Raw genomic sequence first — 125,306 nt, forward strand, 5'->3', positions numbered from 1 at the left:
GTTTAGGGACGGAGTCGGTGTGTTGACAATAAGACCATGAGTGTAAATAGACAAGTCAAAGAGAAAGTCCCTCGGCATAGACAATTGAACATCAACTTTGCATGCTGATTAAAGGAAACTCCAAGCAGTGAAACAAAGCTTTGTATCGCAGAGGGCTTGTGTGCAGATGTCTGCTTTCAGACATTTCTGCAAGGCAGTCTGAGCTGTTGTGCTCAGTCCTGTCATGTATGCCATGTAACTGTAAAGTAAAAAGAAGTCAAGGAATTAAAAGGTATTTTGAAGTGGCACCCAACATCCATCCATTGATTCATTCTTAATATGAAACCTATCCCAACTGAATTTCGGCAAGAAGTGGCATACACCTTGGACTGGTCGCTAACCAGTTGCAGGACACTAGACAAACAACCATTCACATTCACACCTATGGACAATTTAGTGTCTGCAATTCACCTAACCTGCATGGTTCTGGGTTGTGGGAGGAATCCAGAGTACCTAAAGAAAATACACACAAAGCATGAGGAGAACATGTAAACTGTACACAAGAAGGCTGGTGCCAAGATTATTATTATTATTATTATTATTATTATTATTATTATATTAATTCTTTGTACACCATATTAAATTTTCAGTCTGTTGCACAAACTGCAAAAATCCTGAAAAAAAATCCATTGTTTTTTCAACTTCAGTCTATGAGATTTGATACAAGCTCGATAGAATTTGCTGCCTTTACAAAGATAGCTGTTTATTTTTGTGTTCATGGTGGTAGTTTACTGTTGTGAAGAAGTGCACTGCAGTGTTTTTTTAATATTCTGCCCGCCATGTAACCTGACCAATAAAGTGACCAAAAAGTCATTTCAAATTTACAATACAAATACATTATAGGGTTCCTTTCAATGTGTGGGGGCCTTTAAACATGAATTTAATAGGGCATTTTTTAGGTTTAAATAGCCCCCAAAACACAAGCTTATGTATGTGTGGTGCATTAACACACTGCAATATTTAGAGTTGGCAAGCGCATAAGATGCTCTGCCATGCACGACTTCATAACAGATGTTGAGCGGCTCAAATGGCCAACTGGCCCTCACAAATTGTGGTGTTTACTTAAAACAAGCCTAATTGCTGCCAGGAATGGGATATGGCGTTTAGCATTGGAGTTTGTTGAATTTCACATTTTACACAGTTTGATTTTAACATCCACGACGTTGCAGTTTTCCTCGATGCTAAATAATACAGTATGTTTGGCTGCAGATGACTAATAAATGGAATGAATGAATGGAATACCAAACATCAAGTCAGTTTCGGCTACAAAGAGCCTCCAATGATTGCCTGGACTTAACTGATGTGGTGATAAGATATTCCCCATTGGTTTGTATGATTATACAGTCCACAGTGTGCTTCAAGTGTCCAGCTGCTATTAAATCTGCTGAAGGCCATCACTTAACAATCACCAGTGGATAATGGGACAATGTTGGACATTGTTGCACCGTTGATCGTGAACAGTAATTTGCACTTGCAATTCAGTGATGTTTGTCTTGTTGAATGCTGTCATCTAGTGGCCATAGTTAGAGCACAATCAGTACAGGTGACTCATCATAATTCATTTCCTCTGTGCCTTAGGGTTTTCAAGGTCGTGATGGCATTGAGGTGAATATGAATCACATTGTTGTGTTTTTGTTTGACTCTTAAGCAAACTCACATTTTTATTGCTTTAATGTGATCATATTTATCTGCCTTAACCAATACGGAACCAGAAAGTTGAAATACTTTGTATTTTTCTAATAATATTTCTGCTTTAGGGACCTCAAGGATTGCCTGGGAAGCCGGTAAGATTAATGCTGATTTACGTATTTGGATACTTTGTGTCCAAAACTCTTTCTCCGCACTGTGCGGAGTGCAAGTGGTTGAAAAAAATTAACACTGAATTGGGTATATTTCACTCTTAGGGAGAAGATGGGGAACCTGGATATCCTGGACCACAGGGACCTCCAGGGGCAAAGGTACACCGATCTTATGATACTTTGTTTTTCCCACATTCTTTTCACCTTGCATGTGCTGGACCACTTATGGGTTTACTGTGTGTGAAATAGGGCCAGCCGGGAATGGGAGAAAAGGGAGAGAGGGGCATGGATGGACTGCCAGGTTTAAAGGTAAGACTTCAAAGCAAGGGTCAATCCCAAACCATGCATGTATTTGAATTCTATTTCACATTATGAATATGTCGTTTGTTTTTGTCTGTTTTTAACCATAATAAATTTGTGTCATACAGGGCGATAAAGGAGAAGTAGGAGAACAAGGCTCACAAGGTCCCATGGTGAGCGTTAACTCCCAAAAGCAGTTTACCAAACCTTCAACATGGGATAAGAATTGCTTGTTGCCAAAAGTTGTTTCTCCTCAAGAATCCACACTGACTATAATGCATCATGTAGGCCTACACAGTGGTCCTCAAAACCTTTACACCAAATACCACCTATAAAAAATACTTGGCTCTCCAAGTACCACAACAATGACCAACAATAAATACAGTTACGTAGAAAGCCTAAGTGTTCATCAAAAACATGGCAACGGTTTTATTAAAGTAAAAATGTATTACATAATATTGTAAGCCAATGTAACATTTTTGCACAGTTTGAACATTAACATTGCACTTAAATACAGGAAAATGAAAAAATTAAAAACATGCAGTAAGTTAAGTAAAAACTGTACTTGAATGGGTGAATTTAAACACTCCAAGATTGAATGCAACTGTATTGTACTTCAAAGTTGAATACAACTGAACTGTTCCTAACAAATGCACTGTTGTGGATTTCTAAAGCAACGTGTATTACTGTAACTTTATGCAATTGGAACTAGGGATTTTCCGATCTGGGTTTTATGACACCAATACTGATTCCGATCATCCATGAGTGAGATCGGCCGATACCAATCACATGGATTATCTGTATATTTTAAAAATATGAGCCACAATGCATGGCAATAATTTCACTTATACTGCGCTGTGACAGCCTACAACAGGCGGCAGTGATGCAACACTACACACAGGCTGGTCTCTCATGGCTGTCGACTGTGAAGCATGAACTGCAGGTGATCGTATTTTTGATAGACAGTAAAGGCTTGATCAAATATTCCGATCACGTAATTTTTCACGAAAACCGGCTGATCACCATCAGTGGCCCTAGTTTTAATTCAGTGAATCTTTTGCATCCCACTAGGCCTTCATACCACTAGTGGTACCACACTGTAAATCACTGCCATTATCAAAGATGGACATTTTACTAAAATTTCCCAGTCCATTTATCGCCTTCCGCCTGCAGCTGGAGTAGCCTCCATTTTTGTCCGGCGGGAACAAATAATAATCACCTATAGGCCGGTCCGTCTATCATTTTAAATGGCCTTCCGTGCGTGTGTGTGTGAATGTGTGGGTGCGCGTGCGTGCATGTTTTTAAATATCTATCTCTTATGTTTTTTTTTCAGGGTTATCCTGGTGAAAAGGGTAGTTCAGGCTCCTCGGACATCATTGACTTCAATGGGAAGCTTCTTGATGCTTTCCAGGTGAGAAGACACCATTTTGGATTATATTATATCATATCACTTTTGTGGTACAATGGAACCAACAAAGTCACACCCCCCAAAAGTAATACCGTTGGAGGTCAACCAAAATATTCTGGGAAAATATAATTCAAAAGTCTTGTTCGTTTTGTACATTTTTTTTCATTCTTTTTTAAAAGATATATAAATAAATAAATATAAATAACAATATAATATGAACACAAATGTTCTCTAATCTCGAATGAAATGAAACAGAAAGATGACAGTCTTATTTTATCTTCCCCTTTCTCCCAGGGATTAAGTTACAAAAAAAGAAATCGGGATTTAATAACAACATTCACAACAACAACAAAAATAAAACATACATACACATATGTATACATATATACACATACACGCACATACACATTTATACATGTACATACATGCATGCATATATACACAAGTACTCGCATGTTCACACACATACTTATAACAGCTACTCACACTGACAGTCACATAACTTTTTAGTTCCCAAGTTACAATTCAGTTAATGACGTTCACAAAAACAAAAATGACAATAGATTAATGATCAAACAAAATTAACATCTTTCATATTTCTTTAACTTTAACTATTTCTTTTATGTCAAGCAAAACACAGAGATCATCCCATCCATCCATCCATTTTCTGAACCGCTTTTCCTCACTGGTTCAAACCATCTTAATTCATAAAGTCTGGTGTTTTTGTGGTGCCACCACTGAAAGATACCAATTATGGCAAAGAGCAAAGTGCAATAGTGAGTAACTATTAAACAGGAAACAGGGATCTTGGAAAAGCATTTTTTAATGATGTGTTAGAATTCATTTGGCCAAGAAGATGCTAAAGTAAATTCACTTTATATTATTTCCTGCTGGAAAAATATGTTTAGAACTTACTTGAGACAACTTGGAAATCAAACAGAGTCCCAGAATGGAATGTGTTTCATTTTGGAGGTTCCATTGTATTACCATGAATTCTGTTTTGAGGCTGGGGTGGTCATTACATATCAAAGATAACTAAAAGAAAAAAGAAAGATGGTCATGCTGCATGATTTCTTTGTTTCACAGGCCATCAACACAATCAGTATTTCGGTAATCTGCATCTGTTTTTGCATGGTCTTTGCTGGTGTCAACAGTGACTAACACACACGTTGGAAAAGATATTGTCACAAAGCACATGCAGTAGACTCACACAGGCTTGAATAAACACAGCTTTTTACCCCAAAACACTTCACACTGTATTAAATGTCACTCTAGACACCATATTGAAAAAGATTTTTAGTAAACTTGTCTGCTGCTACAGCCATCTGGGGAGAACTGCGGAGCGGAGATTACCGAAGCATGCTCAATCATGCAGAAACATCAACAGCCTTTGTCATTTTGTTTTGAGTGTGTTTTCATGCCATCTCGTGCTGCACAAGCAGCATGGTGTTTCTGTGTGTTTGCGCTGTTCCTCATTACTCAGCTGGTGCACAATTAAAGGGAATCCTTAGCAAAGAACATCACGTCCCTCTCGACCACATTCCCTGCTACATGCTAATAACAGATGGTTTTCTCTGCCGTGGAGTGTGTATTCAATTTAAAAACGACTTCTAACAGAGCCAGGTTCCCGTCCGCCCAGAGCTGCTGCGTGCAACTCTGTCGAAGCAGCATGATATGCTTAGAAAATACACTGAAAACACGTGAACCTCAGATGTTATCAGAAGTCTCTCAAGAAGGAAGTATCACTTGATACCAAATAACACACGTTCACAGTTAGACTTGGAGCCATGGAAGTAGGAATGTTCATCGGCCACCCGACTTCACTCATTTGTGTGAACGTCATATTGGTTTGCTTTCATCTAAAATGAACCTTCATGGTTTAGGCCGTTTAGGCAATGCTATTAAGATTCACTTCATACTACCTGTATACATTCTGTATCATTTGCATGAGTCAGCTTCCTTTTTCAGTGACTGATGATCGCAGATCAAATGCTTTGTTGTAAACAACCAATGGTTGCCATGGCTTTAATAGAAGACAACCCAACATTAGAAATTAGCTTGCGGACGGAAGAGAGGCATGTACACCTACAGGAGGCAATGTTGTTTCCTTTTTTATGACTTCAAGATGACCGAGTACTTCAGACGGAAAAGTATTACGTGTAGCATTGTGGATCCTTGGATGAAGAAATTTAAAGCCAGATTTAAAGACACTGTCACTCCTGAAGCAGCGTACAAATTGCTATGGGATGAATATAGAATGCATGGGGATTCTTGTCATTCATTTATGGAACTTAACAAGAATATTCACTTGCTCCTGTTTTTGTCCACTGCTGTCATTCTGCGTGAAAAGTAATCAAGACATGTGTAAAATCAAAAAGAGAACACAGACAAGGGCTGAGTAAATCTTCATTTAGCAATACAGTATATTTATTAGAACTGTTGAGGTTTGCAGTGATGTTGAACAGCACTGTATTTTACTGAGAGGTGTTTCTAATATTTGTGCTGCCTTATTATAAGCCATCATAAACAATAGAAAAAATAGTAGAATCAACTCCACGATGCACGGCGGGTTTACATCCTTAGCAAACTTTAACCAGAATTACTTCTAGATGATATCACCTTTATTAGTCCCACATAAACATCTCCTGATTGAGTGGGTGCATAAGTGGAATGCGTACTTAGTATTCTCTGTATCGTTATTTTTGGTAGCTGCCGGCTGCAATTAGCCATTTTACCCCTAACCAGCTAGAAAGTGAACATGGCAGAAAAAAAATCCAGAACAGTAGATGGTCAAAACATAACCAAACCTTTTTTGGTTCTTGTTTGACCAGGGCCCACCTGGACCACCTGGCCCCCCAGGCCTTCAAGGAGAAAAGGTATTTTGAATATTATTTTTTTTATTGAATATTATTATTTTTATTAGTATTAGTAGTAGTAGTAGTAGTAGTAGTTTATCATTATTTAGCTAACCAAATATTGCTCAGATTTAACAAAAGACTAATGACACTTTGGTAGCGTTCTCAAAGGCTGATGTCACTTTAGGTCATGTTTATTAATTAAGTGGGTCTTTTTTTGTTTCAGGGGGAGCTTGGTTTACCTGGTCCAGCCGGAGTGGATGGCGAGAAGGTACATGAAAGAAAGTTGTGAAATATGTTTTTGTGCCTGTTCACCATTTAATGACCATCTTTAATGGCCACCGTCTCTGTTTGCCACACTAACTTTAGATTGTTTTGAAATATAGACATTTGCTTGGAAGTGAACTTCAACTCATTAAACCTTCTCCTACACTTGGTATACCTGTGTTATGCACAAAAAGAACACTTAAAGACTTTTTTTGGAGAGGCATTATGCTCTTTAAGTAGGGTTCCCAGCAAGATGCATTTTTTTTCTAAAACTACCCCTTGCTTATAACATATTTCTGGTTAGTTTTTCAAAGGTTGGAATGGTTTTTTTGTCATATTGTGGTTTATGAATGACTACTGAACATAACCAGGTAACTTATTGAAGAAAAAAACACAAATTAGGGAAGCAATAATTGTTCAAAACCAAGCTGTGCCAAACAGATGCTCTGGACGAATTGGGCATTAGGATGGAGCAACAGGACAGACACGTTGTCTGCCTCTGCAAACACTCTGTGCATAGTTAACTCAGTCAATGAGTGAATTTGCAGACACAAAGTGGCTTCTGTATTCATTTGTTGTGTTTCAGTGACTCTAAAGACATAAAGATTGTCCCACCATTCAAATGCAAGCCTTGTAGCGAGCCTTATTGTCTTGTCTAAACCAAAGAATGGCATGTGTGAATTGGTCACTGAACTTTTCAGATTTTTGTAGACAAAGACAAGTTGATGGACCTTGTTGAATATGAACAACTCCTTTGTCTCTAGATGGAGTATCCAGTCGTTGACATGATTGTCCAACCATTCAAATGCAAGCCTTGTGGCGAGCCTTATTGTCTTGTCTAAACCAAAGCATGGCATGTGTAAATTAGTCTCTGAACCTTTCTGATTTCTGTAGACAAAAGCAAGTTGATGGACCTTGTTGAATATCAACGGCACCTTTTGCCTGTAGCTCACGTATTGAGTCGTTGACATTTTTGTCCCACCAGTCAGTGTAATGCAAGAGTGGGAGTGGCTTCAGTTCTTTACAAATAAAAAAGTGCACGTTCTCTAGACATCACTTCCAGAAAGGCTGTGTGCAAGACTGTTCAGTGGGTCAACATGGACACAATGACATTTTACGGAAGGAGGAAAGGCCCTGCTCTTGTTCCAGTGAGGATTCAGAGGCAGAGGGTCTCTCCGATAGCGACGATGATGTTATTGACCCAGACTGGATGGCCAGCCCGGGCAGAGGACTTTCTTTGGATGAGCCACACTCCTCTCCAGCACCGCCCCCCAAAGCTGGGAGGCCAGGAAAGAACGCCCTCAATCCAATTGAGAAGCTGCCAACAGATGCTGATGATGGTGACATTATTGGCACAAGCTCATCTTTACCACCTCCTCTCAAAGCGACCAGGAGGAGAGGAAAGAAAGCCACAGGTAGGAAAGGAGCAAGCCAGCCTACAAACCAGCCTAGGATATGGAAACAGGCAGACATTGAAACATTCCAGGTTCCAGAAAAAATATTTGATCTCCCTAAATAAGTGAAGACACTTTTCGCTTACTTCAAAATGATTTTCACGGATGAGATGATCAGGCACATTGTCTACCACACCAATCTCTATTCTGCTCAACAATTGGGGGATCCAACCAACACAAGTATTGCAGAGATGGAGCAATTCCTAGCTATGTTACTATCCATGGGAGTTTTTGAATTTCCTGCCATTGAAGACTACTGGGCCATGGAATCACGTTTCCCAATGGTTGCAGAAATCATGCCACGAAACCGCTTCAAGATGCTATGTTGTTTCATCCATTTCAATGACAACCAGCAAGTTGCAGAGAGCCCTGATCGTTTCCACAAGATCCGCCCACTGTTTGACATGTTGCGAAAGCAGTGCCTCGAAATCCCATCTACTTTCAAGCATTCAGTGGACGAGGTCATTAATCCTTACAAAGGCACCGGAGCAGGAAATCTGCGTCAGTTCATCCAAAACAAACCTCATCGTTTCGGCTTCAAGATCTACAGTCGGGCCAGTACCTCTGGAATCATCCATGAACTGCTACTCTACCAAGGAACCTCCACCTTCTTCAATGTCACGCTAAGTGAGCAAGAAAAGAAGCTTCTCCTGGGAGCCAAAGTGGTCCGGACCCCTTGCAAGACCATCCCTGAGCCAAGACTGTCTGTTGTCTTTTGTGACAGCTTCTTTGCGAGTTACAGCCTGTTCAAGGATCTGGCATCAAGTTTTGATGTGAAATGCGTCGGCACAGCTCGTGAAAAACACACTGGTGGAGCTCCCTTGATTAAGGACAATGAGCTGAACAAGAAAGGCCCAAGAGCATTTGACTACAGATCTTCAGAGGGAATTGTCGCTGTCAAATGGAATGACAACAAGTGTGTGACCCTCCTTAGCAACGCAGTGGGAGTTCATCCTACAACATTGGTCAAGCGCTGGGACGAGGATGCCAAAGCGAATGGTGACGTGCCGTGTCCAGCCGTAATTACAATTTACAATGAGCACGTGGGTGGCATTGATTTGTCAGACATGCTTGTTCACCTCTACAAGACTCCAGCAAAATCAAAAAGGTGGTACTGGCCACTCTTTGGATACGCCCTCGACCTGTCTGTCTCAAACTCATGGCTGGTGTACAAGAGAGACTGCAGCCTGCTGAAAGAGAAGCCAATGCCTCTGAAATGGTTCCGGCTACAGGTTGCTCACTGTTTCTTAAATGTCAGGAAAACCTCTTCCCTCTCACCACCGCCACTGAAGAGAAGATGTCTGAACGCAGTCACTCGTCCACTGCAGGATGTCCGTTTTGACAACACGGGACATTTGCCAGTCCACAGTGATGTCAGAGGTCGGTGTCTGTTCTGTGCAAAGGGTCAGAGCAGATGGACGTGTGAAAAATGTGCGATCTTCCTCTGTCTCAAGGCAAGCAATCCATGCTTTGCAACATACCACAAGAAGGACAACTGATGTTGCTTGAATCCCAAAGCAGCGTTCAAAGTATTGCTATTTTATGATACATTTCTTTGCTTATTTTTTGTTTATGGCCAACAGAGCAAGTTTGATGTGAACATTTCTTTTGAAATAGCCAATAAATAATCCAAAAACAAGATTCCACATGACTCTGCATATTTTGTAACCAAAACACACACAATTTTGTCACAGTTTGGACAGCGATGTCGTTTGGCACAGGTTCATAAAAATTACCATTTTACTTTTTTTTTTTCTTTTTTTTTAATGTAGATGTTTTTTTTGTTATTTGTGTTCCTAACAACCAGGAAATGCAAGGAAAAAAATGTTCAATGACAATTTCTTAGTCCGGCCATTAAAGGGTTAATAATCTTTTTTCCCGCCAGGGATCTAAAGGTGATGTAGGTGAGATAGGACCTCAAGGAGAAAGAGGAGAAAAGGGAGATATGGGCCTTTCTGGGCCTGCGGTAAGTTGTGTGCAAATACACAGACTAGTCATGTAATTAGGGACCTGTGCACTATCTACTGATATCCTATAGAAGAACTATATCGTCAATTCTATCTTAACAAACATAATAATAATGCTCCCTTTTGACTGACATAACCAGAGAGTTAGTAATTAAACAATGTGTTTTAGTCGTTTTTGGAGATTGCACTGAATTGTTCATACTGAAAGATGTTTTGATTCAAGTTCATCTTATCTTTGTCACACAGGGCATGGATGGACGGAAAGGAGAAAAGGGTGACTGTAAACTGGATGACAACTTGGTCAGTGGATCATACACTGGCAGTTTTTTTTCCTCCATTGTGACATGTTGACGAATGTATTTTTAAACTAACTCATCCTTATGGCACCCAACAAATAAAAGTGATTTCCCAAGAAGTTGAATGTGAATGTTGCGAGATGCTGTCAAAGCTTGAATGTCAAAATATTACTGTATATTCATTTGCGAGAAATAGATATTGTCACAAATCAAAATCACATGCTATTAAATGATGAAGCTTTTGAGCAAGAGTGTTCTTCACTCACATTCACAGAAGTATGAGGCAAAAAGATAAATGATGACTAGTATCTACTGCAATAGAATTCCTATCTATTGCGACTGATTTCACATAGTGCTCCTTTGACTTTTATTCGCTCAGGTTCAAATGATTTCCCAGCCAGGCCCTCCTGGCCCACCAGGTCCACCAGGAGTTCCTGGGTCACCTGGTTCCATGGTGAGGGCTCTTATCATTATTGCAAGCATCAGAAGACATTTAAGCAATCGTAGATTCACATAGACTGTTTTTCAGGGGCTGCATGGAATGCCTGGTCCAAAGGTAAGCATGCAAGGCAACCTCTCAAGAATTCGCTGCGTGCTGCGGTGTCATGTTGTTGGGTGCTTAAGTTCCTGTATTGCAATGTAGGGGGAGCCAGGAGTTGGGATAAAGGGGGATAGAGGGGACACCGGTTCTCCTGGACCCAAAGTGAGTAACGCCCAGCCGGCTCAAGCGTATTGTTCAGGAAACAGACATGATGCAGAAATGGTAATGTGCTTTTTTTCTATTATCGCAGGGATTGGACGGCCTTCAGGGTACACCTGGGTCTCCAGGCCTAGTGGGTCTTCCAGGGGCCAAAGGAGAAAAAGTAGGCATCTGATCACCTCTACAATTTGAACATCTGTCATTGTAAGACTTTATATTGAAACATTACTCATGAATCTGTTCACAGGGCAGGCCAGGGGAACCTGGACTTGACGTGAGTGTCTCAATAAGAACTTCAGTTGTATTATTTCTAATTATCATGCACATAAGATGCCCTCTGACCTCTTTATTAATCTTTTTGAAGGGTTTCCCAGGCCTCATGGGAGAGAAAGGTGACAGGGGCGAACGAGGAGACAAGGTTGGTTTAAAAAAAAAAAAATCCCGAATGATTTAATGATCAGAACCAGTGATCTTTTGATTGATACACATCAACATTTGATATACTTGCAAATTCAAATGAGATTTTAATCTTTGTAAAGGCATCATTTTTGTATAAATGTAGTTTTATGTGATTAATCTTATGTTCATGTAATAAATGTTGATTGCTTTTAGTAAACCTGATTGTGCCAACTGTTTTGTCTTTGTCCAGGGTGACAGGGGAAGTGTAGGAAAGAGAGGGCTGAAGGGTCAGAAGGGAGAGCAGGGTCCTCCAGGCCTGGACCAACCCTGTCCCGTGGTACGGCACCGCCAACCCATATTACTGACCACTACTTAATGTTTTGCTCACAATCACTTTTTTGGGGGTCTTACCTCATGTATCTCTTTGACGGTTCAAATTCCTATTTTCCAATTTTCTTTTTTCTCTGCAAGTTTCTTCATCCAAGTTGTGAATGTGTAACTGACTCTTGCTAACAGGGTTGTGATGACAAAAAAGGTCTATCTGTGGAAGCAGCACTTTCTTCTCCTCCACCTCCTCTTCTCCCTCCTTCCGCCCCTGTGGCCCCCTGTCCTGTGGTACAGTATCACTTCTCCTTCCTCCTCTGTACTTTGGCCACTTTGACCATGTGTGTTTATCTCATGTGTGGGTCTTTGTCGACTCCTCTGAACCAAGTTGTTTGCATGGTGAGACTAATAAATCTTATCATGTCAAGGTTGCTTATAGTTAGGAGGAATTTTTTTTTTTTTTTAATTCACTGGGTATCCGCTGGCTGGAAATGGCTAAAAACGGGTGGATTAACTCTTATTCCACAAACACAATATTTTTCAGAATGTCTTGTTTCAACTAGTGGGTTTGCATAAAACATATTCTTGAAAAAAATATGTTTGGGTTAAAGGACTCTGTCTCCCGCAATCACCGCCCCCCCAACCAAAAAAAAAAAAAAACATGTCAGGAAACTCCACTTGAACACCTTAACTTACTTGGTTATCAAAGGCCCTTTACAGAAACCTTGCATTTGAACAGGGGTGTGTAGACTTTTTATATCCACTGTAATAATGCAGCAAAAACTTAATTTCCTATACATTGTGTGACTTGTTCATGAATATTTCTGTTGTTATTTTGCAGGGACATGATGGGCTGCCCATACCAGGCTGCTGGCACAAGGTGAGAAATCTAAAAAAAAAATATTAGCCTTAAGGTACAACTAACTAGGATAATTACAAAGTCCAATTCCAATGGTGTTGAAACGTTGTATAAAACATACATGGAAACAGAATTCAATGATTTGTCAGACCCTTTTCAACCCGCAGTACAGACAATTGAATACACCACAATGACAGACTAAATTATTTAACACGGTTTTCACTTGTCACTTGTGGGTTTTTAGGCTCCTTGTGAAGAAATATGGTAGCACTGCATTTGGTTTTAACCATCGTTTATAGCCAGACACGCCAGTGAGCTCTCTCGTGTGACAAGAGCACAGTTGTGGGTCTTTGGGCAGGCCGACTCCAACCGCATTCTCTCTCTGTTTTCTTAATTTCTTTTTCAGGAAAGCTATGGAGGCTTACCTCGCTTTCTTTATTCCCTTTAGATTGACATTTACATCCAAAAGATATGCAGTGTGGCATTTTGACTCCTATTCGTTGATGCTGGTAGTAGTTTGCAATTGATCTGTTTTTATCGGCAGGGGGCAGTAACCATCCAACGTGATCATCCCAGAATGCATTACGCATGTAAAAACATGGCGACTTATATGCAAATAAAGTTTTTACAAAATTTAAACTTGAAATTACTCTCAAATTGTTGATCTTATGTTACAACCAAATAAATCATTTAGACAGCATAGAGGTCAAACTCATGTCCTCAAGGGACACTTTCCTGCATGTTTTCCATCTCTCCTTGCTGCAACGTACCTGATTCAAATGATCATCTCTGGGCCAAAGAGGAAAACAACCATGCTTATTGTTATCAGCGCAAAGTTGGAAAGCCAGCATTTGTGAGGGCATGGGTAACTTGCACGTCTGTGTAGGCATCTTTGATGCTGAGTGGTACTTACAGGTTTTGGAGCAACATATCGTCACTATCCTATGAAAAACACTTATGTCCATTTTTATTCCTTTTTTTTTTGTTATTTTTACGTGAATGGTGTTTCCATGTTACAGACATGGCATTAACTTGAATTTTTTTTTTTTTATAAACTCAAAAATCTGACACGTATTTTTCGCAGGACAGCGACGATATGCTGCCATTCACACAAGGTCTTTTCCAGGGATTTCGCTGATTATTTCAAAAAAGAGTAAGAGTTAGAGAATTCTCTCCCATTAAAAAGGTGCGGCGCATTATGAAGCCCAAAATATGACAACGGAGACCCCGGACTGTTGAGTAACTGAAGTTGTAAATCAGGCAAGAATGGGGGGAAAAAATCCAACAAAAAAGCTTCAACAATTCCCAAATGCTTGTTTTTGCTAAAAGGAAATGTGATGTAACACAGCGATAAACATGCCCCTGTCCCAATTTTTATTGAATGTGTTGCAGGCATCAAAGAATATTTTCCAAAACACTAAAGTTTATCACTTTGAACATTAAATCTTCATTGTGTATTAAATTGAATATACTGTAGGTTGAAAAGTGTTCACAAATCATCGTATCTTGTGTTTATTTGTTTTATAACGTCCCAACTGCATTGAAATTGCTGGTATACTTAAGCCACTGCTTGACCCAGGCATAATTTATATTTATACCGGTGTGCAAGCGTGTCATTCTAACATTTGCACATTTGTATCAGTGAGTTTAATGCAAATGGATCGTAATGTTATTGCGATTACTAAACAACTAATCATGTATCCCCTCTTTTTTGCAGTGATGACTATGACTAACCAGCAGAATGGAATCTGTACATATTGTTTTTGGTATATATTGCAGCTGATTACCAACACCTTTTCATTTGTATTTTTTTTAAATAAACATTTTTATATAATATATTGAAACATGGACAACTCTGCAGTATTGTAAGAACTCAAGAGACCCATGTTGTTGAGTCAGCAAACATGCTTTAACAACAACAACAAAAAACGGAACTGGAAGTGGGACTCTTTCTTTGAAGGGCAGTTCAGGCGCAGTGTGCTGAAGTCTAACTGCCTTACTAACCAAGTCTGACTTGCTCGGCTTGACGGATGCGTGAATAGATCCCCGCGGTGGCCGATGAAGGAGTGTGGTCACTCTTCTCGTCCTCTCTGTTTTCTGAAAGGAGGAGATGGCCAGGCAGAAGCTTAAGCGCAAGCGTCTCATTCAGCCATGAAGGCGAGCGGGAGTGCCTACTGGGGAAAAGGACACTTAAAAAGGCAGAGGGCACGGAGGCAGATTGGCCTTTAAGGAGCAGAACACGCCCGGCACAGCCTCTGTGTGTTACTGAACACTTAAATCCTCTAATATGGGAACTCTCCTGGAGGGGTCGACAAATCCACTTCCGTATAATCCCCTGGAAGCTCTTGCTGATGATGTGGTGTGACGTCACTGGCACATAGGGAAGGATTTACAGCAAGTTAGGATTTTAGTCATCACATATTTGGCTATGTAGTGAAGATCTTCCCTAATTTACTGCATAATCATAACCGATGTTGTGGATGAATATAATGGAAATAATAGATTTTCAAGCACTCTTTTACAGGTTTTTGACAGTTTTTTTTTTTGTTTGTTTTTTTTACGTATGTGGCAGTGGAAATCTGTTTGTTACATTTTGCATTCCTATGCATTGCCATGTTTATTAACCGATTTGAAGGAGCCTTTACAGTATTCATAGTGAACCAATGCATCATTCAATGGGGCTAATTAGCTTCATCGTTTTATTGGTTATGTTTTAATTATCTTAAAACCTGCCATTACCACATGCAATTTAGTTTGACTGATCAAGGTCATTTAATCCAAGATGAACACATTTCTGTTCTCTCTTGCTGCTGTGTGTACCTTGTATGATTTAAAAAATATATTAGTCATTTAAACTGATGACTGAGTGACTGACTAAATTACTTTGTTTTGGTCAAATGTCTAACAACTTTTTTGTTTGGAATTCAGTTTAATTTAGTAATCATACACTGGCTTTGAATGCCGGTAGTGCTGCCTTTTTGTGGGCTGTGTTTGGATTGTCACAAAAGGTTTAGTCCAAGCGGTCAAAGGACTTTTACTGGTGTGTTTTTGTCTTTGCAACACATTAACAGGGCCTGAATAATTTGTTTACTTAGCTGAACTTATTATATATAGTTAAGTTTCTTTAAATGTGGATAAAAGATACAGGATGAATACACTTATTTTGGTACACAAACAGAGATGACGTCAACGGAACTACATTTTTGTAAACTAAGTACATTAGAAATGTCAGAACATTGGGTAAACCAATATTTTTGTCATGGCTGACAGTTGGAAATTGTTTAACTTTTTGTTGGTTATAATACAGAATTACTATGCAGTGGTAATATTTCATTGTATACCGCAATAGATGGCAAATAGGAAGTTCAAGTAGGCCTTCTAGTTTGAATCTTTTATCTGTACAACTTTGACTGTAATTTTGTCTAAAGGAAAATGTATAGACAACTTACTGTCTGACCTTTTTTTTTTCTTCATTATCAGTATTCATGCTCTGACGTCACCAAAGCAAGTAATACATGCTTAATACATATGCCAAATTTCTATTCTGACACAGCAGCAAAAAAAAAAAAAAAATAGCAGAAGGATTTGTAGCCAATCCAAGTCAATTTACTTGTAAATAAATATTCATTTACGAAGTTCTATTTGAAAGTTTCGCTGTACATGAGCTCACCGTTAGCTCACATATAATACCAATATTATCCGAGAATCAGAAACGCTAAATCAGTTTACAGTCACAGTAAAAGCATATACCGTGTTGCCATTTGACTGGAAGCTGTGTGGTTATCTGACAATTAACATAGGACTTGGATTTGTTCTGCAGGTTGTATCCGTTTTAAGACTTAATGGAGTAAGTAACTAGCACAATGTCTACATTGTTTGGTGTTGTAGCCAATGATATCACAGTATTAGCTTGACTTTGTGAGAATGTTTGGTTGTGTATTTGGTTGAAAAAGAATGAAGCTATTTTTGTAATTATTGTCTAAATGTATGTTTAAATTGGGTCAATTTAACATAACTGAAATAAACTATGGGTTTATGCTTTCCTTGTCCCTAACATCATACTCATTTCAATTGATTTAACATAATTACACACTATTTCCTGCCTCCAGCCTTACCCTGTAGCTGCAGCCATTACTATATTGTTTGGGTTCATACAGAGACGATCTTATAGGTTATGGCTTCAGTTTTCTGTTATTTGTTGCATGAGTGTGTTAAGACATTTAAAGATGCTATTTTAAAGAATCTGACACAAATATGCTATGACAAGGACATTGACGATAAATGCTGATTTCAATTTTCCAAATTAATTTGCTCACGGTTTTTATATGTCTCCTTTTTGTTTAACTGATTAAAAAGTTAATTCTGGGACTCATTAACAGGAAAACTTCATTATAGAAAAGTAACATTAACATCTGAATTTTTGACATCAACCCCGACCACTGTGTTTTTGATATCAAATAAAGCTGGTGTGGAAAAACATTTGTGTTGTTTTGTGTTTGTGGCTGTTAGTTGTTCATGAATCAAAATTTGGCCTTAATTTGATCCATCCGTTTGTCTGTCCACTGCAGAGATTCATTGTATGCAGAAAGGTTTGACTACTATATATGAGATCTCAACAGGTCTTCTGTTTAGATGAATATCACGTTATTTCTCAGATTTCATTCGGACTAACCTTTTTATGGAGCCTGCTTGCTTTGTTGAACTTTTATGATACATAGACACGGCACACATATACAGTGTCAAACAATGGGAGGATGGTGCTTGTTAAGATACATTGTGGTTGTTGATGACCACAAATTTATAGTTTTATTCATTTTGGAGCAATATAAAGTATAAGAGTTTTCAAGTAATGGCACCAAAATGTTTACAACATTCCACCTTGGTAGCAAAATCAAATAAAAAACGGTGATGGTTAATATCAAGGAATTTACACTTTCCTCTTCCTCATTGCATAATTTTCTGTCCCATAATGTAAGTTTAAAAGAAAATTACATTTGAATGCATTCAATAGGAGCAAATTTGTATGTTATCCTTATTCATTGATTATCAAACTTTTTTTCACCAAGTGCCACCTAAAAAATTACTTTGCTCTTTAAGTACCAACATCAAAAAACAGTATTTATAAATACCGGTTTTATTCCTAAAAAGTATTTTTGTTGTTGTTGTTGTTGTTGTAAGCCAGTGTGGCATTATGCAGTGCAGAGTTTCAACATTATCAATGCACTTAAATATAGGAAAATGGGGGTTAGGTTAAATGGTGCGATTAATATGTGGGCAAATTAAAAAATGAAAATAAAAAAAAATACATGAATGTTTAAAACATACATTTCCAAAAGATTAAATGCAAATGTCCATCCACATTCTACATTAAAGTTAAATACAACAGAACTGTACTTGGGCAGTGATTCTATTATGTAACACTGGAAGGAGCCGGTGTACTCTACAGCACTTTGAGAATCACTTTCATTAATTTAGAATTACAAATACGAAATACGACTTGAAATAACTTTTGTATTTATTCATGCATTATTGATTAAAATTATTGATTTGTTTTTTGTTTTTTTATTTTGTTGTTGTTGAAGATCGGTGTGTTGTTCATTCATTGCACTGTTACTGCTGATTGTAAGAACTACTATTTGTAGGACGTGAAAATGTTCATAAAAAAATGTATTATCCAATTTCAACAAATTGATCTGAAGATTGATTATAATAACAAAATTATCTTTGTTCTATGCCAGCGACGCATAGTGGCTGGCGGACAACTAAATGGTTTTCCACTAGATGGCAGAAAGTACAATTGTCAATGTATCCACATGTGCCATTCATACAACAGAGTAATAGCTACGTATTCAATTGAACAGGCCCAATGGTCACTCCAAGCGAATTTGTAAATAAATTGAGAAGATATCATCATTATTTCAGTTTACATAATATTTGTGACGTTTAGGTTTGGTGGTGTGCCGTGAGATTTATTTGTAAAATATGTGACACATGTACTAACAAATGTTGAGAAGCATGCTTTTGGATTTTACGCCCCCTTTATGTGAATTACTGGGAGGTTGAATATACTTAACTGTGTTGGACTTGTAAAATAGAAATATTGTACTTCCCATTACAATTATTTAATTCCTATTTTACTGATTTAATGATCGGCTGTTTAATTTCAGTGCAAAAAAACATGAAATACACTCCATATTTACAAGCATAAATCAAACTTCAGTATAATTTTAAAAAAATTGTATCTGCGTGAGAAATAATCCGGTTTCTTTATCTCCAAACGTATTACGTCTTCATTTCCCAGAATCCTTTGCTGGCTTCTCACCCCCTCATAGTTTTTGCATCCGGGTCTCAACTTCCTTTTCCTCTGTGCCGAGATGCAATGAGGGCCTAAGGTAAACTTGGACCTCTGAAAATCCGAATCCATCCTCGTAGAAGGCTTCACCGATCGACGCTAAAATGACCGAGCAGATGACAGTGAGGGGGACCCTTAAGGGGCACAGTGGATGGGTCACCCAGATTGCTACTACGCCTCAATATCCCGACATGATTCTGTCGGCGTCCCGAGGTGAGGTTCCTCCGCCGGTTTCGCCAACATGGCCGCGCCATTAGGCGGCTAGCGAGTTGGCCGTCGCCGCGACAAATAAACCACAATGGTTTACAAAGTTCCTGTCAAACGCATACTATCATTAATTGTAATCCAGTGCCTTGCTATTCAGTTCGACCAAACTAGGAAGAAGCGAGAAAAGCGTTGCCAACACGATCGAGTGGCACCTGTAACTTTGACTGTAGAATGAAGGATTGGCGATATCCAAAATTGTCCTGTAGAAATCTGAAGCGACCAAACGAAGTATATGCAACGTTTAATATCAAAAGATGGTTGTTTGATTCATGCTAAGTGAAGATGTTTTTCTCACGTTAGCATTTCGGGCTAATGTGCATTCAGTGTACTTACTGAGTAAATTCTATTGCACCCGAAGACCTCTTATTTCTTCCCCACAGACAAGTCCATCATCATGTGGAAGCTGACCCGTGATGAAACAAACTATGGCATCCCCCAGCGCTCCTTGAAGGGCCACTCTCACTTTGTCAGCGATGTTGTCATCTCCTCCGATGGACAGTTTGCCCTGTCTGGAGCTTGGGATGGCACCCTCCGCCTCTGGGACCTCAGCACGTTAGTACAAGGCGATATGGAAAAAATGATGACCTCTACTATGCGCTTTTGAATGAGATTTCCCTTGGCGTAACTACCTTGTGCATTTTTTTAAATACACTTTGTGCAACCTCATTCTTTTGGAGTATTTCTAAAAAGGACTAATTAAAAGGAAAAACACATTGAGATGGGTCTCGAGATGCTTCGTGAGGCAGATATTGTGGATTATAGTGTAGTTTAGCAAAGATCTGGGTTTTCTAAACTGAGCTATCATTAGCGTGTTACATTTTTCCAGGTTTTTCATCCAAGGAAAGGAAGAATTACATTGACTGCAGTGTAATATTCCTATTATAAATACTTGTGTGATGGTTTCATAGTGGCCGCACCAGCCGCCAGTTTGTTGGACACACCAAGGACGTCCTGAGCGTGGCCTTTTCTGCCGATAACCGTCAGATTGTGTCAGGTTCTCGGGACAAGACCATCAAGCTGTGGAACACACTTGGAGTCTGCAAGTACACGATCCAGGTGGGCGGCAAAAATTAGATCTTTGTAGTTGAATTAAAAGATACGTTAGGCTGATTGGGAGCTTCCCAGATAATTTTCTAGCAAGTAGGGCTGAAACGATTAATCTGATAAATTGAAAGATTTATGTAATAAAGGTTGAAGCAAAATCTATGCCTCAAACAATGTAGAATGTGAGGATTGCGGCCCCAAATGGACGCAAAATAACACCCATACCTCACATATGCATTTATAGTATAGATATCTTTTAATCATGCAAAATAATTATACTTCAGATTGTGATAATTGGTAGAGTACTTGAAAAAAATAATAATAAATCTGTAGCAGTTGCCCTACTGACAATGGTCTAAATTCAACATGCAACTCGTTGATGACCTATATCCACAAATGGGACGAAGGTTATTCCTGCAAAGTGACCATGTGTGTGTTCTGTTCCCCTTTCAGGATGAAGGCCATTCTGAGTGGGCGTCATGCGTGCGCTTCTCCCCCAACAGCAGCAACCCCATTATTGTGTCTTGTGGCTGGGACAAGATGGTCAAGGTATGCTGTTCCTTAAGTGTGTATCTGTTCATTTGCCTTTGCCCAGTGATTATTAAAAAAAATGCATGTATTATCTTAATTTCATACGCTGATGAAACACTATTGTATGAGGGCACACCGCTGTGCAGCATAATTTGAATTGTGTGTGACCTTTATATTAGTAATGGTTGTTTGTTTGGTTTTTTTTCCCCAAAGGTGTGGAACCTTGCCAACTGCAAGCTCAAGACAAACCACATCGGCCACACTGGTTACCTGAACACGGTGACTGTCTCTCCTGATGGCTCCCTGTGTGCATCTGGTGGAAAGGTAAACTCTGCGTGCAGTTTTAGGCCCATCTTGCAGGGTTTAGCAGTGATGAAGTCTTAACTCATCTGTTTAATCAGTGATGATAAAGAGGCTGTTTCTGAGTGTTAGCTCCCCTTAAAATCATCATTGTGTCCTAGTACAATGACATTATCACGGCCACATGTTTGTGTTGTCCTCTTCAGGATGGTCAGGCCATGCTGTGGGACCTGAACGAGGGCAAGCACCTCTACACCCTCGACAGCGGTGCCACCATCAACGCCCTCTGCTTCAGCCCCAACCGGTACTGGCTGTGCGCTGCCACTGGCCCCAGTATCAAGATTTGGGTAAAACGACTCTTTCTCAATACTCTGGAAGACATGCTGGTTATGTTTAAAGTTACTGTGTGTGACGGTGATGAAACATCCAATGCCAACTGTATTATTTGATGATAAAGAGGCTGTTTCTGAGTCGTTTTGAAAATAAAGCTTTTCTCCTCGCCCAAATCACTCTGTGTTTACTGACTCAGATTTTCCCCATTTCTGCAGGATCTGGAGGGCAAGATTATTGTGGATGAGCTGAGACAGGAGGTGATCAGCACAAACAGCAAGGCCGAACCCCCACAGTGCACCTCTCTGGCCTGGTCTGCTGATGGACAGGTACATGCTCGATTCAGTTCAGATATCTAAAAAGTAGTGGTCCCCCAGTGATTATTCCCATTCACTTCAAACTCTGATGGCCACTGGTGACAGTCCTGCAAATATGAGGGGCCAAATGGATTTTTTTGTCAGCATAGTGACATTATTATAGATTTATATTAACATGTCCCCCCTTTTTTTGTGTTTGTGTGTACAACAGACCCTGTTTGCTGGCTACACTGACAACCTGATCAGAGTGTGGCAGGTTACTATCGGAACCCGATAAGAACTTTTCATCGAAGTAACGGGAACCCGATAAGAACTTTTCATCAAAGTAACTTTGAATAAAAGACTGTTTGAAAGAAACTGTGTATGGGTTTCATACTCTAAAATGGGTTATCCTGAAATGAATATAACAACATCTTACATTTGATAGTGTATAGTACAAATATACCAAACTGGCACTGTTCTAAATATCTATGTAGTATTGCTGTCCAATCATAAGTGTCATTCGATTGAAAGTTTTGATGGATAAACCTTTTTTTTTCTTTTCCTGGTTTTGTGATGTACTATAAAGTTTGATATTGTTTCACAGTCAATTTGTTTTGACTTGAGATTGATGGTCAATAGATGATTTTTGCCATTTGTTTGGTGTCCTCTTGATGGCAGTGGTTTTGCCAGAGCTGGGCATTTTACAAAGATTTCCCAGTATGTTTATCGCCTTCCACCGGCCCGAACAAATAGTAATCATCTATAGGCTGGTCCGCCTATCATTTTAAACAATCTTCCGTTTGGGTTTCCGTCTACAAACTTGGACCAACTTCCACTAGCACCACCCGAGCGATACGAAAGACAGTGGCATGGAAAACTCACCGCGGCTGAACTGAATGCATCTCCTTTTAGGACCCAGAAGCTGTCAAAAAGCGAGCCAAAGGGAACGAAACTAGACAGACGACGACAGTTGGAAAAAATGACATCTGATTATGCTTAATCAGGTTTTAGTTTTTTTTTTTAGGATCCCGTCTATTGTTTAACATCTACAAAATGGGTGTTTGTCATAGGCGGATAGACGGACGGATCCGTCACATAGGAGGAATACCCAGCAGTGGGTTTTGCACTGGAGAAGCTAATTCATAGCTGGAACACCAAACTGTTTATACTAACAGGAGAATAAGAGATATTTATGTAACTAATTTAGAAGTGCGGTCTTTGATCAAGCCAAATGTCGTGAACCGTGGGATTGCTGAGAATGTCTTATTTGTTGCGTCCCGTATTTTCCTGGGGGCTTGCAGTACAATGTTTACCGTATCCAAGCAACGTAATTGAACGAGGCTCAGACCGCATCAAGGTTGAACAGGCGCAGCTCATTCGCCATTTCGGGAAACATGGACCCAGCTTCCTTTCCTCGTATTCATGTAGAAAGGACTTTGGCGCTCATTAAGCCAGATGCAATTCATAAAAGTGAGGAAATTGAGGACATCATTCTGAGAAAGGGCTTCTCTATTTTGCAGGTTGGTTGAATGTTTAATTTAAATGCTTGGCCAATTAGTTAGTGTACTGTCCATGAGTGTAAGTGTGTGTGTAACAAACAATCTCTGGCAGAAGAGGAAACTACAGATGACGCCAGAACAGTGCAGTGACTTCTATGCAGAACATTATGGAAAACTCAATTTTCCCAGCTTGACTGCCTACATGAGCTCTGGTCCAATCATTGCCTTGACTCTGGCCCGGGACGATGCGATAGCCCACTGGAAAGCAATCATTGGACCCGCAAAGGTCACCAACACTGAAGTAGAATGGTGAGTTCCTGGGCCAAAAGCAGTATGCATATACGCTAGTTTATATACTAAACACTGACTTTTTTATTTTATTTTGTTATTTTTACAAGCCAATATGCCTAATTCATGAGCCAAACTGAAAGTGCTAAGACATTTTCTATGTTCACAAACGGGTTCACATCTTGGCGAAGGAGAGGTGCTCAGTGAGAGAAATGGCACTTTGGCATCCTTGGATATCTCTTTTAGTTTCAGTTCAGCTCATGAAATAGGGGAGCAAAAATAATATTGCTACTTTTCCATTTTTATTCAGTGCATACAGTCCCTACATTTCTTACAGTAATTTAGTCCCCATCTCTAATACATCTCTAGTCTGTGTTGCTCTTCCTATAACTGTGTATTCAGATTTTTTTTTCTGTAGCCTTCGAGCAAAATATGGCACATCTGATCTGCAGAACGCTCTCCATGGCAGCGAGTCATTTCATGCTGCTGCCCGAGAGATCAAATTCATGTTCCCCAACAGTAAGATGCTAACACTCACACGCGCGTTCTTGTTTGTTCTTACATATAACACTTTCACAACCTATAATTGTGTTCAAAATATGAAGCTTTGATTGAGGTCTTTGCCACAAGAGAAGAAACTGAAGAATACCTGAGTCGATATGTGAATGAAACATTGCTACACGGACTCACTGAGCTCTGCAAAAACAAACCACTCAACCCCTGTGTAAGTACTTAATCTTATTTTAATATTCAAGACAGACAGCTACATTAAACACCAATTAGCATTATGACCTCAGGTTCCAAAAACCTTTACATTGTGTCCTTTAATAGGTTTGGCTTGCTGACTGGCTCATCAAGAACAATCCAAACGGGCCTCAAATATGTGATGGCGCATTTGTAAAAGAAGTAAAATGACTGATGAAAAAGGCTAATGCCACGGAGACTTCAAAGTTGAACCGTTAGTCTTCGAATTTGTTCAAATTTCACAGCAATGGGAATTCATGTACTGTAAGGTGAATTTGTTCCATTTCAAAGTATTTACCACATATAATCTTTATTAACTGTACGGGTGAGGTTTCAAGTAACATTTTAACATTTTGGACTGTCATAAAGTTAAACAATGAAATTAAAGTGAAATCAAGTAAAATTACTTTATGGAGATCGTTTACAGATCGTGTTCTGCCTGTTCTGACACCTTTCGAAATGCCAGTCGACATAACCCATTGTTAAAAGATGATCTATGAATACATTGTTTTTGTCATTGCATAACGTTGATCAGTCAAAAATCAATGCCGTCACACTGATTATCACTGAGTTATTAGTACAAAAGTAGGACTAAATGTACATGGTATGGTTATTGGATCACTTTTGACAATGCAGCTTTGGACTGTGACTCATCGTTTTGAATTACAATCATATGTTTACAGTCGGAAAAAAAAGGGGGAATATATGGACAAACTCATATTGCTCATATTTGTCCCCATTTAAAATGAACTTGGAAATGGAAAATCTGTAAGTACAAATCTGTAAATAAAATTTAAGTCGCTTTCTTTTGTGGTCTTTTCTTACAATGTGCATAACGCTCTTCTCTACTACTGTTTTGAGTTGAGGTTAATCTTTGTTTCACTCAGAATTGACAAACTCTATCATGGCTATTCTACTCTTATTCATAGTGTATTTTCTTCAAATGAAGCAACTGTACTTTTTTGTTTATGAACTTCACTCATGCCCTCTGGAAGTTGTTGCTAATGTCACTAACAATTGTTTTAAGGGTTTTCTTTACAGCTCTTAAATTGTCAAATTCTGTTGTTTTCCTTGTTTTCCTGGTCTTTAGTTTACTAAGTGTTTCTTTCTTATTCAGGGCATTCAAAGTCGTTGAGTGATTGACTATATGGTTTGTGTAATGCCTATGATTCGTTTCCCATCCTCTGCCAGATTCAAAATATCTCGTTTTAAACCAAAACGCCGCTCTCTGGCTTTCATGTTAAATTTCAAACTACCGGTAGTATGAATGTAGTCGGCGCTGGCAAGATCCAAATGTCAAACAGAGCGCAGACACAATGGGGCAACAAAACACATCAGTTACAGTACTTTAAATGAAAAGTGGATGGGTTCAAATAAAGTCTTCTAAAGTGTGTCGATAGAAATAAAAGGTGAGGTTCCCTTTCATCTTGTCGAAACAAATGTTTTCACTCTGCAGCAAAAATATAACAATTGGCATCTATTGTTCCAATATGTTTAAAGAGGAGCATGTTTTGATGCAGATTCAATTGAAGCTATAGCTATTACTACATTGTTGTACAACCCCCACCCCCACTCCCCGCATGCATTTCTAAAATCCTAACCACTATACAGCAGGTAATCAACACCCCACCACCGTTGTTTTCAGTCTAGTAGTACAGCACTCAGAAATGCATTTTGAAACTCATGACAAAGAAATGCAAATTCGGTGAAAATTGAGTAGATCAACGCAGAATCTGTATGAAGTCATTTAAATACTTATCTTTTCTTCAGAACAAACCCATCATGACATTAATCTCACTGGCATGATTTCGTTTTGTTGTCAAATTTTGGCACACTACCGAGTTTAGTGTGATGTCACTAAGCTGAACGACCATGTGACGTCATAAAGTACTGTCCTGCGCACTCGCATGCTGTCAAGCCGTTCATCTTGCAATCAGGATGCAAAAACAAGATTGAAGACAAGAAGAATAAACAAGCATTGGACGATGAACGAAACGTGCACGGAGAACGAAAGTCCATTCCCTCGAATTTATGTGGAAAGAACTTTGGCGATCATTAAGCCAGATGCGATTCACAAAAGTGAGGAGATTGAGGACATCATTCTGACGTCGGGGTTCACTATTTTACAGGTTCGTCTCAGTCAAACAGAATATATAGTGACGGAAATGTATTTCTTTATTTTACCAGAAGGGGGTGTCTTGTGCAAGAAAACGCTAATTATTCATGTTTTCGACTGCTTATCATGAGATTTTCACAACACATCATTATGCAAAGTAACCATTTAGGCTCAATTCAACTTTAATTATCGACCACTTTAAAACAACAACTGCTACAAATAAAGTGCTGTTCATTGAGCAAAAATGAGTTATACGACAAAGACAGTAGTAAAACAAGAAATTAATAACACAAAAACAGCAAAACACTCAAACAATATAGTTCCTTGCCTTAAGGGTGGATTTACAGTGATGATGAAAATGATCAATCAAAAGTTGTTGTGTTGAATTTCCATAAACATTTCACTGAAGTGTCCACAATCATTCATCTCATGCAGAGGAGGAAACTTCAATTAAGTCCAGAACAGTGCAGTGACTTCTACACGGAACATCATGGAAAACTGACCTTTCCCAAGTTGACAGCGTACATGAGCTCTGGTCCAATCATTGCTTTGACTCTGGCTCGGGACAACGCAATAGCCCACTGGAAGGCCATCATTGGACCTGCCAAGGCCATAGAAACTCATCCAGAAAGGTTTGTTCCATTTAAAACTGACTTTGGGTTGTGTATAAGATGCAAAAGTAGGCTGTTGCTAAAACAAACTAACAATTGCCATTATCCGGCAGAACGTATCAGTTATAAGAAAAGTCTTACACCCTGTTAAAACCTCAATACCGGTTTTCTCTCTGATGTAAACAAACAGAACAATCAGACAAAACGGATGGAAATTTGTTTTCATTTCCCCGATTGATTAAAGGAAAAATAAGAATGCAGTGTTATTTTTTATGAAATACAGTTTTCAATTGGATTGATCTTTTTTTCCCGCATGGTGGTGTTGTATTGAACATAATTCAGCCTGGATTTATGTCTTTGGATTGAATCCAAAAGTCTTTGGACTGAATCAACAGCCCTTGCAGTAGTGGATGTCGCCCATTTGAATCAACTCAACACAATCGAACAATTTATTTGTGATCAAGTAATTGGTAATTGGCTCAGAGAGATCACTATGGCCCAAAATGTATGAGCTAGGTCAAGTAAGTGGCCAAACAATTTAGAAACTCTGTTTCATCAGATCTTGACACGTTTTACCACATGCTTTTTCTTTTTTTTTTCACTTGAATTATACCAGTTATTGACATAATTTTGAAAGGTTTCCATATTCTTCCCCCAGCCTTCGAGCAAAATATGCCACGTCTGAGCTGGAGAACGCTCTCCACGGCAGTGAGTCATTTCATGTGGCAGAGCGAGAGATCAAATTCATGTTCCCAAACAGTAAGACACACATCCGCGCACACATATGCTATGCAAAAGCAATTCTGAAATACCCTTTTTTGTAGCTCTAACTGTTCCCACAAGAGAGGAAACAGAAGAATATCTGAGTCGATATGTGAACCAAACTTTGCTACAAGGACTCACTGAGCTCTGCAAGCACAAACCACTCAACCCTTGTGTAAGTAAAGTCGCACACATATATTCATCATGACCGAATGGAATCGTTTATCTGTACCCCCTATTACTCTTCCAATAGGTTTGGCTTGCTGAGTGGCTCATCAAAAACAACCCAAACAAGCCTCAGATATGTGATGGAGATGTTGTGGAAGAAGCAGAATGACATCAGCGAAAAGTCTACCGAATTGGTTGAAATTGCTGTCCCACAATGAAAATCAAATTTTAAAAAACAATGAAGTGTTCAGACCTTGCATATTTAGTCATATCTTGTTATTATCTATTTTACCACAAGGCATTAATTGAGATACTATTAAACTGAATGTATAAAAAGTCATCCTTTCTATATCACTTCCTATTGGGAGGTGGCTGTCCCAATCTCTAACTCCTGAATTTCAATTCATGAAAAAAAATGTAAATTTTTGCCAATTTACAAAATACTTTACTTTAATAGAACATTTTGGTTGCTTTTAAATGTATGGTGAAAGATTTACATTGATTTTGTAGATTTTTTTCAAATGAGAAGTTTTTATGTAAAAAAACCTGTCCCAACTTTTCATGTCACTACCGAAACGCAAAGAGTATTTGTCTGGAGGCAGGGCTTGGTTTTAGCCACATCCCCAGAAATTTCACCAGTAAGAGACATTACCTTCATGTTCATCACTGGCCACATGGCGACTAATTAGTTGACAGCGTTATTAAGTTATGTGCCCTCCAAAGTCTGAAAATCAGCATGTGTTTTTTAGGACCGTCACTACCAAACACCTCATTTCGGCAATAAGATGTGCACTTTTGATTTGAATGCTAAATGTACTGTTTTCTATCTCTGTACACATGCTCAAAACTGTCTGTGGTAGCCACGTTGTGCCTAGCATTGTTGAGTATTGTCAACAACTATCATAAAACATCACTACCGAAACGGTCAATACCGAAACGTTTCGGTCTGTCACGAATCTGACTGAAAATTAGTCAGAAAATCCTCAAGACGTTGATCTTGCTCTACGCCGAATATTGTGACATTGTAACAGTCCAAGGCCTACAAAAAAGTCTTGGAGCCATATGCTAAACCAAACAAGAAGTCCGCCATTTTGAATTAAGTTTAAAGTAAAAATTTGCTCTGATTACAATAGCTGCTGGAACCTGACTCACATGATAATTTCTTCTAAAAAAACTACTGAAATTTGATGTCAAAGCCTGAAGACATCTCCGAACGTATTTTTCATCGTAGTGGTGGTGCCACCTACTGGCTAAAGGAAGTACATGTTTTATTCTTTTTCTCCTCCCAGGTTAACCAGGTCGATCTCAGAATTGCTCAGAAGACTCTGTAGACCTTCCTGATGTTAAAATATGATATCTGCGGTTTTTCGTTAAAAGCTGTCGCTATGGCAACGGGCAGTTCGCAAATAAAACTAAGCTGATTTTGACAGTCTAAACATGCATGAAATCTCACGAAACCTGTAACTTGATCTACATGATAAATTCAATTATTCAATTCCGATGTGCAAGCATCCCAATGTGCCGGTACCCCAACGTTGCCAGGGCTCCGAGGGCCCTTTATAGCTGCTTGGCTGCTCTAGTTGATGCCTGTAATTGACCTGTTATTGAGAGGATGACTTTTTTTGTTGTGTACACACCATTGTTGTTAACTTTTGTTTCAATTAATAATATGAGATGAAGAAATCACTAGTGCATCCTTTTACTTAAATTTCCTACTTTCGTGATATCACTGTAGTGTGAAATTTTTTAATTTCCAACAAATTTCACCTGACAGCTAAATATCCTTGACTTTTTGTGAGGTAGTGTGTACTATACATACTGTGTATATATATATACCACATTCCAAAAACATGCATGGTAAGTTGATTGGACATTCTAAATTGCCCCTAGGTGTGATTGTGAGTGCGGTTGTTTGTTTGTCTCTGTGTGCCATGCAATTGGCTGGCAACCTATTCAGGGTGTCCCCCGCCTACTGGCCAAAGACAGCTGGGATAGGCTCCAGTACGCCCGCGACCCTTGTGAGGAGAAGCGGTAGAGATAATGATGAAAGAATGAATGAAATTTAAGGATTATAATGAAAATATGACATTAACTGTCATTGAACTAGATGCTGTTAAAATTCTACGTGCACTACCGAAAGTAAAACAATCTGACTGTAAAAGTTTCCATGACTAACCAAACAAACATCCATGTTCTTGTCTATTTTTTTTCCCCCAATTCTTTACTTATACAACTCATTTACATGCGTCAAACAATGACAAAACAAATAATAGAGCTATAACAGGTATAAAAAGAGATAGAGGAAAAGTAACATCAAATGTTACAGGGACCACTTTTACAAATATATAAATTTCATAGGGCTAGGGAGTGAAATAAATTGCACTGAGAAGTGGGGTTTGTATTAAGCACTGGGTCTTGTAATGGGCCTAGATGTAATGGTACATGAAAGTCATTACATCAAATGATCAAATGGTCCATGTTACAATGACTTTCAACTTTGTTTTTCATTTGGTAAGTACAGTTCAGTTGTGTTTAACTTTAATGTGCAAAACCTTTGTACCTGTCGAGCAAAAAACTGTCCAAATGTGGTTAATTTGATCTTCTCAGAAATTGATACATTTGTTCTTTCATATCTTTCAAGCAAGAATTATATCGCATTTGCGGATGTATAAAGATGCAACGTTATATTTGATAATAATTGCTTGTGAAATTAAATAAAAACTAGTAGCCTAATATGCAATCGTTTCACCAGCATGCCTATAAAGGGTACAAGAGCGGTCCGCATTCACAAATTCGGGGATTAAAAAGCTTGTATTTTTTGTGAAAAATTTAGAAATGATCTTAATTTACTGTGAATACAAGATGTGTATGGTTAAAGCCACAAATGTCCTCAAAGCGACAGTTCAATTTAAATTTGTTCGTGGACAGATTATATATATATATATATATATATATATATATGTGTATATATATATGTATGTATATGTGTGTGTGTGTGTATATATATATATATATATATATATATATATATATATATATGACTGCATCATATATACACACAAAACTGATTGAATACAAAATAGCATTTGGAAAGAAATATTTGTCTTTTAAAAACGTTCCTTAACACGTCACAGACATGAAAGTGTTGTTGCGTAAAGACTTTCACATTGCTTGTTATTCATAGAACTTGCAAGCAACGCACACAAACTGGCGTCGACGCCACAAATGCGACGCACGTTCTCCGACCTTGAGCACTTCCGGAGGTATGCTGAAGATATGTTGTTCAAAAACAAAAATATTGATTTTGGTGTAAGATAAAAACGATACCGGTGTAGCGTGATTTGCTACGGGGATGTTCGTCTTTATTCGAAGATAGCGAATGTTATCCAGTTGATAGCCTCAGCTCGAAAAGTAGCACGTCCTGAGTGCGCTCCTAATAGGGCAGAGCGAGTGGACGATACTCAAAATGTCGCCGACAGACGTGGTTACCACAGATGCAAAGCAAACATGAAATCGCTTCGTTTTTCACTTCCTGTTGCTAAGAGGAGGAGCCATCTTGGAATTGCCGTCTCATGCATTGATGACAAATACCGTCGTACTTTATAACAAACTATTTTTATTTGGCACATGGTAAGTAGTAATGGCATGTTTGAAGTAAATATTAAATAAAAAAAATGCTCGGATTGGCATGGATGGGAAAATAATAATAGAAGGAAAAAATACTACTAATGTATGCTGCTTGTTTTAAGGCTAAGATCACTATACGGTAGTAGATTATTGCATGCAATTATTGCCAAGACATGAGTAAAGTGATCAGAATAGTTGACAGAATACCGCATCCACAGAACGAAACGTTCGTTCCATTTGGTGTAATAGCGATTAAAAAAAATCGCCGCGTATATGATTGGTCAGTCTTTGAATGGCAGCAACGATTGACCAATGGGGTTACGTCTCTATCGCAATGACGTTTTTATCCCCCACCGGTTCTAGAAAAACCAACCACGAGCCGACGTCGTGTGGGAGAATCCATCTTAAAGAGAGCACTCAGACTTAGTGATAAGCAAGCGTATCTGCGCAGTTTGCTGTAAACGTTGTCAGTATACACCGAATTGACAAGTAAGTACATACATTTTTTTCTAAAGCAGTTCGATTTACAATTTCCGTAGGTCAGCGAAAGTACTGCACTGTAATTGCTAGGCCCGAGATGCGGCCTATGCGTTACGTAACTGTTAATATGAATTGAACGTTCAACGATATGTTTGATGTTCATAAAGCAGATGTTGTGTTTTCTACGTTGTAGAAATGTGGTACATGGGGTAATAACGTTCAATTACGTGAACAAACGGCAGTTAAATTCACCGTTAAATTGAAGGAAAACCGTGCCGGTCAAAATGGTGGGAAATGCGTGTGCATTAGCAAATTGCTACTAGTGTGCCGTATGCCATATTTATATATAACCCAGTCGACGCACCTTAACGATTGTTTGCTTTGTGCGTAAAGGTGTATTATCACAACATGGCTGAACTCGAGCAGCAGTACATGGAAACATCCGAAAACGGCCACGAAGTCGATGACTTTAATGGAGCCGACCAGGCCGGAGAGATTGCCTGCGGTGCAGGAGCTGGGCCCGGCGCCGACGACAATTCCCAGAACGGCGGCACGGAGGGTGGTCAAATAGACGCAAGCAAAGGCGAAGAAGATGCAGGGTGAGTATCAAAATCTTATTTTTGACTTGATTTCCCCCGCAGTTTAGCGGCACTTGCTGTGTTTCTTTGTTCTGCCTGCCTTTGTTGGCGCCATGTGCGGTGCGAGTGGGGGATGGGCGTTAGTTATCGCGTGTGCATAATCCACCCCGAAATGTTTTAGCAGGGTCGCATACGAGCTACTCCGCAATTATATCTCTTAAAAAAACAATTAAAAGCAAATACCCAATGCTCCCGTGTAAGCGGATGTTCTAGAACAGAGTGTACATTTACACCCCCGCATACTTTTACCACCACCCCAAGCCAGACATACCCTGGTGGTAGCCCTAGGGGCCTGACTGCATCAAGTGACCCCATTTGTCTCTTGTATACAGGAAAATGTTTGTTGGTGGCCTTAGCTGGGACACAACTAAGAAGGATCTGAAAGATTACTTCTCCAAGTTTGGCGAGGTGTCAGACTGCACCATCAAAATTGACCAACAGACGGGGCGGTCACGAGGATTTGGTTTCATTCTTTTCAAAGATTCAGCCAGCGTAGACAAGGTGAGTGGAGGTGGTCACAATGACACTTGTTTTGCACACTTGATGCATCTAATGTGCTTTGAATTTTTTTTAGGTTCTTGAACAAAAGGAACACAGGCTGGATGGGCGACAGATTGACCCCAAGAAGGCTATGGCCATGAAGAAGGATCCAGTCAAGAAAATCTTTGTTGGGGGGCTTAACCCAGACACAGCAAAGGAGGTCATTGAGGACTACTTTAAAACATATGGAGAGGTATGATCTCAAATTGGTGCTGCCACATGAATGTAATTTACTGTTGAAAATGATCTAAGTCATGATTTTTTTCCTATGTATAGATTGAGACAATTGAGCTTCCCCAAGATCCCAAGAGTGAGAAGAGGAGGGGTTTTGTATTCATCACCTATCAAGATGAGGCTCATGTCAAAAAAGTCATGGAGAAAAAGTACCACACTGTCGGTGGGAGCAAGGTGAGCTCACATTTTCTTTCCGGTGTAAAAGTTCTGCCTCTGATTTTCAAATGTGTTTTGTATTGCAGTGTGAAATTAAAATAGCTCAACCCAAAGAGGTGTACCAGCAGCAGCAGTACGGTGCTCGTGGATATGGCGGTGCGCGTGGCAGGGGCCGTGGAGGTAAAGTTCTTTTAGAGGAAAGAATCATTTTCAGGGCCCTGCTTGTATGTAGAAGCATTGGAACCATTTGGAACATTTTGCTTTCCTAGGCCAGGGCCAGAACTGGAATCAAGGTGGTTACAACAACTACTGGAATCAAGGTGGTTACAGCCAGAACTATGGAGGCTACGGACAGCAAAACTATGGAGGCTATGGCGGCTATGGAGGCTATGACTACTCTGCTGGTTATTACGGCTATGGGGGTGGCGGCTACGATTACAGTAAGCGATAAGCGCCACCGAGGGAAAGCGCAAATGGGAGAAGCTTATTTTCTTGGTCCTCCTTGTTGTATAGAACTCAGTCCCTTTTTCTCTTGTCCTCCAGACCAGGGCAATACAAGCTATGGGAAAACTCCAAGACGTGGCCACCCGAGTAGCTACAAGCCATACTGATCACACGTAGTGCAGGTATGCATTTTTGCATCATCCGTGGTAGTTATGAGAATATAGCTCTTCTTACCATTGGTGCCTTTTTGATTCCCCCCCCCTCCCCAAAGACCTCCATCTATTCAAATTCCATTCCAACATTGTGGTGGGGGCTAGTGTAGTTTGTTTGATGGGGTCTGGATCCATTCCACCTATCATCTTAAGATGCATCCCTACAAACACTACTTGATCGATAAGGGTTGAGCTGGTGGTGGTTGAGAATAGGACTTTTCACCTTGGTGTAATTGCTTCCGGTTCTGTTCACCCCCCCGAAAGTCTTTGTTCATTCTCTGACTCGTTTAACTCATTCATGCACTTGTCTTGTCTTTGTGTAACTGCTTGCCACGTTTGGTTTATTCTCAGTAACGTTAAGCAACGTGTTTTTCTCTTAAGGTCTAACGTAAATAAGAAAAGAGATCCATGGTCTGACCACAGCGAACATGGGCTCTGGCTTTTCCTTTGGAGTTGGCAGAAATTTGGACTCATGCTCCATTTGTACAGATCAAGTGAGGAATTGGGGAAGCAAATGTCACTTTTCCACTTTTTATTTTATATTGTTTTGTGTCCATTTACATTTCCAGAAATGGAAGTGTTATTTTTACTGTACTTTTTGGTACCTTTTTGAATCTAATGTTATTGTATGGTTGTATTTTTACATGTCTACTGGATTTACAGACAGGAGCAAGAGCTTTTAAAGCTCACAAATAAAACAATTTAGCTTTTTTCTTTCAGTGTTTCTAGATCTTTAGTTATGTACTCCCGTGCTGACTGTTGGGATGCAATTTGCATGGCTTTGGATGTGGGGTGAGACAAATTTAAGGGATTGAAATCAATCAAGGGTTCATTTGTAAGCGTGTTAAATGAATGTTTGCAGATGGCCTAGTAGATAAACAACCGGCATATGTTTTATTTTTTTGTTTGTTTTATTTGATTGTTTTTATTTTGTTTTTGGTTGTTTTGTTTTTTTTTGCTTTTATGGAGACTCTTCCCCGATCGTGTCTGCAATTTTAAGTGGCTTTACTAGTGTAATACAACTCAACGCAAGCCTGTTAAATGTAAGAGGGTCCCCCCCTCTCTCACTGGATACTCATTCCTCTAGTGTCTTGGGCAAATTGGTAGAAATAAACTTTTGGTTTATATTACAAATGGATCTATTTGTTATTATTTGTAAAGTTAATGTTAAATGTTTTTTGTATTGTTAAATGGCTTGCTCAATATAGCCGGAGTAATCATCGCGACGGATGCCTCATTGGGAAGCTGCGGGAGAGTGCTTCACCACCTGCAGTGTTAATATTCAACCCACTAGATGTGGAACTGCGATACTTGAACGAACATTAGTGTGAGTGTGGTATGGTAAGTGCTAATCTTTAACATGTGTATTGATATAGTGAGTATTTTAACACAGTATTAAGAACTATTAAAAGGAGAACACCTGTTCACTTTATTGAAAAATAATTATTCAAAAATAATTGCACAGGTTACATATCAAATCAGAAATGAATGTAGAACTGTCTTAGGTACGGACTATAGTGGATTGATTGAATCTGCTCATTTCAGTCTTGCAAGATGGTGCATAGTCCCTATAGGAAAAACATGATTGTTTATTTCCAAGTACCAACAATAGTGTTACCACACGTGGTTGCCTCTGAATTGAATTTCCTAAATACAGGGTGGGCCATAAGTTTCCATGGTTAGGGTTTTTATACCAATGATACCAAGGGTATCTGAAACCAAAAAATATATACATTTTACATACCTAAGGTATGTGGAAATAAAAAAAAACATTCTACATTTTCCTATTGTATGGAAACTTCTTGTCCACCCTGAAGAGCATCAGACAATGGCAATGTGTGAAATGATTGAGCTTGCTTTTTCTGTCAGATGATAGATCTCTACCTCTGAACTTGATGAATGTGACCGTCTGACAATGTCTGATCAAATTAAAACATTTTCTACAGGATCAACAAAACTAGATGTCTTCCTTTCCCAGCTTCATGTTGTCTTCCATATCTAGGGAATGACAAAAGTAGAAATTGTGTTGAGGGTATAGTTTAGTGAAGTGCAGTTCAAGGTTAGTGTTATTGATAAGAACCTGTGAGGATGCGATCAATGCATTTCACCACCAGCTCAGCGTCCTCCATATTGAAGCACATGGGCGGTTTAAACTTCAAGACACTTTCCCAGGGCCCATCTGTACTTACACAGATTCGATCCTCCACTTTGAGCCTGAATGAGACAACAGAATTAGTCATGGAAAAATAAGTGACCGCCCTGGTTTCATTTAATTTTAAATGTCTGGAACAACAAAGTACATTTGGTTGGAGAAATATGTCAACAAAAATAGCTCATAAGAGAAAGGGCTGACATACAGCCATTTTCCATGGTTTTCTTGAGCACCCAAATCACTGAAGTTCTTGCGTCAATAGCTATGGCCTTTTACTGCTAAAAATGTGTTAATAGGCAGTCCATGATTTCTGTTTGTTAGTTACATGCATTAACCCATTAAGGATGGGAGCGCATAACGGCGTTTCTATGACTAAAGCCAGGAGCGCTGTTGCGTCATTCTACCTTTAAGGTGACCTTAGGTTTTGGGGATCTGTTGAGACGGGTGCATTAGTCCTTAATGGGTTAACGTGAATAACAAAATCGAAAATGTATGTTTTGGCTTTGTCCCTGCCAGTCAAGGGTTGCCACAGTAAGCAGCTCGCATGATCTGCATGAAGTGGCCTAAAAAAATTCTGTGACTATAAATCTCAGCAATATGCAAGCAGATGTGGTTTTGTATTATGTATCTCGCAGTTACACCTTTTCACCACCTGCGCTGCCGCTGTGGTGGCAGGTGTCCTCAGTTCTCTATCTTCTACCAGCTCAACTCCCACAAAAAGTCCTGCGCCCCTGTAAAATGGCAACATTACGAATACAGTACTACAATTACCTTTTGTAAAGTGGGTAGAATATAGTTTAAAAATGTATACCAGCTGTTGAGAAAATCACAACTACATTAGCTAAGCATACGTGGTTTGGCTTACTCTGATCACTATCCTCCATAAAATGTATGTTTTTTTTGTTTGTTTTTTAAAACTTTCCAATACAAACGAACTGCGCTATTACCTAACATCTCCAATAATTTTGTGGCGACTTTGCAGCTTAGTGAACAAATCTTTCAGATGTGCGCCAACCCTTTTGGCGTTCCCCCTCAGGTCCTCTTTCTCTATCACATCAAGGACAGCCAGACCAATTGCACAAGACACTGGGTTCCCTCCAAACTGCAACAAATTGACAATTACATACAGTATTTTTGTGCTATAAAGAAATCTACGAAAAGTATGCGAAGTTAGAAGTGTGTCAATTTGTATGTCTAAAATTCTGCTGTGATTGATGCTAAAACAAGAATAAGTTACCGTGTTGAAGTACTCCACTCCAGTGGCGGTGAAAGCTCTAGCTATCTCCGCTGTAGTTGCTACGCATGCAATGGGATGCCCGTTCCCCATTGGCTTGCCCATGGTCACTATGTCGGGGCAAAAATCTCCTTGCAATTGAAAAGCCCAAAAGTGACTACCCACGCGTCCAAAGCCAGTCTGCACCTCGTCTGAAACGAACACCCCGCCTGCCGAATGCACGTATCTGTGGAAAACAAAGCAAAGTGTGCAACCTTGTACTGATGACATGCATCAGCAAAACAAGACTTACTCTGCAACTTTAGCCAAGTATCCCTTTGGCAGAATGATTTGTCCTCCCACACTTGGCATTGATTCGGCAAAGAAGGCAGATATCTGTGGCAAATGGGAATTACGCTGCTTGTTGTATCATTGTTACTTGCCTTTACTTTGGTGACTCATTTTCATACATCACCTTGCGACCTTTCTTGTGCACTTCCTCTAATAGGTCTTTGACTGTATCTGCATAAGCTTGACCTGGATTTGGCTCATCCTCTCTGTAGATGCCTCTGTAGGTGTCTGGTAAGGGTGCCTGACACAGTGAAATACATTACAGTAATTTTGTAACAATACAAAAAGATGTTATAGCAGTTTGGGTATTAACACACCACGTGAACCCATTCTTTTTGTCCATTCAATTTCCGGAACTTGTATGGACTGATGTCGATGAGGGACACCAAATGACCGTGGTATGCACTAAAAGGAGACTTGACATTTATTGATGAGTCACAGTGAAGAAATGAATGTGGTTTGTTGTATGGGAATGCTCACTGGTCAAGCACAATGACGTCCTCGTGTTGAGTGTACTGCTGAGCCAAGCGTAGTGCAAGATCGTTGGCCTCAGAACTGTCAGAAGAACGTTAGGTACCAACAGAACTATACTACCGGTACTTAAAAATCTGATATTGGGGCTTCGGGTCAAAAGTCAGGATGAACTAAAATAGTTCAACTGCACCTGTTCAATGTTTCAGTAGCTTTTGTACAACTTGCTCTTTACAAGGAGCCAAATGACAAAACTCAGAATATGAATTAAATCCACGAATCAATACATTTACTGGTTCAATCAGCGTGGGTTTCTAAGCAGTCCTCTTAATCATGATACTCATGTTTTGATACCATGAGACCGCAAGTTGACGCCAAAAAATGTGAGATAGCTGGAGCAATGAGTGTCATTCGCAGGTTGCAACAGACTGGAAGAGTCACAGAAAGGCACAGAATGAGACAGCCTTGGGGCATAAACCTGTTGTTATTTTTGCTGTTCAGTTCTTACAAAAGCAAGTTGCATAAAATGTTCTCCTATAAAGGTACAATGCCTTTTGAGGTGATCCTGACAGTATCCCCGAAAGCCTAATATCTGACTTTATCTTTCGTGTTACAGTAGATACCCAGAGTTGACAAAATAGAAGACGGACAGTCTCTCGGGCAAGGTGGCAGCCAGGCGGTCTGCATACAAGACTAAATTGTCATGCAGGAATCTCGCGTTGATGTTTAGAAGGTCCATTTGTTCTGCTGCAGCTTTTGTAACACTGGGGTGGCAATGGCCCACTGCAATACAAAAAAAACATATGTTAGTCATTGTTGCCACGAGGTGGCACTAGTGTGGCATGCAGTTTTAAAAACAAAATTCATCAAATGTTTTACCATGATGAACATTGCTGATGCAGTCTAGATAGCGCTTGTCGTTCTCATCAAAAAGATACTGCCCCCTTGCCCTTACAATTTTGACAGGATCGTCTGAATAAAAAGGTCTGCACGATTGCCTGCAATCATAAATATATGTAAGAGTTATCACATGACGTGTGAGACAATAAACTACTAGTACAGTTAACAGTACACTTAAGCAGTATCATTTTTTTAAGAGTAGTTACCCGATCAATCGCGTCCTCATTAACAGAGTTTTCTCTTTACTGAGTAGTTCTGAAGCCATATCTTCTTGTAGGCAACAGTCAAAACACTGTAATGCTGTTTAAGAAAAGTCCAAACGGCTGTGTCTTGGGAAGTCTTCAGATCAACTGCGCATGTCTGTAGTTGACACGAGGGCAGTTAGTCATCTTGCATTAGAAATGTGCGTTACTAATCTAGTCTGTGCAGAAACATTACACGAATTAGATTAGGTTGTTTGCTTAAATTTATAAACTGTACTGTATATGTAAAATGACTTCCATCTGTCACGTCGTTACGACATTTCCGACTTCGTTTTCGACTTGCTCTTTATGGATTAGTCCATCGATGATTACAATACATACATTGTAAATGTCGATTGTGTGGTTTCAATTTGAAAAACAAAAATATCCATCAAATACGTTGTTATTGTTATTCTGTTAATTTACAATAGAAATAGTGCTTGATGTGTCCTCTAATATGGACATTAGAAGCAGAGTGTCCCCCCTGTAATGGTATCGTCCAGGGGCTATATAAATACTCCGCCTCGCACTGCTCATCTGGTGGACTGTGTGCAGCTTCGGTTGCTAAGGAACCGCCGAACGAAGGTAATGCATCAAGACAGCTGTAGCAAGCTAGCTTGCAAATAAGATGCGTAAAGCTATCTGACGCGACAATATCTGCGCTGACGGTCTTAATCCGTCATGTCATGTTGTCTCAAGAGTAACAACAGAAATTGTCTACAATGTCAAGCTGTTGGCCGACTTAAAGTGATCTGAATTGGACGCTATATAACGTCTATAGTAGGGACGTTTGTTATCTTACTAGCTGGCTACCAGAGGCGACTGCTAAGTTGTGCTGCACGAGCTGCATCGTGCTGCTGGGCTAACTTTGCTCAGTAGAAGGCGCATGTCTAATTTTAAAAAAATGCAAAGAAGCCGTTTTTTTGACAGTGACGAATATTTGCATTGTAGTTGACGTTTAGGATTTACAGATTGAATGTTTGATGTCCAACAAGAAAAAAAAAATCATGGCTGCAAAAGACTACTCAAAACATAAATTATGAACTCTCTTCTGTTGTCATTGGCTTTATTAATTCAGTTAATTGTAGATTCATGATGTGTCATTGAGATGCACTTCAACGTATGGGTAAAACTAGTTTCAAATAGTTACAGCGAGGCTTACCTAAGTGTCTCTGCTCATAATATTTGTGAGGTTCTGCATACTTAGGTCCCGGTGAAAAGGTTTGCCTTTTCTAACATGTAGCACCACGTTTGCCCTCAGGAGGAAGGCCCTCGAGGCCACATCTGACTGCCAACAGCAAGTATTGAGTCAGACCATATTCTACCAGTTGCATATTGTCAGCACTTTTAACCTGGACTTGGAACATATTGTGTGCTTTCTAGAACAAATACAATTTGAATCACTTTTGCTGCGATATTTACTGGCTGCTGTAGAACCCATAAACTATCATATTATGTTGTAATCCCAGCCATGGGGTTGTAATGTAGTAACTGGACAAGGAAATATTACTTTTTTTTTTTAGGTGGCATTTAAAGATTTGGCAATTATTTGTCTTAGGTTAATGTTGATAGACAGAAGAACTTGTCTTTTTTAATATATAACAAAGAAAATGCAAAATACTTGTATGCATCCAAGTATTTTGCATTTACTTTGGTATTATAAAGGCTGGATTACTTTGTCATCATTCCTTTGTACCTCTTGTAAAGATTCTATGGCATGCTTCCAACCCCTATCCCCATTCATTTTCCTCACACTTCCCCCATTCTTTCCCCTTTCAGTCTGTCCCTCCCCCTTCAATTTTCTCCACAAGTCACAACTGCTGGTATCTGTTTAGGCTGACCTGACTAACTTTGACTCCCACATTTTCATCTATAACCTTTCCACCTGGGACTTGGTCTGCATGTTCTTTGCTGTGACTGTAGATTTGTGTGCGAGTTACAAGGGACTGCAACGCTCACTTACTAAGTGACCATGATGGAATGTGAAGTGTTTCTTTGTTCTGGGTCTCCTCGTGTCCATGTGTGCTCTCTGCTTTTGTGAACATGAACTTCAGCTCCTGGCGTTCACAAGTGCATTAGACACTTACTGGAGATTCCTAAGTACAGGCACTTACTCTTGGTGGATTTTGTTACACAGAGTTTTTTTTTTTGCATAGCTTTTCACACTATTAAGACCAGTATATACTAGACTATTCCGTATGTTGGACTACTGGTAAATTAACATGACCTCTTCTAAAACAGTTTGGACTCCACTGTAATGATCTTTTTCATCTCCCTTCAGGTGAAATGAAGAATAACATGTCAAACCAAATAAGGTGTGGAGGCCACATGGAATAAATCATGCCAGGTGTCTGAGAAAGCATCTCTGCATGCCTGTCCCTGGATCAGAGCTACCATTATGGTGACACTTATCACAGAGCAGCTCCGAAAGCAAAGTTTGGAAGAACCTTATCACAAGGCTTTCAATGTGAGTTGAGTTGAGTAAATATGGTACTAATTTGATTCAGTTAGGTTCAGAGTGGTACTGTTTAGTTCAGTTTAGACAGTAATATCTTATTATCTTCATATTGTCAATCATCCAAAATGATATGCATGCATGAAAATGTGTACACAACTGTGAAGTGTATTTTACACTAAATATCACCCAACTACCTCACCTCTTACAATTGCACACAATATTTCACTGGATGTACAACATCTTGCTGAATTTGATTTTGTATTTTTTTTTATTTTTACTTAACCCATGATCCACTATTCTTATATATTGCGTTTGTGGAATAAGAGTTACTGTAATCCACTAGTTTTTAGCCATCTCTGGGGGCGGCCATTTTGTCATTTCTGTAAACTGAAAATGACATCACAACTACTCAGTGCTCAGGTAACGACCAATCACGCCTGAACTGTTTCCTGAGCCGTGATTGGTCATTACCTGAGCCCTGAGGAGTTGTGATGTCATTTTCAGTCGACAGAAATGACAAAATGGCCGCCCCCTGAATTGGCTAAAAACGGGTGGATTTTGCTGCCTAACTCGTATTCCACAAACGCAATATTAATCAGAATGCAATGTTTCAACTAGTGGGCCTACTGGGAACATATTCTTGAAAAAAATATGATTTGATTTCAACTTTAATGCTGGTTGCTACCTGTCACTTAGTTACCAATTTGGCTCCAAGCATGGAATAATTTTTATTGGAATAATAAATAAATGCATTTAATCATTGAAAATAGCACACCACAACCTTTTTTGTACCCAATTGCTGGCGTGACTGTTGTTGTATGCTTGAGGGGATGGCACTAGACCAGGGGTCACAAACCTTTTTGTATTTGAGGGCTATCTACTTCCTCAGTGTTGATTTAATGCGTTGGCCTGCCGCTTTGATTCGTACTTCTAAAATAACACATTTGCTAAAATTACATTTCATAGTTATTACTGAATATAATTATTGTTCAGACTGTACCCTGCCTCTCGCCCAATGTCAACTGGCATAGGTTCCAGCTCACCCTCAACCTTAGTGAAAAGGAGCAATACAGAAATTGGGTGGAAGAATGGATGAATATTATGTAATCTATGTGAAGTAGGGGCGGAGCCATGGGTGGGCCTGGGTGTGCACAGGCCCACCCAGATTGACAGATTGCCCACCCAGTGGGAATCATGACAAAGAATATACTTTTAAATTGTTAGTAAATTATTGAATTATTTTTTAATTAGTGTTTCGTCGTGTTTTTACTTTATTGAATATTAAAAATGGCATAGTAAGCAATCATAAAAAATTCATATTATTCAGTTTGTCGTTTTATTTGAATGTGCGATGTGCCGAGACAGGAGGATTGTGCTTAGTAAGAGAAATATTCAGGCCCACCCTGATTTTTTTCCAGGCCCACCCATTAGCCACGTTCTGGCTCTGCCCCTGATGTGAAAATGTGATTATGCTAATGAATTCACACAATAATTCTCAACAATGATTTCACAATGTATAATATCAAATTGAAACACTTTATGATCACTTCTACAACAGTCCTAGGAAATCACAACGTCCCACAACTGACCTATTTTTAGAACACTCCCACGTGCTGCTCACGAGGTGGGTAGAGTAGCCAAAAAATGTACTCAATTAAAAGTATTGTTACTTCAGAATAATATGACTCGAGTAGAAGTAAAAAGTAGTCATCCAAATAATTACTTGAGTAAAAGTAAAAAAGTACTTGGTGAAAAAACTACTCAAGTACTGAGTAACTGTAGCAACGTCTCTCTTTTTTTTTTTTATTTATTATTATTTTTTTTTAAAACAACCATTCAATCAGACGAAAATACTAAATAATCATCTTCAGGCAAAGTCCATCCAATCAATAAAATGATTAACATTTAATTGAAGAATACCTTAAAGTAATAAGGTAAATTCAAGTACTTTTTCATAAACAATAAAATAATAATAGTATAAGTAAAAGAAATAAATTAAAGTGACACTTGGATGAGTTTAACATTGGCACTTATATAATAGGTTTGCATGTAAAAATGACATCAGTACTAAAATGCCCCCCTCAAAAGACTCTGGAGTGATTTAAGGGCTTTTTTTGTGATTAGATTTACGACAAATTGCCCCGCCCCTTTTTGGGGCTGGGCTTGTTATTTTTTCAGTGTCAGCGGTCGCCACCAAATTGCAAATGCACATTACTACTCTTGTCCACTTCAACCTGTTAAAGTATAAGTGTTTTGCACAATACTTTGGATTTGTTGACACAAAACGTGATCTTATCATGATCACCTCCACAAAATCAAAAATACCGTGGCGATTGCTTCTCCACTTACACAGGCTGAAGCGGACAAGAGCATGAATGCGCACACGAACCCCGACTGCTTATATTTCTGACATTTAGCGACGCTAAATTCGTGTTAACTCTCGGGAGGCAGACGGCGACTGGCAGTGGGCAAGCAATCAGGCAAGCATGGATCCTTATCCACCCCTTCGCTCCCCTCCCCAGCTTACAGTAGGACAACAGTACAGCTAATAGCAACAACTAGCTTCAGGCTGTTAAAAAAAAAGGCGTTAGCACCACAACATTAGCTCCTTACTGTCCGTGCAGTGTGTGGAGGTGATCATGAGCCTGCGTCTTCATTCCAAGCAGTCGCGTGCGTTGTCCGAAAGCGCTTACAGCCGCGAGAGTGAAGCGGTGTCAGAGTGAGGTAAGACCTCATCAAACACCGGGGGTGTCTTGAAGGTGCGCATCCGACTCCACAACCGAGTGTGGCCGCATTAGAACCCACCGTTTTGGCTGTTACGTTCCATTGTGGATGGCGTGTTGTCGGTCGAAAAACTGGGGGCATTACTCATCCAAATAAATGTGCACGTCCACTCATTCATCAGCCAAGAAGCAGTGGTTTTTTTTTTTTTTTTTAAGCAAAGAAGCAGTGTTCGCTCGTCCCAGCATAAATCTATGTAGCTCATGCTCACTTCCACATTTCCTCATTCTCACATAAATCAGCCACGGAGAGGTTAATCCTTTTGATATGTTGAAGTGGTCATTAGTAAGGATGTCCACATAAATTTTGGTGCCAGTTGATCACCGTTTTTGGACGTTATAAGCAATGAAAGTTCAATGATTTCCAATGGAGAGTTTGTAATCGATTCCTCCAGTGACTCCGACCGAACAAGGATAGAACGGTAGGCCGTTCTCCTCATTAACAATAGGCATTATTTATGGAGTCACTTATTTCCTAATGTCTCCCAAATTTATTGATAAAATAGAAAATGGCAACTCTTTTCATTTTCCTGATCAAAAAATATATAAAATGAACTTGTTAGTGAAAACATGGCCCTCCCGTCCCCACCGTTTCTTTAAGCACAAATACCACAAAATTTCAGCCCCTGTACTTTTTTTTTCTTTTTCAAACAGGCTGCGCAGACAGGACAAGGTACCCCATGAACTCGTATAAACTGTGTGTGTGTGTGTTTCAGTCTGTATGTATGTGACAAAACATGCAAAACAAACATTTCCCTCAGTGATGTCTATTAAGCTTTAACAGTAGTTGGCTCTCAAGGTTCTTGCAGTGAAGCTGTGGTCGTTTCGCAGTGAACTCGTTACTACCCACCTCTGGTCCTCGGGGACCCACGGTCTCCATGTTTGTGACTCCTGCGTTAGGCTTAATGCTGTCCAGTGATTGGCCAACAGAAAATTGCCCACCATTTTCAATAATGCATTTCTTGTAACATAAAAGTGTTACAAGAAAAACTTGATAGGATGAGGTCAAAAAAAAAAAAAAAAAATCAAGAGCTTTTTCAACAAATTGTAGATTACAAGTGGAGGAGGATTCAAAGCTGTGTTTCCTGTTTCGTTAGTGCTCTAGGGATGGGCATAATAATGAGTTAGTTTTGCTCTTAATCGAGTCTTGGAGTAATTGGAGCAAAATGACACCACTTGACTGCATCCCCGTGAAGTTAAGCTACAGCCACCACTCTACTTCAGGTCCCCCCATCACTCTGACATTGGCATAAAAACAAGAGTTCAATACAGTTTGTAGAGATACTCATGTCACAAAATGCGTTGAAAATGACGTGTTTTTGTAGTCAATCAAAGAAATGCAGTCAAATGCCCATTCTTGATGTGCACATCTGATTCTTTGAAGTTATTGAATTAATTCCAGGACAATGCTGCGCAAGTGAAGCTGCTATTGCCATCTTGCCGGCACACCCGCGGTGGAAAAACACGCCTGTATTGCTGTGTGGAAACGTGGCTTTACTTGAGGGTTTTGGTTTGACTTTTTTGGGGGGCATTTGAAATGACTTGTCTCGTGTTTTCAGACACTCCCCGCATTAGGCTCCAGCCCCACTATCTCCTGGAGCGCATGCAAATCAAGACAAGGCAAGTTCTCTGAAATACGTCATGCATTTGTAAGGTGCGACAATCTGCGTCAAGTTTTGTCTTGGCATTTCCAGAGAGCAGCTTTGCTACACAGCCGTCAATCAAAGCCACACCTCTGGATGCAACATGTGGACTGGATTCCACGTGGCCTTACCAAGTTGCAAAACCTCACCATGGACCTGAGCTTTCCAGTACAGCCAACACTTTGCAGAGCTCCTCTCCACCACCCCCTTCAAAACGCCACTGTCGCTCCCTCTCTGTTCCCGAGGACTTGTCCCAGTGCCGTTCCACGTGGCATCCCAGTGCATCCAAAGTTTGGACCCCGGTAAAACGTGCCAGCCAAAGCGTCGGAACGTCTCATTTAAGCTCAGTTGCCAGCTCGTTGCCACTTTGCGGCCCCAGGACCTTCTCAAAGTCGTCCTCTCTACATTCCTCCTCGAGCCCGACTTTCTTTAGCTTGGCATTATCTGCCGACTCTCCGCTGTCATGGAGCCTTCCATGTGACTCGCCAAAAACCGCCCGCTCTTGGTCATTGGCCACCCCATCCTCTTGCTCCTCATCCCCGACGCCCCTCGTCGGTCGCTCTGTGCTGCACCGACGCTACTCGCTGTCGCCTCTGCAAGTTCTGAACACGTCAGTGTTGTCCCAGCGCCTGCATCTGGCCCAGCCTCCTGCTCTGTCATATGGCTGCTCCGGTATGGAGTGCCCAGCTTTGTCTCCTTCCCCCACCTCAGCCTGCAGCACGCCATCGTCCTCTCGACGCGACCTGCACCGAGCACTGCCGCGATGCCACTCGCAGCCTTGCGACATGCGCAAACCTCGCTTGAAGAGGCGCCACGACCCAGATGTGTTACCTGGCCCCAGGCCGGGACTCGACTTCGGCAAGATGACACAGGTTAGCTTGATTGTGCTCTTTACAATGTCATATAACCGCCATCGGTAATTTCAGATCACTTCATGCATAACTTGTGGAACAATATAATATCGCCCACTAATATGTGTAACAGATGCATTTACCAATAAGAAACTGCATCACTGTTTTAACTGACAAAAAAGTCAAACAGATCATGCAAGCTGTGAAGCGCAGCCAACTTTGACTTACTCATTGGTCAAACACAATCTATTGCATTTCTTCATTGGAAATATAAGAAATGGAACGAATCTGTTCAAACTGTGGTCATTGTAAAACATTTTTCAGTGTGCAGGTAATGTTTTATCATTCTACCATTAGTACCATTAGACAAAAGTGTAGAAAGTTGTAGAGTACAATGAAAGTAAACTCTTTGACGCTTCATGAACTTACTTAGTATATTGTATAGGGAAACGGAAAAGCAGCCTTGCTGAAAATGAAGGAGTTTTATGGTTCAAGCTGTTCAATATTCACATGTGAGTAAAAAAAACATAAAAATGTTACATACATGAATCCCTCTTATTTTATTGTCACTTTAACCATATTGTACCAAGCTGTCTGCATGCCACCACTTTTAACGCTATGCTACTGCTGTATCCTAATACCATTACAGTTTTATGATGGTTGTCTTATTTCTCCCTTTTGCCACCTGATCCCCTTTGGTGTGGTGATTTATATTATAAAAAAAATAAATAAAAAAAATCAAAACAATTACGTACTTGCAGTCCACATGCATTCCTTGAACCCCCCATTTATCGTGGGGGGATATGTTCCAAACCAACTGCAATAGATGAAAATCTGCCATTATAGAGCGACAATATAATTACTCAAACACACGTTTTAACACAATGTAAATGTACTTGAACACAAAGAAAAATTGGCAGCAGAAAAAAGAAAATGTATGTTTTGTGGCTTCTGTGCCTTTTAAGAGGCGTGGCATGGTGGGGTGGGGCGTTACAGGCGTGTCTGCTTGTCTGGGCGTAAGCTGTGACTGTCAGCAGCTGCTACGGGTGTGTGCTCATTGTTTGTTTTTACCGGTCTCTTTCGTTAAATTAACAGCGGACAAGTGCACTGACCCTCACTCACCACATGTAATGGTATGAAAACACAGAAAATTCAAATTGCTTGAAAAAAAAGTTGTGATTTAGCGAATGATGAACCGTGCTATAGTAGAGTAACACTAATCAGTGGATTATAAAGAGTCTAGACACCTCTGTTCAAATGCCAGATTTTAATTAAAAAAGAAAAAGAGCGAATCTAAGACTTTCAAAACCTTTTCTGCCATTGTGCTCCATAATCTGTACAATTTGAGTGAAGAAAAAAAGTCCTTGTGAGAGGAGAAATAAAAATCCACAACTGAGGCAATAGTATGGCTGCGCAAGTGTGCACACCCTCATAACTTGGCATGTTGCTGTGTTCAGAATTAGCCAATTACATTGATGCTCGTGTTAAATGGGAGTCGGCACACACCTGTCACCTCTGATCAACCCCAAAGAAATTTCATCTGTTCTAGTTTTATCGGACCATAACACATTTTACCGTGTGTTTGGGAGTTTGCAAGTGTTTTTGGATAATTTTGAAACGTGATGGAATCATGCTGTTTTCTTCTGGTGAAGGGACTCAAGAACAATTCCAAACAGAAGTCAGCACAAAAACTTGGATCTACTATAACATCTGAAATGTGTTGGGGTTAATCAGAGTGGCAGGTGTGTGCTGATTCCCACTTAATACAAGTTTGAACGTGATTAGTTAATTGTGATTCTAATCATAGGTCAATAATGGTGGGAAAAAAGTTGTGAAATGATTCTCCTTGGTCTCATTTTTAAAGATCAAAATCTTGGCATTTTGAACAGGGGTGTAAGGCAGGTCGGTTATGAAAAAAATATTAATCACGATTATTTTTGTAATGATTGAAATCACAATTATTCAAACGATCTTATTTTTGGGTACAGAATAAGAAAATGTTTAATGTAAGTAAGTTCCTTTTGGACCTAACAACATTTATAAAATTGGTTATTATGAAATTAAAATAGGGAAATGTATGCAAATGTATAAATAAAAATATAATTTCCTTGTGTAAACAAACAGTACATTGGATATACATGCATATTAAACGATTTTTACGATTATGCCAATTTTCGAATCATGGAGTGTAATAATCATAATTGTAATTGAAGTTCGATTAATTGCACAGCCCTGCTGCATGGATTTTTATTGTTGCTACAATGGTGATTTTACCTCTTTCTCCAGATTGGCAATGGCACGGCGCTGGTCTCTGGTTCAGGTACTTGCTTGGCTCTGATGCATTCCCAAACGGAGCAGAACTCTGCTCCGTCGCCGGTAGAGTTCCTGGGTCGAGCCAGCATCAGACCACTGAGTGAAAGTGAAGAGGAGGATGAAGATGATACAACTAAAAGAACTGTGATGCCCGAGGCCCATTTACTTTTTGAACGAGACTGCACAGAACTGGACTTGAACCTCATAGAAGAAAACTGATGAGAGAGGGAAACTGCTTCCTGTGGTCACAGCTTCCTTTACTATGTTAAGCACACTTGCTCGCTGCCTCAGGCTTATGACTATACTCAAGATCGAAGCAGTTTGCAGCTATAAACAAGCCTTTCTCGAGCTAGTTACTGTTTTAAAAAAAAAAAAAAGGCAGTGTCATATCGCCTCTCTTTTCAGCACTCCAAAGTCAAATTTACAATTATTTGTGCAGACAGACTGTCTATATGGCATTCTGCTGGTAAATGATTTATTTAATTTTTAGTAGGGCTGCCATGTAGATGTGTAATACTTGTCTTGATATTCTTTTCTGGAGTAGATCAGATTTCTAGAGCAGCAACACATTTTGCCAGCCTTATTAAGTGACATAAATATTATGACGTTTTCCAGTAGGTTGCACAACAGGCCTGATGACTCATCCATAGGAGAACAAACAATGTTGGCAACCCCCCCCCCCCCCCCACCCACCCAACATCTTATTCTATTATTGCCTTGTAGGTTTAGATAAAACCCTAGTTAAAAAACAAAGTTTACAAGTCACCCTGTACTGTGTTGGTATGTTTTGGGAGTTGTCCTGTGTACGCTCACACTGGTCAGAACATCAGGTACAAAACCCATCCATCCATTTTATATACCGCTTGTCCGCTTCAAAATCATGGACTGATCAGTCAGTCTCGGAGCACATACGGGCAAACAACCATTAAGCCATGAACAATCAAAAGTAACCAATTAGCTTAGCATATTGCCATTTTATATTGGTACAATGTAATTATTAAAAGCTGACCGTGAACATTGAGATAGAAGCACAATGCATGGTAATCACCTTGATAAAATTAAAGAAAACATACTCAGATAAAGTAAAATAAGCACTAGATTGTCTCTCACTAGAAGGTGTTATTTGTACAGTGCTTGTATTTGATGTCATTAGCTTGTGATAGTGTACCTGATTCTCTGACCGGTGGCTGCATGTCCACACTGGGGATGCACACTGTGAGCTTAACTTGAGTCACTGCATGTTGTGGCCATATACAGTATAACTCCATCCATCCATCCATCCATCCATCCATTTTCCATACTGCTGCTCCTCACAAGGGTCGTGGGCGTGCTGGAGCCTATATCCCAGCTGTCTTCGTGCAGTAGGCGGGGGACACCCTGAATTGGTTGCCAGCCAATCGTAGGGCACACAGAGACAAACAAACATCCGCACTCACACCTAGGGGCGATTTAGAGTGTCCAATCAACTTACCATGCATGTTTTTTGGAATGTGGGAGGAAACCGGAGTACCCGGAGAAAACCCACGCAGGCACGGGGAGAACATGCAAACTCCACACAGGGAGGCCGGAGCCGGATTCGAACCCACAACCTCTGAACTGTGGGGCGGACGTGCTAACCAGTCGAACACCGTGCCGCCCTTAAAGTATAACTCTAGCCTAAGAAAATAAATAATATCTATAACGATGACCCTTTAAGCGAAATCAACCCAAACATATATTTTTTCAAGAATATGTTCTATGCAGGCCCACTAGTTGAAATATGGCATTCTGATTAATATTGCATTTGTGGAATAAAAGTTAAGCAGCAAAATGCACCTACTTTTAGCCATCTCGGGGGGTGGCCATTTTGTCATTTCTGTCGACTGAAGATGACATTGAAGTTGCTTGGGGCTCAGGTAACGACCAATCCTGGCTCAGCTTCAGAAAACAGATGAGCCGTGATTGGTCGTTACCTGAGCCCTGTGTAGTTGTGATGTCATTTCCAGAAGACAGCAGTGACAGAATGGCCGCCCCCACAGATGGCTAAAAACTAGTGGATTAACTCTTATTGCACAATATTTATCAGAATGCCTTGTTTCAACTAGTGGGCCTGCATAGAACATATTCTTGTAAAAAAGTATGTTTGGGTTGACTTGGTCTTTAAGAGATGATTGCAAACACTCTCCTCTCCTGCAGATACAGAATGAGGAAGATAGTCATTGGTAGTTAAGATGGTAGTTAAAACAGTTTTAAATTGCGATGAAGTCAGCCTGTGCATTGAGACCTTTTGATGTGACAATATAAACTGAGGACGTACAGCAACCTTATTAGCTGTTTACATACATGTAGGCTCCACATGATACATTCTGAGATAAAGCAGCCATTCCTGAAATCACCTATTCACTATAGATGTTTTTTTTTTGTTTAGTATTTTTATTGAATAATCCCATTTGTCCATTCATGTTCTCACGTGTTCTTCTCATCTGAAAAGTATTCACGGATCAGATGAATTCTGTTTGGAGGCTTGCGTGGATTTTGCCAACGGGTTTGGCAAGTCTGCAACACCTCAAGTGCCCCTGTCACTGCAGATACTACAGTTAATAATTATCTCCCAGTGTTTTCTCTTCCATGTTGGTGGTTTCTTTTAAATTGATTGTTAATGAAAAATGTATCTAAATGGCAAGCAATGCAGATGACACTGTAATTGGTCTACGCCTTAAACTTAACACAGAGCTTTATGAATTTCAGTTTGTGCTGATTCAGATACTTAGGAGTATGTTATGCACTTGACTAGCCTGTTGAATTACCAAAATGAAAATGCTGCAGCCAGCCCATTACATACAGTATGGCACAATGTAATGGATTGTGAAGTGAATGAAACCGAGTCAGTGTGGGTATGAGTGAATGTTACAGATGAATTTTGGTGGCCTTTCAGAGATAAGTGATTTTGCATATGTTTTCAGATGGAAATATTCTGGATATGAATATATTGCACAATTTATGTACCAATAAAATTTGATAAAGAATGACACAAAAATGTCTGTGTGATATGTAGCTCAATTAGAAACACCTCTCAGTAGGATGCAAAGCACTGCTACACAATACATTTGCATTAATTCCACTCTGCCTGTCAATCAAAAGTGAACATTATTCAAAAAGCAGAATTTTGACAGCACTTTTGTTTTGACAGCACAATTTTTACCCTCCCCCAATATCTATAGTTAAAAAAACACACACAAATCTCGATGTTCCAGATAAACTGGGACCTGTAAAGTACAACTGCTGTGATGCCACTTGACTAACTTTGTTTTAATTTACAGACAATTTTGGAGAATCCATTTTTAAGGTTTGCATGGTTATACAACCAGCTTATTGTAATATTTTTTGGGAAAAAACAACAACTTAAAAACACCCCGCTCAACCGTCAACACATTGGTACTATGACTCAACCTTTGAAAGGATATAGTGTACCTCAGAATATTACTTCAAACTAACTTCCACCCACCACCACCAAAGGTGATTAGTAGGGGTGGGAATCTATGGGTACCTCACGATTCGATTAGATTCCGATTCCGATGCATCACTACATTGGCTAATATTTTATAGTCCATGTAAAACACTGGTGCCTTTTTAAAAAGAAAAAAAACTCAAGGAAGAGCAAGGATTTATATTTCACACTTTGACTTGGCTCCACTCGTATGAGGTTTTGCTTGTTCTGCCATCTGGTCACGTATTATCTTAGCCTAGCACAGACGTCTGACGTACAAACACACGTAATTGCTTGTGCATGCTTTTAGTTTATTTTATTTAAACCTTAAATATCGATTATTAATACCTATGAATCAATTCAGAATCTTTTTAATACGCCGAACGATGCATCGAAAAAACTATCATTCCCACCCCTAGTGATTAGTGTTGGGAGGTAACAGCGTACAAATATTTAACTACTCTAAAGTTATCAAGAATATGTTCTATGCAGGCCAAGTAGTTGAAACAAGGCATTCTGATTAATATTGTGTTTGTGGAATATGAGTTAAGCAGCAAAATCCACCTGTTTTTTTTAGCCATCTATGGTGGTGGCCATTTTGTCACTTCTGTCGACTGAATATGACATCACAGATGCTCGGGGCTCAGATAACGACCAATCATGGCTCAGCTTCAGAAAACAGGTGAGCCGTGATTGGTCGTTACCTGAGCTCTGAGCAACTTCGATATCATTTTCAGTTGACAGAAATAACAAAATGGCCAACCCGAGAGATGGCTAAAAACGGGTGGGTTAACTTTTATTCCACAAACACAGTATTTATCTGAATGCCTTAAACTAGTGGGCCTGCATAGAAGATATTCTTGAAGGAAATATATTTGGGTTGATTTCCCCTTTTACATTAACGGTTCGTATGAATGCTGCATATACCTCGAGAGGGCGTTCGGGGAAAGAGGAGCAGATTAACGGCAAAGCTCAGACGTATTTGGTGTGTTCCTGTCCGTACATGTGATGAAGCCAAAGAACCCACAACGAAAACAATACATTCCTCTCCAGAGCTTTATGTCTCTAGTCAAAATGAAGAGAAAAGAGGACATTACTTTCTATTTCTGCATCACAAAGACAATAACATTGAGGGAGCCCTCAAGACAGAGCCAGATTATGGTGAGAGTGCCACAGAGAGCGAGAGACTTGACCACACCATGAGCTAGCACACGTTAACCAGCGCAGAATTTGTACTTGCTGATCTAAATAAATTCCCCGGCAAGGGAACACGTTCATCTGGTGCTCAATGTATACGTCCATGTCAACAGGCAACCATTATCACTCTTTCAATCTCGATGGGTCTCGTCTCGACTCCATGTCCGGTCGTTCGGGAACAACATTTTCGGCAACCTGAGTATCTGGCTCGTACATGCCATGCAGGGTCCAACATACAACCTCCTCTTCCTCCAACTCTTCAAACAACTGGATCTCCTCAGTAAATTTGGAAATATCGCTTTCTGGGTTGATTTCTGACTGGTTTTCTATGCTTTCCACGTTGAGCTCTGATATTGTTGTCTTGAAATGGCGTCACACTTCAGGGCTTATCGCTTGCCAGGATCTCACTTTAGGAAAACGATAACTGTTGTTGAATATATGAAATAGAAATGTTTTTTTTTTAATTCTTTATGTTTTGTATGATGTTTAATTACTTTAAATTCATTTGGCATTTTCTGAAATTACTTCGCACTTGATCTTTAATAGCTGGCAGGCAGACTGTTATTATCATTAAAAAAATAGCCATCATAATTTCCTGGCCAGTAGTTGTATCCTGTAACAGTACAATGTTGTTTGTGGTAATACTTTGTAGTTTCTTGCTTGTTCTGGCTGCCTTTTGTCAGGTGGATGCCAGTAACTTCTAGCTCCTGGCGTATATTGACAAAACATATTATTTTTAGAAATGGCAACACACGAAATGATGCTGTGGTTTAGCTGTTAATTTTACTGAAATGTTTTTATTTTGAAAGCCAAACTTTACCAGCTACGGGATGTGTTGCACCCAAGTGTTGCTGAGTGTTTTTGTTCTTAAGTCGTTACTAAAAACTTGCATTGTGAAATACGCTTTGCTGTCTGTTGAACGCTTTGTACAAAATATGACTGATCAGATTAGAATGTTGAGCCATGAGCATTAGTTCCACCTTTTGCATCTGTGCTCTATCACAATTTCACAAGGCATGGCAGCACATTTCCTACACAAAGTAACTCAAAGTGCTTCACAGAATTATACAACATTTAAAAGCATTTACAAACAAAATAATTGAAGGAATTTGAAAGCAAAGTAAAGAAATAAAATGCAGCTTACTAATATTACTAAAAGAATGAATGTACGGCGCAAAAACAGGATTTTTGGAAATCCAGCTGACTTGGCATCAGTGAAAGCCTTTTGGACTTGTAATATGTTCGGATCTCTTTGTTCTGGTCAGAACCTGAGCTGCAGTGCTCTGAATGAGCAACAGCTGTTTGATGCTCTTTTGGAGGAGTCCAGTCAGAACATACTTACAATAATCAAATCAGCTGGAAAAAAATATGCATGAATAAGCATGCAACCCTTCACTCTGGATATGTTTTTCAGAATAAGCATGCAACCCTTCACTCTGGATATGTTTTTCAGATGATAAAAGGCTGTTTTAGTGGGTGATTTAATACGAGCGCTGAAAGTCAGGTCCGAGTCTATCACCACACCAATGTTTCAGACTTGGTCTGTAGTCAGTATTTTCTGATCTTTGTTCAGGGGGCCCCGGGCGGGGTCAAAACCAGCTGTCACCAGACAACTCTGCCAAATCCGTTCTGGACCTGGATTTGCCACCTCTGGCTTTAATGACAAGTAAGTAGCGATTCAGAAGTAAACATTTTGCGTGTTTTACACGACGTTCATTCGTGAAAGATGCCATGCAGCAATTGCAAAGTTAGCATCATAATAAATAATGACAACAAATGGTAAAATAGAATAAAAATGATGCCCCTTAACATTTCTGCCTGTTCCCTCAAGTATGCATGCCTAGTACCATCCTCGGGAGAGAACGGGGCAATGTGAGACATTCAGAAATGTCAGACACCCAGTGTATCGAGCCAACAGAACAAATTTGTGGTCATGTGACCACAACATGATTTGGCGGCTGTGCCGTAAATGTAAAATCTCGTTTAATCCTAGGGCTGGCTGTGCGTAGGATGAATATGCTGCAACTGCATCCCGCTTAACCCGCAATCAAATACTACTGCTACGACCCTGGAAAAATGGAAGCTACTTCGTCTAGCATCTAGCGTTTCTTATGCCTACACATAACTACATGTTTGAGCAATGAAAATATATCAGTTTTAAAGCCTTAAAGCAGGAGTCAACCCAAACATTTTTTAAAGAATATGTGCTATGCAGGCCCACTAACTGAAACACAGCATTATGATTACTATTGTGTTTGTCGAATACGTGTTAAGCAACAAAATCCACCCGTTTTTAGTATCTCTGGGGGCGGGCAATAATAGCGCAGCTTCAGAAAACAGGTGAGCCGTGATTGGTCGTTACATGAGCCCTGAGTATATGTGATGTAATTTTCCGTCGACAGAAGTAACAAAATGGCTGCCCCCTAACATGGCTAAAAACCGGTGGATTTTGCTGCTTAACTCATATTTCATATTAATCAGAATGCCTTCATTCGACTAGTGGGCCAGCATAGAACATATTCTTGAAAAAAAAAAGTTTGGGTTGACTTCCTTTTTAAGTGGCTAGAATATCCTGGGTCATTGCGGGGCTTTTCACATCATGACAAGGAGGTGCTCTGAAGACCACGCCAGTCTGAAGCCCTGGTCCACACACTGGCTGTCAAGTCAGACTTTTAAAAATGTCATCACTCCCCTTCTCGCTCTTTCACTTTTCACTGCAAGCCGGAGAACACACCCACGTCCGACAACGAGGCACTCTAAAGCGGCCATGCCAGCAGACTATCTGACGGGATGATGCATTTTTGGGGTGTAAGCATAGCTAGCTAGCTAACCGCACATTGCAATTGTGCCAGATAATTGCTGATGTGAATGAAGGCGCTCACATTCTATGGCGGTGGTGTTTGGGGTTCAGGCCAGACTCCCAAGTGCATCATTTGGCACTATAAAATCCCTACTCTCCACCAAAAAGTGGGGGAAACTTAAATGGTGAAGAACAGTTTACCACTATAGTTCCTCAAATGAGTACTAGATAGTTGTAAGTATTTGTATATCTTTAAAATATTATCTGTATTCAGCTACAGGGACTTAAAGATATTTGATGGCTCCAATAATGATATAGTCTTTATCGGCAATTGTGTTCCCTGCGCCAGCCTAGTAGAAAAATAAATAAATAAATGGTCGTCCCCACATATATGTAAGTTATGGTGAATTTTTGTTACTCAGTTCACACCGTTGGCAAAACCAAGGAAGCACTTGATACCTCGCACGCCTAATAAATTTTATTCTGCACTTTTTTTCTTCTTTTTTAAGAGTTGCGTTGCATCAGTACTACCGGTAGTCTTTTTTCTTTCCAAAAGTAAATGCACTTCTACATAAGTACAGTACTTTTGTCTTTTGCCACCTCTGCAGGTGACTTAACGTTAGGTCAATAAAGCTCCGTTCACTTGCGTTCTAGTAGAAGGTAACAGTTCCGCCATGAAAGGTGAGGGCGCTCCTTCCAGACCACCGCCACTCTTTCTCACACTCACACTGCCCCCCACCAAACATAGCACTTCCTCTTTTGTGCAATTTCATGGCGATCGGGAGAGAGGGAACCGCCGACGCACGCACACTGTTTCAGCACTCTCCAAAGAGTTTCTGCGGGGTAAATAACAAACATTTCCCCCCCCAAGATTAGAACACCGGCTACCGCCGTAGTCTTCTTCGATTTCAGTCACGTGGGCGATACTCAGTATGTCTTCAAGAAATGTTGATTTTAGTTTGATCTCCCTCTCTCTCCTCAACCGTAGCGCCACTCGCTGATAACAAATCGAGCGAAATGGGGCTCCCTCCTCTCGCATCTTCCCCACACACAGCGGCACGTTCGTTCACGGCAACATCCAGCTAGCTAGCTAGCTAGCGTTAGCACTGTTGATCACGTATGTAGTTATGTAAATAGCTTCCAACCGTCATTTTTCGCTTTTCTACGGTAGCCACACAACCTCACAGGCTGCACTCATCGGAAGTCTGTTCGGTTTGGTATTTCCCATTCAAATATCAGCTACTTAGAGACTCGAGATGTTTGTGTTTGTGCTAGCCTAGCCGTTATGCTATGTCGTTAGTTAGCGCCAGTTCAGAGAGCTGTGAACACGAAATGTATTTATATATGGGGCGAATATAGATAACATATTTAGGACCCGCTTAAAATCAAACACGTGCGGCATAAGAAAATAACGTCCACCATTCATTGTATTGTTCAGTTTATCGACGTCTGGAAGGCGGGCGAGTTAGCGTTCTCGGCTCATTGGTTAACGGTAACTTGCCTGCTAACAAGGGAACTTTGTGACCGCGGTAGCTTGCAACTTGGTTAAATTAGTTTAAATGCTCGTAATGCCACATTTCACGCACAGCGATTTTACGGGAAACGCGTGTTTGAGTGTCAAATGTTCTGATGGTTTTGTCTGATGTAGCACTTAACTGCGCATACTTAAAACACACAATACAATGCGTTTTATATCGCCGATATAAACAATCTCAAAGATTAATTTACACCAGACCAGCATTATTAGGCAGATCTTTCAAATACGATTCCAGCGACAAGCATCATTTTCCTGGGACAAATATTTAAAAAGTTAAGACTCTTTGAAACCGGTGTAAATGCTCTAATTTCTGGTTAACGTCTGACAACAGGGGTCGAGATTTTTAGGCGTGACTCTTTTTAAATGCGAGTTTCAAACTTTAATAACAATTTTTTAATATTTATCATATGTTCAAAATGTTGTTATTGGAAATCTTGTTAAATACAGATACAGGCAATATATAATTATGATGAATTTAAAGTAATTATAAAAAGCCATGAGCCCAGGTTTTCAAAATAATCTGCAAAAGAATGAAGGGGCAAACACAGTTTACAGATGGCGGTCCCAGTGGCGTATGGTTTAATTTGGCACTCAATCACTCATAGACAACCTGAAAATAGTGAATGAACAAATGCTCCATAAGTTGTTAAAATGCGTAGTAAGGAATATAACACAGTTAAGAAACATTTGTAGTTGATAAAATTAATGAAATTAGAGTCAGAAGCGATGGAAAATATAAGCCATCATCATGGGTCCGAGTAACATCTTAAGTGATGGGGTATAGTCGTAAGGTAAACAGTGCAACAAAGATACACTCCTAACAGCTCGTTAGTGGCGGATGCGCACATGCCTACATACATAAACCTACAACATAAAGTGCTTGATATCATGGTGTGATTGATTGACTGCCAGAACTACTCCATAAACCTATTTGATTAGTCTGATGAGTCTGTGTTTTTTTACATGATGTGCTATGGTTAGGCTAGCCAAGCATATGCAATGCGTTGTCAATCTAAAGTCTATTTTCCTGGTTATTGTTTACAGGATAAACGACTTTGACAACCGAACTGTCACTACAGACACTGCTTTTCGGGTGAGTGCTGTCAACATCTCATTACTTTTTTATTTAAATTTAGAAATAGCGCTTTATCTCTCATGACTTTGTTGCAGATGAGTTAATTTCATACCAAAGTGATACTTTTAGAAGATTGTCATTGCGCTTTAAAGTTGATTTTATGTGAAACAATTTTGCATGTCTGCATCACAGTTCTGAGTTTTGAATTTCAGCTGCGACGTTCCAGTGTGGGGTTGGCATATTCCCCCAGTGGTTGCTGCGGGTACTCTGGCTTTCACCCACATTTCAAAAACATGCATTTTAGGTTAATTGTCGACTCTAAATTGTCCATAGGCATGAGTGTTTGTTAATGAGTGTCCTGCAATTGTCTGTGGTTAGGCTCAACCACGACTCTAATGAAGATAAGCAGTATAGAGAATGGAGGGTGGGCATTTTGAAATGTGCAGGAAGAGAATTTGATCAGAATAAAGGTAACGTTTAAAGTAATGTGATGTTGTGATCATACATTTTTTTCTAAGAAAATGGTTATTGAGTCAAGTCAACGTTCTGGCTGGGCAACTTCATCATCAGTATGAACAGTTAAATTGTTTGATTGCACAATGCACAAATGTTTGCTCCAGAGAGAAACAGTGAAATTGGCCTCTTTCGTCAAGTTTATTCAAACACAAGCCTGAAGTGTATTTCAATTTTTATTTATTTTTTTTAAACAAATAACATGAAGAAACCCGTGTTGCAGTTATAACTGGCTTCGTGGTGATTCGGAATAATTTCAGACATGTGCATTCCTGCACACGACCACAAATACTACCCCATCACCTTGAAAAAAGGTAGGACAGGCCTGTCCCCACCACATGAGCGAGCATTTAAACTGTAAATGTTTTCATCTTCCTGCACAGTACCAACCAATATTGTCATCCACAAATTAGTGTGGTTATGTCTCATTATGTGGACAATGTAGTATTTTTTTATAAAAAATAAATAGGGTTGTCCCGATTTAATCGACGTGATCGGAAATCTGTGCCGGTCATGATTTTCAGCTGATCAGTCTTGGTTGAAAATTATTGAATTTTAAAATTTCCTCAATTTGTAAAGTCAAGAATAACACATTTTAGTTCTTTACTTGATTTGAACCACTGCTTATTTCAAGCTATATACAGTGGTATATCGGGATACCTTTATTAAAAATGAATTAAAGTAAGCTAATTGAGACAACTTGGGTGTGGTCTTCCTTTTCTTTTTCGTTGCATAGCATTGCAGAGGTATTGGTTCAGGACTCTGTATCAGCAGATACTCAAACTCAAGAGACTTGGAATCGGGTGCAAAAAATGTGACAGTGATGCTTTTCTTTATAACACTGCTAACACAACTGGGATATTTTCGAGTTGTGCAGCTGTCAGAGCTGTAACAAGAGGTAAGGTGAGACATTGCCTGATTCCACAATACCAGGACAGTTTAATGCTCACCATTTACTTGTCCTGTCCTGTACGTGCCGAAAGCAGTTCTCATTGCTCGACAAAGTGCTCTGACACACCAAATGCCGATGTCGTCAGGCATCTGATTGTGACTGCATCACCGTGTGAAAGTGGGCAGTGAAAAGACAAAAGCTGATCAAATGTTACAGCCTTAATGTGGCAATTTTGCAGAATTGATGACTTTCATTCATTGGTTAGGACTGTCAAAATACTTACTCCTGATAGTTTTTCTTGAAGGTTTTGTTCCCTTTCTGCCTAATATGCCCTCATATAAAACTATTCATAGTTTATTTAAAAATCTGCATACATTTAAAACCAAATTGCAGTTAGAGAAGTTTACTGGTAGTGTCTAATTTGAGACTGTCTTTTGTTTGCAACAGGAGTGGAGATTATTTCGAGGCTTTTGTATTGGTTCTACTGAGTTCAACATCCAGACTGCTCAGTCTATGGCTCTGATGGACAAACACAAACAGGTCAAGCGCCAGAGGCTCGACCGCATTTGTGAGGGTGAGTTTTTATTCGTTTCGTTTGTCATGCTACAGTATTGTTACAAAAGAAAAATATTTTTTTAATCCATTGCAATCATCAACCATAGTCCTTTGAGAAAATCTATCAGTAATTATGCTCTATACAAAGATAATAATGCATCTTTTTAAATTGATGTTCAAGGCTAATATTTTCTTATTTTAAAACAAATCTGGAAGTAGCTAGTAATTAAAGTGTGCAGTCACTGGGCACATCAGGTACACCTATCTAAAAAAGACTCAACGCAAGAGTTCAATTGAAAATTTGTCTTTACAGAAGATAATGCCCAATTTAAACAATAGAGCAAACTCTAGATTGGACCCAAAGTGTGCACTCACAGGCCACAGCATTGGGTACAGAATTACAGTGCAGAATTTTAATTCCTTCGAGTACCGGTACTTGGTTTGAAACTTTCTGATATTTAGGTTGACCTGTTAAGCTATATGAGAGGAGTGAAATAAATATATACATATATATTACAGTGGGTACGGAAAGTATTCAGCCCCCTTGAAATTTTTCACTTTCTGTGTCATTGCTGTCATTTGCCAAAATCACAAAAAATCATTAATGTACACTCAGCACCCCACCCAGACAGAAAAAACAGAAATGTAGAAATTTTAGAAAATTTATGAAAAAAGAAAAACTGAAAATATATGGTCATAGGTATTCAGACCCTTTGCAGCAACCTTCATATTTCACTGCTGTCCACTTCTTCTGATCCTCCTTGAGAGGATTCTGCTCCTTTAGTGTAGTCCAGCTGTATGTTAATTAAACTGATTGGACTAGATTAGGAAAGGCGCACACCAGTCTCAATAAGATCTTACAGCTCACAGTGAATGTCAGAGCAAATGAGAGTCATGAGGTCCAAGGAACTGTCCAAGGTGATCATAGACAGAATTGTGGCAAGGCACAGATCTGGCCAAGGTTACAAAATAATTTCTGCAGCACTCAAGGTTCCTTAGAGCACAGTGGCCTCCATAATTCTCAAATGGAAGAAGTTTGGGAAGACCGCAACTCTTCCTTGACCTGGCCGTCCAGCCAAACTGAGCAATCGTGGAAGAAGAACCCAAATATCACTGTGGCTGAACTCCAGAGATGCAGTAGGGAGATGGGAGAAAGTTCCACAAAGTCAACTATCACTGCAACCCTCCACCAGTCGGGGCTTTATGGCAGAGTGGCCCGACGGAAGCCCCTCCTCAGTGCAAGACACATGAAAACCCGCAGAGAGTTTGCCCAAAAACACATAAAGGACTCCCAGACTATGACAAATAAGATTCTCTGGTCTGATGAGACCAAGATTGAACTTTTTGCTGTTAAATCTAAGCGGTGTGTGTGGAGAAACCCAGGCACTGCTCATCACCCGCCCAATACATTCTCTACAATGAAACAGGGTGGTGGGAGCATCATGTTAGGGGGCTGTTTTTCAGTTGCATGCACAGGATGACTGGTTGCAATTGAAGGAAAGATGAATGCGGCCAAGTACTGAGATATCCTGGAAGAAAACCTCTTCCAGAGTGCTCAGGACCTCAGTCTGAGCCGAAGGTTCACCTTTCAACGGGACAATGACCCGAAGCACCCAGCTAAAATAACAAAGAAGCGGCTTCAGAACAACTCGTTTTTGACTGGCCCAGCCAGAGCACTGACCTAAACCTGATTGAGCATCTTTGGAGAGACTTGAAAATTGCTGTTCACCAATGTTCACTATCCAACCTGACAGAACTGGAGTGGATCAGCAAGGAAGAATGGCAAAGGATCCCCAAATCCAGGTGTGAAAAACTTGTTGCATCATTCCCAAGAAGATTCGTGTCTGTATTAGCTCAAAAGGGTGCTTCTACTCAATACAGACCACAGGGTCTGAATACTTATGACCATATGATATTTCAGTTTTTCTTTTTTCATCCATCCGTTATCTATACCGCTTCTCCTCACAAGGCTCGCTCAGTAGTGCTGAGTGTACATTCATGAGAAATAAAAATATTTTTTTTTATTTGGCAAATGGCTGCAATGACACAAAGTGAAAAAATTCAAGGGGTCTTAATATTCTATCTATAGACCGGCAAAATTTAGACTTTTCAATGCTTCAATAGTATGTTGTCATCTCCAACTTTTGACTTGAATTTTTCAACAAAAATATTTAGAATTTCGAATAAAATTTAACGTGTAAAATTCCTGATTAATTGACCCCTCCAACCCATTAAAATTGCTTCATAAGTACTTTAAATCATAAACACTTGACAAAATGTCACCTTAAAACAGTTAAATATAATTTTAAGCTAATTTTATGTTGCCCTTGAAAGGAAATGGCTTACAGATGATGGTACTTCATCAGAAGATCAGGGGATGCCATTATGCTAATATTTGTCAACTGTGGGCATGTGAAGTCTTTGAGATGTTTCTGTGATTAAGGGCTATATACATACATTTGATTTCACTTGGCTTAATGTTAAATTGTCGGAATAGTTTGGTTGAAAGTTTATTGATCAATAAATTATGGGCTGCAGTAGCTCATTTTGAAGGACTTGGGTTTTGTAACTGGAGTGTGACGGTTCAATTCACGCTAGAGATAACAACTACTTGTTTGAGACACCGACCCCATCCCGAGCACAAGAAGTGCCGCACTGTTACTCTCATTTTTGCTCTGCACGACTTTCATGCATGTGATCAGGTTCTCTGTGTGGTGTGCAACATAAAATATATACAGCTGTGTTTAAATGTGATTTCCTCATGATTAATTGTAATCAGTAAAATTAAATACAATTGACATGTAGAATAAGAAGAGAAAAACATCAGAATTTCTGTTGCCGAAAAGTATTTTTAGTGACATGTTAAAGTGTAGTAAAGTCACCTAGCAGACTACTACGTTTTTTTTTTTTTTTTAATAGCGCGTAGTTGAAAGTTGATGATGATGGAGACGAGGCGTGAATGGCGAGCTTAAAATGGAGGGAATATTGTGGGAGAGTCTCTGGAGACGGATGAGAAGGAGAGTACAAGGTGAAGGGTCGTGGTCGCAGCCGTGGGGAAACAGGCCAGCTGTCTCTTTAAAAAACGACAACAGCGCCAAACCGCCCTCAGGCCTCTGCGATATGCTAATGAGGTTAGTGCTGGTTGGCTGGCCTTCAATGGAGCTGCCTGTGATTGGACAGCGGAGGTGGCGGGGGGAGGGCTGGGCGGGGATGACAGCTGAGAGAGCGCTAGGGAGGGAGAGAGAAAAGCAATAGAGGGAGAGCAAGGCGAGAGAGGAAGAAGGGCTGACAGACTTCATAATGCAAGGTTAGCTCTTGTGCTCACGCGTTTTGATATTTCAGATTGGGTTTTGTCAAATCTGGGGCCCGGGCTGCTGGTGATAGGGCAGACGTCTCTGAATTTGGGTGTGGCGCAGCTAAACGTGTGTACGCTCCCATGTGTCGTCGCCCAGTGCGCATTTGCGTTGCCGCAGCCGTTAAGAAGGAACTGAATAACAGTGTGTGTGCATGTGCGCGCGCCCGTCTGGGTGGAGTACCGTTTCTTACTGCATTATCATCATCTGCTGCCCCTCCCCCCGCACCTCTCGCTCCTCCAACTGCAGCCAGAGGGAGCATGCAGAGGAGGGGAGGGGAGAGAGAATGAATGAATCACTGAATGAAATGTATTGTGTGCGGCCATGCTTGCATTTTGTCGGCCGCTATGCCAGTGTCATTTACTCAAATTACCCTGTGTGTAGGCCCGCTTGTGTATTTCCACAGCAACTTGTTCTGAGGCCTTCTTTGTCATGAAGCCTTTTTGGTTACTCTTTGTCCTCCTAACGTAGAAGAAGTAAGCCTGTTCACATTCTCGACCTATCTGCAATACATTTCAGTCTTCACTTCAAAATGGAAAGCTCTTGTTTTACTACTGCTGTGGGCTTTCATTTCTTTTATGTTGATAAAGGTCACACATCACAGGAAATGTTGACATTTTTTTTTTTCACCCTTTACTACTAGCTGTCTTCGCTTCTGTGCACTCTTACCATTACCTCGTGCCCCTTGTCCAAGTAAATGTTCCAGCTTGCCATGCTGCCCCTCCTCCCCCCACCCCCTCACACACACACAGACACCTGTCACACAGCAGGATCAAGATGGTGTGCAGGGGGCTCAAAGCCAGAACAAAAATTGTCTTTGCTGTTAAAAAAGTCATTGCCACTTCTAGGGGTGACGTCGTTTGTGTCCTTTGGTTTGTAATTTCTGAATTTGGTGGCATGGTGATGTTGTTGCTGTCTCATGAAAGTGGGGAGGGGAGAGGGTGTGCAGAAAAATATGGATGAGGAGATGAGAAAATCTCCAACATTGGAGAATTTAGGTCATGACTCAGACACTGCCATGAACCCCCTTTCTGCCTCCTTTCTCAGACCCTGCAGATTTCTACACCCCTCCCCCTCATCCCCAGCCGCCACACTCCCAGTCACCTCTTCCCATCTCCTCCCTCCTCTCATGCGTTCTCCCCATACATACAGTAAGGCAGGTCAAGTTCTTGGACTTAATAGCGAGGTGTATCAAATAGTGCGCCTCTAATGTCAGACATAATGGCCAACTGCTGATTTGTTGATGGCTGGAATAATGTCCACGACAATAATCAGATGCCTCTTCATCCAGCATCTTTTAATACCTACATGTAACGTAACTGTAGCTAACGTGTACGTTTGAGCTAAATTGACCACATCGGCACAAATCCCCTGTCCATATACTGGCCGTCACGCCAGACAGAAAGTAAAAAAAGAAGTCCCCCCTCCTTGCTATTCTGACTTTCTCTGTGTGACCGAAAATGAAGCGCTTTAAAGCGACTACGCCATCCGCATACACTGGTCCACACACTGGCTGTCAAGTCAGGCATTGGAACGTTCATCTTGTCTTCTTCTTTGACATAGGTTTGAATTTTTTTTAATTTTTATATATATTTTTTTCAGTAGAGAGAGAAAACTCTTACCTTGCTGACAGTTTCAAGCTGTCACTTTAGCCTACGTCAGAGCTGTCACATTTCTGTGTGACGTGTCTAACAAAAACAGCTGATTGGGTCGTGAACCTTCAAAGTAAGACTCCCCAACCGGATCGTTAAAGAGAGAAAACTCTTACCTTGCTGACAGTTTCAGCTGTCACTTCAGCCTTCGTTAGAGCTGTCACACTTCTGTGTGACGTGTCTAAAAAACAGCTGATCGGGTTAGGAACCTTCAAAATAAGGCTCCCCAACCCAACCCTTATTTTGAATGTTCCTGACCCGATCAGCTGTTTTTTTAGACTCGTCACACAGAAGTGTGACAGCTCTGACGAAGGCTGAAGTGACAGGTGAAACTGTCAGCAAGGTAAGAATTTTCCCTCGTTACTGAAAAAAAAAAAATCTCCAAATCTAAGTCAAACTTTTTAGGGAAGGTGGGGGGGGCATCTTCCATCTTTGGTCTTCAGCGTTTGTCTGTGTATCGTGCATGCACTGATAGCTTACAGGATGGCAGCCACCCCACCGGACCATTTAAAAGGATGATACAGACTGTCGGGTGTAGACATAGCTAGCTAGCTAACTGCATGTCACAATTACGCTGAATAGCAGCAGATGCGAACGAAGGTGCTCAAGTTCTCATAGTCCAAGTGCATCACAACTGGCCTGTTTTTGCCACGCCTGATTTGTCAGGTGTGGCAACTTGAAATGCTGAAAAACATTTGAATGCTATAATCTCCACACCACACTTGAGTACTATATACAGGTAGTTCTCAGAATGTGCACATTTGTATCAATTATCTTCAAGTATCTAAAATGTCTTTAAAACAAATCTGTGAATTCACTTTACAAGGTGTTTAATGGCAGGCAAAGGTTTGTGGCAGCTAACTTCATTGCTGGTCACACAAGAGTGAAAATACACCTGACCAGCCACAACGTTATGCCCACTTTCACAGTCTAATATTGAGTCCAAGAGCTGTAGGGTTGAAATGATCATTTTTTACTGGCAGTCAGGAGGGGTTATTTTTTATTTATTTATTTATTTATTTGGTGGTTCACAATATTGTATATAATTCTCCGGCAGTTATGATGAATAGTAAATGGAGCGCTTTACAGTAATATGTGACTGAGAACACAAGGGATGTGTTACAGACCCACCCGCGGTAAGTGAAGATCCACCTTATCGATAGACCATGTAAAAACACACACTTTAAACACAACCAATTTATTAAAACACACTTTTTAAGAAATTGTTTGCGCTGTTTCTCACTCTTACTAGCACACTTCTTAAATAAGATGTAAAGCGTGCTTGCTTGAAGCTGTTCATTTCACTTTCAGTTGATGTCCACTTATGCGAAAGGCTATAAACTTACTATAAACATTGTACAGGTATATTTAAAGGCAGTTTTGAAAACTGCTCGCAAGATAAACCCCACTTCACTTTCCCCTCAGTGTTTGACCAAAACCGCACCCCTCACTGACATGCATGAGTGCAATTAACAAATATGGCCATTCAAAATGGCATGCAATTATGAACGTGCGTCTTTCTGTTAAATAGTCACAGACAACAATGTCCAGCTTTAACAAAATAGCAGCGCTAGCAATACTAAGCTAGCATTAGCACTGTCAACATGCCGACGTTAACCACGGCTGCTCCATTTATTTTACTCATTTGGTAGCTTGTGCATTTCTTATTAGCGTTACGCGACCGAGACAACTTGACACGCCTTAAGAGTCACTCATAGATGGATGTAACGGAGAGAATCCGGTCACTTTTCAAATAAAATGTTTTTCAGCTTCGGATAAAGAATAAACCGGAAGTACTGTCCTTTTTTTTTTTTTCTTTCATCTCTGCGGCCCGCCGCGCCCCGGTCCAAAGTGGCCTGCGGCCCAGTACCGGTCCGCGGCCCGGTGGTTGGGGACCCCTGTTATAACACACTGAAAGAAAAACAACCTAAAGAATTTACCCAATAAATGTAAGGTAACTGTATGCACTTTAATTGAGTACATTTAAACACTATATTTTAGGTAATGACTACCTCAAATACCTAGCTATGAAATACTTATGTAAATGGAGTAAAATTTACTTCACATTTCTGGTTACATTCTACAGCTATTAGCACATCAAAAGTGATTAAAATATACTAATGAGTTCTTAATACTACTACTAAAAATTAATTATTAGTAATTAACTTTTACTTAGTCTGGGAAGGCAATAGTTATCCAAAAAGACACGTTTCGCAGGAAAAAAAGTTTGAATTGACTCAATTTGAATTTGTCAAGTGGTTTCACAAAATAAAATCATCTGTATCCAGAAACATTTTTTAAGTAGATGTATCGTCTGCTTATAAAATCTATGTGGATTCAGGTGATTTTATTTTGTGCAACCATTTGCTGAAATATTGAGTAAATAATGCACACCATTTTTTTTTTCAGTGCAAGCAGGTGATCATGTTTTATTCAACAAATGTTCAAACACGAATCAATAAGAACCCCCTTTATACAGTACACAGAAAGTACATCGCTGAAACCTCTGGTGGCCCGATTTGGTCAAAGTGCTATTTATTTGTATTTTTTAACAAATTATAAGATTTTTCAGTCACCACATGCTTTATTTATTTTTACAAATGTACTAATTTAAGAAAGTGTTGAAACTAGCATGTTGTCTTTGACAAAGCAGTGTTCATGGCACAGCAAACATGTTATTTTCGGGGGTTTTTTAAAATTGGTTTTGGAAATGTGAGGTTTCTGCCCAAGGCCAGTGATATGCAACATCTTACATGGTGTTCCCATTAATACTAAACGCCGTGATGCCAGTTTTTGATCTCCCTTAGTTTCTTCAACAAGGGATTTCCGTATGTAGATAAAATATGTATGCAGGGAACAGTATGTTTTATACGTGTGTGTGTGTGTGTGTGCGGGTTAGGGTTGGGGTGCGTGTGTGTGTTTATATGTATATATAGATTTTACAAAAAATTGAGCATTCGTCTAGCAGCGAGGGTAGTACCCTTCCGTCGTCTTTCATCCGTCATTTTTCCCGGGGGGAAAAAAATAGTACGGCCATCCGTCGGCGAGTCCGACTAAACTTTCACTCAGGTGATGGTATCCCTTTTTTCCTCAATGCTTAGTGACTGCGGGAGATGCATATCAGTAAAAAGACTTGGGATGGGAGAGTGGAAGAAGCCTTTTTAAACACTTAAGATTTCATCTAATACTCTTGAAAGTATTGCACATGACAAAGCAGTTGTACACAAAGTATCTCAGTCACTAATTCACTTAAATCACAAACAGCATGTTTAAGAAAACATACATCATTTTATAATGTCCAAATGATGACGAATCTCAGAGCCAGCAGCTCCACCCTTTTCAAACAAAATGTTAAAAGATGTGGTGTGTGCATACCCATCTTGTTTCAGCATTAACCCATTAAGGACGGGAGCGCATGACCGCATTCCTACCACTAAAGCTGAGAGCGCTGTTGCGCGTTTCTCCCTTGAAAGCCGGGAGAGCGTATACAGTACGTCATTTTTCTTTTTTTAATCCAATTCTCGGTCTCTTAGCCAGTGTAATGCATCAGAATATACATATGACTGTGTCGTGAGTTGTCGGGGGATATCCGTAATTTTATCGAGGAGTAATGGAGGCACAGTCGATCGCAGGAGCTCTGATATAAGTCACGGCTGTGATATAAACGACACGCTCGCGGACTTTAAAGCCGTGAAACCATCCAAACTTGCCGTATGGTTGATATATGTTCGTAGACAATGACTTCAACGTCTATGTAAGAGAACACAGCATGGTAATTACCACTCCATTTTTTTAAAATTAAAAAGTGATTCACTTGCAGCATATATTTTTTTCTTATTTTTTAACAATTCATTTTACCAATATAATTATGTCAATTTTGAACAAATATGACAAAAAATGGTTTTGAAAAGAGCAAAGTCCCACACCAATACCTTCATCCAGACCATAGAAATTAATCTAATGAAATGAATGCTAATATTTAATTCAAAACGCCATTCACAAGATGGGCTAATAGATTACTATAAGCATAGGTCTTGCTGAACTGTAAAACAACTGCTAATGTACTGTGTATGAGCTGCTCAGAGCAGCAAAAGATTTCAACCAGAGCATATTGCTGCAATACTCAACAGATGTATACTGTATTCTTTCTGCTCTGTGGGAACAGTGACTATTACTGGCTCTTCCCTGCCGCTTCCTCCTGCTTAACTACGCTGCATCTCTACCTGTAGACCTTAATGCTACCTGGCATGTTGCAACACAATGTGGCACTGCACTGAAGGCTCGCAACTCTAAATTCCAGCTTTGGGGTTAAATGCCCTCTGGAATGGCCACTCTTCATGAGCTGTACAACCAATGACTGGACGACTCAACATGAAATAGAAATATCTCTTCCTGGAGGTTCTGTAGCTGTGGAGTTGCAATTGTGCTATGGGAAATTGCTTGAGAGTCCTTTTAAGTTTTGTCCGTTTTTCTTTGTGCTAGAATTAAACGGCGCTCGATTTACTGCTTTGACTGCTCAGGTTATGTAATCTGTATTAGTCGTTTACATAGCTGCGTTCGCAGCACTACTTGCAAGCAAGGATTTTGTGGAATATCCCCAGATTTGGCAGAGGGGGGGATCACGGACCACTGAAGAGCACACAGACATTTTAAGGTTAAACAGAGGTCTACATTTAGTCTCCATCTGTTAACGTGGTCAAGAAAAGGTATTTCAGTGAAACATCTAAACCCCTCATTTGATAGGGGTTTATACCATGTATAACTACTAGGTCACCGATGCAATATAATAAGTTTTGTGAACATTATTATTGTAGTTAGTGCACTTCATCTTAACTGAGCGTTATTTGTTTAATCCAATTTAGCTACACAAGACAATCACATTGACTGTATACCAATGAAAACTGAGCGTTAGGGCTGTTCGATTTTGCCTAATAAGAAAATTCCGATTATTTTCTCTCAAACCCGATTTTACGATTACGATTTCTTTGTAAAATAAAATATAATGAAAAATGAAGTATTTTGAATGTCTTTTGTTTAAACTTAATTTCTCTTTCTTTGAACTCAAAATGCCAGTCAATTTAACTTAATACACACAGAACAATCCATTGGGATTAACAGCATTTTACTTACCCTATAGATTTCAGATCTGTCCTTAATTAAACCAATAACGAAAGAAGTGCATATACCATCTGAAACGAAATCATCAACATGAGAGAAGGTAGACAGTCAAGTCTGTAAACCAAACAGTCTGTCAGCAAGTCATTTTGCCAACCAGCTAGTGACTAGCCTTTCACCTTTCTCCCTGGTCTTACTTAGTTGTAGAGGAGAAAAAAAACGGACGACTTTCAGACGTTGAGTTACTTGCTCACGGGTTGTATTGTACATGCGGGGCACACATTACACTACAGATCTACTTTTGCCCGATTTATTAACTAAATGCTCACTTGCCTGAGCAAATAGCAGAATCGCCGGTAGCCATGGATGCTGTCGTTGTTTCGGACTGCGCGCTCGTGGGAGGAAGCGGAAATGCAGAGGAAACTACGGTGGCTTGGATACACCAAAAATAACAAAATCGAACGTGCCGACTTGAACGTTTTTAACACAGTTTTATCCAGAAAATTCGGTTACAGTTCAAAATCGCTTAATCGAGCAGCCCTACTGGGCGTTATCGTTTGTCATTTTTATCATACGGCAAACATACAGCACTACACATAGCTGCTACAGCACCCTTTTTAGCGAATTACACATTTGGCTTGTGTATACAGTGGATCCCCGCATATTCACAGTAAGACATTTACAAATTTAGTCATCAAACTAGTTGTCCAGTCAAGCAAACGTCCGCAGTGGAGATGGAAGGTTGAAGTTCTGTCCAAACAAATGCTCACTCACTCCGCTCCCAGTGCGACTCACTCAGCCAATTAAATAAAGATCTACCCACAGCGCTTTGTTAGATTTCTGATCGACAGTCAGCAGGAGATCAGAGATAAGATGAGCAGCACCCGTGTTTGCTTCAACTCCTTTGGATCACGATAGTTTCATTAAACTGGGACTCAGCATAGCATCAAAACCAGTTGAATCACTACCAGCTCAGTGGAACATTGCATTTTAGGGATACGTCAGTTATTCACGGAAATTTGCTATTTCCGCAGGTCCGCTGTAATAAGTTGGCTTTGACAGAAGGTCTCAACAAGTGTTTGCACTTGAACATTTAGCTTGTGCCCGTTAATACAGCGGCGGGCACAAGAGCTTTTTTTTCCCTATTAAAGTGAGCCATTTCAGTTACAATTTCTAGAACGCTTAAATTTGTAAAAATTATGATTATTAGTTAGCCAGATCAAGTGCTCATGCAATCCCATCCATTCAAACATATATTTCATGGTTTTCTTTCTACTTGGCTCAGGTATCCGACCCCCCATCTTGAACGGGCCTATGCATCCACGGCCACTGGTGGCGCTGTTGGACGGGCGCGACTGCACTGTTGAAATGCCCATCCTCAAAGATGTTGCTACTGTGGCCTTCTGTGATGCCCAATCTACACAAGAAATTCACGAGAAGGTAAAGGAGACGAACAATTCATGATGGCAGACATTTAGGTTTTCAAGATTTGCTACAAAATAATCATACACACATTTGCATGGTGTCTTTATGGTTACATGTTCACCTTAAATGTATGATTGGATTGCACATTTGTCCTTTGTAGGTGCTGAATGAGGCTGTAGCCGCCCTGCTTTATCACACCATCACTTTGTCGAGAGATGACTTGGAGAAGTTTAAAGGCCTCAGAGTAATTGTCAGAATTGGGTCTGGCTTTGACAATGTTGATGTCAAAGCAGCCGCTGAGCTTGGTGAGAAGATTCAACTCAACATAAGCAATGTCATTTTTCTAAATGTCAGAATTAACCGTTTGTTAATTTGTTCCATCTCTATGCGCAGGCATTGCAGTGTGTAACGTTCCAGCAACCTCAGTGGAGGAGACGGCCGACACTTCGCTATGCTTGATCCTCAACTTGTACAGGCGAGTCACCTGGATGCACCAAGCTCTTCGGGAGGGGACCCGAGCCTCCAGTGTGGAGCAGATCCGAGAAGTGGCTGGCGGTGCTGCTCGCATTCGAGGAGAGACGCTGGGCATCATTGGGCTTGGTAAGTGGATGGCTGTTTTTCTGCAAAAATCATTTTAATAAGAATGACCAACCTAAATGATACGATGGTATCTTTGCGGCCTTTCAGGGCGCGTTGGCCAAGCAGTGGCGCTGCGTGCCAAGGCTTTCGGGTTTGGTGTGATCTTCTACGACCCTTATTTGCCTGATGGCGTGGAGCGCTCCCTGGGCCTGCAGCGCATGGCCACCCTCCAAGACCTGCTCATCCACTCAGACTGTGTCTCCCTGCACTGCAGCCTCAACGAGCACAATCACCACCTCATCAATGACTTCACCATCAAACAGGTGAGCTGGAAAAAATATGTGCTGTTAAAGGAAAGAAAAAAAAATTATACAAAAACAATTTATCGGGTCTGCAAGTCAGTTGAGTATTGTAGAAAAGGGTTATGGGCGACCAAGATTTGTATGTAGAAGTTTAGAGTAATATATTTTGTGTATTGTCAGAAATAAATGCACCGCATTTCATGTACGTTAGAGGCTTTAGTTGGAGAGGAGTAGAATCTGCAACTTAAAGTCAGGTTCCAAGCATTATTCAGAGTCTGTTAAAATTCATATCCTCATTGGTAATATGTTTTGTAATACATACACGCCACTTCCTGCAAGTCGTCAATCACAGTTCGATCAACACATTCTGATTGTATTTGGTGATTTAACTGCTGTCTACCAACGATCGAATCACTTTTTAATGACAGGTATGCATCGTAAAGGGTTACTAGACGCCTCAAGAAAAACTTTTCAATCTTTGGTCTCTAGCCTTTAATGTTACTCGTTCACAACTCAAAGCAAAGACCTTATTAGTGGACACACCTTGGTTAAAATGTCCCTCTGGGCAAATTATTTTCAATGTGTTCTAGGGGCACTGTCATTTTTCTCCAGTCCTGTTTTATGAGTTTAAAAAAAAAAAAAAAAAGAATTCTATTGAACCACAATTCAAAACCCATGTCTGATTTTCATTGGTTGATTTTCTTTTATTTATTATGACTTTTGTCAGATTCAAGTTATTTCTGTGACCACTGCAGGTTTTTCTCTCATTAGCTGAGGGTACCAGCAATTTTATCCACGCGTATATACCAATTTAGCTCTGCACTAAATTTTGTCCACGTGTATATACCAATTTAGCTCTGCACTAGTATTATTATATGCACGACTGAGTGTCAGAATGAGCTTGTAGCTTGACTGAAACCTTGCTAACTCCACAACACAGATGCGTCAGGGCGCTTTCCTGGTGAACACGTCAAGAGGCGGCCTAGTTGATGAGAAAGCACTGGCTCAGGCTCTAAAAGAGGGTCGGATACGAGGAGCTGCTTTGGACGTCCATGAAAGCGAACCCTTCAGGTAACCAGCCCTCATCCTGAGAGAGGTGCGTGACATGCAATACTAACTCATCGATCCCCTTTATCCCAACTTTCTGCTCCTTGATAGTTTTTCAACTGGCCCCCTTAAAGACGCCCCCAACTTGATCTGTACTCCACACACATCCTGGTACAGCGAGCAGGCCTCTGTGGAGGCTCGTGAGGAGGCAGCTAGGGAAGTGCGCCGTGCCATTACTGGTAAGTAAGCATCATAACAGGGTATTTAAAAAAAAAAAAAAAAAAATTAAAATGTAAATATTTTACATTGGTATCGGGCATGTCTAATGCCCTCACTTGCTGTAGAATCTCTCACTTCCCATATAAAGGCTTCCAGGAAAAGCTTAGTGACTAAGTTGAATTTTGCCATCTGCTGCGCAAACAATCAGCCAACGAAAACCCAAAATAGGTGACGCACTTTTCTAAACATGTAATTCGCCTTTTTAGATATTCAATTCCTTGCTTATTTAGCAATATGTTGAAATGTGTTTCTTTAATATTGAAGCTGTGCCATTTCATAGCCTGTTCCAGTACCATACGATAAATACGTGAGCCTGCTACAGTTGCAGAACTGCTCTCTTCTTATTTAGACTTGAATATAGTGTATGATTGTTTCCTGCGTTTTAGCCTATTCACTGTGAATACTTTAAACATGATAGTGGCAGCACAATGCTTCACTTGTAGGTATTGTGCAAGGATGGTGATGAGCAGTGTTCTGTTTTTTTTTTTGCTAAACATAGCTTTTGGAAATGTGGCCAAAAAGTTCAACCAAGGTTTCATCAGACCATAACGCATTTTCTGACATGTAAAATGTAACTGGGCTTGGATGTGTTTCCCTTTAAGATACAGCTTCCTTCTTGCCACGCTACACCGAGCCCAGGCACACGAAAAAGATGGGAAATTGTTGTCACATATATTTGCCAGAAATTTCTGCAGCTCTTTCATTGTAGCTAATGGCCCCCTGTCACCCTCCCTGACCAGTTTTCTTTTTATTTTTATAAAAATATGGGAGGGTCCATTGTGTTCCATAGTATTTGTTTCATAATATACAGTCCCCTCCAAATGTACTGGGATGACAAGGTCAATCCTTTGTTTATGTTGTGTAATGAAGACATTTAGGTTTCAGATCAAAATATAAACATCAGAAAAGTTGACAAGTCCAACTTTTATTTCATGATATTTACATCTGGCACATCTGATTTGAATCCACCCACTTTTCAAATGAGCAAAAGTAACAGACATTATTATCGTAAATTAACATGAATAACATTTAATATTTGGTGGCATAACACTTACTCGCAGTAAATACATCCAGCCTGTGACCCATTAACTTCACTAGACTGTCGCATTCTTCATTTGAAATGCCTTTATTGCAGCCTCTTTCAGTTCCTGTTTGTTTCCGGGGTTTTCCCCCTTCACTCTCTTCTTCAGGAGGTGAAATGCAGAATCTATTGGGTTTGGTGACTGACTTTACCAAGACAAGGCCTTCCACTTTCCCCCCCCTGATGAAGTCCTTTGTTGTTGCCACTGTTGGCAGTGGGTTTTGAATCATTATCGGTTCGCGTGACGATGCTTCTCCCGATTAGTTTTGATACATTTTTCTGTAAATTGCCATACAAAATGGTTTTGTAGACTTCGGAATTCATTCTGCTGCTACCATCATGAGTTACATCATCAATAAAGACTAGTGAGCCCGCGCCACGATGGCAAATGCCCTCGGATTGAAACAGTCTACTTCACGCCGGCGGTGTCGTGACGTCACAAAGCGTTTCCAATAGGATAGAGGCTGGCGAACGATGTACTGCTATTTTGTCTGACGTATTTACAAGCAACGACATGAGGACAATGGAGGAAGCCTTGATAAATAAAGTGCATTTACTGTATCACCACTGAAAGATACATCTCGTCTCCTCTTGATTTGCCTTTTTAAAATGAGCAAAGAATGGGCTTTCTTTTGTAACAATGAAAGATAAATTTTGTAAACTAGTGGGAAAAAGCCTCACTTTTTCCTTCCTGATCGGCGGCTACGTCAGCACTTCCAAATATGAGCACGCTGTTGCGCGTATGATAGAGGGCTTGTCCTAACGTGGCAATTTAACAGATTACATACGGCAAGCGATATACCAGCTACATGCTACGCATGCACTTTGACGCAAATGAGATTGAGGGAAAAACGTTGGGTAGTGTTGCCTACCAAGTTCACTTTCAAAATGGGAGGGAAAAAATCAGAGAATAACAAAAATATGAAGTTTAACACAGGGCGGTTTATCACATTCTTTGTTGAATGTACTTTAATGGCAACCCCACTAAAAATAAACAAAAACAAAACAGCAACACCAGCACAAATAGACAGCCAAACTATCATATCTTGTCAGTTCATACGCTGGTCTATGCTGGGAGGTTTTCTGCAGGGTCATTCTGCCTCATGTTTGGCATCATTTGAGCAAGGCTTCACATCTTCAGCGGTACTTCATTTCCCTCCATGTAAACATCAACCGGGAATTTTCCAAAGGGGGTTGAACTTAGCAAGCACAAGTTGCTTTCTTAGAAAGGTCAAGGAAAAAGGTAGATGTAGTTGTTCTTAAAATTTATGAACCGCGTGTTTCAACTTGCTTGGAAGTTTAAACACTGCATACGCTTATGCAAGAGAGCTAGGGAGTGAGGTGACAGGATGGGGCAGTTTGTGCGCCCGCATGTGCAATGTGCAGTAACACTTTAAAAATGTGGCTCTAGTTTTAGTCAATGAATGCTTTAATGTGATAATAGGCATTCTTATTGGAACTCTTATCTTAGAGTATGTTCCCTGTAAAAGAAAGTGAGTCAGTTGAATTTACAGAATATGTACATGTCATGGCGCATGGTCAGGATGGTACCACCTCTGCCTCGATTTGAGCCAGGAAAAAACCCTGGCGGGTTATCAGATGTTCAACTGCAATATCTCAGTTGTATTTTTTTAACTTACCCTCTGTAAAAGATTTCCGTTTTTTTCCATCAGAGTTGTGAAGAAAACTTGGAATATATATATTATAACCACTGTATGTGCCGTAATGCACTTAGTCCCGCTTTTTAAATAGAATCAAATATTTATTGAGTCAGAGTGGTGTACTTTATTTTAAGCACAAATTGTATACTTAATACAGAGGTGTTGGCATGAGCAGTGTGACTGTTGGCCTCCTTGTATTTTGTTGCCAATACAAGAATAAAGTGCTTGCTTTAAAAGGAGCCATGAGACGGGTGCAGCATGCAGCTGCTATCTGCATGGCTGGCACTGCAGTATATCCTGTCAAAATGCAGCCTGTAAAGTTTGATTATTGTGTTCTAGGGCGCATCCCGGACAGCCTGAAGAACTGTGTGAATAAAGAGTATCTGATGGCAGCATCTCAGTGGCCCAGCATGGAGGCTGCCACCGTTCACCCTGAACTTAATGGAGCAACCTACAGGTGAGAGAGACAAATGGGTTGGAATAGGGGCTAACAATTTACTGACGCTTCACAAGGTTGCTGGAATAATTATGGGAATGTGTGACAATTTTGTGCTTGTCTTATTTTCCTATGTGGAATTATGTACAGGGGTCTTTGGTTTATGATACTCCAGACTATGGATGGGTACCTAGCTCCGGTACAGTCCAAAACTGACCTCGGGCCGAATTTTTAAAAACTGCAGTATTGATCATCTCCGCCCTGAACAGTTCTGTTAATGTTCTTTCAGGAATTACTCCAATTTTCGATTGATTTAGGCTATGCGAATGTTATTTTGCACCATCTACCTCTTTTGTCATTTCTAACCAACCATAATATTCATGTTTGTCTAAGATGCATGTTTACAATGTGAGGAGAGCCATCTCACCCCACTGCTTCGCCATGCGCGAGAGGCGCCTGTGACTGCTTGCTGTGCCAATGTAGTGCCGTGTGATCATATTACGACACGATACGTAGTATTTAAATACGTCCATCATATATAACCCTATAGTTTTTATGGGTTTTTTTGGTGTGGGGGCAGGATTTGTGTAATGGTGGCGGCGACTCTAACGTCCTAGCCCCATCTACTCGGGCTTTGATGCAGCGCCGCAATCTCGTCACTGGCTTGGGAGCACGGGCCGCGAAGCCAGCGACTTTGGAGGATCCGAGGAGTGAGGTTTTAATAGACCCTTCTCGCTGACGTCGGTTAACCTACAGTTCTTAGTTTCCGGCCGCCATATTCGAGGGCGCGCACACTGAAGGAAAACACGGAGAAAGAAGCCTTATCCATTGTTAGCGTTATCAGTCATCGGTGTACTCATGTCTAGTTTCGTCAAAATGGACCGATTCAGAAATCTGTCCATTATGTTGACACAATGGAGCCAGTCGTTCGAAGTCAGGGTGAAGGATGCTGGCTGCATTCAACGCAACCGTCTTTGTCTTGTGACAGCAAAGATATGTTGCTTTTGGTTGACACAGTAAGTCGAATCATTAAATCGTTTGTCTGAATAGACACATCTTGCTGCTGTACGTCGAAGCCTTTCAAGCTCGCCTAGCTTCCACGCCGCCAACAAAACAGACGCTCGTTTGCAACACATCGCTCAGCAGACATCAAGTCTGAGTATAAAGTGGTGCAATTATCCCTTGAAAATTGTGCAAGACTGACAAAACGTGTTCTGATATTACATCAACGTATAGAAGTTGTATTCCTACATAATAAACAGATTAATGTTGAAGGGCACTGCAAACTAAAACTTGCATGCGTATGCAAACAGGTAAGCATCACGTCTGCGGCAAATTAAAGGGACACCTGCGGCAAATTAAAGAGACACTTGGATGAGTTTAACTTTGGCACTAATATAATAGGTTTGCATGTAAAAATGACATCAGTACTAAAGTAGAGCCAAGTCAAAGAAACTGATGTCATTTTCATACTCAGCAGCCCAGAATTACTCTATCTTTGGCACACAAACGTTTTAAGGGTGTTTTTGGTGGGCCGTATTGTACACGGGTGCGTTGTACATGAAATTTGACGGTAAACATCTTCCCATGTTTAAAATAATTTGTAATATTTCATTATAATTAACCAATTCATTCTAATTAAAAACTGTATGTGTACTTAAGACTTACACACATTTTAATTACCCAATTTTGGGATGGAACTGATTCCAAAGAATAAATGCTCGGTGGGCCGGATTAAATAGCAGAGCAGGCTGTAGGTGGCCCGGGCTTCATAAATTGTGTACGCGTACGTCATGGAGCTGTCTGTGACTAAAGTTTACATTGGAGTCTATCGCTGTCGTCGGGCTGAAACCTCCTTATGTCACAATTTTCAAATTTTTTTCACAAATTATATTTTTACAAATTATTGACCAACTGACCAAAGGGCTTAAAAGGGTTTGTTCTCTTTGATGTTGCAATGGTTAAACAAACATGAAGTTTAAAGGTCACCGGTAAGATGATGATTTCGGAGGTACAAGGATTCTGCCCGACACCCAACGTTATGTTGTAGTGGACAGAGCTGGAAGCTGGATGGAGGGGGTGCATCAAATCAAATCTAATCTATCCAATCTGTTTTTCAGATTTCCTCCAGGTCTGATCAATGTTGCCACGGCAGGGGGTCTCCCGGGAGCCGGAGCTGGGGTCGAAAGCCTGGTTTCGGCAAACCTGGCCCACGGCATAGCCCCCGTCTCTCACCCACCACACGCCCCTTCCCCGGGGCAACCAAATAAGGCCGAAGGCGACAGAGACATCCCCTCCGACCAATAGCCCCCCTGGCCACCCACATTAACACCCCCCTGCTCCCTACCATTGACCCCCTGCTGCCGCCAGCACATTCCGTCATCTCTGGAAAACCAGGCTCCAAACCTGTCCTCCCAGCATCAGACACATTTCGACCCCCCCGAACACCACGATGACCTGATGTGACTCTACGTGGTCTCACATGACCAGACCAGGACCCCCACCCAACCCCCCCTACACACACACACACACACACACACACCCGCAATCCATCCTCATTTCAGCGATCCCTCTCCCCCACTCACTCCCTAACGTCAGCAATAACTTTGTTCTCAAGGATTCAGTGATCGGATCGGTATTTTTCCGTAGTTGGCTGTTGTTTCCATGGAAAGTCGATCCGTTGTGACTTTCGGTGTTAATGTTTATAAAGAAAAAAACATTTTTGACATCAAGGCTTTCCAGTTGGTTGCATCTTCGACTGACTGACCAGTCGAGGTGCCCGGGCAGAAAGTGCCCCTTTGTCCACGAAAGGCTCGTGTTTCTGCTTATGTCGTCTTTGCTTTTCTCCCCCCCCCGCACTCCCATTTCCCGTACAACGTACTTGTGACGGTATCATGTGTACTTCAAGATAAACCAGACCCAATCGGAAAAACGCCTCACCTGCCCAGTTTTGAATTGTTCCGCTCGTATTTAAAATCCTGGCCCCAGTGTTCAAAATGCCCTCGATTTTCACTCTCCCCTTAGGTTGACGAATTCACCTCTACTCGCATCCACCCAGGGCCATGAACTTATGTCTCATGCCCAAACTACTCCCAACATGCGCCGTATGCATGCGGGGCCTCGCCAGCAGAGGGCGCCGCCCAACCACTCATTTCAGTCTGAGCAGGAAGACGGTTTTGTTGTAGCTGTAGTAAAGCAATGACCCCGTGCTGACCTAACCAGGCCTTACATCCCGCTCCCCCACACCCGCCGCTGTGCCCCCGGCCCCACACATGCTCATGAACCCAGTATGCACCCTTCCTTTAAACGTTTGGGGACAGTAGAGTTGAATTCCTCAGTCGGAGCAAGGAGGGCGTTATCTTTTGCATGCTAGCTTTGTTAACAACAGTGGTGTGTACAAGAATGTGTGTGCGTGTGCAGGTGTGTGTGTGTGTGTGTGTGTGTGTGTTGTCGTCCCTTCGCGCTGTTTTCTTCCCAAAGGAATAGTCCCTACGAGTAACTCTTTAACGCTGTCGCTCTGGTGTCAAGGAAACACCTTTCTAGTACCTCAGTAACAGATATTGAATGTACCGTGCATACCCTTTTATTTTTTTGTACAGATTTTCTAGATACTTCTTACTGTTCTTTACCAGAAGGGTTGTGATATTGTAGCAGTAATGATAAGATTACAAAAAAAAAAAAATCCCCCATCATGAAACAAAGCGACACATAGGATCTCTCTCTATAGGTTACTGAATACTCAGGCTTGGAAACCAATGCTCATCTTTTTGCCTTGACCTTGGCCCCTTTTGTCCTCCAGCTTACTTACTCTAATGATTCATGAGGAACAAAGAAAGGTGGTTCTTGTGCTCTTGCTAGTTTTCGTTCACTAGAGCATTAGTAGTAGATGCTTCATTTTTGTTCTTTTTGCATCCCTTTTGTCATTGCCCTGCTGCTCTGTTTGTTGTGCATGTGCGATATATATATATTTTTTTTAAGCAGATGAAAAAAAACAACCTTTGAAATTAGTGGCTGCTTTTCCCTCTGCTGAGTGTTTTTAGCCCCAGGTGCCATTTATGTCATGGTCAGTTTCCAGTAATGTGGAGTTTTGCCCTGCGGATCGCACCCTTCCCCCATCAGTCTACAAGTGACTTGGAGCATGTGATGCTTGGCTCCTCCGTCATGTGATGAGTATATATTTTTAAGAAGAATACCCCCTCACCCCATTCCCCTATAGTTCCATTGATGAGTAATCTTAAATTTTGCTGTCGATGATGATTATATATATTTTTTCATTTCAGCCGTGCACTGTCATGTATACCAGTTAGTTTTAATGTAGATGACGATTTCTTTTTATGGATAATTGCTGTCTGTGCTCTACATGTTGTGCTGAAAATATGAAATCTCACCCTCCTCCTGCTACCCTGACTCCGCTTCTCATGTAATGTCCCAGTCTCCCTCCCCCCAGGCCTTACTATGTCCTTTCTCACTGTAGCCGTTGTAGAGTCGCCATGGAACCACTCACTGCCTTAATACAGTTGACCACAGAAAGTGACCAGTAGAAATGATCGAGCCCCCCCCCAAAAAAAACAAGAAAGCTCCCCAGTCGCACAGCAGGGTGAATTCTACAAAGGTGTATTAAGGTCACACTGAAAAAGAGACAAAATAAATGTTACATGACAAGGAAAAGTTGGATTGTTAAAGGTGAATTAGCAATTTTCAAATAACAAAAACAACACTTTTTGTCATTTGTTGAAACTGTCATGACATGGGAATCAGCCCGCTAAGATTTTTCCCGTGGTGCACGACTAACACGTAAGTCACACTACTGGTGCTAATTGGTTGATTTTCTCATGCACGATGGCTTCTTCCGAATCAAATTAGAGGCACAAGATAGGGCCAGAAACGGCAAAAAAAAGAGAAAATTTGTCATGTACTACACCAGGTCATAATGATAGTTTTAACAAATTTTTTTTTGCAACCTGGGTGGGAAACCCTACAAAACTCCACAAGAACCTAAATGAGACCAGAAACTGATGTTTTTCTCTATAGACCTGTCATTTTTTAATCAGGTAAACTCAGAATATTTAACAACAAATAAGAAAATTGAAGAAAAAGCACATGAAACTGTTCATACTGGTTGACTTTGATTGTGAAACTAACTTGACAACAGTCACAACACAGTCATGTTTATGTCCACAATATTTAAACTTCCTAAAATTTCTTTTTTTTTTTTTTTTTTTAAACCGCTCATATTATGGCATTTTCATAAAATGTAAACTATATTCTCATGGTACCTTTTTCGCCTCACCTGCCATGTGTGGCTCTAATACTCCTTTGGCGAATTCTACATCACCTTTGCAGCAATTGAACCTGGTGTTGAAAGTTTTTATTTTTGGATCAAAGACATAAAACACATAAATCTCCCACCCTGTACTTCTAAAGTCACGCCAGCAGTGTGTTTGTGCTCTGGCTAACAGATAAGCACAGTGTGTGTCTTTGTGGTCACAAAGCTCCAGCTGATATTTCACTCTTGGGTGTTAGAATGCAGCCACCACCACCACCCTTCCTCCTCCTACTTCTGCTACTCCTCGGGGCTTTAGAAGGGTCTTTCACTTTGCTGCCAGAGCTCCCAAAAGGGCTGGAGTGCCCCCCCCCCCCCCCCCCCCCCCAAAAAAAACAGAATTGGTCACTTTTTCTCTCTCAGGGTTGAAATGCACACATATCCTTTAGCAATTGTCCTCCCTCCGAATGTAGAACAACCTCGTGTGTTTTTTGAAGCCGCGAACCTCTTCTCATGTTCCACGCCTCCCTTTTCCTACTTTCTTGTTTTCCTTTGGCACTGACATCTAACCACCTAACAATGAGTGAATGAATTCTTGAAAGTGATTGTGTGCGTGTTTGTGTGATGTTAAGATTGGGAAATGTATTTTTACAACATGTGAACATCTTTTTTTTTTCTTTTTTTCCTCCTCTCATCCTCATTTGTGAACTGATTTTTCAACAGACTGCAAAAAAAAAGACAAAAAAAAAACATCTCTGTAACTAGGCTCTTAAGCTTTATTTTTTGTTTTGTTTACCTTTTTTTTTTTTTTATTAGAAACAATCATGTTTGTGATGGTAACTCCCAATGGTAAACTCCACACCGTATTTTAAATAAAAGCTTAAAAATTAAACACTTGTTTACATGTTTAAGTTAACTACTCAATTTTCCACTTGTTCTTGTTGTGTGCTGGTTCTTCCCAGCTCTTTTCATCCGAACGGTCTGAGACGGGATTTCCAGTGTCTTTTCCCCCTGGTTACACTTTGCTGCTTTAGGACACAGACTTGTGTTTACAGAGCTTTTTCTATAAACAAAATTGTTTACCACAGTTGGTCGGCTCTTTTCTTGGGCAGCGCAGGGTGCTACAGTGCCAAGACGACCACAAGTTTATGAGTAGGCAAGGTTTAGCGGGGTGCGCGGGAAAGGGGCTTCTGTTTATACCCAGAGGCTAGATAGAGCAGGGTGGGGGATTATCAGGCCTAAAATTGCTGCCACATGCACATAACTGGAGGCTTGCTTTTTTTAAGTGACAGACCACTAAAACCAGCGACCCAGTCGCATGAGGCACCTTGAGTGGCCCGCTGGCCGTGTTTTGACACCCTTAAAAGTAGCAGTTGTCGATTGAGCGTATCTCTGTTATGGAAAAAAAAAGTCAAAGCCTCTCAGTGAGTTTACACCTTAGTAAATGTTGGAATGGTTTTTTTTCCCCAGAAATCACAACATGACAGACCTGACTAAAAAAGCTGCAATATCAGCCTACTTTACATGCGAGGGCAGTAGTTGGAAATGCCATTTTCGAGGAAAACCAACGACTTGTCCTGCTAACAGAATCTCTCGGCAACCTTTGAGTGCGTGTATATGAATGAAGACGTTGATAAATCATGTTAATGGACACATTTTTTTTAATTTGATCCTTTTGGGGGCTGGGGGTGCGTGGCTAAAACTGCACCCGAAGACTCACTTTGGTATCCAGCAGGGGTCACCCCTCCCCTACTATACAGTATATTGATTTCAGCTGCTACGATCACATCAGCGCTTATTGCAAATGTCTCGTGCAGTTAGCTAGGTAGCTGCTAGCTGTGTCAGTACCCCAAAATTGCATCTTACTTACTAGAGCGCCTCGTTGTCGGCCATGAGTATTTACACATCACCCTGACAAAGGTGGAAGAGAGAGGATGGGGTAAATACAACAATGTGTTGACAGGGTTTTCACACTAGCGTGACTGCTTGGGAGCACCTTGTTGTTGGCCGTGAGGTTCGCCCACATCATGGCGAATAAGGTGGAAGTGCTGCTGAGATGGGGAGTAAATGGCTGCTTGACAGTATGTGGACTGGGCTCTGCACTGGTGTGACCACTTTAGAGCGCCTTGTTGTTGGTCAGGAGTGTACGCATGCCCAAGTGAAAATGGTGGAAGCGCCAGTAGGGGAAAATTAGGGGAGGGGGAGGCCCACTTGAAAGCCACCCTGTGGACCAGGGCTTTGTGCAGGTGAAGCCGTTTGAGAGTGCCTCGTTGTTGGCTATGAGTGCATGCACGCCACAGTGAGAGAGGCGGAGGTTCCAGGAGAGGCTCTTTTGTTGTTTTTTGAACGTCTGACTTGATAGCAAGCATGTAGACGAGGGCTTTGGGCTGGTGTGAGCGCTTTACAGCGCCAATGTGATTATGTGGTATGTGATTGAAAGAGGGGCGTGGTTTCAGCATTCAAGAGCGGTAAGAACGGCTTTATTTTTCATAGTTTGGAAGCCTCAATTTAGATACTTTTTTAGCGCCATTTTTTAAATTATTAATATCTGCCAAGGGTGTTTACAACGTTCTTGTAGTGTGATGTGTCAAATTTAGAATACATTTATTTTCACTTTTCAGGGACTTTAACATGCATCTGCGCGCTATTTTCTCATACTTGGGAATTCACTTTTGTGGCCTGTTTAATTTTAGTTTAAGTTGATAAATAATGTCATGTAAAACAATGGCCAAAATGACACTTTTATGTATTTAGTTGATGTGTTTGTCTTGTAAGCGTTCCAAATAAACAATCCCCTTCCTATCTTGCGGCTAAAGTTTACAGCCCTCTGGAGAATCAACTAGACAAGCCGAGAATATACCCTAACCCCAAGTAATAAACTAGATGAGAACATACCTCAGGCTACAGTTTGCCCACACGTACACAAAAAAAAAAAAAATCAAATTACTAAGAGTTAAAACCAGCAACTTTAGTTAGGTACTCAACATGTTACTCCCAGATTAATGCAAGCTAGCTAACAAGTCAAAGCATCAACATCCCAAACATTTTAAATAGTTGAAATTGGTATCAAAATCTTTGCTCATAACAGTAATCGCCACATTTGCTAGATGAGTTTTCATAGCAGTAGTACAACAGCAGCTTCTGTCTAAAGGCCCACTACAGTATCAGTACAGCAGTTATCTTAGAAAAAAGGAACTTTTCGTTGTAGCCCACCATGATTTTTTGCATGCAGAACATGAATAGTTTTATTTGGGACATGGGATAAAAGTAATTTTGCTGAATGCAGAGTATTTTGAGGAATGGAATGTTGCCAGTTTTTGCACTGGGTCGTGCAATCATAATAGCGCCTCCAAAGTTGAACACTGCTCTGGGACAATGTTTTTGTTTCCTATAGTGGAAATAATGGAAATCAACGCAATCTGCATCATCAAACCTTTCAGAACAGGCAATGTTTTCAGCAATAGCTGACATGTAAAGTGAACCAACCAAAGTATATCAAAACAAAACAATTGACAAATTAGAAGAAATTACCCGCTGTTCATAATACAGTAAAATGTAAAAACAACCAGTGATGTACTCAGCATTTTTAACATCTTTTGAGGCATATTGAGTTACACAATTTTAGGATGAATTTTGAGGTTTCACTATATCTCCTCTTTGATGAATTTATTACATTTTGGAGGGTTGGAGTGGTGACCAAAGTGTGTTTTATCACATTTTTAAACTTCCTCAATAAATAAAGCAATTATAAATGAAATTCCAACCACATACGAACAATAATGCTTGAGAATATCTATCCGGGGAGATGCAATGCGGTTGTCCACTGCAAACAAACCACAAGTCTCTAGCATTAAAAAAAAATGGTTTAATCTGAAAAAAAATTACCCCCCAATTGTTGAGCCCAAGTACATATGGAATTAGTAGTAGAAAAAAAAATACTTTGGTACTTTAGCCTTACTAATTTTATTTCAAAGTCTGCACTTTTTAACTTTTACTTAAGTACGGGAGTTGAATAACTGTACTTTTACCAGAGTCTCCCAGACTCCCACACAGTATTTTTGCCACCTCAGTAAATAGTACATCATCTCTATAAGGCAAGGGGAGACAAATTGCCTAAGAGCATGCGAACACAAGTTTTGGTAGTAGAAGGCGGCCCCGGAGGCATGCGTATTTTTACAGGCCAGATTCAGACCGATTTCAAACGCACTTTGCCTCATCACTTCCAAAACTCCAATTTGGGAGTGTGCATCGGTGCAATACATTAAATATTGTCAGATGCTATGCTGGGCTGCCAGATCGTCTGTATTTATTTGTGCACTTCCACAAGGGATGAGGAATTATGGCGCTGAAAGCCCAGCGGGTTTGATCGGGTGTGAGAACCTGCCAAACCATTGAAATAGGAGCGCGGCCCCGTGCACGCGGCTGCCGGCTCACTGCTGTACCTTCTGCCCAATAAAAGGGTCATCCTGATTGCGTAACTCCTCCAGCCCTCGTGCTGGTGTCGGGTCACTAAAGGAAAATAACATCTTGATGCTGTTCAAAGGTTGACATAGTATTATTATTGGAAGTGTTTAATGCAGAATATAGCGCCAATAGACTGGGAGGAAGAAGAGCAGTTTGACAGATCAGGATGTGTGTGCGTGCGCACGAGAGAGTGCGAGTGCACGCGAGTGTGTTTACACTGGCTGTGTGATGCATTAGTCTCTTGCTAGATGACCTAACAGACTTGATGGATTGTCCCACCAGCTTCAAGGCTGAGTGGATGCATTAACTTTCAATAATTTAAAATGATAGCAGCTACTGAATGACACAGTTGTTACATCACTTTCAGTCTGCAGCAACTTGATTTTCCCTGTCACAAATTAATACAGAGCAGCCTGTATAACCTATCGAGTCTGTTCTGTGTAAACTGTCTGTTTCATAGACGGCATAGGGAAGTCATTAGAAACTAGAATGACACTCAGACCTCTGCCAAGGCTCAGCAATCCTCTGGATCAGCACCTTCAAGGTTAAACTGTCTACCACAGATTAACTGTGTAAGCAAGCAATGCTTCTTTCAGACAAAACATACATATGTAAAAACAATAAAACACTTAGTCCCTGTAACGTGGAAATAAATGTCTTCTAAATTAGACACACCAAAACAAAGAGTCTTGGTATATCTACTAAAAGCCTCAGGTGGCTGGAAAATATCCAATGAAGCTCCTTTCCGCAAGTTGGCTGGGGAAGAAAAAAAAGTCCTGCTCTCCTTGCTATTCCGCCTTTCTCTGCGTGACGTGCCTGCACTCAAGGGTGACAACAAGACACTCTTAAGCGGAGATGTGCCCAAGTCCGGTCCTCAAGAGCCCTTATCCGGCCTGCTTTCGATGTTTCCCTCTTCCAACACACCTGATTCAAATGATCAGCTCATCAGCAAGCTCCGAGAAGGCTGATAACGATCCTGATCATTTGAATCAGGTCTGCTGGAAGAGAGAGACATCTAAAACAGGCTGGATGGGGACTCTCGAGCACCGGACTTCGACACGGCTGCTCAAATGTGGCCAGACTATCCAAAGAAAAGTTGTATTTCCGGCATGTAGTCAGAGCTTGATACACAGTCCTCTCCAAATGCATTGGAACGGCAAGGCCAATATACGGCAAGGCCTCATCCTTTGTTTTTGTTTTATACTGAAGACATTTGTGTTTCAGATCGAAAGATGAAAATGAGACAAATTCAGAATTCCAGCATTTATTTCATGGAATTTCCATCTTGATGTGTGAAACAACTCTGGATACAACACCTTTTGTTTGAAACCACTTTTGAATTGGGCAAAAGTACTGGAAAGTACCTTAAAGTGAATAAAATTAACTATTTGGTGGCATAACCCTTATATACTTGGAATAACTATATCAATGCTTTTCCAGGCCTTTAATGCAGCCTCTTTCAGTTCTTGTTTGTTTCTGGGCTTTCTCCCTTCAGTCTCATCTTCAGGAGATGAAATGCTTGCTCTATTGGGTTATGGTCCGGTGTTTGACATCGCCTGTCTAAGACCTGCCACTTTTTTTGCCCTGGTCAAGTCCTTTGTGGCATTGGTGGTGTGTTTTATCATCTTGTTGCCCAATGAAGCTTCTCCCAATCAGTTTGGATGCGTTTTCCTGTAAATTGACAGACAAAATGTTTTTCTTCAGTTATGAATGTATTCTTTTGCGACCGTCATGAGTTACATCATCAATAAAGACATCGAATGAAAACATTTACATGCCATACCACACTATCACGCAAACCTCACATCAGCAAAAAGAGTCAGAAGGCTAGACTGAACTGGTACATTTGCAACTCCATTAGGAAGTGTTAATTCGACGTAACAGTGCAAATGGGAAAAATATGCAAAATAATGCTAACGTTTAAAGTAGAAATGGACGGAGTGATGTTTTGTTGACACAGAAGTTATGGCTTTTTCTACTACTACTACCTATATTTATATAAGTATTAATATATTTGGTCAATCTGCGCATGTCAAAAAAAAAATTTCCAATCAAAAGTGTGATGCATGAGCATGCAAGTTCTAATCGGATCAATATTTTCAGTGTCCATGAAAACAATGCATCCAATCATAATTTTGAACCGAATTCTGATCAGATTAAAGAAACGTTGTCCATTCAAACATAGCCAATGACACAGAACATACTGCCAACACAGAAAAGGATTTCATCAGGGGGAAAAAGTGGAAGGTCTTACTTAGACTGACCAGGTCAGTCAGCAGACCTTAACCCAACTGAGCATGCATTTTACCTCCTGAAGAGGAGGCCGAAGGGAGAACGTCCCGAAACACACACTGAGAGAGGCTGCGGTAAAGGCCTGGAAAAGCATTTCCATGGAAGAATGCGACACTCTGCTGAAGTCAATGGGTCGCTAGCATGATACAGTTATTGCAAGTAAATAGTAAATGCTATTCACTTTAAGTTAATCTAATAATGTCTGTTCCTTTTGCTCACTTGAAAAGTGGTGGCATCAAACAAACTGTGCTCTGTTCTGAGTTGTTTAACATTTCTAGATGTAGATACCATGAAATAAAAGCTGGAATTCTAACCGTTTGCCCGATGCATCTTTTGATCTGAAACCCAAACGTCTTTAGCATACAAAAAAAAACAAAGGAATTGTCCTTGCCGTTCCACTACTTTTGGAGGGGACTGTAACTGCACATCACAATTGTGCCACATAACGGCTGACAAAAACGAAGGCATTCAAGTTCTTATATAGTGGAGGAGTGGCAACTCACGGCGGAGACAAAAGTGCACCACACCGTATTGTTTTAGTCTTGCCCCAAAAATTAGGAAATCTAAAATGGTGCAAAACAGTTCATTGCCAGAGATACACAATTCAGTGCTATATAGTTCTCAGTCTTAGTGCAGTCTTAGCATCCCCTGCCATTTTGTGCAACTTGAACATTTCAATTTTTTTTTTTTTTCCGAATTTTAGGCTGCACCGGGAAGTCGTGCGTGCCTGTGTGTGCACGTCACTTGGCCAAATCCAGAAAACAGGTGAAACGTGACGGTCGTTACCTGAGCCCTTGTGATGACGTCTTCAGTCAACAGTAAGTGCAGATTTTTTTCTTTAACTGAAATGATGAGCATATGAGATTAATGGGCATTATTTGCGAAGCTCAGATCTTACCTCTGTTTTCCCCACATGATAACAGTGACGTACTGCAACAAACTCAAGGGAATGGAATGCCCTGAGGAGCGTTGCATCCGGGAATAAGGGTGTTTTTCCACTAAATGCCTCTTGGAACACTCATCCTATTGTGGCAGGCGATGGAGGTAGCACAACCTTTTTCAAGTACGTAATCTATAAAATTGTAATTGCGTTTGTTCACTTAACTTGACTTAACCTGAAATAGTCATGTTATGGAGTGTGCTTTGCAGTTTTTTCCACTTTGGCTGCCAAACCTTTGAATGGACTGATTTAATGTATTCACTTGGCCCGCATAGTGGTACGTATAGTGGTGAACCCATCTGCCTAACAGTTAAGAGATTGTGGTGTGACTCTGTGTTGCAACATCTGTATGGAGTTTGCCTAATTGGTCATATGCTCTGAAGACACTAATCGTCCATAGGTGTGAATGGTTGTACTTGTTTATGTGCCCTGCATTGATTGGCAATCAGTCCAAGGTGGTCTTCCAGAAGTCTGACCATTGTGAGCGCACACATCTCATTTGGCATGTACAGTATTCTTCCACTGCGTTGTTCTAGTGTTGTTCCGATACCGATACTGGTATTAAAACGCTGGTATCGGATCGGACGGTACTAACAAATAAAACGCCGATCCCGGTTAGCGATATTGGTATCATTATTTGAACGCAGCGCGCATATTTGAGAGCCGCATGCGGAAGGAAAATACGAGGATAAACCTTATCCATTATTAGCGTTGTTGGCCATCCGTCTACTGATGTCTAGTTTGGTGAAAAGTGTTGCTATAAGGACATACATCGCCACATTGGAGGCAGTTGCTTGGGCGGACTTTGATGCTATCAAGAGACTGCGTTTACTACTGCGGCTGGCTTGACTGCAGTCAATTACTTTGGGGGCATGTCGGCTGGATCTTTGTCTCGTAGCAAAGTATGTTGCTTTTGTTTGACACAGTAGATTGATCACTAGTTTAATAGTGTAAAACGTCTTTCATGAAATGGTTTGTGTCCAGATAAACTCGTCTTTGTGACCCGTCGCAGCTTTTCGAGCTCGCCCTAGCTTGCTAACAAAGAGACGAGTTTGTTTACAACACATCGCTCAGCAAAATGTTCTATAATGTTCCATCAACGTATATGAAATTTGTATACCTATATAATTAACAGATTAATGTTGAACAGCAGTGCGAAGTAAATCTTGAATGAAAAGTAAAAATAAAACAATAACTGATATAAAGTCATCAGATCATAAACTTGTATGCTGTGATGGTGTTAAGTGGTCACGTTGAAGATTTGACAGCCATTGTGCGCGTCTGCTTTCAAACAACTTCGTTCTTGCCTCCGGTTAATATGAATCACTGCCGGTATCACAAAATAAAATCTCTAGTTGACCGATTAGAGCAACCATAAACAGCACAGGTGTTAACCATTTTTAGAAACACATAACGGACTTTTGTTATCCCACTCACTTGACCGCCTGCCCCTCTGGCAGCATACAAATGTGACGTCACGCGTTGGGGGGTCGGTTAGAATCACTGAATAGATTTTAGAAGTACAAATGCTGCACCTTGCTTTATTACAAATGTACATTCATGTGAAAACAGTATGTATCCATGTCTCACTCTCACAAGCACGAAGAGCAATGAAAATAGGCTGCTTATTCAACATATGTATTTTGCGTGTATACGTTACTACAGATACTTCGCAGGTGATGATTTGAATATGAATCGTTTTACATCCAGGTGAGTGCAATTCTTTAGAATTACAAAACAAATTGCGCTTATTTTGGACTTTTTTCAAACGGTGAGGTATCGGTACAGTATCGGCATCGACCGATACTAGCGGAATCGGTATCGGGACCCAAAAGTGGTATCGGAACAACACTAGTTGTGACTCACGTTTCTCGTGATAAAGTTCACTTCCAAACTTTTCCCACCAGTAATGTGACCTTTAACGTCCATAACCTAAATGGAAATAAATATATTTTCAAGCGAATTGTGGATGCATGTTGTGCCATGAGTCTTAAAAAAAGAAAAGCAAGTGCAAATTGTGACGTGCATGCAAGCGCCCACAAAGACAAAATGTATTATATTTTCCCTGATGGAGGCAGCGCTTCCTCAACAAGCCACTGAATTACACTTGTCAAACTTGGTCCGTTTATGGGGTGCAAGCAGTCGACACATGACCAAACACAAATAATCTACCGCAACTGTGTCAACAACTTCACCAAACAATGAAGTATGCGCTGCTTGTCAGAAGTTAATGCTGTTAATTAATCGATGCATCCAACCAAACTCAGTGCGGCCATGCTTGCCTTTTGACTTTGAGATGATAGCGTTCCAGACAGTGTTGTTCGGCTATGGCTTGAAAGTGGCAGATCTTCATCCAGTGTAGCTGCCGAAGTCACGGACCCAGAAACCTGGTGTTGGTGCAAACCTCACAACTGCGAGGCAGACATGCTAACCGCTCAACCAACCTGCTGCCAGGAATCTCTATCATTTGACAAATTATTCTGCGCAAAAATTGAATCAATACAAGGTTTGATTCAGATTGACATCATTGCCCATTAACCCACGTTTACTGCTTCTAGCCAAGCTGCTGCTACGTGGTTGTTTATACTCAAACGAGATAAGTGCAATGAAAATTCAGAGGCCCTTGATTGCTACTTTGGCAGTATTTTCACTGAATGCTGACATTTAATTGCAAGAGCAAGTAAAAAGCTAAAATACCACTGAGAGCCCGCTTGCTGTGCCATATGTGCCAACCAGATGTATAATTCGAGGTCTGCTCCATCTTAGTGTCAAAGCTCCCCCCTCCCTTTTTTTTTTTAACCCTTTCATGCATAGTGGTCACTACAGTGGACAGCTATTTAAGAGTTGCTTTCGCCTATATTAATTAATCTAAATTAAAAAAAATATGTTTAACCCTTTTATGCATTAATTATGATTTACTGTTATTATTTAAAATATGAATATATTTAGGCGAAAGCAACTTTTAAATAGCTGTCCACTGTAGTGACCACTTTGCATGAAAGGGTTAAAATAAAGATTCTACATACTGTACGTCCAAGTATCCACTTTGTGCTGCCATCTCGCCATGCCACGCACGAACATGCACACAGGAGGCCACAGCAGCTATCATAACAGAGCTCAGATTGCATCGCACATGTGGGTTCATGACTTCATCCTTTGCCCAGAAGCTCATTTCACTCACTGTATATTTACAAAGCTAATTGCTGCTGTGGTAAGGTTAAAAAGCTCACCCAAATACAAAAACATTCTTAAAATATAATAACAAATGGCCAGACATTTTTGTGTGTGTAGATTAATGCGACCTTTTGCCATTTTCTCTATACCCCGCAAGCTTCTCATACTTTTCTTCCATAATATTATTTTCATTATGTAATATATTTTCATTCTTATTCATTCGCTCCATGGGAATCCGCTATACCTTAAAATTTGAATGACTCAATGGATGTACAATTCGGGAAAGGCTCACAAAAATGTGCCTCAAAAATTGCTCAGTTCAGTGAGCATCAAAGGATTAACTTGAGTTTTTCTTTGGAGAATATGCTTATGGGTCATTTTCATATGAGTCGATCAAAAATGATACACAATTAAAAAAAAAAAAAAAAAAACATCTAATTTAGCAATTTTTGGGATGCTGACTTGGTTTTTATGTGTATAGTAAATGTCTCCCAAACTGAAACAGTCACAGTTGGTCCTATTTTGAAAAATTTACCGCTACTATTCAAAGTGCAGTAAAGGCAATCCTTATTTACAGAACAAATGGTAGTGGCTCACTGAAATGCACTTCTCGTCGCATGGAAAATGCTTATCTTTATGAAATAACTGTTAAGACATGTGATGCTTCAGACACTTTAATAAATTCATATTATACATATCTCGGAAATAATGCCATTAATTTGTGAGGTGTGCCCATTTATGAGCGCAACTGTTTGTCTGCCAACTAGTGGTGAATGGGGATGTAAACATCCATCCATTATCAAAACCGCTTCTGCTCACAAGTGTCGCGGGGCGTGCTGGAGCCTATCCCAGCTGTCTTCGGGCAGTAGGCGGGGGACACCCTGAATTGGTTGCCAGCCAATCGCACTGCACACAGAGACTAACAAACAACCACACTCACACCTAGGGGCAATTTACAGGGTCCAATTAACCTAATCACGTGCCGCCCCCAATTTCAATCTCACACCGAAAATAAACAGTTGTGCTCATAAGTTTACTGAGCACAACTGTATATAACCAAAAATATAATAACATGTTACAAATAATGACATTTCATTTGGAACTCATATGACAATAACCACGTTGGCTTTAAAAGTTTGAAAATATTACTTTTGATTTTGAATGTTTGTGGTTCTGAGAAAAAGCTTGAATGAAAACAACTGCCAATAATTCAAACACTCATATCAGTAAAATTAATTGATTTTCAAAAAGGGATTCAGTGGGGTATGTCTCGATCATTATTGATCAAATTATATCAAAAATGATCCTTATACACCTGAATTTATGTGAACTAGGAAGTGTCTTTCTATTGTTACACACGTGGGTCAACTAAATATGCAGGACGGAAACTCGGGATGGAGGGACGGTGACCAGCTCTGGAAAACAGAATCCATACTGTGTAGCGGGGACTCGTATGTGCTTTGCAGTTGGCGCTCGCTTTTTTAGTCTAAGGGCTCTAAGTGCAGCCACCCCTAGCTTCGTCCTAGTCGTCGTGGTAACGAAGTCCATACTCACTCTAGGCCTAGCAGTATGCAGGGCGGGATGAGATTGTCTGGCGTCCAATCCGGGGTGTAAAAAAAAAAAAAAAAAAGGCCTTTTTTGACACAAAATAGATGAAATATCATCTGTTGATAGTAGTGATGGTATTTTAAAAAATGGATTAGGTTTAGAGGTAGGTTTTACCTCTGAAAATTAATATTTGATTAATGTGGGGTTTAACCTTCCAGCCCCCGGGCATTGTCCTGCAGGGTTTTTCAGGCAACATTCTGGCAAAAATTGCCAAACGTTCACTTAAAAAAAGCTAAGGCAAGGCAATGTCAGGATTGGAGACCGCCGTTGACAACAGAGCATCCATAAACCATGTGATGTGGATTCAACCAATGACTGAAAAGTACTGCGGTTTGAAATAGTGTCCAGAGTTTATTTTCACTTGCTTCGCTGCCTGTCATCCAATGCCAGTCGAGAAGGGCTCCCAATCACCTGCCGCCCTGAAGTGCAGAAAAACAGTTTTTCCAACCTTTATGAAGCCAAGGCAAATATTTAACAAATATAAGTATATAGTATATATTTAAATAATGATGGATTCCCAGGTCTAGTTGAAGAGCATTTGATATAACATAGATAGATGAACAAAAACTGTACATTATTTGTTGTAAACCAATAATTTTCAGACTAACTAAGTGAAATTGGATCATTTCCAGCAGCACAAAGCCTGGTGATCTCTCAAGAAATAGTGGATGGGAATCGCTCTCTTAAAGGTTCATCAGTTTGACAATTTGACCCTGGAACAAATTCATCCATTTTCCATGATTTCCGACCGGACAATTTGTTTTGAAAGGAGGTAGCCCAGCATCCAGGAATGATTTTGTTGACCTCAGAGGTTCCACTCTATTTTTACATTATGCCCAGAGGTCTCGAAGGTTTGTGGCATTGAAGCATTGCACTAATTGATTAGCTTGAGTTTCCCTTGCAATGCTTCACTGACTTGGCCCGTGTGACAGTGACGTATGCACGCCATCGACAGGAAGCAACCTGAGAACGAGTTTGGACACTTGCCTCATTCACACAGTCTAGTGCGTGTGTGTGTGTACTGTAAATGACCACAGTGTTCCAGGTAATCATTACGATCTAAATGCCCTCTATTTTATACCCGGGGTCATTTTAGAGTTCAGATAGTGAGGCATTTTGTGTGTCCACTCATGCATGGACACGCTTGTGTATTTGTACTGTTTCTCATTAGTGTAGTACGCTGAGCTCATTGACATTAATCATCAACGTAGGCTTTTTTTTTTTTCTCCCCCCTTCAAATATATCCTTACCTATTTTATAGAAATATTTCCATACCCAGCCTCATTTAGTGTGAGCTTTGACATGGTGATGAGTGAGGGGCGGCCCGTAACTAAAACCTCCCTAGTTGACCATGTGTGTAGCAGCTGTAGGAACGTCTGACACACGCGTGCGCGCACACGCACACGCACACACCGAGCTGAGGAAAAGCAGCCCTTCAGCTGACATCACAGCTGGATCTGCCACATCATTCGGGCGTTTCTTCTCCAATCACTAAACAACTGCTGACTCGATTCCAAATTTCCCCTGCTTTATATGCTTGCAATCCCGACACCTGCGCATGAATACACAATGCAGAGCAGCGAGTCCAATGTGCTGTTGATTAACTTGTCAGCAGAGAGAGAAAAGGGGGCTGAGATGAAGGAGGTGCGCAGTGGAGGAGAAGAGCAAGGCTCTTTTAACCTCTTCCCCATACAAGGAGAGGAGGGGGAGGAGAAAGCCAGAGAGGGGGGTGGGCGGCAGTGGGAGACAACGATGAGAGAGAGATAGGGAAGGGAGGAGAGAGGGGATAAAGCGGTAAAGGTTGACAAGGTTGAACCAGTGACAGCTTAGGCGACACGTGGAGCTTGCGTCCTCGCAGAGGTTTCGAACTGGCGAGCAGGGCAGCAGTGTGACTCAGCCGCTGATTGATTTGAACCAGCACAGGTAAGACACGCGACAATAAAGCCTCCATTCATTCTATCCGTTCAGAGATCATTTCTTTCATTCCGTGCAAGGATGCAAATGGGGGAAAAGACCTGGTGCTGCGTTTGAAATTCCACTCAAGTTCATGTGAAGTTTTCATGTTGCACTTTAGAGAACTTGCATGAATAGCTGTGCTTATTTTTGGTTGAAATTCACTGTAATATCAGCATATATTACAGTATGCTGATTCATACTGTGCAATTTATACCTTGACACATAAGTTTGAAGTCATGTTTTCCCAAACTTCACTGCACCAAAAATAGTAATCCTACTTATTGAAGTAAATGGTACATTGCAAAATCTTCTTTTTTTTTTTTTTAAATTTTGACAATTATTTTTCATATTAATGCATTTATGAATTGACATGCGCTCGCTTTTAAGGGTATGCATATGTATACAAATACACGATTATTTTTACCTTTCTTTTTTTCAGGAAAAAACAATTATAGCTTTCTGGCAGTCATGGCTAGCGCTTTAAGATGTGACAACAAAAATGTTAGGAAAAGCCCACTAAAACAGCTGAACTTATTTTTATATTGTTATAATAAATAAATGAATATTGTTATTTAAAGGCAATAAATAGTGGCAGTGTATATGTAATATATATATATATATATGTGTATATGTATGTATGTATACGTATGTATGTGTATATGTATGTATGTATATATATATGTGTATATGTTTGATGTGTATATATATATGTATATACAGTATATATGTATATACAGTATATATACGTATATATGTATATATGTGTTATATATATGTATATATGTATATATGTGTATATGTATATATATATATATATATATATGTTCGATGTATATATATCTATATATATATATATATATATATATATATATATATATATATAGATATATATACACATACATACATACATGCATATAATACATTCCTGTATAAAAAGAAGTAGATATATTTAATTGTTTAAAACATAGAATAATTGGACATTTTTACTGTCAAACCAATTTTTCATCATTATGCTTGTTGATGTTGCTGGTTGTGATTGGCAGGGAGAAGTCACATGCTACCACTGCCTAATATTATTAGGCTGATAATGAGATGTGGTTGGTCCATTTTGAACTCCGATATATGTTACCAAATATGGTTCCGTACAAATTTCTCACACAAAATTTGAATACTGACCAAAAGTGTCAATTCAAATTTAACAGTATATTTATTTCAAGTTCCTTCTGCTCAAAATGTGCTTGCTTGAAATGAAGGCTTTGAAGAGCTGCTGCAGTCTTTTCGCTTTCCTCTCTGAACTCTTGCCCACTCTGTCATTGTTTCCCTTTCTCTGCCTGCATGAGACACAGTCAAGTTCAGTTCCAGACTTGAGTGTATTTATCTCTCTCCGTATGTCAGTGCTCGCCAACTTTGAGCACATCTGAGGAGGAACGCGGCGAATGACCTTCCTGACATCTTCTTGTAAAAAAAAACCCAACATCTGAGCTGACTTTGCCCGTATGCAAACGCGTGCACTTGTGCGCGCATAACTCCTTGCCTGTGTGTAAGAGCTGAGGTCAATGTGTATATTATCTCTGCATGACTCTGCCGTAATTACACAGTGAGGGGTGCCCATGTGGCGGCACGTTTGGCACCACGCCACATCCCCTGCTTTTATTATGTCTTCTGTCTGGGCAGAAAGAGCCCAAAAATCACTTCACGCGTCCGTGCATATGCATTGATCGTCTTTTAATGTGTGCAAGTGTGAAATCCAAATAAACGTACCCCTAAATACATTCAGGACTGTGTGGTGTATATATTTTCAGCAGCAGTCATCAGTCTATGTCATGTCTGTGTTGACCGACAGAGTTCACAGTGCGGAAATTCATGAAATGTCTTTTAAGTGTGTTCGAGTGTGACAGGTTCAGAGGCGAGCTCAAAAGACACCCCCAGTCTCATCGTTTCGAATGTGGTCATTTGGTGTTTGTTATTGCCGCAGAGGTCACGTGACATGCTCTGATTGCCTGAACAGACTTTCCTTTTGCTCTCGAAAAGGACAAATTGCAAAGACGATTTTGTGCGTAAGGATTTGCGGGGAGTGTATTTCTTTCGTAGACGTGTTTGTGATTGACGAGGAAAAACAGCCTGACAGCACTGACCTCCTTTTCCATCCTCAACACAGAACAGACGGACGGGACAGTGGCTGTTAAGGAAAACCTCTGAGCCCAGGTGGTGAACTTTCATTAACCCGCGCTGCTGAAAATCCAGGTCAGAACTTGTTTGTTGTACTCCTCACTGTCTGAAACTAAAACAAGCAATGGACCCTTTTCTCAGTGACGTCCACTGTGTTTACTTTTCTTTGTACTTCCGGTACTCATATTTGTTAAAATGGCTGGATGAATAATGTTGTGACTAAAGATGTAGGCTTGCAGCAGTTTCTCAGCTCTTAAGGAAAAGCCTATTAATACTTCCTCTCATACAAATATGGCAAAGTGTGTGGCCAAGCCGAGTTCAGCCCAACTCTCACAGCTGAGCGATCGGACTAAAGCGACTAAAAGCAGGAGGACAGAGAAGAGAAAGTGGAAAACAAGCTAGAAAATACAAGATGAGATGCTGCTCGCTTCCAATCCACTTTATATTGCCCTATAAGTGCTGTTCGAAGGTGTAGTATCCCCTATTTAGTGTCCTTAATGTACCCCACAATGCATCGTGGAAAAGTAGTGAATAACTGATGGTCAGCAGCGAAGCAATGTATCAGCCATCGCGCCAATTCAAAACAAATGATCTTCCGTCCACAGGCTATTGTGTGATTTATGGCACAAAGACAAAGCAACACATCACCAAACGACTGGACAAAGTGCTCTGTTTATATTCATTTCGTAAAATACATTCACTTTAAAACTTTGCATTGAATTTATTGGATCAATATTTATTATGGTCAACCAGCTGACGTTGATCCGGGAACGTTGGAAGTATGCAAAACAGTAATGATGTAATTGATAAGGACTGACTGACATGGATTTTTTTGAGGACCATGCCAATTCTGATATTTGGCAGAATTTAAACAATTGGCACATCTTCATTTGCGTCCGGGTGCAATCCACCCAAGATGCCCACGGAGCACCTGACAATTTGGTGGCTGAAAGTAAACTAAACTTTAGACTACGGCTGCACAATATATGGAAAAAATATCGATATTGTGATATTGGCCCATGCAATATGCATATCCCAAAGACATGCAATAAGTTTCTTATGGAAATGTATGGAATTTGACCAGACAGATGCAGACTTAAATGTGCATTGCCACCCAATAGTTGGACATTTTCTAGGGGAATTACAATTAATTAAGAACACATTGAGTTTGCTCATTTTGCCGCATGAAAACAAATATATACTTCTTTCATTAGATAATAAAAATGTCATTTCTTTATGTACATGTTAAATATCGCAATAATATCAATATCTCTATAGTCAATATCCGTATCGCATATCGCATGTTTTTCCAATATCGTGCAGCCCTATTTTAGACCAGCTGAAACTTACTTTACATGTGTCTCTCTCCTGCATGGACTTCAGCGAGTCAGTCCATGCCTCGGCCATGTAGACCGCACACCTCTCCTGCACTGAATTTAAAGGAAATGAGAAGAGCCACCTCATTGGCCGGGAAGCAAGTCGGCTGTGTTCACTCCCACATTGGCGCAAATGCCCGTTTCTAACTGTGTGCACCAACGAAAATACTACAAGAAATGAAAATGATGATTTGTGCTGGCCATGAAAATAGAGCCCTCACTATTTTTTTCGCTTTACAACAGAGCGAAACGTTCACTTTAAGGGACAAAAGTTACTGATTTTGGTTCTGAAATTGGCAGAAATCTGCTCATTTTTTAAATTTTGTGTGCGTGTGTGTGTGTGTGTGGGGGGGGGGGGCATGCGTGCATGTGTGTGCGTGTGCGTAGGGTGAATGTTTGGGGAAAAAATTGGCAGATTTTAAAAGAGCTAATATCTGCTGATTAAAAGAGGCGGATCCATTCATCAATTGGGCTCTAATAATTGATGGCAAGTAGGGCTAGAAAACTAGTTTTCATTTGCCCAATAAAGTCCATTATGTAAAAATACATAAATAGCACAGGTGTCAAACGCAAGGTCTGGGGGGCCAAATCCAGCCTGATCTGGAAGCAGGTCGTGTGACAACTTCGATGATTCTTGCTAAAATCTCCACCAAAATTTCTAAATGTTATATGTATAAATTATAGCATAGAGATATTGCAAATGATTTTTATCATCAAGTCCCTTTTTTACAGTAACTTGAACAATAGCTGAACAAACTATTATCCTTGAAGTCTGAGTTCAAAACTAGTTATCCATCAATTGTTGTGCATATGTAATAATATGAGGAGATTAAACATTTGGATGGTTTCACAGTCATAATATTATGGAAATAATATAAACAATTGGAAATGAGTAAATCATTCAGAATGCCTAAAATCCTGCAGTGAGCTGTCTTTCTTTTTCCAGAGAACTCACTGAAGGCGGGCTGTTCTTGTAACTGTGTGGCCTAACAGAGTGGCATAACATCCCGGAATCGGAGGGAGAAAACCAAAAAAAGAAGACGCTCTCACTTGCACATCAAAAAAAATGTGCTTGCATCAAACTATTCATCTGTCATCCCCAGTTGAGATTTACTGTAAAACTGACAAAACAAAAGAGAATTCAATATTGTGAAACGAAAGTCCATTAGCTTAATGCTAACATGGAACGGGAAATGTCATAGATGAGCTAATGAAAATTAGCATACAAGTTACACTAATTACGTGTAGGCTACACACTTTCAAACAACCGCTACTTTGACTCACACAGAGTAGAAACACGTACCTTGCATCTCATCCAGTAGACCTCAGTGGTGCAGCGCAACACAGTAATACTCAGGCATGCAGCTCGAAGCCTGTAAAGTATACTGTAAAAACCCCTGAAAAAGTCGTTTGAAGTGGAAGTCAACCCAAACATTTTTTTTTCCAGAATATGTTCTATGCAGGCCCACTAGTCCAAACACAGCATCGATTAATATTGCGTTTGTGGAATATGAGAAATCCACCCGTTTTTAGCTAGCTCAGTGGGCTGCCATTCTGTCACTTCTGACGACTGAAGATGACATCGAAGTTGCTCAGGGCTCAGATAACGACCAATCACGGCTCACCTGTTTACTGAAGCCATGATTGGTCGTTACCTGAGCCCTGAGCAACTTCGATGTCATCTTCAGTCGACAGAAGTGACAAAATGGCTGCCCCCCAAGATGGCTAAAAGTAGGTGCATTTTGCTGCTTAACTTTTATCCCGCAAATGCAATATTAATCAGAATGCCACATTTCAACTAGTGGGCCTGCATAGAACATAATCTGGAAAAAAACATGTTTGGGTTGACTTCTACTTTAAAAATCTGCAATATCACAAGGGAACGGGGCTTTAATAATATAATAAGAATATAACAGCTAATAATAATATAACAGCATTCTTCTCAATTAACCTTTCATTATTAATCTTGGACGCCTTATTCCATTAGCAGCAGTCAAGGTACACTTACAACACTCTAAAAACAGTTGGGTTCAAAACACAATTTTTGGTCAAAAACGGACCGATCCACTAATTGGGTCGATTTGACCTACCGTCTTGCGTTATTTTGTACAACAGAGCCCAACTTTTTGGGATTGTTTTCTGCAAAACAACCCAGAAAGTTGGGTCAAATTGATCCAAGTAGTGGATCGGTCCTTTTCTGCCCGCAACATTTTTAACCCAACTGTTTTTAGAGTGAAGCAATGGAGAGCAGAAATGATCAGACATCAACTTAAAAACGGTTTTAAGTTGCTATGTCATGATTTCCACAAAAGTGACCTTATATACTTAGTTTTGACACTTAGCATTTCACTGTTTCTCCTCCACATGCAGCCGCTGACAAGACGACACGACTGTTCTTTTGCATCTCCGTCCTGCAAGCATTTTTACAGCAGGCTCTCAAAACCGTGACTTGCGCCATGCACGCTTCGTGGAGCCTGGCAATTGATAAAACACTCATGACGTGCAAGCCTGCGCTCAAGAAAAAAAAAAAAGTGTCAAGATTTGTAGTTTTGCAGCTCCGAGGGTCGAGTAACACAATCTGACCCCTTGAAATAGACCTCGGGGACAATGTGCAGACACGCAAGCTTGTTTGTGTGCTCGTCGACTTGACCAAATTTAACTGGGGGCATTCTGCAGCTGCTCCCAGGTTTAGTTATAGTATAGTAGCTCGCAGAAACGGCACAGCAGGTCATCGAAGGCTGTCACTCTCCTGTTTCTCCATCACATGCGCACACTTGCAACCTCAAAACATCTGCTAATAATACAGCAAATGCATGTGATCACATTACCTGAAGGAAGGTTGGCCTGGAGGAATGGGATGGTGGGATGACGCTCGGGTTGAAGGAGGGAGAATGGAGCATGATGGGTGACTCCGAGGGAAGAAGCAGGAGAGAATGGAAAATGGTGGAATGAAAAAAATATATAGGAGGAAGACCTCGGACGAATGAATGATGATGGAGCGAATATTGGGAGAATGAATGATGGAAAAAATAAGTGAAGGGAGAAAATGAGATGTTGAGATGGATGTTCGGAGAAACTGAGAAAGTGGCAAGAATGAAGGAAGAGAGTTGGAAGATGGATTGATAATGGGGGAAGAAGGGATGAATTAGACAGTAAGTAATTAGAAAGTAAGGTGGTGAATGATTAATGGGAGAAAAGAAACGGATGGATGGGTGATCAAAGGATGGGTAAAGGTTGAAAGAATGTTGAGACAGGGATTGTGGGATGAATGAAGCAAAAAATAAGATGGTGGTTTAGGTAGAGAAAGGAGGATGAGTGAGATGAATGAAGCTGATCTCATGACAGCTGCACAACACTAGATGATTCAAAACGCTGTGAAAACAACAACTTATATAATTTGGCCTAACACAGTAATTTAAATGGTAAGAACTTTAAAGTCTAAATTATTGGCAGTTATGGCAACAATGTTAGTTTACACAACAAAGCAAGTGCTTGTTCCAAAACAATTTTCCCAGTTGTTTTTACTTATATCTTAAAGTTGGGGATCAATGCAAGGGACAAAAATTCTGCAAACGTTCATTTCTTGGATGTGGAATTCAAGAACGCTAGCTTTCACAAAAGCAAAACTTAAAACGTTTATTTGAATTGGCCGACTTAACATGTCGGAGTTGCCTTGAATTTTTGAGTTCACCCAACTTTTTTACATGATAGACAAAAAGCAATCAGGTCAGAATGTTCTGCTGAGGGAATTAGTACTGCTGCAGGTGCATAAAAATAAGACAAGAGCAGTGATTGCATTTTGTATGGTTTACACATAATGAGTGGATGAGTTGCCCAAATATTCAAACATCAAAGACACGTTCCGCTTTGCTGCTCCGCTTATTGAAGTAAGTCAGTATGAGTCAGACTTGGCGGCCAGCGCATGGTCAGTCGCTGAGGTCAGTAGAGCAGCACAGCAGACTGGATTTGAGTCTATCATTAGGGATGTTATCCATGTTGTCTTATTTTGGTATGGCTTTAGCACCAGTGTAGGCGCGCACACACGCACACGCACACCCACACACACCCACACACCCACACAACCATGGGCACTAGAGGAATTTTAAAAAAGGCAAAGCGGTTCAATCGGTTCACAAAGCTTAGATAAGATGGATGAGGTGTTTTATGAGCTCATAGCGGGCTTTCTTTGTCAAGCCTCCGATTGATTGTCACGTATCGGTTACCTCAATGTTCACCATGACATCATCTGTTTGTGTGCATGACAATTTGATGAGGTGTATTTCTACAATGATCCCCTTTCTAGCTATGCGACTTTCCCCCATCAGGGGTTGCCACAGTAAGTCACACAGGATTTGTTTGGCACAGTTTTTACGACGTATTCCCTTCAGGAAACATCCCACCCATTTTTGTTTAGGTTGGAAACGACAGTGGATGGGAATCAAACCAGCAGCGTCCGCATAAAAGGCATCAGCATGAACAGCAACACTACCAGTGCCGTCTATACATATACCTTTTAAGACATGTCATCATTTTTACATTTGTGTTCAAGCGACAACACAGAAAACCCAAAAGATAACCCAAGTAAACATAGAAATGCAATTTTTAAATGGTCATTCTATTTATATGGGCGGGGGGGACCCTATTCCAAACTACTTGGCTGTGTGAAAAGCTACTTGCCCCCTCAACTTAATAACTGGTTGGACCACCTTCAGCTGCAACAACGGAATGAGTCTTTTGCATCTCTGTGGCGATATTTTGGCCCACTCTTTCCTGTTTTAATTCAGCAACGCTGGAGGGTTTTTAAGGCCTTTTTGAGGTTCTGCAACAGCATTTCAATCCAATTGAAGTCCGGACTTTGACTAGGCCACTCCAAACCTTTTTTTTTTTTTTTTTTTTTCAAAAGTTGACTTACTGGTATGCTTTGGATCATTGTTCTGATGCAGAACCCAAATGTGCTTCAGCTTGAGGTCACGAACTGATGGCCGAACATTCTCCTTCAGGATTTTCTGGTGAAGAGCACAATCCACGGTTCCATCAATCACACACTCTAAAAACAGTTGGGTCAAAAATAACTATTTTTGGGATAAATTTGACCCAATTGTTGTGTTAAAAAAAGAACCGACCCAGACTTGGGTCAATTTGAACCAAAAAATTGGGTTATTCAGTTTTGACCCAACTTTAAGGGTTAAATGAACACAACAAATTGGGTCAAAACAATGCAAATAATTGGGTTATTCCACTATTTATGTATTTATTTATTTATTCATTTTATTTATAATGCTAAGGATACTGCCCCTTCCTCAAAAATGTACTAATAACAACAAGTGAAAGTTAAAAAAAAAAAAAGGGTATTTATCTTCAGGTACATCACTCCTGACATTGACATAATTTCAGTAACAATAACAGTAGTGGATGATGTGCATTTGGTCAGAGCTGGGCACAGGTCTGGAGGTCTGGGTGTGGTCAGTGAAAATGAACTTGGCTGGGAAAAAATTTGACTAGTCACAGTTGATTAATTTTGATTTAAGATGGACAAGTACATTTTTCAAATAGGTCCAAGTAGATTTGAATAGTTTTTTCATGAATAAATAATATCAGAAAATTCAAAACTGCATTTTATGTTTAATTGGGTTATTTTTGTCTCATATTTATATTTATTTGATGATCCTGAACCTCAAATTGGGATAATAATGCAAAACAATAAGATTTTGAGAAGAGGGCACATACTGTACTTTTTCACAGTATACGTTTTTCTTGGATACCAAAAAATATCTAGTTAAAGTTGCATCAGTGTGTGGTTTTAAGTCTGTGCTTGGATTAGGTCAAGCCTTGGATTTGATTGTGTAACTGTTGAGTTTGCGCATATTTGCGGCAGCTCCTAAAATGTTCTTGATTAAGGAGAAAACGTCAGAGAACGTGTTTGCCTGCTAGCTTGTTTTGCGGACGTAGCACCAAACAATTGGCAAAACAAGTATTGCAAGTTGATCTAGTTCTGATCCAGTCCCATCTAAGTATGAGGAGGGTCAGCCCCCCACCCAACCCCTTCCTTTGTTTTTAGCCTGGCCGACCGACATTTACATGTTAAAATGATTGTGGAGTTCAATAACAGTTACAGTATATTTAATTCTGTTAAAAAGAGACTTTCGAGTGTGAGCAGGAGACTCATGACGTGAGATGCAAATTCCACATCGAGCCACCTTGGCCTCATTAATGGCTGACTCACAAACAAGACAATCATGAGTTGCAAAACAGGACATAAAAACAAGCATGTCTGGAGAGTGGAGACTGTGAATGTTGTTGGCTTTGCAGAATTTGCTTTATTATCAGAAGCAATAAGTTATTAAAAAAAAAACAACACATACTGAGCACACATGTAACCATTTTACCCATCTGTTTCTCTCAGACGATGACTTCACAACAACTGAAGAGCGGTTGGCCGTGGCAGCTTCTGGTCATACTTTTGAAGCTCGGCCTCACTTTTGCTGGTCCTCTGCGGCCACTCAACGGGACCGAATGCACAGCCAGAGGCCCAGCTTCCTACATTGTGGTATTTACGGGTCACTGGAACCCACAGGCCTTCCCCAAGCAGTATCCATTGTTCAGGCCCCCTGCACAGTGGTCCAAACTCATAGGTGAGAATATACTGGCATCAAATACTACTTCTTTGAGCTTTGAATGACCTGGCAGTTTGAGGGTTTGTGTGACTTTGGTGTCATATTTTACATTTCTCGTGCAGAGGTGCCTTGAGATACTAACGCATAATAGTTTGTTCCATAACCATGCAACACAAAATACTCGCAATTCAATCATCTTCCAACCACCCCCCCAAAAAACAACCAAAAATATTGTAATTATTTTTTTATTGAAGTGGAAATCAACCCATACACAATTTCTTTCAAGAATATGTTCCCAGCAGACCCACTAGTTGAAACACAGCAGTCTGATTAATATTGCGTTTGTGTAATATGAGTTAAGCAGCAAAATCCACCTGTTTTTTTTTGCCATCTCTGGTGGTGGCCATTTTATCACTTCTGTCAACTGAAAATGACATCACACACCCTCAGGGCTCAGATAACGACCAATCACAGCTCAGATTCAGAAAACAGGTCAGCCGTGATTGGTCATTACCTGAGCCCTGAGCAACTGTGATGTCATTTTCAGTGACAAAATGGCCGCCTCCTGAGATGGCTAAAAACGGGTGGATTAACTCTTATTCCACAAATGCAATATTTTTCAGAATTAATGCAATATTTATCTGTCTCTCTATAACGCCGCCAGGTGTTGCCCATTATGTGTTAGCATTAAGCCAGTGGATTTAAAAGCAAAATTATGCGGTTGTTTGCACTTCTATCAGTTTTATGTTTGATTTGACAGTAATCTTCAACGAGGGGTGGAATTAAATTACTTGAAAACTCTTTTCGAAGAATTTTCATTCTCTGCAAAACTGCTGCTTGATGTGAAGTGAGTTGAGTCCACTGCCACCATACATCGCTCATATATTTTTTTGGCTCGCAAATCAGAGCAAGAAAAATTGCCAAACCACGGTTTGAATTTTGAAAAGTCGGGCCACTCATCTCTCAATGCACCACTGTATTACGATTTGGTGTTTATAAACATTAATTTCGCAATTGAATCGGCACTACTTTAAAAAAATGAAATCCTCCAAGGACGGCACAATTATAGAACGGTTAGCAAGTCTACCCCACGGTTTTGAGGTGTTTCAATATTCTCCCCGTGCTTGAATGTTCTCTGGCTTCCTCCCAAATTCCCAAAACATGCTTCTTAGGTTAATCAGAGGCTGTAAACTGTCCGTAGCTGTGAAGAGAGCGTAAATGCCTGGTTGTCGAAATGTGCCCTCGGTTTAGCAGGCAAGCAATCCAGTGTGCAACCCGGCACTTGACCAAAGTCAGCTGGGAGAGACTCCAGCTCACCTGTGACCCGAGTGAGGACAAGCATTTATAGAAAATGTCGGAATGGTTGTTTTTTACCAGTGTGCCCATCTGCTGCATCTGCTGGGTCATTTCCCCACTTGCACGGTTGCACCTCATGCAAAATCACCACTTTGCTTCATTGAGTTTGGTCCATTGTGGTCGATGACACTCCACCTTCATCCTTTTCCATTCCAAACCATTCAGCTTTCCCACCGACTGGTATTTTGCTCTCTATGAAGTGTCACTTTATGGCCTTGCTGTCAGCACGCACTTCTGCTCACAGACATGAGCAGTGGCGAGATGTTAATGAGCTAAGTGGTGAGTAGCAGACGGCCTAAACGCTACCAGATGGCTTTCTCTGTTTCTCTAACTGTCTCCCGACTGTCCAGCCGTATCTATGATATTTTTCTATTACCCTCCTTCCCTCCACAACCCCACATTTTCACTGGTTTACCACAGCGAGTGGTGTGCAGCGGAGGTTTGGGGCTGAGGGAAGGTGGGTGATGACTCTCGGGGCGTGGTCGGGTCAGATCCTACCTCGGAGCTCGGAGCAGAATTGGAATCAATTCAAGCTCATCTCCGCTCGTTTCCCCCCCCCGCCCCAAACAGGGATGGATGGCAGATGTTTATGCATGTTTGCGTCCACGTGTGTTTGTGCCAGACCACGGTTGTGCGCCAGTGCCTGTGGCGACTGCGGCTTTCTTCGGTTTCAGCCGCACCGGTCCTACCTTGCCAGAAGATGATGGCCTACTTACTTCCACGAAGCGGCAGAAACCAGAGCTTTAAATCCAGCTGTAGTGGCAAGAGTGTGTCATCAATGGATTTAAGAGGGCACAACCCGTCAAGATGTTTGCCGAATGTTTTGAGGCTCCTTTACTGACGGGGCAAGGACACCGCTCTGGGAGAATGGAGTGTGTCAAAAAATGACGAGAGTACGGGATGCCTTCATATCTTGGTGGGGCTTAAGTAAGCATGATGGCTTATTGAATTTCAAGGCCTTGATGCTTGTGGGAACCTAGTTAGGATGGAAATGCAATTATGGGCATAAGTAATGACAGAACGGGGAGAAACAGGATAGTGTGTAAAGTGTCCTGGTCACGTTGTGTGTGTGGCTCGCTGCGCTGTGTGCATTAATACATGTGTCAAGAGTGTTTAAGTATGACTGCGGGTGCTTGTGTGTGTGAACCTTGCAAAGTGAGGTAAGGCAGAACCATCAGAGCATTTGTCAGCGTGTTTCTGGCTAACCCCACTCTGGCCTTAAAACCACGGGTCCAGCCAATGCTCCTGAGGTTTTCAATAAGGAGCTCCACTTTAACCTAAGTACGACTCACTTCGTAGATAACCAGGAATAAATAAGAGAATGTGAAACTAATGGTTTAGTTGGCTTGGAAGATCACAAAAAAAACCATCCGTCAAGTTAATTGTTTTAAAAGGGCTTAAAAAGCCAGCTGGTGTTATCTGCGCTAGATGGAGAAAATATACAATCATTCAGAGCTATACATTTAAGCAGTTTTTTTTCGTGAATTATCTGTTTAAATGCAGAAAGCTGGAGGCAGTCATTGAAATACCTACAGACTCCAGCGTGGTGGAAATGATCTCAGCATCTGGCAGAGGTTCTGTGGTCCTGCAATGACATTGGGAAGCATTCCAAAGAGTAAGAATCTCACTGCTGTCTTCTCTTCTTTCTTGTGTGCCTTTCTCACTTCAGCGGTGAGCCATAATCGCCATTTTCGGCTCTGGGAGGAGGGCGCGAAGGCCAGCGAAGGGGTGCAGAACTTTGCTGAAGTTGGCGTGACGGTGGAGCTGATGAAGTCGGCCAAGGAGGCAAGGAAGAGACGCTCGGTCGGCACCATGTACCGGACGGCCGGTATCCCGAACGGAATCGGGCACAGCTCCACAGAGCTGCTCATGCTGCCCAGGAACTCACTGGTACATGAAGCAAAACTCATTCACAAAAGCACACACACATGCTCGGATCGCGTAAAAAGCCACATTTCCTGCAAACGGTCCAGTTCAGCTCGGAACGGTATGCTTTGGAGCCGTAAACTTTGATCACCGCAGGGAGTGTAGAAGGAAAGGCAAATGCTGTGTCAGCTGTTTAAATAGTGTGACATCATAGCAGTGTGACACAACGTAACCGGGCTGTAAACCTTGACTAAAACTGGGCATTCAATGTTTGAGTTAAACACGTTTCCAGCCCAAATTTGAGTCGGCCAACTTACTTTTGAATAAGAGCCTCTTTTCATGTCTCATCAGCTATTTTTTTCTCCGTTTTTATTTTGATTTTTTCCTTCCGTCGATGTTACTACACTGTAGAAGAAGAAGAAGGGATAGGAGAGCAAGCCTTCATTTGTCTGGTGAAGAAGATATTCAATTAAAGACCGCATGCATAAACACAACCATAGACAGATTCTGCGGTCAGGGTGTTGCACAACAATGCCGTGTCCCACTCAGTTGGAATTTAACAGCCTGGGTCAAGGGCACTTCTCCATCAACACCGCACTGTATTTTGATCTCTAGCTGCTCTGCCATTGAGGATATCAATCTGCCAACCTGTCAGTTCTTAGTAAAGTCCTTGTAACCAAGACCTTGCAAACAGCGCTCCAAGAAATGACAGTTCTCTGAAATCCAATCAGAGAAATGCTTTGCGGCAACCCCCACACTACCATATCATACCACTGATTTGTACCCCAATGCAAGGATGACAAATGGCGGTAGTTTGTAACTGTTATTATCTTGGTGCCATTTTGATGATAAAAAAAATGCATCCAGTCCTTCAGTGAACTGTCTTGCTGGGACTCCCAATGATGTTGTACATCAAACACTTGACCACTGATTGGACCCTGGAGCCACAAACGCCCACATGCATCCTGCGCAGTCTGGGCTCTATACGCCTGACGCCTGTCCCACTGAATTCGCTCAGATTGTCAGACGACTTTAAAGTAATAGCTGTGCTGCACTCATCAGCTTTCTTGCGAGTTCCATTACAAGATAAATACAGCTAATTTCTTGGAAATACTCGGCCATCTAGCGGCGCAAAAGGTTTTTAAAGCGGAAGTCAACCCAAACATATTTTTGGGAAAGAATATGTTCCTAGCGGGCCCACTAGTTGAAACGCTGCATTCTGATTAATTACATTAATTAATATAAGTTAAGCAGCAAAATGCACTCGTTTTTAGCCATCTCTGGACGCGGCCATTTTGTCTTCTGTCAACTGAAAATGACATCACAACTGCTCACCACGACCAATCATGGCTTACCTTTTTCCTGAATCTGAGCCGTGATTGGTCATTGTGAGCAGTTGTGATGTTATTTTCAGTCGACAGAAGAAAAAATGGCCGCCCCCATAGATGGCTAAAAGCGAGTGGATTAACACTTATACCACCAACGCAATATTTATCAGAATGCCCTGTTTCAACTAGTGGGCTTGCATAGAACATAGTCTTGAAAAAAAAATGTTTGCGTTGCCTTCCCCCTTTAAGGCAGGTTACTTTCTCCGGACTGTATTTAGACATGAAGACTGACACCAATCTGATTTTGGTATGAGCAAGAAGAAGGCACAGCCATAAGTCTGCAAAGATTGTCTAATACCTCAGGAAATAGAAATGACGCCACTGTGATGCCGCTTTGTGTACATACGTCTCGACACTTCTGTAATGTCGCTCCAGCGTGCCAAAGTCAGATAGTGTTACAGCATTCCTAAACAGTATAAATACCTGAAATAAGCTACCATGCAGTTTAGGCCACTCAGCCTCTTGGTGTAACACTTTTAATTGGTTGATGCAACAATTTGTACTCGTTTCACATTAAAATGTTCAATTCAAAATCCTAAAAGACTAAAAATAAATGACTTAAGCTTCCTCCCGCATTTCGAAACATGCATGTCAAGTTAATTGAAGACTGTAAATATGCATAGGTTTGAATATAAGCGTGAATGCAGTCCAGGGTGTACCCTGCCTCTGTAGTCCAAAATCAGCTCACACCAGCTCATTTGTGACAAGCTCTGTAGAAAAGAGATGGATGAATAATTTCATATATAGATTACACAGCGAGCACCACCACTATTGTGTGCTGTCCAATTTGCAGAAACTGGGGCACATCAAGTTTGCGAGTAGAGTACAACTCCAACCACAGTGTTACAATGCACTTTTCCTGATACAAGGCAGGAAATGTCCAACTTACCAGCTTTCTGGAATGGAACATACTTTGTAAATAACACTTCACATACAATATTTGTATCTTGAACCAAAGCCCATGCTATTTTTATTAACCCATTAAAGCTTGAAGCCCCTCGTGAGACATCTATCTTAAACCTACGGTCGTCTTTGGAGTCACCCTTGAAAACCTGACATTTTCCCCACCTACAAAATAATATTGGTTATTCGACTGCCTGAATTCAGGAGCCCTGAAAATCAAAAACAATTCTGCAGGAGGGCTTATTTGTTGTCAGCTTGTCATCTGTCTGCAATGCCTGAGGCTCCTTTCGAATGGGCCGAATGCTTCTAGACCAGAGGACGATGTGGCGGAAAGGCAATGCCGGGTCAGACGATTGTGTGGTTTGTAGAACATGACAGAATGATGAGTGTCTGTTGACAGCTTAATCTGTTATTCAGCTTTTGTGCATGATTTTTTCCCTAGGTTATCCTTCTCCATCCACACACAAAGCCGCAAATATCTCAAACACGGACAGTACAACATACCGATTGTTTTTTTGTTTTGTTTTTCTCATTTGAAGCAGACTGATACAACAACACAATTGCCATTGTGAGTCAACAACTGTAACGTGAGTTCCTGAAATAATGGCTTGTTAGCTGGTGGAAGACAAAGAGAGAGACCTGTGGTTTGACCTTTGACATTAAACCATTGGGCCCAAGACATGGGACACCCTTTATTTGGTCCACTAGACATGGCAGCGCAGCTCCTTGGAAATATTTCTGACTGTGAGCGATTGGAGAGTTCAGAGATGTAAACAAATGGAATTTTTGAAAAGCAACAAAGCCACTTCGGCGTTGTGCTTGTTGAAGTCATTCGATATCTGCTCCAGCATCCCCCAGTTGTCCAAAAAAAATCCTTTCAAACCATCCCAAACCATTCAAGTCAAGCTACCCCATTTTGAGCAGCTCTTCAGATATAGAAAGGTTCTGCAGGTTTCTGGGTGCCAGCCAGCCCAGCATGTGCTGACCCCCAGGCAACTTCCTGGATGAGGTCATAAGCTCAAGGGAAACATTCATCACACACGAGCCAGCCCTGCACAGGAAGCTAAGTGGGGATACGTGTGTGTGTGTGTTTGTTTCTTTTTATTATTGGATTAAGAATATGGTTGAGGTGGTTTTTACCAGAGGTTTCTCATACTCATACACTGATATCACTTAACAACCGGAATACAATCCAATGCACACGTCTCTCTTGAGCAGACCTTTTGCCGAGGCCAGTAAATGTGAAACACTTCTGTCAGACTTGTTTTATTGAGCAATAATCAAGTGTAAGATCAAAGTGTACCACTCCTGACCAATAGATGTCAATTCATCTGCCATATCTTGTTGGTCATTTGATCTCAATACAAGGATACTGTAACAGCAAAAAGTGAAAATACATTCTTGTCTCTGCCCAAATGAATCCGAAGAGTACTTCTCACGCTTGCCCTTCGCAATTCTCAGTTTCGATTGGCAGTGTGAGAGAGCTATTGGTTTCATGAACTAAAATCTAACCATAATATTCGAAAGACCTCTCAGTATGATGCAGACAAACCTTCAAAGCATTATCATGATCATATTGTTACAGCTGTCTCTGATGGTGAAGATGATCCCCAGCCCTGACTGGTTTGTTGGCGTGGACAGCCTAAACCTTTGTGAGGGCAATCAGTGGAAACAGGACGTGACCATTGACCTGCAACCTTATGACGCCGGGACGGACAGCGGGTTCACTTTCTCCTCCCCCAACTTTCCCACCAGCCCCCCAGAAAATATCTCAAAGGTAAATTGGCTTTCTTGAATACCAGAGAAATTGGGAATTTGAAAATGCAACTTAAAGCGGAAGTCAACCCAAACATATATTTTTTTTAAGAATATGTTCCCAGCAGGCCCACTAGTTGAAACACGGCATTCTGGTTGATTTTGCGTTTGTGGAATATAAATTAAGCAGCAAAATGCACTCGTTTTTAGCCATCTCTGGGGGCGGCCATTTTGTCTTCTGTCGACTGAAAATGACATCACAACTGCTCACAACGACCAATCACGGCTGACCTGCTTTCTGAATCTGAGCCGTGATTGGTCGTTGTGAGCAGTTGTGATGTCATTTTCAGTCGACAGAAGAAAAAATGGCCGCCCCCATAGATGGCTAAAAACGAGTGGATTAACACTTATACCACAAACGCAATATTTATCAGAATGCCCTGTTTCAACTAGTGGGCTTGCATAGAACATATTCTTGAAAAAAAAAATGTTTGCGTTGACTTCCCACTTTAAAGCATAGGGATAGTGGTTGTTTATCACACCAGGAGTTTAGTTTAGTTGGATAGCCAGGTGTCTATTAGAGCACAGGCTACTACTATTTGGGGATATGTTGCTTCCAGTATACATAAAGTACAGACAGAAGTATAGCCATTATTTTCTGTGTGTGACAAGGTGAGTTCAATGTCTCTCATCTTCTAGTATGAGAAATCGATTGAGAATTATGATTTCACCACATTTCTCCTAAAAGCGAAAGCTTGGCAGAACTCACTTGACCTAAAGCCATTATAATAAAAAAAAAAAATTACCCTTCTTACATAACAAAAGGCGTTTAAAAGTTGGGCTATTGGACATTTGTTGGCTCTCCCTGTGAATTATGCCTGACTGTATGTTTTTGTTTCTATGTGTCTTTCAGATCACCTCTCAGATGCCAAACCACCCCGCCAACTCCTTCTACTATCCACGCCTAAAGGAACTTCCACCCATTGCCAGCATAAAGATCACGCGGCAGAGCAGATCTCTTCACCGCCAAGTCCCCATGTCCAATCATATCCTCCCAAACTCCATCAGTCCTCAGAGATTCTCAGGTGAGCCCCAGAGGAGAAATAACTGTAAAAAAAAAAAAAAGACCAAACAATACACTGATGTTGAGTCACTGTGAAGCACTGGTTCAGTAGCCTTACAATGATGTAATAATGTTCCCTTTTGATTGTCCCTTCCAGACATGTAATAATTCAACAATGGGTTTATTGTATGATTAGCAGTGTGGGAGAATTGAGAATTGCATCATGCTGGGAAGTCAACCCAAACATATTTTTTTCAAGAATATGTTCCCAGCAGGCCCACTAGTTGAAACACGGCATTCTAATTAACATTGCGTTTTTGGAATATGAGTTAAGCAGCAAAATCCACCACTTTTTAGCCATGTCACGGGGCGGCCATTTTGTCATTTCTGTCAACCGAAAATGACATCACAACTACTCAGGGCTCAGGTAATGACCAATCACGGCTCAGCTTCAGAAAACAGGTCAGTCGTGATTGGTCGTCCAGGGCATCCAGACTGACAGAAAATAGAAAGAAGCACTGTTGCAATTTTAGGATGAGCTTTTGTGACTTTTTAAGATACGATTTTTGCAAAAAGTCGGAATAATTGGCTGAAAATAACTTTTATCACAACCCCACTCCACAGGAAAATCCGTCAGCATAATCTTTTCATGACACACAAGAATCAGGCCTAGCTGACTATGATTGGAAAGAGGGCTTTCTCTGTCTCTTTTTTTAACAGAACTACTTGTAAATTTGTACAGTAAAAGGATTCTGTAATAAATATTTGGCTACAGTGAGTGTTACCCTACTGCACAATGAGCATTAGTTAACGAAACTTTCGTTCGTGCCTGTCCGTGCCGTCCAAAACATCTTGTCACAGTTGCAAACAAAAATGCTTGTGTGACTATTTCCCAGATTTGATAAACCAGTGCAAAGGAAGACAGTGAGCTTTTCTCACAGTCTGAATAGTCCTCATTATGAGCGCGCTTCACTGGGGTACATTGATTTGCAAACTGCTGACATTTCGTGCATTCCATGTATACTTGTATATGCACAATCTAGTCGTAGTTTTCAAAATCTTCACGCTGCAGCATAATATAGGGATGTGTTGTGCACGACATAACTGAAGGAGAGCACATGGATACAAACAAAAAATGCTTTTTTTGTTGAGCATGGGGGCTCAACGACATGTCTTGAATGCACAGACAAAGTTGCAGCAGTCGAGAAACTAGACGTCATTGCTCAACTTGACATGCATACAAAGTAACAGGGAGAGGAGAGAGAGGACTGAGTAATCAGTCTTGTTCACATTCTGAAGAACTGTTAATCTTCTGACCTGTAATTACTAAAGACAGAGAGAAGATAGGTTTGAGTTGCACTTTTTCTTTTAATACTTGAACCCCTTTTTGTGGAATACTTGATGCAGCCCTGACATACCTAGTCCCAGACTCTATCTTCAGTATTTCTCGCATAAATTGAGTTTGAGACCTCTGCCTTAAGTGAAAGCTGATATGGATGCAGCAGACCTCATTATAAGGCAGTAGAATGGTGGGATTTAGCTCATTGATTAGAAAATGATTAAAGTTTTGGAACATCTGACAAGTGTGTTGCAAGAAATTTCTTCTTTTTTTTTAATGTCGAAAGTAATGCAATGCCCTATAAAGTGTTGGTACTAAATTTTTTGTTGAATAGTTGGGCCATTCCTTTGATTTGTTGTAACTCTCTCAAAAATAAAATTGGATTTGTGTCTTCTTTTTTTTTCAACTTTAAATCTGATCATGTGTTTTGGTCCATCTCATGCAACTATATATTTTTGTTGTCATTGTTTTAGATGTACTGAAACTCTTTGTTTGCGTAACAGGGGTAAAAGTTAGAGTGAATTTATAGCAGTTACCAAATACATGAATTGTAGCCACATGACATTCATGCTAGTAGCCATTATGTTGGCACTAAGCACATTATAGTGATTCGACAAAAAGTGAATTTTTCAGATAATGAAATAACATTATAAGAAGGTAGATAACAGGTCTGCACCAAGTCTTTTTTTTTTCCTGGGAACAAAAAAGCACCGATTCGTTTGAATGGCCAGTTATCATTAAAGGCAGCAAGGTGGCTATGGTTAGTTAGCACGTTTATCTCATATATCTGCGGTGTGAGGCATTAATCTCTGCTCTGGCCTTTCTTTGTGAAATGTTTATATCCACCCATGTTTTGGTGTTGTTGGTTTTTTTTCCAGGTACGACTCCCTCCCACATTCCATGTTAAGTTAATTGAAGACTCTAAATTGACTGTGTGTGTAAATAGTTATTTGTTTTATACCAATCATTCAATCATCATTTGAATTGCTGCTTGCCATATAAACGCTCAAGTTTGTAATGATAAACCTGATAGATTACTGTATACTTATATCCATGTATGCTGAAAAAAACGGTGGTTTTCCTTTTCATGGATAAGAGTGTTGTTACACTACCTAGTGGGAAGTCGTAGAATTGCAGTTTCATCAACATTTGTCTGTTTTTCCACTAACATAGTGACTCCACTCGACTGTGAAGTGTCTCTCTGGTCATCCTGGGGCTTGTGTCTGGGCCACTGTTCCAGAGGCGGCGTCCGTCATCGCACACGCTACATCCTTTTACGGCCGGCCAATGCTGGTGTCCCTTGCCCCGAGCTGGAGGAACAAGCCGAGTGCGTACCACACAGTTGCATGAAGCTCCAGTAACCCACAGAGCACGGGTGCTGCCAGTATTCAGCACTGGGACTCATGTTATTACTGCTGGACTGAGGAACCTTTCTGCGTTATTCCGTTTGGTAATGCAAAGGACTCTCCTCCCTGTCAAGACTGCATTTATTGTGGTGCCTATTAGTTTTAGTGTGTAGTTCTCCCTTGATGGCAAATGTAGCAGAGTGTTGGACCAATGGTAAAAGTAAAATAAAAAACAAACAAAAAAAAAAAACACACACTCTTCATGTGAGGCGGTGTTGCTGATGTGAGCAAAGTTAAATGAATTCAAATGCGTCCTCGGTAACCTCCATCAATTCAGTCAAGTGCACACACACACACACACGCACCCCCACCCAGACACACACACACACACACACACACACACACACGCACCCACACACAGCAAAATCTTTTCACTAACTTTTAGGCATGGATGCATTACTTTACATAACGATACATGCAGGCCACATACAGCGCCTTCCAAAATAACCTCACACCCCCATCTGACGAATATAAATAATTGTCTTGAACCATCCATCCAGTGAAGAAGCTTATTTGTTTTAAAGCAAGATGCCATTTAAAAAAAAGGGAATATTTATACATTGTTCTGTGTTCTGTTATTTTAATGTTAAACTTTTGTATATACTGTATTGTAACTCATGTATTACTCATGAATAAACAAAGTGTTTTTCAAAATAGGACACTTCTGTGTGGCTTTTACAAGGCTTTCTGTTAAAGTTGCTATATCTACATGCTGCCCCTCGCTCAAATTGTGGCACGTCACATCTCTTATCATACTTACGCAGATGACACACAACATTTCAGCGTCACACATGACTATAGTTCCTTACTTTCATTAAGCGTATTCATCAAATGTAGATGGACCTGAATTGTCTCCATCTGAATCCAGAATAGACAAAGGTGATTGCTTTTGGCCACCAAAATGAAAGGTCCAAGATCCGTGCTCATCTTAACTCTATGTCATTGAAAGGTACAAATCAAGACGGAAATCTTGGCGGAAATTTTAGACTAAATCTGCCTATCACCACCTGAAAAACATAGCTCAAGTTAAGGGTTTTCTATCAAAACCAGACACAGAAAAACGTGTTCATGCTATTATTTTCAGCAGGCTAGATTACTGTAATGGTGTCTTCACAGGCTTTCAATGAGTCAAAGAATAGATTTTAAAATCTTGCTGCTGCATGGTCTATAAATCTCTAAATTGTCTTGGACCAAAATACATGCAAGAAGTACTCAGAGCTGGGCATACCGCCTATGTGACAGACAGGTCTGCCTATGACGGACGCCCATTTTGTAGGCGATGAATGATAGACGGGAAACTTTAAAAATTAGTCCGAATAAGCACAGCCGGAAGCCCATTTTTTTCCCCTTCTATGTAATCGTCTATTTTCGCACCCAACCCCGCTGGGCGATATTTGAAACGAAAGACTCACCGTGGCATGGAAGCCTCGCCAGCAGCCAGACTAAATGCGTCTCCTGCAAGGCAATACGAGGCTTCCAAGGTCCTTAAAGGTACATAAAGCTTCAAACAGGTCCTGGTAGTCGGAAACGCTAACGGATCCCATTTAAAATGATAGTCGGACCGGCCTATAGGCGTTTACTATTTGGTCCGGCCGGACAAAATGGCGGATAAACGGACGGCAAAAGGGTAACCCGGCTGTAAGCGGAAGGTGATAAACGAACTGCAAATTTTTAGTAAAATCCCCAGCTCTGGATCTGGATGCACAAGTACCATACGAAGCATCCATACCCCTCAGGTCGTCTGGGACAGGGCTCTTGTGTGTTCCAGAACCAGAAGCAAACAAAGTGCAGCAGCATTTAGTTACTATGCTATACTATACCTAGTATGCCTCAGCTTCTTTTGCATTTTCTCCTCACACTTGCATCTAACCTGCGACCAAGCGAGCCTAAAAGGGGATATTATGGATGGTATTTGCAGCGTGCAGCAGAAGAACAAAGTATGCTTGTATCTGTCCATCCATCCATCCATTCTCTTTATTTATATGTAGCCTATTATGTTTATCTTCACTCGGGACGCTGGTGTGTATAGGTCATTGTGGTTGAGAGGTGGGGTTCACCCTGAACTGGTCGTCAGCCAATCGCAGAGTATGCACATAGTAGTAATAAAATGAATAACAAATTATTTGACCAACCTGTTGATTGTGTAAATAAACTTATGTACAACACAACACTTCCATTTTCCAGAAATGCATCTAAAACGCCACTACGTGACAGTTTTGCTCTGTAAGGGGCAGTAAATACCTTCCCGCTTTAAATGTGGCTGTCCACCCTCTGTGGTATATTCTGTATCAGGTTTATCCTCTTTTTCTAAATTAGGAGGCGGCGAACCTTGTGATACTCAAAAAAGATCTTTCTAAAACCATCTTGGTGAATAAAGAGAACTTTTTTGACAGCGAGCCAGTATCAGAGTCAAATTCTGCAATGATTGAGAGAGTTCTATGGCCCTAGGGAACGGAAAAAGCTCTGAGTAGGCCGCACCCCGACAACTACTTTTAAAGCTTGAAGAAACCAGCTGTACGCCACAGTTATTTACACATTTGAATCTGTTTTTGAAAGAATACCTACCCTCCATACTGAGACATTGCCCGAAACTATTTTGTGCCTTATTTTACCTGACAACAGAGTCAAACAGTCTGCAAATTGGCCTGTGGTAAGTAAAATAGGATCTGCTCTACTAGGCTCAGGCTTTTTTTTTTAGATGACTTCTAACCCCCAACACACAGAGGCTTCCATAGTTGTTGGAGGCAGGCCTGAACCAGAGCTGTACTTACAGTTAAATGAAAATCCTGAATGACTGTAACAAACTGCATATTGAGAAAATACCGCACACCATCAAAGGGTGAGTGGTTGTTGTAGTCTTAGTTTTGTGGTTAACTTCCCTTTATACTTGTTTGAAAATTACTCGAAATAAATGTTGTCTGTTGGCAACCGATTATTTTGCCTTTAAATTACTTATAATGGGGAAAATAGTCTAGTAGGCAAAATTTCGCTGCCGTAAAGACTTCCAAATGTGATTTGTTGCCAAAATACAAGTCACCATTTTAAAGGAATCATCCATCCGTGAACTTTTTTGCTAACCCTAAAGGCGATTGTTCTGCTGTATTTGTTTGCAGTGAACATGACTCCCATCTCGCTGCTGCAGGATGTTTTTGGTTATTTGGCGCCATACAGTGGACGCCTAAAATAAGGCAAGTACAGTTACAGTGTTCCAACCTTGATTGAGCCAAGGGACTTGGGAAAATGTATATGCAAAAATCTTAAGCACCCCCAAACAAAAATGTCACAAAAAGTAGATACAGGCAAAGAATGATGATCTCACACTGAGCTAAAATAGGGGCCTATTGCCACAAAGCGGTCTCTATTTGAAGAACGGTCTCTCTCTATTGGAAGAACGGCATCAAGCGTAAACACTAAACAAGGTGTTTTGCCATCTAGTGGAAGAACATTTAATTGTTTTTTTCTGCCGGCTCTTGCATTAATGAGAAATATATATATATATATATATATATATATATATATATATATATATATATATATATATATATATATATATATATATACTGTATATATCTTTGGTGTAAATAAATAATATTTCTGGATCAATTAGTCACGTCAAATTGAATAATTTTCCAGGCACCTGATGATCTCCCGTGACACATTGATGTTGGGAATCACTAATATATTGTCAATTAAAAATGCACACGCTGTAGTCGTTATGTGAGGTTCATATGTAAAAACAATATAGCGAAAATCTGCTTTTACCGTGTTGTTCAGATGCAAATGATACCTTATTGGGTATACCTGCAGATCCTATACAAGACCTCTATTGACAGTCTTTTCAAATATAATAGATCCCCATTGAATTATTCGCTATTGTATTGACTTAAGAGGCACTGTAACGTTGGAATTACAGAAACCATCAATACTAAAAGACACAAATATGAAAAAATTGAATAAAATGCATTATATTCACCAGAGATACTGATAATTAAATGTATTGATGTGTGCGGATTCGCACAGATGTGTTTTGCCAGTCAAATTTGAGTGCCACATTTGTCTGCCTTCAGCTCATGTGTGCTGGAGCCTTTCCCCGCTGGCTTCGAGTGAAAGGTGAGATACATACATTGCGGGTGGTTATTTATCGTTCAAGGTTTATGCCCCCCTTTACATGCGCCTTCATCCACGATCTGCGGTGGACATGCACCGAAATATTTTTCCTTGACTGGGGCTGGTGGGGCCCGTTGGCCCCGCCCTCTACACGCCCCTGCTCATGACATACCGGTATGTTTTTTCTGGCAAAGAGTTCTCCTACCTGGTCGACACTTTCAGTTGAGGTGAAAGAACTTCTCTTTACCAGAAAAAATGTTTTTCAGGATATGGGAAAGCTAAAATGTATCCACCCAGTAAGCAGTGATGCCAAGAGAAACGCTATGAAATGAAGAGAATATCGACTATTGGGATTCTGGGAATAAATTAATACAATTTGATGGAAGAAATATTATATTAAAATATTATATATTTTTTTCTGAATATATATAGGTCAGCCCTGGCCCATGACTGACCACCACTGGTTAATTGCTGGTTGCAGTGTGCAGTGGAGTGGAGTGGAGTAAAAACGTCTTGATTGCGTTGTTGTTTTAACGCTTTAGTGTTTATACGAGCATTAGAGAATTGGCGTGCGTTCAACGTTCCTTCAACTTCAACTGTGTGTGACGATTTATGGTGACGCTGATCTCCTTCATCATAGAAAGAAAGAGAAAGCACTTTGGAGGTGGGGGAGGTTTTCCTTTTCCCTGCAACAAGACTGTCATCATTCCGCAGTGGTTCAGGTTGTAATGTTGAATTTTTCCACTAGAGATCGCCGCTCGCCCATACAAGATCCGTGTCTCCGCAGTGCTGGTTGACTACGAGGAGTGCGTTTGATTGTTGCAGGGCTCAATGGCGGACGTAGCAGGGTAGTCGCGTTTACCGAGGACAATAACATCTCTGCAGGGTTTATTCCGTGTCGCCGTCCCGTGCCACTTGGTGCGCGGCTCGATTTACAGTTTGCGGTGTATTTAGCAGTACATTTAGCGGCCGTCATCGGCTATTTCCCCCTTCCTTGTTCGTCTTTTCGCACTTTCGAGTTCGCATCCGAGCGAGGAAGTTAACCGTACGTTCATGCTGGCTCAATAGAGACAGCTAGTTTGCGGGCAAAACATGGGGGAGTCTCTTGAATTGATCGGGAAGCGTCTACTCTTACTCCTCGGCGACGGCGGGGCTGCCAACGGTTCCGAGTCGGAGCAGACTCCGCGAGCCCGGGACTGGCTGCGGGGGACAGTGCGGGCAGTGAGCGTCATCGGCCTGGCCGCCCCGGAGGCTAGCGGAGGAGAGGCGACAACAACAACTCCTGCTGCGGGACTGACGGTCGGTGTTTACATGGGTGTAGTGTCGTACAATGCAACCAAATAACAACCAGCTAGGGTTTTATATCCCATAATTGTTGTTTTATTTACCCTCACCCGACTGGCGCTTGTGTTAACCTGGCTACATTTTTGACACATAGTAGTAGGTTTACCATGTCCAACCTACCAGCTTGCTAACGTCACAGACAGCCGGCTGAAGCCAAACTCGAGACCGAGGATTCTCTGGCCTTCGCATTGATCGCCTTTTACCATATTTACAAGTGTCTACCACCTTCGGGAATATTACTCAACCATCACCACCACACATATAGAAATATCATT

General features: G+C 40.7%; 9 protein-coding genes, 1 long non-coding RNA gene and 1 pseudogene across 19 annotated transcripts in view; 9 read left to right on the forward strand and 2 right to left on the reverse strand.

Annotated features, from left to right (window-relative positions):
* LOC147151795 (uncharacterized) overlaps window positions 1–17,144 on the forward strand; it is a 128,483-nt pseudogene extending 111,339 nt beyond the window's left edge. Inside the window, exons 11-30 of the transcript XR_015084008.1 lie at window positions 1,618–1,644; window positions 1,797–1,823; window positions 1,944–1,997; window positions 2,088–2,147; window positions 2,267–2,311; window positions 3,472–3,549; window positions 6,378–6,422; window positions 6,628–6,672; window positions 10,008–10,088; window positions 10,336–10,389; window positions 10,765–10,839; window positions 10,915–10,941; window positions 11,029–11,088; window positions 11,177–11,248; window positions 11,333–11,359; window positions 11,450–11,503; window positions 11,735–11,821; window positions 12,001–12,099; window positions 12,650–12,688; window positions 14,772–17,144. The product of XR_015084008.1 is annotated as an uncharacterized LOC147151795 (transcript). The remainder of the gene's footprint in view (window positions 1–1,617; window positions 1,645–1,796; window positions 1,824–1,943; window positions 1,998–2,087; window positions 2,148–2,266; window positions 2,312–3,471; window positions 3,550–6,377; window positions 6,423–6,627; window positions 6,673–10,007; window positions 10,089–10,335; window positions 10,390–10,764; window positions 10,840–10,914; window positions 10,942–11,028; window positions 11,089–11,176; window positions 11,249–11,332; window positions 11,360–11,449; window positions 11,504–11,734; window positions 11,822–12,000; window positions 12,100–12,649; window positions 12,689–14,771) is intronic.
* A 1,862-nt stretch (window positions 17,145–19,006) lies between these two features.
* rack1 (receptor for activated C kinase 1) lies at window positions 19,007–22,165 on the forward strand. The gene is made up of 8 exons (XM_086019486.1): window positions 19,007–19,232; window positions 19,667–19,838; window positions 20,195–20,342; window positions 20,784–20,879; window positions 21,075–21,185; window positions 21,368–21,508; window positions 21,710–21,820; window positions 22,020–22,165. The coding sequence occupies exons 1-8, from the start codon at window positions 19,124–19,126 to the stop codon at window positions 22,083–22,085; spliced, it is 954 nt and encodes a 317-aa protein (XP_085875612.1). The 5' UTR covers window positions 19,007–19,123; the 3' UTR covers window positions 22,086–22,165.
* Window positions 22,166–22,822: 657 nt separating this feature from the next.
* Window positions 22,823–25,765, forward strand: nme5 (NME/NM23 family member 5). Its single transcript, XM_086021124.1, has 5 exons — window positions 22,823–23,310; window positions 23,402–23,598; window positions 23,996–24,096; window positions 24,183–24,301; window positions 24,409–25,765. Exons 1-5 carry the CDS (start codon window positions 23,185–23,187, stop codon window positions 24,490–24,492), a joined length of 627 nt encoding a protein of 208 aa, XP_085877250.1. The 5' UTR covers window positions 22,823–23,184; the 3' UTR covers window positions 24,493–25,765.
* Window positions 25,766–26,189: 424 nt separating this feature from the next.
* On the forward strand, window positions 26,190–28,235 carry LOC147151798 (nucleoside diphosphate kinase 5-like). The gene is made up of 5 exons (XM_086019423.1): window positions 26,190–26,450; window positions 26,873–27,069; window positions 27,707–27,807; window positions 27,873–27,985; window positions 28,064–28,235. The coding sequence occupies exons 1-5, from the start codon at window positions 26,229–26,231 to the stop codon at window positions 28,145–28,147; spliced, it is 717 nt and encodes a 238-aa protein (XP_085875549.1). The 5' UTR covers window positions 26,190–26,228; the 3' UTR covers window positions 28,148–28,235.
* A 3,727-nt stretch (window positions 28,236–31,962) lies between these two features.
* hnrnpaba (heterogeneous nuclear ribonucleoprotein A/Ba) lies at window positions 31,963–35,443 on the forward strand. Its single transcript, XM_086017912.1, has 9 exons — window positions 31,963–32,094; window positions 32,479–32,684; window positions 33,056–33,224; window positions 33,298–33,456; window positions 33,540–33,671; window positions 33,740–33,833; window positions 33,923–34,093; window positions 34,197–34,279; window positions 34,691–35,443. The coding sequence occupies exons 2-8, from the start codon at window positions 32,494–32,496 to the stop codon at window positions 34,262–34,264; spliced, it is 984 nt and encodes a 327-aa protein (XP_085874038.1). The 5' UTR covers window positions 31,963–32,094; window positions 32,479–32,493; the 3' UTR covers window positions 34,265–34,279; window positions 34,691–35,443.
* Window positions 35,444–35,565: 122 nt separating this feature from the next.
* On the reverse strand, window positions 35,566–39,931 carry phykpl (5-phosphohydroxy-L-lysine phospho-lyase). 2 transcript variants are annotated; one of them, XR_015083561.1, is made up of 12 exons: window positions 39,603–39,931; window positions 39,376–39,494; window positions 39,120–39,279; window positions 38,506–38,580; window positions 38,343–38,430; window positions 38,150–38,266; window positions 37,988–38,070; window positions 37,699–37,921; window positions 37,409–37,563; window positions 37,114–37,192; window positions 36,390–36,523; window positions 35,566–36,307 (listed from the first exon to the last, which is right to left on the reverse strand). XR_015083561.1 is itself a non-coding variant. In XM_086017911.1 (12 exons), exons 1-12 carry the CDS (start codon window positions 39,659–39,661, stop codon window positions 36,267–36,269), a joined length of 1,344 nt encoding a protein of 447 aa, XP_085874037.1. In that variant the 5' UTR covers window positions 39,662–39,928; the 3' UTR covers window positions 35,566–36,266. The 2 variants fall into 2 exon arrangements, 1 of the variants encoding a protein (XP_085874037.1); XM_086017911.1 differs by having other exon boundaries at window positions 37,103–37,192; window positions 39,603–39,928.
* A 6,578-nt stretch (window positions 39,932–46,509) lies between these two features.
* Window positions 46,510–51,568, forward strand: LOC147151801 (protein FAM53C-like; the record flags this gene model as incomplete). Its single annotated transcript, XM_086024671.1, has 2 exons — window positions 46,510–47,391; window positions 49,657–51,568. Coding segments are annotated over 2 exons (1,128 nt in total), but the record flags the coding sequence as incomplete, so codon positions are not given.
* A 6,273-nt stretch (window positions 51,569–57,841) lies between these two features.
* ctbp1l (C-terminal binding protein 1-like) lies at window positions 57,842–84,803 on the forward strand. Of its 5 annotated transcripts, none has more exons than XM_086017905.1 (11): window positions 57,842–57,989; window positions 59,728–59,776; window positions 61,611–61,737; window positions 73,124–73,278; window positions 73,424–73,568; window positions 73,657–73,863; window positions 73,951–74,165; window positions 75,085–75,215; window positions 75,303–75,430; window positions 78,552–78,669; window positions 80,769–84,803. In XM_086017905.1, the coding sequence occupies exons 3-11, from the start codon at window positions 61,677–61,679 to the stop codon at window positions 80,953–80,955; spliced, it is 1,347 nt and encodes a 448-aa protein (XP_085874031.1). In that variant the 5' UTR covers window positions 57,842–57,989; window positions 59,728–59,776; window positions 61,611–61,676; the 3' UTR covers window positions 80,956–84,803. The 5 variants fall into 5 exon arrangements, with proteins under 5 accessions (XP_085874031.1, XP_085874032.1, XP_085874033.1 ...); XM_086017906.1 differs by having other exon boundaries at window positions 57,844–58,076; XM_086017907.1 differs by lacking the exon at window positions 57,842–57,989 and adding an exon at window positions 58,145–58,263.
* Window positions 84,804–89,714: 4,911 nt separating this feature from the next.
* LOC147151803 (uncharacterized) lies at window positions 89,715–94,337 on the reverse strand. The gene is made up of 3 exons (XR_015084735.1): window positions 93,890–94,337; window positions 91,454–91,509; window positions 89,715–90,046 (listed from the first exon to the last, which is right to left on the reverse strand). It is a non-coding gene; the product is annotated as an uncharacterized LOC147151803 (long non-coding RNA).
* On the forward strand, window positions 91,591–120,170 carry spon2a (spondin 2a, extracellular matrix protein). 3 transcript variants are annotated; one of them, XM_086022308.1, is made up of 7 exons: window positions 91,591–91,711; window positions 100,504–100,589; window positions 108,294–108,522; window positions 111,530–111,750; window positions 115,603–115,794; window positions 116,686–116,857; window positions 119,348–120,170. In XM_086022308.1, exons 3-7 carry the CDS (start codon window positions 108,297–108,299, stop codon window positions 119,533–119,535), a joined length of 999 nt encoding a protein of 332 aa, XP_085878434.1. In that variant the 5' UTR covers window positions 91,591–91,711; window positions 100,504–100,589; window positions 108,294–108,296; the 3' UTR covers window positions 119,536–120,170. The 3 variants fall into 3 exon arrangements, with proteins under 3 accessions (XP_085878434.1, XP_085878426.1, XP_085878416.1); XM_086022300.1 differs by having other exon boundaries at window positions 91,692–91,730; XM_086022290.1 differs by lacking the exon at window positions 91,591–91,711 and adding an exon at window positions 98,192–98,312.
* A 4,194-nt stretch (window positions 120,171–124,364) lies between these two features.
* kdm3b (lysine (K)-specific demethylase 3B) overlaps window positions 124,365–125,306 on the forward strand; it is a 26,654-nt gene continuing 25,712 nt past the window's right edge. Inside the window, exon 1 of one of the 2 annotated variants that reach the window (XM_086017944.1) lies at window positions 124,365–124,986. In XM_086017944.1, the coding sequence (XP_085874070.1) occupies window positions 124,780–124,986 (207 nt within the window). In that variant the 5' untranslated portion in view covers window positions 124,365–124,779. The remainder of the gene's footprint in view (window positions 124,987–125,306) is intronic. The other variant, XM_086017935.1, reaches the window with a different exon arrangement.

Source organism: Filicampus tigris, chromosome 2 (genome assembly GCF_054856515.1).
Source record: "Filicampus tigris isolate MCC_2025a chromosome 2, RoL_Ftig_1.0, whole genome shotgun sequence".
NCBI classification, from domain to species: Eukaryota; Metazoa; Chordata; class Actinopteri; order Syngnathiformes; family Syngnathidae; genus Filicampus; species Filicampus tigris.

What these genes read in the sequence shown, in the direction of transcription:
- rack1 (XM_086019486.1), top strand. Translation starts at nt 19,124, where the DNA reads ATGACCGAGCAGATGACAGTGAGGGGGACCCTTAAGGGGCACAGTGGA. An exon ending in GCCCCAGTATCAAGATTTGG is followed by an intron (nt 21,509 to 21,709) that starts GTAAAACGACTC and finishes CCATTTCTGCAG; the next exon opens with GATCTGGAGGGCAAGATTAT. An exon ending in CCTGGTCTGCTGATGGACAG is followed by an intron (nt 21,821 to 22,019) that starts GTACATGCTCGA and finishes TGTGTACAACAG; the next exon opens with ACCCTGTTTGCTGGCTACAC.
- nme5 (XM_086021124.1), top strand. Translation starts at nt 23,185, where the DNA reads ATGGACCCAGCTTCCTTTCCTCGTATTCATGTAGAAAGGACTTTGGCG. An exon ending in AGGGCTTCTCTATTTTGCAG is followed by an intron (nt 23,311 to 23,401) that starts GTTGGTTGAATG and finishes AATCTCTGGCAG; the next exon opens with AAGAGGAAACTACAGATGAC. An exon ending in CAAATTCATGTTCCCCAACA is followed by an intron (nt 24,097 to 24,182) that starts GTAAGATGCTAA and finishes CAAAATATGAAG; the next exon opens with CTTTGATTGAGGTCTTTGCC.
- LOC147151798 (XM_086019423.1), top strand. Translation starts at nt 26,229, where the DNA reads ATGCTGTCAAGCCGTTCATCTTGCAATCAGGATGCAAAAACAAGATTG. An exon ending in CAAATTCATGTTCCCAAACA is followed by an intron (nt 27,808 to 27,872) that starts GTAAGACACACA and finishes CCTTTTTTGTAG; the next exon opens with CTCTAACTGTTCCCACAAGA. An exon ending in ACAAACCACTCAACCCTTGT is followed by an intron (nt 27,986 to 28,063) that starts GTAAGTAAAGTC and finishes CTCTTCCAATAG; the next exon opens with GTTTGGCTTGCTGAGTGGCT.
- hnrnpaba (XM_086017912.1), top strand. Translation starts at nt 32,494, where the DNA reads ATGGCTGAACTCGAGCAGCAGTACATGGAAACATCCGAAAACGGCCAC. An exon ending in AAAGGCGAAGAAGATGCAGG is followed by an intron (nt 32,685 to 33,055) that starts GTGAGTATCAAA and finishes TCTTGTATACAG; the next exon opens with GAAAATGTTTGTTGGTGGCC. An exon ending in ACACTGTCGGTGGGAGCAAG is followed by an intron (nt 33,672 to 33,739) that starts GTGAGCTCACAT and finishes TTTGTATTGCAG; the next exon opens with TGTGAAATTAAAATAGCTCA.
- phykpl (XM_086017911.1), bottom strand. Translation starts at nt 39,661, where the DNA reads ATGGCTTCAGAACTACTCAGTAAAGAGAAAACTCTGTTAATGAGGACG. An exon ending in ATGAGGACGCGATTGATCGG is followed by an intron (nt 39,495 to 39,602) that starts GTAACTACTCTT and finishes TTATGATTGCAG; the next exon opens with GCAATCGTGCAGACCTTTTT. An exon ending in TGCACAAGAAAGGTCGCAAG is followed by an intron (nt 38,071 to 38,149) that starts GTGATGTATGAA and finishes CATTTGCCACAG; the next exon opens with ATATCTGCCTTCTTTGCCGA.
- ctbp1l (XM_086017905.1), top strand. Translation starts at nt 61,677, where the DNA reads ATGGCTCTGATGGACAAACACAAACAGGTCAAGCGCCAGAGGCTCGAC. An exon ending in GCTCGACCGCATTTGTGAGG is followed by an intron (nt 61,738 to 73,123) that starts GTGAGTTTTTAT and finishes TACTTGGCTCAG; the next exon opens with GTATCCGACCCCCCATCTTG. An exon ending in CATGAAAGCGAACCCTTCAG is followed by an intron (nt 75,216 to 75,302) that starts GTAACCAGCCCT and finishes GCTCCTTGATAG; the next exon opens with TTTTTCAACTGGCCCCCTTA.
- spon2a (XM_086022308.1), top strand. Translation starts at nt 108,297, where the DNA reads ATGACTTCACAACAACTGAAGAGCGGTTGGCCGTGGCAGCTTCTGGTC. An exon ending in ACAGTGGTCCAAACTCATAG is followed by an intron (nt 108,523 to 111,529) that starts GTGAGAATATAC and finishes TTCTCACTTCAG; the next exon opens with CGGTGAGCCATAATCGCCAT. An exon ending in CCCCAGAAAATATCTCAAAG is followed by an intron (nt 115,795 to 116,685) that starts GTAAATTGGCTT and finishes TGTGTCTTTCAG; the next exon opens with ATCACCTCTCAGATGCCAAA.